The 109,104-nt window shown below is 43.4% G+C and overlaps 3 protein-coding genes and 1 pseudogene across 15 annotated transcripts in view; 2 read left to right on the top strand and 2 right to left on the bottom strand.

Annotated features, from left to right (window-relative positions):
• Window positions 1-17,309, top strand: part of dacha (dachshund a) — a 136,313-nt gene extending 119,004 nt beyond the window's left edge. For 4 of the 8 annotated variants that reach the window (XM_042309100.1, XM_042309101.1, XM_042309099.1 and 1 more), the window contains exons 8-12: window positions 6,510-6,658; window positions 6,834-6,990; window positions 9,273-9,419; window positions 10,651-10,716; window positions 15,970-17,309. In XM_042309100.1, the coding sequence (XP_042165034.1) occupies window positions 6,510-6,658; window positions 6,834-6,990; window positions 9,273-9,419; window positions 10,651-10,716; window positions 15,970-16,007 (557 nt within the window). In that variant the 3' untranslated portion in view covers window positions 16,008-17,309. The remainder of the gene's footprint in view (window positions 1-6,509; window positions 6,659-6,833; window positions 6,991-9,272; window positions 9,420-10,650; window positions 10,717-15,969) is intronic. The other 4 variants (XM_042309096.1, XM_042309098.1, XM_042309102.1 and 1 more) reach the window with 4 other exon arrangements.
• A 23,960-nt stretch (window positions 17,310-41,269) lies between these two features.
• alg13 (ALG13 UDP-N-acetylglucosaminyltransferase subunit) lies at window positions 41,270-49,807 on the top strand. 6 transcript variants are annotated; one of them, XM_024394949.2, is made up of 24 exons: window positions 41,270-41,671; window positions 41,999-42,082; window positions 42,292-42,342; window positions 42,436-42,482; window positions 42,637-42,709; window positions 43,088-43,169; window positions 43,345-43,513; window positions 43,699-43,768; window positions 43,902-44,010; window positions 44,548-44,612; window positions 44,728-44,828; window positions 45,062-45,177; window positions 45,305-45,536; window positions 45,768-45,851; window positions 45,962-46,100; window positions 46,206-46,350; window positions 46,446-46,481; window positions 46,742-46,797; window positions 46,995-47,126; window positions 47,297-47,474; window positions 47,558-47,677; window positions 47,784-47,824; window positions 48,889-49,042; window positions 49,240-49,807. In XM_024394949.2, the coding sequence occupies exons 1-24, from the start codon at window positions 41,552-41,554 to the stop codon at window positions 49,503-49,505; spliced, it is 2,670 nt and encodes an 889-aa protein (XP_024250717.1). In that variant the 5' UTR covers window positions 41,270-41,551; the 3' UTR covers window positions 49,506-49,807. The 6 variants fall into 6 exon arrangements, with proteins under 6 accessions (XP_024250717.1, XP_024250716.1, XP_024250715.1 ...); XM_024394948.2 differs by having other exon boundaries at window positions 45,768-45,857; XM_024394947.2 differs by having other exon boundaries at window positions 41,271-41,671; window positions 45,768-45,857; window positions 45,953-46,100.
• Window positions 49,808-51,820: 2,013 nt separating this feature from the next.
• On the bottom strand, window positions 51,821-84,339 carry LOC112229054 (short transient receptor potential channel 5-like). The gene is made up of 12 exons (XM_024394945.2): window positions 83,873-84,339; window positions 69,318-69,752; window positions 68,779-69,096; window positions 67,980-68,183; window positions 61,338-61,674; window positions 60,862-61,001; window positions 60,400-60,722; window positions 59,608-59,803; window positions 58,673-58,882; window positions 57,301-57,342; window positions 53,909-53,998; window positions 51,821-53,764 (listed from the first exon to the last, which is right to left on the bottom strand). The coding sequence occupies exons 2-12, from the start codon at window positions 69,705-69,707 to the stop codon at window positions 52,904-52,906; spliced, it is 3,111 nt and encodes a 1,036-aa protein (XP_024250713.1). The 5' UTR covers window positions 69,708-69,752; window positions 83,873-84,339; the 3' UTR covers window positions 51,821-52,903.
• An 18,661-nt stretch (window positions 84,340-103,000) lies between these two features.
• Window positions 103,001-105,313, bottom strand: LOC112228194 (annotated as a pseudogene).
• Between the last annotated feature and the right edge of the window lie 3,791 nt (window positions 105,314-109,104).

Raw genomic sequence — 109,104 nt, 5'->3', positions numbered from 1 at the left:
AACTCCAGCTTTAAGCTGTGGGCCTCTTCAGTCTTCAGTAGCCAGTTGGTTGCTGTATACACACACACACACACACACACACACACACACACACACACACACACACACACACACACACACACACACACACACAACTTATCTGCTTCTCTGTCTCAAGATGGATACATAAATAAGTACTGTGCTGTGCCTCCAGACCGGAGACGTTTGTGTTTGTGGATAGCAGAGTGAGCCATTATAGTCGCTGGTTAATTTAGGGCAAGGTTGTTAGCGATTGAAAGTCACCCGACTCACCAGCACTCTTGGCTGAGTGGCTGGGTAATAAATTATCCCACTCGTTCCTGTCAGAGGGGGGTGGTAGGGGGAGGGGACAGACAGGTGCTGTGGTTCTGCTCTGGTTCTGGGGGTAGATTGGTGGGTGGGTACCCACTCAGACTGAACCTGTTACTGTTACCTGGGATGTGTTCTCTCTCTGTGTCCGAGTGAGGCATCCGGGCAGGAAGGTGGAGTTGGCAGTGTTAGTGTCATGGCAGGATGCCGTTATTCCCTCTCCCACACACATGGTGCATCCCGGGCCAGGGGACACATGGTGCTGCCTCCCACTCCCTAGGTCCACTGCTGCTTCGACACAGACACACAAACTGCAGAGGGTTTGGTTAGAGCCCAAACACCTTTATAAAAAATCAAATTTTAAAAAGTCTGAAAATGAAATTCAAAGGATTTTTGTGCTGGATATATTATCAGTCCCCCATTTACAACCAATAAACGGTTAGTGATGGTTTGTGAACTCCTGAACAGAAGTATGGACTCTGACTCTGACTCTGCCTCTCTCTCTCTGCCTCTCTTTCTCTCTCTCTTTCTCAGCTCTTCATCTCTCCTGGTCCAGAGAAGTGTTGACCCAGTATTTCTCTCACTTAATATTCCTCATATCACCACTCAAAGGCTAATTGGGGGAAGAGATACCTCATTAAGGCTCATTTGATCTATGCATATTCATTAGGTGGAGGTTGGTGCATTAAGCAAGAAAACACACAGAGCCTCTCATCCCTTTGAACGTGTTTAGTTATGTATTTACCTGCACACTTCCTGTTTATATTTGTCCACCTAAATTGCCGTCTCCCCCTTTTTTTTCCCTCTCTCCATCAGACACAAGTTTTGAAGTGGGAATCCCCACGTGAGTTCTGTGAATTAGAACAAACTTTTCCTGAAATCAATCTTTTTTCCCCCATAATGTAATGGACACGTAGGTGCTCTGTGCTGTTGTGCTCTGTGATGTTGTGCTCTGTGCGTTCACAGCAGTCCTTACAGACCAGAACGCTAGCTAGCTACCTTCGGGGCAGAGATCAATGCAGTGCCAGCTTTATGGGCCCGACTGCAGCTCGCAGACGGCACTCAGCGCTAATTTACATTCCTTCAATTCTTTATCTTTAGTGCTTTAGCAATTTAGTATACGTCGACTTCCACGTATGGCAGTTAAAATATAATAAAAGGACCCCCACGCACACTTCCCCAGCCCTGTTCTTCAGTTTCACTTTTATTGTCATGCTTTCATCTTCAGAAAATAATGAACATTGGCCATTCCTTCTTGACTTGGTTAAGCTCATTAAGTTCACCTTGTTTTTTTGTTCTTCCGTTGTGAGCCTGGTTTTAATGCACTTCCAGACTGTTCTCAATCCAGCCTGTCGTTCAGGGGTTTGTCTTGTTTGAAAGTCAGGGGGTGGGGGGGAATGTGGCCTTCAGGATTATTTGGAAGTGGTGGAGTAGATTAATAGGTTAGATCCCAGGGGTGATGAGGGTCCAACAATGTGGGATATAGGGAGGGGGGTGTAGAGCTCGTACTTGGTTGTAAGGGTGCTGCACCCACAGAAGTGTTCATCTATAGCCAGTATGTCACACAGTTGTCATGGCACTTCCTTGAAAACTATCTTTTAAAAAATAAATAGTAAAGGGGCAATCTGTAGTTGCAGCATCCATTTTTTTGGACTTATTCATTAATGATATGAACCCATTGATTCTTGAAAAATATGACTTATGAATTCCTTATGAGCTTAGTTCAACTGTCACACCCCACCAGATCCCAAATTATATGCTTGTTTTACTCCGGTATTTGTGAACACAGTAGATGTAAACAAACAGCATCAAAACATGGTGTAAACTATCATTTTGATGTCATGGATGGTCAGTCCTCGTATCTGTAACTCTGTCAGTGGATTTGAGATGCTTTTTTCATTGTTTCAACTGCTGATTGCCACTTTAAACGTATTAGATGAAATACAGAAAAAAACATATAGACGTGCCAATTCACTTCCAGCTTGATTTTGGCAGACTATTTTGTTAACACCAGATTTGTCAAATGTCTCATTACAACAGCTCACATCTCTTCCTAATTGGTAATTGGCAAAAACAGACGTTGTTGACATACTGTAGTCTAATGTGTGAATCTTTGAACATATAGTTCCAATTCCAGAACAGTAAAAGCTCCAGCAGAAGCAGGTGTGTGTGTGTGTGTGTGTGTGTGTGTGTGTGTGTGTGTGTGTGTGTGTGTGTGTGTGTGTGTGTGTGTGTCGATCCGAGCAGAAAAAAGCCACCCCTGGAGTCTCTTCCTCCTGCCAATACTCTGAGTCCTGTTTGATTGGAGTATTTCTCTGAGAGCACTATAAATATCATCAAGACATTTGGTTCCCAGAGCTTTATGGCTCCCTGGGTGCCTGTTGTCAAAACCTGCCATCTTGTTGGGAATAAATAGATAGTTGGCAGGGAAGAGATCCATCTCCCTTCCTGCCCCTCCTGTGAGTTGTGCTTCATCACGACTGCTTGGTGCGTTGCAGGGGGTATTGAATACTCTGCCTCTCTCTGCTCTGCCAGCTGCTGGAGACTGATCCTGGGTTTGTGATACACGTAAGTGCCGCTGGGGGAGTCGAATGACTGAACAGCGCCATGCATTTATCAGTCCACTTAAACACAGTGGAGCCTCTGTGCTGGAGAGCAGACTGAAGGGTGCTGTTGCCAGGTGATTACAAGTTTTTGGGGGACAAGAGGATGGAACACAAGGGGGCGCCATTGAGATAAGGTGCCGGGCAGAGAGGACGAGTGGACAAAGAGCCAGGTTTACTTTTGAACACCTGACATTTTTTTGTTTATTATGTGGATGTCATTTAGACACATTGGCATATTTGTCCCCGGGTCTGGTTTGTATGGAGATTAGTGAGCCTGCAAGCCAGATAGTGTAAAGATGTAGAGTGTACGACTCTTGAAAGGGCCCGGTGCAGCCCACAGAGCAGCAAAAGACGATGGAGCAGACCGGGGAAGTGGGTCACCTGTTCTAACGCTATGAGTATCCTGCTGTATCCCATGTCCTGCTAGAGTCAAGATTATGCATTTGATATAATTAACACGTGTACCAAAATGTGTAAATATGTACCTGACATGAAACTCCCCAACCCTAATTATTCCTTTTCTGTCTGTCTTTTGATATCCAACTTGGTCGTCATTATAATTATTTACCTTCCTTGATCCTATGTAAATGCCACAGTCAGCCCCCCTCTCTCTCTCTCTCTCTCTCTTTCTCTCTCTCTCTCTCTCTCTCTCTCTCTCTCTCTCTCTCTCTCTCTCTCTCTCTCTCTCTTTCTCTCTCTCTCTCTCTCTCTCTCTCTTTCTCTCTCTCTCTCTCTCTCTTTCTCTCTCTCTCTCTCTCTCTCTCTCTCTCTCTCTCTCTCTTTTCTCTCTCTCTGCCTGCCTGCCGTTTTTGTTGTTGTTGTAGGCCTGACAATCGCATGGTACCCACCAGGGCTGGCCTAAATCACCATCTAATTGGCTGCTATTGAATATTCAGCAGACAGCTCGGCTACACATGTAGTGAAGTGAATAAACAAGTACATCACATGGAGGCAAACAGCACCGGGGGAGTCGGAGAAAATATGCTGCTGGGGGTAAATTGGGCCGGAGTACGGCGAGTGTGTCGATGGGATATTGCTGTGGATGCTTTATAGGCTTTTCTCCTCTATGCCTATCCTTGCCTGGGCATCTGTTCGCCCATATGGTGTTATGGATATAAGAGCTACTTCTGGTAAGACTGGATGAGGAAGGTTCTCGGTGGTGGACACACATGTTCTATTCACATCTGGGACAGAGACATTCTATAAATGACAAAGTCCTTACAGCGCCACTGTGACAGCTCTTAGAGCGTGCAGGTAAGGAACTCAGCCTTCTGGAGCAGAACACTGGAGCATTCTCTCCCCGTTTGAGTTGCTTTCCTCTCTCTGCTGAGAGCTTTGCGACGAGAGTTGATGGACTTTTCAAATAGCTCTCCTTTTGTTGAAACCCTCTGAAACCTGTTTTTTTCCCTCCTTCTTTTCAGAAACATTACATTGTCTTTATTTTTAGGGGTAGCAAATAAAAGGCTTTGATTGTTAAATAATTGATTGATTCATGCGGTGAGTTAAAAGGAAACAGCGCTTCCCCCTTCTTTTTGTTTGTTCATTTATTTATTTGTTTGCTCTGTTTGTGTGTTGTGGGGGGGTGTAAGTGGAGGGTTCTGAAGCCACGTCATTGGTCCTTCAAAAGAAACCTGATTCCCAGTCAAGTGTTGTACAATAGCTGTTCCGCACCTCCCTAATGTTACAGCACAGTCGGGCTGAACGCTGTTCATGTTCTCCAGGTGGGGGACGTGTGCGCACACACACACACACACACATACATACACACATACACACACCGTATGCACAGAGAACACTGTAGGCGGCATACACACCCTGCATCATTACTTGTGCGCATTACAGTGACCTGAGACAGAACCAGGGCACTTTGTAAATGTCACGGGCCAGCCCTCTCCCCCTCTTTGCCCACGGAATAAAATGAATTGAATTGTGTGCTATCAGCAGCAGCAGCAAGATAAATCTGTCGTTTAAAAGAGAGTAGTAATTAGGTGTAGAGAGCCTACTGGAGGGAGGGAGGGAGGTGCTGGGGCACACAGTAGAGTACAGAGCTGCTTTTAGGAGTAACCCAATTAGTGTTTTGCATGTCAGCAATCAAGTTTTCAAGATATGTAACTTTGAAAATAAAAACATCTGGTCAGATTTCTGTATTTTGAAAGTTACATATCCTGAAAACCTGATTGCTGACATGCAAAACATTAATTGGGGCTATATCAACAATTGACTACTGAATGCAATACCAAAAGATACAGTCGTTTTGGGGAGGAGTTTTCTCTTAATGCAAGGGACCAGAGAGGCTCTGTGACAGGGGTGCAGATGAGCTGCTAAGCAGTCCTATAGAGGGCCAGGTGTGGGGGTGAGGAGGGATGAGAAGGGGTGAGGAGGGGTGAGAAGGTGTGAGGAGGGGTGAGGAGGGGTGAGGAGGCAGGGGGGAGACAAAGTCTTTGACCAGGTCCATTACAAAAGCCAAAGATGGGAACAGATGCTCTGTTTGGCAGATGCCATTTTTGAACTCTGAAAATCTTCCCACTGATTCTCAGTTTATCTAAGGATTCACCTCGCACCTCTCTCACTGTTTTCTTCTCTCTTTTCCCCCTTTCTTTCCCTATCACTCTCTATCTCTGTCTCTCTTAACACACACACACACACACACACACAATCCTCTCCGCTTCACACTATATCTGTGTGACCTTGATCTGCGAACCACTTTCAGTCGGTACGAAAAACTTAATCACAGACTGTCAAACCGTTGGGGGGCGGGGGGGGTTCTTCTCTTTTTTTCCACCTCTCTCTCTCTCCACCTCTCTCGTTCTCTCTCCCTCTCTTTACTTTAATGCCCTTTCCAGTACAGGGGGAAATTTATTGCTTGTGGGACAGGTGGAATATGAACAATGGGCAGAATGGAGTGCAGGGTTATCTGGCCAGCCTGGGAGCACAGCGGGAAATCGATGTGACCCGTGATACACTGTCATCACAATTCCCACCCTGGCTGTCCTATTTGTCTTGCCCCGGGAAGCCGGGATGGCTGGTGTCATCTCGCCGAGCCAGATTATCCGGGTGAATCATGGCTCGAGCCACTCTCAGGCTTCTATCTATTCTCCCCTGGACCGCGGGCCTGTCGTTCCCTCTGTGGGTGGGGGAGGGAGGGATGGAAGGAAGGAGAGGGTGGGAGGATAGAGAGGGGCTGTGGGAAGGTAAAATATGATGCTCTTTGCTGTTCGGTAGCTGTCTCCGTGGTGATACTCTGCTCTGATCTGGGGTTTGCGCTCTGCTCCTTATAGATGAACCACTCTTCAGAGAGAGGCTGTGCAGGACATGCAGGCGTCCTCCTCACACACCATCGCACGCCGCTTCCCTCTCTGCTGCCTCCCTCTCTGCTGCTTCCCTCTCTGCTGCTTCCCTCTCTGCTGCTTCCCTCTCTGCTGCTTCCATCAGCAATGCGTTTAGTTTTATTAAACTGTTCATATGGTCCTGTGAAGGGGAGGGAATGTGTGTTTGTGCATCAGTTTTATTTGAACAGCCCCGTGACGTGTGATAAAGCTGGTTGTAAAGCCCAGGTCCATTGTGTGTCGTGTTAAGCAGATGAGGCGCAGCTGGCCCTGCCCATGATGAAGCCAGGCTTTGAGAAGATGCCCCTGGGAGGACAGACCCTGCCTCCAGGCTTCCCTGCCCCCTTCCTCTTCGCTGACGGACTCAACTCTGTGGAGACTCTGCTCACCAACATCCAGGTAGAGACGCACTCTTTATGTCATGGAATAGTGGCACTGGTGGGAGTGGGTGCTGCTGTGTGGTGTTCTGTGTGTGTGTGTGTGTGTGTGTTTGTGTGTGTGTGTTTTATGGTTTGCTGATGGTTAGTGGTGGAGTTGAAGGTTAAAGTGCTGCGCTCCTTTCTCTGTCCCTCGGGCGGCGCAGGGCCTGCTGAAGGTAGCGGTGGACAATGCTCGTGTCCAGGAGAAACAAGTCCAGCAGGAGAGGAAGGAGCTCAAGATGGAGCTCTACAGGGAGAGAGAGATGAGAGAGAGTCTGGAGAGACAGCTCACCTCTGAACTGCACAGCCGAGGTAAGAGAGAGAGAGAGAGAGAGAGAGATGCATATACCGTATATTAATGAATACATATCAATGAATTGGCGAGGACACTAGAACAGTCTTCAGCACCCGGCCTGACCCTACTGGACTCGGGAGAATCAAATGTCTACCGTTTGCAGATGATCTGGTGCTTATGTCACCAAACCAAGGAGGGGCAGCACCTAGATCTTCTGCACAGTTGCTGTCAGGTGTTCCAAAAAAGGTCCAGAAGCCAAGATTTTTAAAAAATGTATGCAAATTCCATCCAGACACCGTTGCCCTTTGGACACAAATAATGCTACCTACCTCGGCCTAAACATCAACACCACAAGTAAATTCCACAAAGCTGTGAATGAACTAAGAGACAAGGCCAGAAGGGCCTTCTACACAATGAAAAGGAACATAAAACTCAACATACCAACTAGGATCTGGCTAAAAATACTTCAATCAGTTATAGAACCCATTGCCCCTTATGGTTGTGAGGTCTGGGGAATTCACAGAATGGGACAAACACTCAAATGCAAAATTCAGAAAATATATACTTTGTGTACAACGCAAAACCCCAATCAATGCCTGTTATCACTGTACTAGTCATCAACATCCAGAAAAGAGATGTTCAATTCTGCAACCACCTCAAAGGAAGCGATGCCCACACATTCCACCACAAAGCCCTCACCTACAGAGAAATTAACCTAGTGAAGAGCAGCTTCAGCAAGCTGGTTCTGGGGGCTTTGTTCACAAACACAAACAGAGCCCCAGGACAGCAACAACATTAGACGCAACCAGATTTTGAGAAAGCAAAAAGAGAACTACAGTATTTGACACACTGGAAAGAGTCAACCAAAAAACATAGCAAATTGGAATGCTCTCTGACCCTAAACCCGAGAGTACACAGTGGAAGAATACCTGACCACTGTGACTGAACCAAAAATCAAGAAAATCGTTAACTATGTACAGACTCGGTGCCGCCGTGGGCAGACCTGGCTCTCGAGAGAAGACAGGCTATATGTGCACACTGCCCACAAAATGAGGTGGAAACTGAGCTGCACTTCCTGACCTCCTGCCCAAATGTGTGGCCACATTAGAGACACACATTTCCCCCAGATCACACAGACCCACGAAGAGTTTGAACACAAATCAAACATTGATTAAACTCCCATATCTGTCAGGAGAAATACCGCAGTGGGCCGTCACAGCAGCAAGATGTGTTGCCCATAGCCATGAGAAAAGGGCAACCGGTGGAACACAAACCACATATTCATCTGTTTATTCATCCTCCACTACTATTCGTACCACAGCTATTTGCACATTGCTAAAACACTGTACATAGCTGATAATATAATATTATCAGCTACAACAGCGCATTTTTACTGTTCATTGTCTGGTGGTTTGTCGTAAATGTTGTCTCGTGTCTTCTCACTTTTGCCTATTGTTTTCTTCCCTTCTCACTTTTGCCTATTGTTTTCTTCCCTTCTCACTTTTGCCTATTGTTTTCTTCCCTTCTCACTTTTGCCTATTGTTTTCTTCCCTTCTCACTTTTGCCTATTGTTTTCTTCCCTTCTCACTTTTGCCTATTGTTTTCTTCCCTTCTCACTTGCTTTGGCAATGTAAACACGTTTCCCATGCCAATAAAGCCCCATTGAATTGAGTGAGAGAAAGAGATCTGGCAGTGGGAATGAATACATGAATATATACATACAGTAAATCAAAATCCATGGGCTTGCGTCTATACTGGACTTGGCACACACCCGTGTCTGATTTAGATTTGAGTTGTGCATCTTCAACCCCGGCCAAGAAATTAAGGCAATTAGTCGTCTCGGTAACAACTCCAACAATATGTACAGACACTGATTATCTATTAACCATGGCTGTTATTTCATTGCCTGTTATTCAAATGTGTATTTTAATAGAGAGGCAGTAAAGTGATGATTTGTCCAATCAGCTGTGTGTAATTAGAGGTGTTAGCAGCTCTGAGTTAGACAGGGCAGAGCTGGTGCTTCTGCATGGTGCCGTTCGTTCCTCTTTACTGGGAACACGCTTTTTATTTGGCTGTTAATTTGGGAAGAATCGGCACCCCCAAGAGCTGCCAACTGGAGACAGCCTAGCGGTTAGCTCTGGGCTAGGCTGGCGCAGATAGGCTAGCTGTTGTAGTACTGGTGAGGCAGCACTAAGGATTCACCGATGCAATGTTTTTTTTTCTCAGTTTGACTCAGTCGAGGTGAGCCTGTCAACTCACTGGCTATCTTCCCCCTCTCCGTCCCTCTGTCCCTGTGCAGCCACCATCCAGAAGCGCCTGAAGAAGGAGAAGAAGGCTAAGAGGAAACTGCAGGAGGCTCTGGAGTTTGAGTCCAAGCGTCGGGAGCAGGTGGAGCAGGCCCTCAAAACGGCCACCTCCCCAGAGAACCTCTGCATGAGTCTCAACGGTAGGCCTCAATACTCGCCTCTCCTGCTCCTCGCCTCTCCTGCTCCTCGCCTCTCCTGCTCCTCGCCTCTTTAACTCTCCTTTCATCTATTTTTATAATATTTTTTCACTCTTACTCATCCCGTTCTTACGTTCTTTCCCCCTGCCCTTTCCATCTCCCTCTCTCTCCCCCCCAAATCTCTTTTTTAAAAATCCAGTACTGGTCTTCCTCATTCTTCTCTGTAAAGCAACGCAGATATTTTCATTCATGTCTACAGCGCAGCGGTCCTAGTGCTTATCACTTCCAGCGTATTAGCATTGTTGCCCTGGGAGGAAATGGATACAGATACTTATCATAAACGCTGTAAATGCAAACGCTTAAAACGGCAAATTGTTTTGATAGCTCCTCATTTTCAGTTGTTTATTTCTGAATATCGTACCAGGAGCAGAGAAGGGGGAGGGGGGGAAACGGAATCAAGAGCACGGCACACATCTGCAAACATTTCAGAGGGCAGAGCAATTATTTCCAAGGCTGATTAAACATGCATTTATTAGAAGAAATGCATTGGGTTTTCTTTCATCTGACGTTGTTTGGGGCTAATACATTATTGTGTGAACAATCAGGCTACTTCTCATGCTATTTGCAGAAAACCTATCTCAATCTTATCCCCGTTTCCGTACGATCTCAGATACCCCCCACACACACACACACTTAAAACATCATTTGTCTCTTGGATAGAATTTCTCCTCCACCTGGTATATGTTCTTACACCGGAGACTGTCTAGATAGGTAAGATGTAGGCTAGATAGGTAAGATGTAGGCTAGATAGGTAAGATGTAGGCTAGATAGGTAAGATGTAGGCTAGATAGGTAAGATGTAGGCTAGATAGGTAAGATGTAGGATAGATAGGTAAGATGTAGGATAGATAGGTAAGATGTAGGCTAGATAGGTAAGATGTAGGCTAGATAGGTAAGATGTAGGCTAGATAGGTAAGCTGTAGGCTAGATAGGTAAGATGTAGGATAGATAGGTAAGATGTAGGCTAGATAGGTAAGATGTAGGCTAGATAGGTAAGCTGTAGGCTAGATAGGTAAGATGTAGGCTAGATAGGTAAGATGTAGGCTAGATAGTTAAGATGTAGGATAGATAGGTAAGATGTAGGCTAGATAGGTAAGATGTAGGATAGATAGGTAAGATGTAGGCTAGATAGGTAAGATGTAGCAGTCCTAACTGACGGTTGTGTTCCATTTCAGAGGCAGTGATACCAGAGGTTGAGCCGGAGCATAACGGCAGCCAGCAGGAGAACTCGGCTGTACAGGGTAAGCATTAGCACGCCCTTGGTTCAAGCTCCCTCTCAGTCTCTGGGATCTAGGGGGGGAGGGGGTCAGGTAGCTATGACTTAGCTCCTGTGTTTGATACACCTGAGTGTAATAGACATTAGGAGCACCTGCTCTTTCCATGACATAGACTGACCAGGTGAATCCAGGTGAAAGCCCTTGTTGATGTCATTTGTTAAATCCACTTCGGTCAGTGTAGATGAAGGGGAGGGGGCAGGTTAAATAAATAAAGATTTTTAAGCCTTGAGACATGGATTGCGTATGTGTGCCGTTCAGATAGTGAACGGGCAAGACAACATATTGAAGTGCCTTTAAACAGGTTATGGTAGTAAGTGCCCGGCGCACCGGTTTGTGTCAAGACATGCAACGCTGCTGGGTCTTTCACACTGAACAGTTTCCTGTGTGTATTAAGGATGGTCCACCACCCAAAGGACATCCAGCCAATTTGACACAACCGAGGGAAGCATTGGAGTCAACATGGGCCAGCATCCCTGTGGAACACTTTCGACACCTTGTAGAGTCCATGCCCCGACGAATTGAGTCTGTTCTGAGGGGAAAGGGGGGTGCAACTCAATGTTAGGAAGGTGTTCCTAATGTTTTGTACACTCAGTGTATAACGTCATCTACGGAGCTAAGTTGTGATGCTCCCAGAAGTGTGTACCGCCAACTACATCAAGTCACTATCAGTCAATACTTGTCAAAATGTCTATTATTTAATGCTTACCTTGTACCTATATTTGTCCTGTGTAACTGAGAGCTTTCATTTGGGTGCTGATATCCTTCGTTTAAAAATAAATAAAAGTAGCATTTTTACGCGACGTTGTTTGTGAACGGAGAAGGAGCAGCCTGTCATTTCACGGACCATTTTTGGGGGGTTTTGGCAGGGGACGCAATCAGGACAAGCACAGGTAAGCATTAAAGAATGCATATTTATAAAGTGACCGAGTGGTAGCGCACGTTTGACATCTCCTACTTCATACTCCATTTTAAAACAGTGGATTTTAAAACAGCGCAATTTGACAGACGTCACATATCATATAAAAAAATGTAAAAACGAGAGATTTCCATCTCTCATAGAAAAGCTGGCAGTTACACAAGACAAACATAGGTAAGGTAAGGCATTGAAGAATGGACATTTCTACAAGTAAAAGGTGACCCCGGTGTAGCTGGCGGTGCACTCCTCTGGGAGCATCACGTTAGAACCCTGGATGGAAGATATTCATACATGGATATCACCAGAGCTAGGGGGCAAGGTAGCATGGTGAAGGTATAACTCTCCATTTCCTAATATCGGCATAAACCCACAATATGTGCGCCACAAAGGACCGTTCAGATGAACTTGTTAATGTCGGAAAGTACCCTCACATGTGGAGGTCAACGTTAGGGGATTGATGAGGTTGGGGGGACGTTGTGGCCTCCACATGCTCCACACATGGGCCTTAGTGCCTCTTCATAGTACCTTGTGACACAACAGCAAACACAAACCAGAGAGACTCTCTCTCTCTCTCTCTCTCTCTCTCTCTCTCTCTCTCTCTCTCTCTCTCTCTCTCTCTCTCTCTCTCTCTCTCTCTCTCTCTCTCTCTCTCTCTCTCTCTCTCTGTCTCTCTGTCTCTCTCTCTCTCTCTCTCTCTCTCTCTCTCTCTCTCTCTCTCTCTCTCTCTCTCTCTCTCTCTCTCTCTCTCTCTCTCTCTCTCTCTCTCTCTCTCTCTCTCTCTCTCCGTCAGCACTCCGCTCTCCGCCTGGGCCTCTTTGAAGACTCCCACCCCTCGGAATAAGAACTGATGTTGTTGCATATGCGTTTCACGCTTCCATTCTCTCCAAGTTTTGTTTGTGGAACCCCCTGCCTCTCCACCTCCGCCCTCCCATCCGATCCCCCTAAAACGCAGCTGAAGCTCTGTTTGATAAATGGAACCTATTATCAACATGTCTGAAGGCGAATTAAAGACACTCTGCCCTACGTCTTATTGAAATGTGGGCTGCGATAGGTGAATAAATACATATGTTTACAGAACATTCGGTGAGTGTGCTGCAAAGTGTTTCAGTGGAGATGAGAAGGTGGAGATTGTTTTTCTCAGAGCCAATTTCACAGTCTGCAAATAAAGGGCTCTCCATTTTTCTTGCTTCTGACAGCATCGCCACGCAGCGGAATGTTAAGGCCCTCCTCCCCTCGTATCAATAGGCTACTCCGCTCGGGGGGGGGGGGTTGCTTTTCTAAGGACAGGGTTCATTATCAGTGTGAGGGGGTCATCTGTAGGGTGAGGTGAGAGGGTCGTCTGAGTTGAAATCTGCGGTCTTGGTCAGGATTATCGAAATATGGAACCCCTCTCAGAGCTAAAACCTCAAGTCCTAACCATAACGCCAAGGGCGCAGACATACTGGTTCACAGACATGTTTCAAGGCCAGCACTTTAGGATTTCATTGTTAATCCCACTTACTGTTGTGTTTTCCTATCGCAACACATAATTATCTGACATTCAGCCTTGTAAATCCACGTATTTGTCCGTTACTAATGACAGTGTGGAGAAGGGGATTATGGGGCCATGGCGTTCCTGACCTTTAGGGCAGCAGGGAGAACTGCCAACGGCCAAGTGAGGGACAGACGGCGCACCTTCCCTCACGCTCCACTTCCCTCCACAGGGCACAGGAAGAGAGAGAGAGGCATGGGTGACACTGTCACACTATAATCACTCCCTACCTTCGGTCATGCTCTGGAGCGGTCGGGCACCGTCCACAGCAACAGGCAGCAACAGGAGTTTTCAATTACATTTGAAGACCTTTTCCCAAAAACCATGGATTCCTGTGTTACTGCTTAAAACGGGTCGGGTACATCTATCCTATTCCTATGCTTCTTCTGTTTGCATTGAAGGACTTTCCTTTGGCCAAAGTTTTAAAGGATAATTATCTTAGTAATATTGCATTCAAGCCTCATCACGACTGGCTGATTAGATCTGAGGTACCATTATGAAAGCATCGTTAGATCGTATCCCCCTCCTACCTATCAATGATTGCATTCACTACGTAGCAATCAATCTGAGTTACAGTGCTATTAAAATGAGCTCTGTTTCAACTGTGCCAGCTTGGAATCCCATGCTGATGTGGTGTGTTCGTCCAGTCCCAGTCCACTAGCCTGTCCATCGCCCCACTAACGCCATGCCCAGCAGAGGTGTCTGTCTGTGGGGATGCTGTGGCTAGGCACGTGGGGCCTCTCCTGGAGCTCCTGGCTGTTTGGGGACAGGGAGCCGACTGACTCTCTCCCACAGGGTCTTAAGAGCTCCAGTCAGGAGTGTGTTGTCCGGCCCCTCCACCCCCGCAGCCCACCGCATTTATCCATTACACTGGGAGGAATCTAATTACACCTCGCTTCACTCCCAAGTTGGACTTCACAGTTTTGCAAGCTTAGCACTGACAACTGATTTCATTAGGTTTGATTGTCCTTGCTGAGATCCCACTTCTGGGCCTAAAAGCTTTTTACGCCTTCTCAGGTTCCTCTCTGTGTTACGGCCTGTTACGCCGACCTGCGTCTGTTTTATTAATCAAGATGAGTGGAGGTAACAGAAACTGCTGAATACAAAAGGAGGTGACATCATTTTGCAAGCCGATTAAGAGAAGAGGGGAGAGTAAGAGAGGGAGGGGGGAGGGGGGCAGGAGAAAGTAATCAAAGGCAAGGACCCAGAAAGGATAGATGAGGACCTCAACACTCAAGGTGTTATTACACCAACACACTCCTGACTACTCTGGCTCCTGTCGCAACCACTTGTTCCTTAAACAAACGGCTCAGCATCTTCAGCTACATGAATAATCTACCCCCAAATAACTTGAAATCTCATAACCTGCTTTAGTTCCAAACACGTGCTGTACATACAGCAAATGAGACCCTTAGGTACCATTCATTTCCAAAGTTTGCAACTCACTAATTGGCAACCCAATGAAAAAAGAGCAAGCAGGAACTATCAAGGTGACGCTTTATGGCAGTCCCAGATCTGTTGTAATTAGCCAGTTTGCAGTCTATGCAGAAAAGAATGGGGCCAGAGGGCCAAAGCCGTGTTAAATATGGATTGAGCTGCTGAGGAGGGCTCCCAGAGGTGTTGCAACATACACAAACCACCCATTCTCCCTCCACACATCTATTCGATTCACACTGCCCTGCGAAGGGTTAAACATAACAGATAGAACGAATGTCACATATTGACATTGGAATACAATTAGAGACCCAGGAAGGGTTTCTCTTCTCGTCTTGACAGTACAGACAGCACATCACCATCCTTTTCTCCCTTTCTGGGCCTGGTCCTCCAACACCACCGAACATTGCTCCCCCCCCCCTTTCTTGATGATGTTCTGTCGTATTTTCTATTTTCCCAGAACCTATTTCAAACATGCAGAACCACTCTCCTTAGCACAGCACAGCGATTGCCCATTCTGTCTCTCTCTCTCTCTAGTGAGAGGAGCTGACGGGGGTTTACTACCATGTAGAGATTAACATGCAGCTGCCGACTCCAGTCACTTCGTTATCCAGCTGTTTTTCTTTCAGCTGTCCCCTCCTGTTGACAACTAACACTAAATGATTAATCACCCATATTATTCCTGATGCACATTTGATTAAAGGAGATACTAAATCCATTGGTTGCTCTTGAACTTTTGTTCTCGTGCTTGTGGAAAAGTTGAGAAATCACAAACTCCGTTTCACATGATCTGAAATATATACACACTCCTGGAGAGTAAACTACATTCCTAGAGAAACATCTTTATTTACACTCCCCTTTGAACAGTGAAGTTAAAAGTTGTACTTTTGGTTTTATACTCCAGTATTTTGGATTTGATATGAAATGTTTCATATGAGACAACACTACAGAATGTCAGCTTTTATTTGAGGGTATTTTCATACATATCCGTTTTACTGTTTAGAAATGAAAGCACTTCATGTACTGTATCTATTCCCCCCATTTTAATACATTTATAGTGTATTAAAGTAGTCAAAAGTTCAGTTATTGACTACATCAAGCTTGTGATTATACAATCTTGTTGGATACATTTGCGATTGTTTTGGTTGTGTTTTGGGTTATGGCAAAATGTGTAGAATTGCACGAAATTAGCTTTAAAACAGCAACATTTTCTCTCCGCCTCATGGCAAAAGGTGTAGAACAGCTTGAGATTAGCTATAATATGGCGGTATGACACTGAGTAAAGATGGGTGGATGGAGCACTTGATTAACTGATGTGTCTTTGTTTCTGTAACAGAGAACAGACCCTACACCAAGCCTCCAATAATGTACTGAGAGAGACCTCCAGCTTCTCTAGACCTGGCCCAGGGCTGTCGCTGCAGGCTTCCCCAGAGACAGAGCCCTTGGCTGGGAGAGGACGAGTGGAGAAGAGGGATGACTGGAGGGAGGAATGGATCCCCAAAACCATCCCCTGAAACTCATGTACAGGACTGCAGAGAGGGTGTGGTGGGGCGAGAGGCACCACTGGAGTGCCGCTTATTGCTGCCCCATCATCTCACTTCAGCCACTTGTAAAAAAAATCCCTCTATTTGACTTGTTTTGACTACTTTTGTTCTACCCTCTTTGAGAGAAAAAAGTAAGGACCATTGAAAATAAAACTGTCTTGGATTTCTCTCTACTCCCTGTGAAGCACATACAGAAGCCTATCCTCCTTCTCTATCCTATTTCTCTCCAAGCCGATTTTCCTCTCGTTATTATTATTGTTATGAATTATTATTGCTATTATTATTCTCGTTATTAGTTGTTGATTCCTCCAATGCCCCAATAGCACAAGTCTTGCAGCGCATATATAGGATCATATCTTCCTAAAGCTCAAAAGTCTGAAGGAGGATATGAAATGTCAAATTCAAGACAAAAATGTGCTTCTCTTCTTCTATCCCGTTCATCATCAAGTAAAAGGGACTCAAATGGTTTCTGAATTTCTACGCTTTTCCCCTCTTTTTCCGGGGTGGATGGGGGGGGGGTATTGTTGAAAAATGTCACTACTGTCTGTTGACTTAGAAATGTGTCCGCTCCCTGAACTGCATTGTTCCAGTGTTTATTTGAAGTGTGTTTTACTCAAAGCTCAGTCTGGATACAAGGAAAGAGATATTGAGTTCTATCCTATAGAGCCCCTCCTCTTGTAAAGGTTATCTGTTGCTGTGTTCAGTTCAAAGGTTCTATTGCTGTTATAAATACAGTATTACAGTAACCCCTGTTCTGTTTACCCCCCCCTTCATTTTTAGACATGTAAAAAAAAAAAAAAAAAAAAAAAAAAATGCTTTAGCGTTTGCTATTCTGACGTCGTAATAAAGTGGATACATTTTTAGTGAGAAAAAAAAAAACGAAAGTAAAATGAAATACCCCAATGCACATCCGATGCAAGCATGCATGTAGATACGACACTGGTAAAAAGTTACACTTGCTGGTTTAAAAAAGCTGCCAATTTAAATATATTTTTAAAGAATTTTGGGGAATTTCATTATTACCATGATCACAACCAGGCAGCTATCTAAAATTGTTGACCTTGTTTTAATGATAATAGTATCACATCACAGTCTTGCACATAACACAAAAACAATAAAACATACTTCTGGACATCGTGGTCGATTTGTTCGTTTTTTTTGTTGGTTTGGTTTGGTTTTTAGTAATAAAGTTCTAGATTCAGAGGTGTTTTGTTGACGTTTTCTGTGTCCTCTGTTTCACTGCTTGCTGGGGGTCTGTCCGAGGTAGCAATAACACCACACCTCCAAAGAAATGATTCTCCCTGCGTGAGTGAGTGCCGCACTAAAGCGTATTTCTTCTAGTGCGTTGAGTGAGAACCTTTTGGGAGGGTGAGGCAAAGAGAGAGCGATGGAGAGCGGCCAGCTATAGTCCCATGGTGTGAGGAGTGAAGGAGCCCTGGGGGAGTCCTGTCGACTTTCCGGCAGAGAGCCTTACTGGAAGGACGAGGAGGAGGGAAGAGGGGGTGCTTTGCACTTCAATTAGAGACAGGTCGTTTGATCTGCTTCTGATTGCCCTTCCTCACTTAAAGCTTTATGTAAAGTAGTCAAAATGCTTAATTAATGATCAGTGATTTCTTTAATGAAAAGACAATTGCTGTAGAGGGCTATTTGATCAGTGGAATTAAAATGGAAAATTTGCATTATTTTCATTATAAAACATAGGATTTGATTAACACTAACAAGGAGAGGGGAATCAAACGAGGAGTTGCGACCTTGACTTGTGGGGCAGGTGCATTTTCTTTTCTTCCACGCTCACTCTTTTTCTTCGAGCGTAATCCATAACAGCAGATCCATGTCAATTAAGAATATTGGTCTCTGGGATGAAATATGAGCGGAAACCTGGATCGATGTCACTTAACCTCTCTGCAGAGGAATTGTTTGGACAGATCTTGCCACTGTAGCCCTGAACGATTGCCTGTCATCAATACACGGTGTTGGAACACAGCCTGGTTTCTACTTGCACAAGGCTCTCCTTGGGTTAACGCTCTACTCCAGTATTGACAAGTGAACCAAAGCTGTTTTCGCATGTTCACCATCTCTCAGATGTCGTTCCTCAGGGTCACCGGCCCGCGTGTGAAGAGATGGTGATGAGGCTGTGACGGAAACACAAACGGGGAGAAATACAAAAGTCTGTTCCCACCTGACAGCTTCAAATCAATACAATAGAAATCAATAATCAAATGCATTGAAATTAGCTGAGATACACGGTGTATGCACCACAGTTGTCAGCAGCGGCGACTGACGATACGGGAATTGACAAGCACTCCCCACTTGGTACACCCAGTCATTTCAACATGGACATTTGGGTAATATTTCAGCCTTTATTTACACACTCAAAAAGACAGCCAGAAGTTTTTGGAATTCCCAATGTGTTATCACTGCGATTTAAAACCATTTGAAAGCACAACAAAGTTCAAATGGGAACACAATGTCAGATATTCTGCATTTTATACAACAGCTTAATGTGTTATCAGTTTGCTTCATCTAATAGCCGAACCAAATGACCTGGATTGTGGTTGAGATTACATTAAAAGTACAAAAGTTCAAGTGATCAATGCTGTTCATGATTCTGGCAATTGTGAAGATTTCCACAGACCTTTGCATGCTATCGTGAACAGCAACACTTTCTATGATTACATAAGAAGACATAGTTACAGTACACTCAAAATGTGGCAATGGAAGTGTTTACAGTATTTATTTAACTTTAAAATGTGTAACATAAGTTTGTAAGATAGCCTTAATTGTATTACAAAAGTCATATTGAATTATGTTTGGTTGATAACACAACCAAATATCCACATTTGAAGAAGATCTAATGCTTGGATAGTTTCACCTGAGACACTGGCTTAGTCCTGTTGTTTAACTGTTATTGTTGGTTTAGTTGGAGACGCGAATCCAACATATAAACTGTTAACTTATCGAGATGCTATGCACTGTATTACAAAAGTGATGTTGAATTGTGTATGGTTGTCAATGCAACCAAATATCAACATTTGAAGGAGACATATATTTTGTGCCACTGACTTAGAGCTTTATTCAATATCTATTCGTAGCGCAGAAAATCCACTTTAAAGTGCGATTGACAGTTAAAGGCAATGTTCCCGCAGTTGCGGAGACTGCATTCACGGTAAACGATGCATATGTCGGCTAAATCAGAAATCACCTTCACATTGGAACGTCTATCTTTTCCATGAATTCTGATTTGATTAATTCTTTAACTTAGATTTTTGGGGTTGAGATGGAGACCAAACTAAAGCTTGAAACCCTATAGACCTATATGTATTGTCTATTTTAAGTTGAACCCTGATTTGTATTGTTGATGACTTCACAAATACTACATATAGAGTTGAAGTCAGAAGTTTACATACACCTTAGCCAAATACATTTAAACTCAGTTTTTCACAATTCCTGACATTTAATCCAAGTAAAAATTCCCTGTCTTAGGTCAGTTAGGATCACCACTTTATTTTAAGAATGTGAAATGTCAGAATAATAGCAGAGAGAATAATTTATTTCAGCTTTTATTTCTTTCATCACATTCCAAGTGGGTCAGAAGTTTACATACACTCAATTAGCATTTGGTTGCATTGCCTTTAAATTGTTTAACTTGGGTCAAATGTTTCGGGTAGCCTTCCACGAGCTTCCCACAAAAAAGTTGGGTGAATTTTGGCCCATTCCTCCTGACAGAGCTGGTGTAACTGAGTCAGGTTTGTAGGCCTCCTTGCTCGCACACGCCTTTTCAGTTCTGCCCACAAATGTTCTATGGGATTGAGGTCAGGGCTTTGTGATGGCCACTTCAATACCTTGACTTTGTTGTTCTTAAGCCATTTTGCCACAACTTTGGAAGTATGCTTGGGGTCATTGTCCATTTGGAAGACCCATTTGCCACCAAGCTTTAACTTCCTGACTGATGTCTTGAGATGTTGCTTCAATATATCCACATAATTTTCCCCCTCATGATGCCATCTATTTCGTGAAGTGCACCAGTCCCTCCTGCAGCAAAGCACCCCCACAACATGATGCTGCCACCCCCGTGCTTCACAGTTGGCATGGTGTTCTCCGGCTTGCAAGCATCCCCCTTTTTCCTCAAAACATAACAATGGTCATTATGGCCAAACAGTTCTATTTTGTTTCATCAGACCAGAGGACATTTCTCCAAAAAGTACAATCTTTGTCCCTATGTGCAATTGCAAACCGTAGTCTGGCTTTTTTATAGCGGTTTTTGAGCTGTGGCTTCTTTCTTGCTGAGCAGTCTTTCAGGTTATGTCGATATAGGACTTGTTTTACTGTTGATATAGATACTTTTGTACCTGTTTTGTACCTTTTGTACCAGCATCTTCACAAGGTCCTTTGCTGTTGTTCTGGGATTGATTTGCACTTTTCGCATCAAAGTACAATCATCTCTAGGAGACAGAACGCGTCTCTTTCCTGAGAGGTATGACAACTGCGTGGTCCCATGGTGTTTATACTTGCGTACTATTGTTTGTACAGATGAACGTGGTACCTTCAGGCATTTGGAAAATGCTCCCAAGGATGAACCAGACTTGGAGGTCTACAATTTTTTTTCTGTGATCTTGGCTGATTTCTTTTGATTTTCCCATGATGTCAAGTAAAGTGGCACTGAGTTTGGAGTTAGGCCTTGAAATACATCCACAGGTACACCTCCAATTGACTCAAATGATGTCAATTAGCCTATCAGCAGCTTCTAAAGCCATGTCATCCTTTTCTGGAATTTTCCAAGCTGTTTAAAGGCACAGTCAACTAAATGTATGTAAACTTCTGACCCACTGGAATTGTGATACAGTGAATTATAAGTGAAATAATCTGTCCGTAAACTATTTTTGGAGAAATTACTTGTGTCATGCGGAAAGTAGATGTCCTAACCGACTTGCCAAAACTAACTAACTTAAAACTTGAGACATCTATGGCATTATGTTGTGTGACAAAACTGCACATTTTGTGCAGTGGCCTTTTGTGGTCCCCAAAACAAGGTGCATCTGTGTAATGATCATGCTGTTTAATCAGCTTCTTGATATGCCACACGTCAGGTAGATGTATTATCTTAGCAAAGGAGAAATGCTCATTAACTGGGATGTAAACAAATTTGTGCACAAAATGTGAGAGAAATAAGCTTTTGGTGCATATGGAAAATTTCAGGTATCTTTTATTTCAGCTCATGAAACATGTGACCAACACTTTACATGTTGCATTTATATTTTTGTTCAGTGTACATTGAAACAACATTAATTCAACCAGATTGTGCCCAGTGGGTCATATCTACTTTATTGTTGACCAAAATCCCAGCCTTATTGACAAGTTCTGAAATTAGATTGAAATTATGGCAGAGGCAGCATTGGAATTTCAATTTAATTCTATAACTTGTCAATCCGTCCTCAAAACAAGATAAAGCATGCGTAAATAATGATCAAGAACATGTTTCGCCTCACTAATTCTCCTCCCATTGGTGCCATGCCTACCCAGTCTCCACCACGAGATAATGGTTCATAGTGAAATGAGAGAGATGGACTTTGGCAAAGGGAAATGGTTTAATTGGATGCATTGGCACATGTTATATCCTCCAACCAGCCAGCGCCACACCACAGCTGTCTCAGCTGTCTCCCTACTGGTCTGGTGTACGGAGGCCTGGGAGGAGGCCTGGGAGACAGAGAAGGGATCAGATGTTCTTCAGTCATTGCTTGGGGAGAAATAAGTCCCATGAGACTTCACTGTACAACAATTCAGCACAAGTGTCTGTGGCTGGTTTGTGGTGCGATATTTACAGCGGGCAGATTGTTTCCCCACACCTATAATGTCATGTGTTCCTTATATTTTCTTCTCACACACACACACAAACCAACGGACATGTACACACACACACACACACACACACACACACACACACACACACACACACACACACACACACACACACACACACACACACACACACACACACACACACACACACACACACACACACACACACACACACACACACACACTATAGACATAAAGGTAAAACAATACCAAATCACCCGTTGTTTTTGTCATGCCATTGAAAATATTTTTTAGCACTAAATTGAGGCCATTTAACTTTAAACAAACACAAGCAGATAAAGCTTTGAAAAGCAGCCCACTGAAGGGCCTGTCTACAGGGTGTCTTTGGAACTAATGATTACCTTCAGGCCCCATTAAAAAACAGCCAGTAAATTTCATTACTAGACAGAATAGTGAATAATAGGTGTGTGGGTTTTGAAGAGAAAGCAGTCTAGAAATGTTTCCTCTCTAGTTACTCCCCCCCTCTCCCAATAAGTGAGTAGATGAGGTAATGGAGGAACTGTTTACTGTAGTTTGTTTATCCATTTGGAGCAGACAAACATCCCCACGTTAATGATTTACAGATTAGATCTCAACTCCAAACGGGAGGGTGACTGCATTATAATAAAGCTGTTGATAGAAATGTCTCTTCCACATTAGAGACTGTCAAAATGGTTGGATGGGAATTAGTCAAATAACGACGTGTTTAGGTCATTCCTTTGTGTGTGTGTCTTTGCCAGTACATGTTGTGTGTTGAGAATGACTGAATTCAAGTTTCAGTTATGAGAGGTGAGGTCGAGGATGGCAAAGGGCACCTGAAGTGTGCTAATGTTCACTTTATTTTTCTCTCACTTGAACCAGTCCAGGCTATTTTTACTGGGTCGGCCCTCGTATGGGGAACGCCATGTAATGAAGCATGGAGCCAGAATTGGGCTACACCACAGCAGGAAAATGTCAAGTCGCATCCCGCTGCTCTCAGAAGCATGAATCACACACGGTAGGCCTACTATTTCCCAGAGAACACACACACACACACACCTTTACACAGCGAGTTGGAAAAGGGACAGGGGAGAAGAGTTTGACCTTTCTATGCTTTTTTTCATTTTTTTACCTTGGCTTGCAAAAAAAAAGAGATTACACTCCAGACATGGGCCTATGACAGTACATCTACAGTATGTATGATGTTGCCCTCTTGTTTTAGTCTGTGTGTGTGTGTGTGTGTGTGTGTGTGTGTGTGTGTGTGTGTGTGTGTGTGTGTTGTGTGTGTGTGTGTGTGTGTGTGTGTGTGTGTGTGTGTGTGTGTGCGCGTGCGTGCGTGCACGGGTGCATGTATGAAGTGTCCAAGTAAAATATTTATTTTCGCAAGTTTATGTTGCACATTTTATTCGTGTTCTATAGTGTGTGTACCTGCAGGTGTGTGTACGTGTGTGTAGGTCTCTGTACACTGGAGTGATCTGGGAGCGTGAAGAACGACTTGGCCTGCACTTCTCCGTTATACATTCTCACAAAGAGCTGATATGGCGGGACAGTGGGTTGGAACGGCCCCTGGTTCCCAGTGCGTTGTATGCGGCTGTCACCCTGTGATAAATGACATCATCACCACAAAACCAAACAGCACCAACACTCTCCAACCAGCCTTCCCACCATATTAACACGTGTTTATTCCTGCTCTCCCACTCAGTAGATGGGAATGGTTTGAACAAGCCTGCTGGCCCGGCGGAGATGTCTGCAGGCGATAACACTCTGGTCAGCAGCTCTGGAGAAGAGAGGGCTTTCCTCTCTCTGCTCTGTTCACTCCTCTAAGGCCTGGCTGGATATCCTGCCTGGAGTGTTTTTACTGGGAGAGAGGCAGCGCTAGACCCTTGAGATTTAGCCAGTGAGGGACTCTTCTTCAGATGGCCAACTATTTAGCTGTCACACCTAAACACCTTGGTTATGGACTACACTTGCTTTCTTGATATCATCAGCATATTGTATACCTCAGAGTGGGTAACTGATGAGGATTCAACATTGACCACCATGCTATACGGTTCAGGTACATAGCTACTGTAAGTGTGCGTATTCAAAATTATGTTAACCGGTTCACCACATTTTGTCTATCTTTTGTCTCTGTGGACCTTTCCTGCTTTATCTAAACGTCTTTCCAGACATCCTGCAACTTTTTCTTCCAGGCGAGGCTTTTTTGGCAGGAAGTATGATCATTACGAGGAGAGAGTTGTCTGTCTTTCTGTCAGTCTGTCTGTCAGTCAGTTCAGCGGGAGACAGTGACTTTCGCCCTCCGACATGCACGAGAACCCAAAGATATTTTTTCAAATCGAAACTGATTTGCATGACCGCATCATCAGACGAAATCCCAATCAACTATGAGACGTAGCGTCAGTCATAATATGGTGTCAAGGAGGACACTAATCCTGCCCAGTCCACACGTTTTTCCAGAACTGATTCAGTCCTGACAACTGACGAATGGTCTTGGTTTGCATTCACTGTGGAGACGAACTGGTTGGTTCGAGAGATTATACAGTGGACAATAAGGACATAGCTGACACTTTCACAAGCAAAGCCCACATAGCCTTGCAGTGTTGCCTTCCTCCTCATGTCTATGTATTAAACTCATCACCTATCCACACTGCAGCATTTTTACATTTTTCTATCAATACTGATTAGTGTCCATACCTTTAGGGAGGCTGTGCAAGATCAATTAAAACACAGTTTTTGTTTAAGTTCAATTTATTGCACAGAAGAAAAAAAAAAATATATATATATGTTTTTAAAGTGTGGTTTGAAGCCGAAGGGCTTATATGAAAACCACACCACAAAAAAACGATATACAATACATAAGTGCACAAATTAAAAAAGGTTTGTTAAAACAGATAACAAAACCTACTAATTATAAATGTATACATGAATTGATCAGCAATCACAAAAAGACATATATTTGTTTTGTTTAAATGTGTGTGTGAGAGTTAGTCCATATGGAGGAGATTACTGAGTAGTTTGGTTCATCAGGCTGAGCCCCAGTCTTCGCTTGAAGTTATTGAGGGATGATGATGAAATAGGACCACTTGGATCATGCATTGGAATACATGGGCTCCTATTTGATCAGTGGTGGAATTGCGGTCTGTCCCTACTTAGTGAGGGAGCTACATGGGGAAGCAGCTTGACGGTGGGTCCCACTCTGGATGTGGAATGGGGGTTGGCGTCTGCACATATGTCTCCCCGACAACCCAGCATTGTGCTTTCACCCCCCATCTGCTGATGCTGTGTGTCTGGCAGACTTCATCTATTATTGATCAGCTCCTGAGGAGGCTGCTTGCCCAGTGGAACAGGTCCCAACTAGAATGGCCACAGAGGCCCATGTCTGCTCCTCATCCCTGCTATTGGAACTCTCCCTCGCCTCCTCCTTACTCATCGCTCATTGAAACTCAGTTTGCAGGACCAAGAGAGAGCGGCCATCAACTACAATGAGTACAATACAGAGGAGACAACCTAATATGGACCACCTAACCACAACCTCCATCTCTCTCCCTCTTCCTCCGTCCCCTCAGAGTCGAATGAAAGGAGGACAGGGGTATGAGCAAGGTTCTGATCTCATTGCTCTGTCCTGTGATCTCGGAGATGAAAACATGCAATGGCATGTCCACAGAACGTACAGAAGTCAATGAGTGATGAGTAAACAGCATGTGGGGGTGGGAACCCCCATAATTAGCGGGTGGCATATGCCAGGGCTGTCAGGCAGTGTTTCAGCAGCGCATTAACGCCTATCTGCCATCTGTCCCTGAGGAGCGGTGGACAGCGTCTGCCCCGCCCGGCCGTCGCCCCCACCACAACTTGGCTGAGGACCCCTCCAGGTCCCCTAACTATGATGAGCTGTACAGTTCAAATATTACTTGTTTAACGCCAAGGGACTTTAGAAAGGAAGAAAGATGTTCCCAAATCATTTCCCATACTCTGCTTTGCACCGTTGATCTGCCGTAAGGTCTATCAGACCGGAAGGTGATGCTTTCTCACCCCAGTTCATCTACATTTGGGGTTTTACGAAACAACAAAATTATAAGAAACAATATGGTTCCTTGATAATAGTTCTGGAGCCATGTATTTGGCTTGCTAATGACACAGACAACGCATTAGCCCACCGTCACATTTCCATGAACTCCACTCCACCTTCCCGATCGACTCCAACGCAGGACTGTTTCCAAAGACTTTCCCGCCCTCAAACTAATCATGGAAAATGCATTAAGAGCTCTCAAGCAGCTTTCTCACGAGATGTATAAAAATACACGTTACAGAGACGGGGGAGGAGGATGATGCTGAGCGCACTGATTTGGCCCAAGAACACTTCCTCTCCGGAGGCACACGAGATGATTTCATGTGCAGCCATTCCAAATATATAAAAATATATTTGGAGAGAAGGCTATTTGAAGGGGGGGGAAATCTTCAGTCAACAACGTGATGTCTGAGAGAAGGACATGTGACAGCTGTCCCTTGAGAGTACCAGCAGCAAAGTAGCAGGGGACAGTTCGTGTTCTGTCCAAGGTAACGCCACTACTACTAATATCCGCATCATACTCTCACCTTTCTCATATGGGCCATGAGTATGGAAGGATGATGATGGTTGAATGGCACATCCACCTCTATTTCTGATTCTTGGGGGATATTACAACTTGGAAGATATTACAACTCAGTCATCATCTTTGTGACTGGTGCTCAAGAAAACAGTGCAGGGCACCCAATGCAATGACATGTTATCTTTAGGGCCATTTGAGGAGGTGTACATATTCCAGGCTATTGTTCTTGGATGCTCAGTTTCTGCTTTGACTACGTCTACACCATCCGTTTGACTGGAGTATGGGAGTGGATGGGGTGGGGCTTTCCAAAACAAGCGTTTGATGACAAAATGAGGAGCAGACGCTGTGCCTCCAATAAGTGCCTCTGTCTCCTATTTTTAGCACGGTGCCAAACCCATGACAAAATATTGTCCTTAGTTTATTCAGATGACTTCCTTCTTCTAGATAACAGAAGAAGGAAGTGGACTTAAAAGGGCATGCCAGGAGTACAAAAAAGTGTCTCAGATGTAAGTTTTAGCGTTATACATGATCATAAGTCAAAAAGCAGGGATTTGACATATTCTGTCCCAGTTGGAGAGTGGGAACCAAGGTGAGTCTATTTTCATCACAGGAGGTTGGTGGCACCTTAATTGGGGAGGACGGGCTCATAGTAATGGCTGGAATGGAATCAATGGAATGGTATCGAACTCATAAAACATCTGGTTTTCATGTGTTTGATACCATTCTCTCGGAGGACCTGAGCCCTAGGACCATGCCTCAGGACTACCTGGTATGATGACTCCTTGTTGTCCCCAGTCCACCTGGCCGTGCTGCTGCTCCAGTTTCAACTGTTCTGCCTGCGGCTATGGAACCCTGACCTGTTCACTGTGATTACTATTATTTGACCATGCTGGTCATTTATGAACATTTGAACATCTTAGCCATATTTTGTTATAATCTCCACCCGGCACAGCCAGAAGAGGACTGGCCACCCCTCATAGCCTGGTTCCTCTCTAGGTTTCTTCCTAGGTTTTGGCCTTTCTAGGGAGTTTTTCCTAGCCAACGTGTTTCAACACCTGCATTGCTTGCGGTTTGGGGTTTTAGCCTGGGTTTCTGTACAGCACTTTGAGATATCAGCTGATGTACGAAGGGCTATATAAATACATTTGATTTGATTTTTTGGATTCCATTGATTCCATTGACTCCATTCCAGCCATTATTATGAGCCCGTCCTCCCCTCAGCAGCCTCTATAGTAGAGCTGAACCACAGAAGTCCAAGTGTAGCCAGTAAGTAAAGGAACGGAGTGCTAACCTACACTGCATGAGCGTTTAACAGGGAATAATTTGGCAGGTTTCTTGACGAGAGTGCCCCTTGTGATCTTGTTTAGCTTTTTCTTCTTTTTTTATCATCAGACTAATTAAGATTTAGTGAGGTGCGCTGAGGATTAATAACCTACAACAGGGCAGTAAAACTCAAAACAATCCTGCCGCTTTCAAGACAGTCAGCAGTGGTGCACCTTTGAAGTGCCATTTTACTGTACACATTCCCTTAACAAGACTCTGTAGTAAACCACGTGGAGAGAGCTTTTTTTTCAGCCTTTTGAAGTGGATGTGTGCAAATGGTGTCTGGCCAGTTCTGGAGACAATCCGTAGCTATGAACATTTTGTTTATACAGCCAGAATCATTTACTCTCCATAAACAACACAACAACAACAATAACAGAGGAGTCGCTAGGCAGGGCCAACGAACTGGAGTTTATTTTGCCATTGCCTTCACCTGTAGGCTACACTATTGTCCTATAGGACAGTGCCAGAACAAGTGGCAAATCCAGGAAGTAAAACAACAGATTTTGTTCTACTTTTCTTTCCTTTCGATAAAGGCTCTAATGAAAAAAATGAATATTCCAACTTTATCAACCAGCTCAATCATTTTTGGGGAAATGACACCAACAAAGGGAGATGTTAATTTTGCTCGGCGACCACTAAATATCTGCAAAGGTCATCCATTAATAATGGGATAGGACTGTGGGGCACATGCCTGTCCCAGGCCCAACAATATATTACACCATGTCTCACTGACCTGCTCCTTTGTTATCTCTGCTAATTACCCACGATGCCCTGCTCTCCACAGCCTACTCCACAGGCTCTGGCTTAGCTCTGGAAATGCTGACATCCTCACCATGTTGATCTTCCTCTTGAGTGGATATAGAACACGTACATTTGTGTTTTCATTATATGTACAGTATATTACATGTATTTTCTGTGTAATAATGTCTTTCAACATTGTCAACACCATCGGCTTGCATAGTACAATGGTTATTTTATGTAGGGCAAGTGCAGCGTGTATTTGAAATGAAAATGAATGCAATGTGAAACACATGATGAAGTCCTTGTTTTCTTTTCATCTCAGAACAAATGTGAATGTATCTTTTTACGGTACTATTGAAGCGTGCATCTCTATGTCTGTCAATGTCACACTTCTTTCTCTAAAATCAAAGTGGCTTCAGTTTAATTGTTCATTTCTCTGGCCTTAGTGCTTCAGCTCATTCCTTTTGTACATGGGCAATTCCACGGAAACAGAATGATGTTGAGACTCAGATTTTTCACTTTAAAATGTATATGTCAAACGGAAAACAATGATTGCGAAGTCAAACACACCTACAACTCTATGCACAAGGACAACTTTTAACAATTTCCATTGAACATTTTACAAAAACACATTTACTTGAAGAACAGTACGGATGCAACGTTTGGTAACAGAATGACGGCAGCAACAGCACGAACCATCATTCTGTTACCAAACTTTGCACTGCACTGTTCTTCAAGTAAATTTATCTTAGTAACATTTTCTGTGGAAATTGTTAAAAGTAGTCCTTGTTTAACTTTGCGATCATTGGTTGTTGTTCTTCAAGTAAATTTATCTTAGTAACATTTTCTGTGGAAATTGTTAAAAGTAGTCCTTGTTTAACTTTGCGATCATTGGTTGTTGTTCTTCAAGTAAATTTATCTTAGTAACATTTTCTGTGGAAATTGTTAAAAGTAGTCCTTGTTTAACTTTGCGATCATTGGTTGTTGTTCTTCAAGTAAATTTATCTTAGTAACATTTTCTGTGGAAATTGTTAAAAGTAGTCCTTGTTTAACTTTGCGATCATTGGTTGTTGTTCTTCAAGTAAATTTATCTTAGTAACATTTTCTGTGGAAATTGTTAAAAGTAGTCCTTGTTTAACTTTGCGATCATTGGTTGTTGTTCTTCAAGTAAATTTATCTTAGTAACATTTTCTGTGGAAATTGTTAAAAGTAGTCCTTGTTTAACTTTGCGATCATTGGTTGTTGTTCTTCAAGTAAATTTATCTTAGTAACATTTTCTGTGGAAATTGTTAAAAGTAGTCCTTGTTTAACTTTGCGATCATTGGTTGTTGTTCTTCAAGTAAATTTATCTTAGTACATTTTCTGTGGAAATTGTTAAAAGTAGTCCTTGTTTAACTTTGCGATCATTGGTTGTTGTTCGCCATACATTTAAAGTGAAAAGTCTAAGAATCATTCAGTGGCTGTGTAAATGCCAATACAATTCCGTTAAACCACACGTTTGTAAAGGAGAACGCAACTGGCGTCTGTTAAAAAATTCACTAGCCAGAAAGGGAATGGGACTGTTCAGCAAAGAGTTGGGGACCGGATAAAAGCAATATGAACACATGTCACCAGTGCACATTGAAAGGCTGCTAAATTGTGTTGGCAATGATGAATTTGCCTTCAATAAGTTTGTACAGTCTGTGAGAAAATGCCAAGCGAACAACATTTCCCGAAATGGACAAACATGGATGCTGCAAGTTAGAGCTATTATTGTAAAAAAGAATGAACACATTGAGTGTGATATAAATACAGAACACTCAGTGGGTATGTGTGTGAGAAGACAGAGAGAGGGAGGGGATAGCTGTGAGAATGTCGGCTCGGTGAACTGTGCCTGGGATTATAGTGTGTGTGTGTGTGTGTGTGTGTGTGTGTGTGTGTGTGTGTGTGTGTGTGTGTGTGTGTGCTTGTGGATGTGAATAATTTAAAAAAAGCTAGCTAAAAACATCCTTTTGTTTTGTCAAGAATGTATTTTTAATATATGTACAATTTATTCTCTTCACTGCCTTGTGACACCATCTAAAACCAACAAACCAGCACACTCGGTGCCACCCCCAGAACTATGCATGCGTGGGAAAACCTGTTTGAAAAAGTTTTTTTTAAACTTCCTGCCGTACTTCACCGAATGTGAATATTTCATGCTGATTAAAACTGCCCATCAAAAACCGAGTGTTCTTTTTGTGCCACACTTTTTTTCTTTCAGCAATATTCTACTTTTCTTTTACGCAATGAAAACTATTTCAAATACAATACAACCCCTCACTATCATTTTATTTACTTCTGAGGAGGAAATAAAGGTTTTCACTTTGGCTAAGAGATGTTTGTTCTCTAAATTATTAATTCCCCTCCATTGGAGAGCATGGAGTGGTTCTAGTGTGTCTGATGTCAAAAGGGGAGATAAACGCAGAGTGCTTGAAAGACCACTGTCTAGAGTGATTCTGAGCAGAGAGAGCGTTGGATTGCCGGTCAGTCTACGCTCTCTCCACAGCACCCTTTAGGCTCAAGTCAACCAGCATACATCACTGTGGTTAGATTAGGCCTATCATATCCAATAGAATAATTTGTGTAACAATCTCACATATCACCTATAAAATTCACTCTGAGTTTCTATAGGAATACGAGACTTCTGGACTGAGAATAGGAGCACTACTGAACATCCATGCTCTGCCTACAGTATAAGTTAAAATATTGTCATTGTCAGGGATCAATGATCAGACACGGGGCTCCAATGATGCAGTGATTTTGAGGTGTTTCTTTTTCACTGTGGGAGATGCACTGCCTTTATAGCCAAGAGACGTTCATTCCTTCAAATCAAGTGTGCTCAATTTATTTTTTCCTTTTACAGGCAGTGTATCGTAATGTTTAACAAGGTAAGAGTGTAGGCCTACCAGCCTAAAATGTATACTATAATTAAAGATAAACTAGAAAAACTATATTGCGGCTAAAGACAACTTAATGATGTATCTTCAAATACTCTCCTTCCTATTTTAAACAGTGTACTTTACTGTAGGCCTATTCAATAAAGGGAGCAGTTGACTGAGAGAAAAAGATGGGCGGTTGCCAAACATTTTTTAGATGGCTTGTTGTACGGAGGCAATCTGAAGATTAAAAACATCTCTTGAATTACAATGAAACGCCACAAAATAAAATTAATGCAGTATTTTCATTAAAATAATTGAGTCTTGGAGTGTTTCACTATCCATTAGATAAGGGGGTAGGGGAACACGAGAAAGTACCATGATGCTTGTGTCGGGTACGGCTTTTAGGCAAATACACAGCATCACACCGCGGCCCCGTGCAATTCAATCACACTTCCCTCGCCGAGGGGATGGTGAAGCTGCATACCAATGTGGGAATCTGGGGAAAAGTGTTGGAGCTGCCGAAAGAATAATTCAGTTATCCAACTAATATGCTACAATTGACTTGAGTTCACAAATACAGTAAGATTAATGTCATCTGTAAGTTTGCCACAGGAAAAAGAAACAACCGTATAATGTAGACATATTTTATGGAAGATTCTACGCTAACTTTTTATATAGGCTACAGTTCAGGATACAATTTTGGGAATATTGGAACCTCAATTTGGATTTTATTTTGTTGTCAAAGTGAGCTACTTTTCAAAGGGCACAGGTAGCAGATCAAATCAAATCGTATTTGTCACATGCGCCGAATACAACAGGTGTCACCTTACAGTGAAATGCTTACTTACAAGCACTTAACCAACAATGCAGTTTTAAGAAAAATACCTTTTAAAAAAAAGTTATAAAAGTTACAAATAATTAAAGGGCAGCAGTAAAATAACAACAGCGAGAGGGATATACAGAGATAATAACAGAAAGGGGGAGGGGGGAAATGCTAATAGTCTGGGTAGCCATTTGATTAGATGTTCAGGAGTCTTACGGCTTGGCAGTAGCTGTTTAGAAGCCTCTTGGACCTAGACTTGGCGCTCCGGTACCGCTTGCCGTGCGGTAACAGAGAGAACAGTCTATGACTAGGGTGGCCGGAGTCTTTGACACTTTTTAGGACCTTCCTCTGACACCGCCTGGCAGAGACGTCCTGGTTGGCAGGAAGCATGGCCCCGGTGATGTACTGGGTCGTACCCCCTTCTCCAAAACTAACAGTGCACAACTCAATGAGGGCGATGAAACAACGGAGCCCCATTCATTTCCAATGGATGAAAGTGAAGTGGATGGAGAGACCATTGGGCGATGAGAGCATGGACTAGGGAGCAGAACAGGGTGGGACCAAAGTTGGGGAAAGCGGAACTTTATTCAAATCCCCTATTTGCGACGCTATCGACCAATGGAAGCTCACTATAGCTTCCATCCCCTACTGGATTGGCTGTTGATACCTAGCACTACCTACCTAGCCTGCTTGCTCGCACTCACGAGGGTGAAGCTAGCGTGGCTATCCGAATGATCGTCTTACATGGAAATGCACTGGAAGGCTGCTGTTCACCTAAAGTATATCAGAAACACAGTTGCATCTGAAAAGCTTTGATTTGAAACGTCTTCAATAGAGAACAGCCGGCCCCATTAACATAGTCTACGATTAAGTAGTTTTAATAAATACAGTCACAAGCACCTCTCATTGCAGTACCAGATAAAGGGCTGGAAAAAGCTTTAATTTGTGAATGGTTTTTAATCAACCTCTTTCAGATGGTAAAATATTTTCCAACAATTATTTTGCTCTTTATTATATTTACCAAGTATGCATACTATGTGCATAAGGGAACCAAACCATCTTGATACTCCTACAATTGAATTCACAAACAAACCATTTAACCTCATAATCAGACTGATTAAGCCTTTTACCTCGACATCAAAGCATGAGTTTTAATTAAGCAAAAATAATTATTTGATAAAAGGAAACGCACCGGTCTATACCACAGTTTAACTGTACTTCATCATGAGATCCCTTTTTTTTATGAATATGAAGCGCTATAGGCTATATTCAAATAGCGGCTATATTCAAACAACGGCTCAATATTAAAGTCATAAAAAATAAGGGGCATAAGTTTTATTGAGCTTTTTTTCCCTCCCTCATTTTCTTTTCTCTTTCAATTTGAGCACCTTGTTGCCAGATGTTCATTATCATGGCACAGAAGAAGAAGAAAAAAGATTAGGCAATTCACTCTCAACAAGGCCTGTTTTTTTTGGAATCTAGAGAAGGATGTATGCATAGCCCAATGCCTAACCTAATGCTTAATAAGAGACCACGTTTATGAAAGAAATACGTATTGGAAGTGTTATTAGTGTCCTCACAGTTGTTGCTTGCTACATTTGAATATAAAGTATAGCACTAATAATGTCATTTTTCAAAAAATGTAGGCTATACATTAATTTCCTCAACGGTTTGTACAGCAGTAGGCCAAACAAATCAGTTATCTGGCAATAGGCCTACATTGTGTATAATTAGGGCTATACACACACAAATGTAAAACATACTTACGTTGTACATTTAGATGATGTTTTTACTGGATTTGAGTAACAATTGATTTGTGGCTTACATTTTTACGAGTGCAAAATGTTGCACCTTTCTCAAAATGTCCGTTTTTTAAAACCGTATGGCGTTCCCTAAGAAAAAAAACGGACGAGCCCGCGAAAAGGATGCTGAACCCTCACGAGACGCACTTCGAGGTTGTCTTGAGCTTTCCCGCCACCGTGTGGAAATTTCAAGCAACTACCACATATTATTATTCTAATCTTCACGGTCTCTTTCTAATAACATATTATTTAACACAAACTTACAAAAAGCGCTACTTCAACTCAAAATAAAACATATTGACAGTGATTCTAATGTTCTGTTAAATGAACATCAAACTATATTTACTGGCGACACAATCTTCACACAGCAATCCACTAGGCTTTGGATGGACCCAATGACCCAGCAAAAACAAAACTGTCACAGACTGGCCACGGCAGACATTATAACATTGTTTAAAAAGTGATTATGTTTTATGAATGTTCAAACATAATGTATATCCAAAGTATTTTGGTTTTGCTAAGGGAGCCATGATCTCAAAATATCACTTGCGCAAAACAGGATTTAGGCCTGAACATTTTTAAGCTGAATTTATGTGTATGGAGGCCACATAAAGTTTGTGAGGTATTCAGAAGTTGCAGTTCAAAGGACTGTACAAAACACAATATTTTGCCTTTCATTCTCATCAGCTTGTTGCCTTTAATTAGCTAGCAGTTGTTAATAAGCCATATTTTGAGCCCTTTAACTCATGTAAAACAAATTCATGCAGCACAGTAAATTGGTCTGCAATGTAGGTCCCATAATAAACACAATAATTACAAACTATATTTTGTAAGAACCTTTAAAATAAAAATGTTTGATCTTTAATGAGCCTTCTCAGCTCCCTTTTAATATTGCTAAGTATGATGAAGCACACAAATTAGTACTTGATATATGGTACACAAACAAGTTTAATTAATGGCTCTGCTTTTAACTACAGGCACCAACCTAAATATTCTGCAGATCATCTTACTCTCTCATTCCCTTTGCCTGTATTCGTTCTCTGTTCTTATCTAATGCAGCTTCCGTCCCCTAAGGTAGCCCCATACAAAACAAAAGCCTATGTTATAAGCTAATTCCAAAAACTTTTAGTAAGTCCCTTTTAGATGCATGTTAATGTTTGTTGGCTAAATTTGTAGGCCTTAATTTGCCTTAATCGTCTCTAGACGGTGTTGTAGAGACACTGGCTTTCTTTTCAATGTTCAATGATCTCCCATCTTAAGGTGAAGGAAATTCATGAAAACGAAAAAGGCATACAATCTGAGTTTAGTAACCATAGTACACTTGTTTTATCTTTATAATAATCCAAAATATGAGGTTGTATTACTCAATTGCTTGTTTTTATTGTCATTTCAGTCTTTGTAAACAATCAATGTATAGCTTCAAAATACCTGTACTGTCTGTCCTTGCACCCAGAGCACTGTGAAGAATTTCAGTAATTTGATTGTCCAGTGATTTGTCCGTGAATTTGTGTGAGACCTAGCCTCTTTTAGAATCTGAGAGTGAAATAATTACACATTAGTTTCTAACATGTAGGCTCAGCATTCCAGAACATTCCCATTCCAAATTATGTCGAACAAACTTAATTTCAACTTACTTTACCTGTTGGCCGCTGATTTTGTCCCTATGTCGGAGGTAATCTGATACAAAATATCCACATGGAAGTGTTATCAATCCGACATTCAGTATGCTGGTTTGTATATCGGTTTGTATTTCCGTTTTTATTTTCAATACTGATACAATTCGCACGTGACAAACACTTGCACAATATGGCCGAACCCAACCAAACCACAGACCGAACAGCAAACACTTCCAGCTGGTTGGTTACCTGGAAACCTGCGTTGGTCGACTACGTTTGGTTACATTCAGTTATTGTTAACATATTGTGAATCACATGCAATATATCATTGAAAATACAGGCGACAGAACCTACAGGAGTCGCAAAATTTCAGGGAAACAACCCTTTCCTGTGGATACCCTACAGTGCCTTCAGAAAGTATTCACACCCCTTGAGTTTTTCCAAATTTTGTTGTGTTACAAAGTGGTATTAAAATGGATTTAATTGTCATTTTTGTCAACAATCTACACAAAATACTCTGGAACATAAAAATGGGGGGGGACCTAACATTTAAGAAAATTTGAAAAATGATACACTAATACATCTTGATTAGATAAGTATTCACTCCCCTGAGATAATACATGTTAGAAACACCTTTGGTGGCGATTACAGCTGTGAGTCTTTCTGGTTAAGTCTCTAAGAGCTTTGCACACCTGAATTGTATAATATTTGCACATGATTGTTTTTAAAACAAAAATTCAAGCTCTGTCAAGTTGGTTGTTGATCATTGCTAGAAAGCCATTTTCAAGTCTTGCCATAGATTTTCGAGACAATTTAAGTCAAAACTGTAACTAGGCCACCCAGGAATATTCAATGTCATCTTGGTAAGCAACTCCAGTGTAGATTTGTCCTTGTGTTTGAGATTATTGTCTGGCTGAAAGGTGAATTTGTCTCCCAGTGTCTGTTGTAAAGAAGACTGAACCTGGTTTTCCTCTATGGTTGTGCCTGTGCTTAGCACAGTTTAGTTCATTTTTATACTAAAAAGATACTCCTTAGTCCTTGCTGATGACACGCATACCAATAACATTATGCATGAGGCCAATGGTGAATTTGCCACATTTGTTCTTTGCAGCAAAGGTGGCAAAGAAATGAACTTTTTGTCCTGAATACAAAGAGTTATGTTTGGGGCAAATCCAACATAACACACAACTGAGTACCACTCTCCATATTTTCACGCATGGTGGTGACTGCACAGTGAAATCTCTGAGTGATTTCCTTCAGTGCCTGTATCTTTGTCGTGACTGTGTGTATTGATACACCATCCAAAATGTCAATTATAACTGCACCATGCTCAAAGGGATATTCAATGTCTGCTTCTTTTTTTACCCATCTACCAATGGGTGCCCTTCTTTGCGAACCATCGTAAAACCTCCCTGGTCTTTGTGGTTGAATCTGTACTTGACATTCACTGCTGGACTGAGGGACCTTACAGATAATTGTATGTGTGGGGTACAGAGATGAGGTAGTCATTTAAAAATCATGTTAAACAATGTTATTGCACACAGAGTCCATGGAACTACATTTTCACTCCTTAACAGATTTAGTCTTGCCATAATAAAGCGGTTGAATACTTATCCCTTTGACATCATGGGTATTGTCTGTAGATCAGTGACACAAAATCTCAATTTAATCAATTTTAAATTCAGGTTGTAACACAACAAAATGTGGAAAAAGTCAAGGGGTGTGAATACTTGCTGAAGACACCGTATCTCCACCTCCTACCGGCAAAAGGACCAACAGCATGTGCAACCGGTGAAGTAAGTGTAAATATCCTTTTAGCCATCTTTTTTAGGGCGACTTCGGTCGGACTGAAAATCCATGGAATAACCATGGTAACAATCTGATGTTTAGGCTAAGTGATACCCAGCCCCATCCCTCGGCTTTAGGTTACCAAATGAAGTGGTGGGGCTGCCATTGAGTTGACACACAAACTCAGGATTGTGGCTTTAACCCCGAGTTAAACACGCAATCTAAGGCCTACACACTGGTAGGCTACAATGATCTATTAATATTTTATACATACAGTGCATTCGTAAAGTACTCAGAACCCTTCACCTTTTCCACATTTTGTTATGCTACAGCCTTATTCCAAAATTGATTAAATAAAACATTTTCCTCATCAATCTACACACAGTAACCCATAATGACAGAACAGAAATACCTTATTAATTGCCTTTAAATTGTTTAACTTGGTTCAAATGTTTCAGGTAGCCTTCCATAAGGTTCCCACAATAAGTTGGGTGAATTTGGCCCATTCCTCCTGACAGAGCTGATGTAACTGAGTCAGGTTTGTAGGCCTTCTTGCTCGTACATGCTTTTTCAGTTCTGCCCACAAATTTTCTATGGGATTGAGGTCAGGGCTTTGTGATGGCCACTCCAATACCTTGACTTTGTTGTCCTTAAGCCATTTTGCCACAACTTTGGAAGTATGCTTGGGGTCATTGTCCATTTTGAAGACCCATTTGCAACCAATCTTTAACTTTCTGACTGATGTCTTGAGATGTTGCTTCAATATATCCACGTAATTTTCCTCCTCATGATGCCATCTATTTTGTGAAGTGCACCAGGCCCTCCTGCAACAAAGCATCCCCACAACATGATGCTGCCACCCCCGTGCTTCACGGTTGGGATGGTGTTCTTCGACTTGCAAGACTCCCCCTTTTTCCTCTAAACATAACGATGGTCATTATGGCCAAAACAGTTCTATTTTTGTTTCAGCAGACCAGAGGACATTTCTCCAAAAAGTACGATCTTTGTCCCCATGTGCAGTTGCAAACCGTAGATGGCTTTTTTATGGCGGTTTTTGAGCAGTGGCTTCTTCCTTGCTGAGCGGTTATGTCGATATAGGACTCATTTTACTGTGGATATAGATACTTTTGTACAGGTTTCCTCCAGGATCTTCACATGGTCCTTTGCTGTTGTTCTGGGATTGATTTGCACTTTTTGCACCAAAGTACGTTCATCTCTAGGAGACAGAACGCGTCTCCTTCCTGAGGGGTGAGACGGCTGCGTGGTCCATGGTGTTTATACTTGCGTACTATTGTTTTTACAGATGAATGTGGTACCTTCAGCCGTTTGGAAATTGCTCCCAAGGATGAACCAGACTTGTGGAGGTCTAAAATTATTTTCTGAGGTCTTGGCTGATTTCTTTTGATTTTCCCATGATGTCAAACAAAGAGGCACTGAGTTTGAAGGTAGGCCTTGAAATAGATTCACAGGTACACCCCCAATTGACTCAAATGATGTCAATTAGCCTATCAGACACTTCTAAAGCCATGACATAATTTTCTGGAATTTTCCAAGCTGTTTAAAGGCACAGTTAATTTAGTGTATGTAAACTTCTAACCCACTGGAATTGTGATACAGTGAATTATAAGTGAAATAATCTGTCTGTAAACAATTGTTGGAAAAATTACTTGTGTCATGCACAAAGTAGATGTCCTAACTGACTTGCCAAAACTATAGTTTGTTAACAAGAAATTTGTGGAGTGGTTGAAAAGAGTTTTAATGACTCCAACCTAAGTGTATGTAAACATCTGACTTCAACTGTAGAATGCTCAATCTTCTTCAAATTACTAAAATATTGCATTAGAGGACAGGAGAAGAGGAGGACGAGATCCGTTACACAATGTTACTCAATAAATTTATTTCAAATTTCTGTTGGATATTCACTTTCTGCTTCACACTTATTAAATGTTTAAAAAAAATGTTTAAAAAAAGATGAATATGTAACGTGGCCAAATTTATCAAATTCATTGGTCAATTCAGAAGGGGAGAGATAAACAGTTATTATAACTGGGCTAGCACTGCCTATCACTCCACTGTCATTGGAATGTTCTATCCATAATATTTCTGGTGCCTGAGACAAAATAAACTGGGAGGCAGTGTCAGACCCCCACTCCTCCTGGGGGAGTGGTTCAATTTGCCTGCTTACTCATTGGTTTAATATCTCATCGTTTGGGATATCAATAAAAACTACATCAGGAGTACAATAAATTGTAAGTTTAGTTTAGCCTTAAGTTTAGTTAACAGAAAACCATGTTCAACATTCATTGGTTCTATTTATTGTTTTATTGGTTAGGGGTAAAGTCAAGTCCCGTACAATGCTTTAACCTTATCATAGAAATTATCCGTAAAGGGACCACTCTGAACAATCCTCAGAATACTTGTCACCACTCGTGGTATTATTATTATTTTTCTCGTCTTACTTCATCAGATCGCCATAATAACCCATTATACTCCATATTATGTTACTTTATCTCTAGTAACCCATCATACACTTGTGTTACATCACAAATTCCTCCTCTACACTAGTGTTCTATTCATACAGGGGTTTGAATATTCACGCTAGTGTTCTATTCAACAGCATATTCAGGAATAATACTGTCTTCTTTCATATCTCCATACAGAATCCCTTTATAACATTATACATGTTTAGGTTCTCACCTCCACACCGCAGCAACGATCACAGCGCAGCAGCCCGAGAGGTACACACATCATGCTCTTAAGGAAGTCTCAGTGTCCGGGGGCATCTCATACCTTACGCATCTCAGCTGTTATCCGTTGAAACTTTTCAATGTCTTTTCCTGTCAGTGCTCGCTACCTGTAGACTGATGGGCTGTGGTGGACAGAACCTGGAGAGACCTGGAAATAGCTGTTAAGCGACACTCCCCATCCAACCTGACAGAGCTTGAAAGGATCTGCAGCGAAGAATGGGAGAAACTCCCCAAATACAGGTGTGAGATACCCAAGAAAACTCAAGGCTGTAATCGCTGCCAAAGGTGCTTCAACAAAGTACTGAGTAAAGGGTCTGAATACTTATGTTAATGTGATATTTCTATTTCTGTGAGGGGGGGGTTGTATACATTTGAACAAATGTCTAAACACCTGTTTTTGCTTTGTCATTATTGTGTGTAGATTGATGAGGGGAAAAACAATTCAATCCATTTTAGAATAAGGCTGTAGCATAACAAAATGTGGAAAAGTCAAGGGTTCTGAATACTTTCCGAATGCACTGTATTATTAACAGTAGGCAACAACATTTGAACTCACAATATTGATGTAGCCTATAATCTGTCTCCACTCCAGATGGGTGCTGTAGGTTCCAATCCGAGGTGGGGGGGAAATAGGAATTAGAGAGGGGGGGAGAAGGAAGGGAAATACATTTGAGGCAAGACACTGTCTAATGTGACAGCATATTGTTTTCAGACTGTAAACTGTTGTTCTTCATATTTACCTTGACTAGTGATTAAATCAAGAAAACGTTGCTTTACTATGTTGTACCGCAGCCACATGTTGCCAGTTTGACAACATGTAGAAATCGTTTGCAATTGTGTTTCCTCTAAATCAGGTTCATAATTCTCTTCCTACTGTGGAGTAGCCTTTTTTTATTTATTCATGGGAGACGACAAGTATATAGACACAATGGGAAATCATAATTGAATGTAGGGTACTATTTCGAGGATAAAGTATATATATATAAAAAGTTTAGTGTAACCAATCAAATACAAGAATGTTCAATACGTTTTTCAACGGTTTGGCCGAGTGACGGCGAAATGACCTCGGCAATCAGGGCTCATTTGTAGCAGCTGTTTGCTTATTGCGATTCGAAAGGAAACTTTCGATCGTCGTGTTCTTTATCGTCTACGCGTGAAGTTATGAAGCTTTGCATAGCTATCGTTTTTTATTTGCAATCTCTTTAAAAAGATGCAGAAAGCTCTGAAGAAGTATTTTGTCAACATGGACGAGTATCTAGCCAGCATCGGTCTCTACCGGAAAATGATGGCAAGAGACGCGTCCTGTCTATTTCGAGCTGTCTCTGAGCAGGTAGGCTGAAGCCAATTTCGCAAACGTCACTTTAAAAAACAACAACAACAATTGCATTGCATTTCACGTCCAACGTTTTGAAAATAAAGAGAAAATATTACTGTTCTTAACTTCATGGTGTGAAAATAGACAAGTTGTCTTTTTGTTGTTGGAATGTGTCGTTTGGGAACTCATGGGTTCATTTGGTTGACTGCTAAATTATTGATACTGATGAAGTGGCCGGAGTTGAAACATGGAATGCACACAATAATGCTTCACAGGGCGCGAAGTGACCAAATACAAAAACCTGTGGTAATAATGTACCGGTATTTCTTTCCTTTTCTCAAGCTTTATTACTCACAGAATTTTCAACAAAAGATAAGGAAAGATTGTGTCACCTTCATGAGGGCAAACCGATGCGATTTTGAACCTGTAAGTTGCAAGCACAATAATCACAGTACAGAGCAAGTCTAGTTAAAAAGTCAGTCTGTAATTACATTATCGTGACATGCTTTATCAGTAGGCCTGGGCTGTGGCTTAGTTGGTAGCACATGGTACTCGTACGGGAGACCAGTTGCACTCACTATACTCTTAAGTCGCGCTGGATAAGGGCTTCTGCTAAATGACATGCTTTCTCTCAGTTTGTTGAAGGGTCATTTGAGAAGTATCTGGAACGTCTGGAGGACCCCACGGTATGTTTAAAACTACTATACAAGTATTGTGCAATGAACATGGGTCAGATTCAGACCATGGACTGTATGAAATATAAATATATTTTTCTAAAGGAAACCGCTGGACAAGTTGAAATAAAGGCATTGTCGTTGTTGTACAGGTATGTGCTCCACAATGTATTGAGTTATACACCCCCAGGTTGTACTACCTTTGTTGGCTGACAGGACATTGTAAAATGAGATTTGTGAATGGCATTTTTTTGCTTTTAATGGAACCTGAAATGAGTGTGTTCTCACATTTTCACTGTGTGGAAGGCGGTGCTTCCTCATATACAGGTACCCTGGGAAGCCACCAACTGAGATAACTGAGAAAGAGTACGTGGAGAAGGTAAGAATGTGTGTGGTTCAGCACAGCCCACTTGAACCCAGGCCCTGAAGCATCTCAAATGCCTGACTAGCGAAGTAATTACCAGGAAAAACTGAATCACATTGCTAATTAAAGCAGGTGTGTGGAAAGGTGAGATGCCGTGTGAGACTTTGGTTTGTCCGCTAGAGGGTGCTGCTCTCATTTTATCCTTTGAGAAGACTACCGTCATTTCAAAAAGTCCAATACTTCTACATTTTCAGTATACCAGCTTCTATCTTTTCTTGCTTCCATCTCTATGTAGAAAATTTGTCTATCATTTTCACCATTGAATGGTTAAACGAGTGATGGGGATAAAATGCATTACACTCCTGGACTCTGCTCTTCTTGACTGTATTACAGATTTTGCTGTGTTGCTCCAACAATGGCCACTACGACATTGTGTATCCCAGGAACTACCCGATCGATGCAGCGCTGTGTCAGGGTCAGTACTCTCAGTCTATCAGAATTCTGAGAAACCAGTGGATGTCTTCACTCTTAAGTCTTATAACTAGCTACTCATTGATTGTAGTTAGTCAAAATTGTAATGAGCAATAGTTCCATGTGGTCTAAAGGAAGTGTACTTTTTTTTTTCTCCCTTTTTTTTCAATTGAATCCAGCTCTGTTGTATGAACTTCTGTACACGCAAGTCCTTGGTGTTGAGGAGGGGGAGTTGCAGGGAGCTTTGGAGGGGTTCCGTGGAGGAGGTCGTCGCTATAGGAACAGCCTATCAGTGTGCAGTGAGGACGCAGGCTATGACACCCCTGAGGACAGGGGTCAGACTCAGAGGTGAAGTCTTGTTCTGCACAATCCTTTTGAATTACAGAAAGTCCTCCTGACTAAACCTGCCTTATGGTCTTCCAGTTACCTACAGTATGTATAAATTGCCCCTGCATCTATATATTGGAATAGTCATTGTGAATTTGTATTTTTTCTTGCATTCTTTTGTCAAGTATAATTGTTTACTCTTGTAGGGATGATTGGGAGCTCAATGGGTACAATCGCACAGAGGACAAAGCCAGGCCTGGAGTAGAGGAAGCAAAGGTGACAACGTTTTCTATGTTTTAGAAAGCGGTTTGGTTACCACCTCTGAGGTGATGTAGTTTATAACATTACTGAGCTAGACAGACTAGATTCTAGGAGCACATACAGTCTCTCCTCTCTTTCTCTTCCCAAGACTCCAGATGGACCAGGAAAACTTTCTCTCCCGTATAAGGTGCTCAAAGCACTGGATTCTGAGATGTACAGAAATGTAGAGTTCGATGTATGGCATGACAGTCGCAAAGGTATGCCATGTTGCCCCTTTTGGGACAACTTGAGTTGGAATTCTTGTGATAAAGTGAAACTGTTAAGGTGACTGTGAAACTTTAGTTATAAAGAACATGTTTCAGGATCCATGCAGTGCAGAACTTATCTGTGCTGAATATTCACATGGGGTTGATATGCTCATACCACATGTTTCAGGATCCATGCAGTGCAGAACTTATCTGTGCTGAATATTCACATGGGGTTGATATGCTCATACCACATGTTTCAGGATCCATGCAGTGCAGAACTTATCTGTGCTGAATATTCACACGGGGTTGATATGCTCATACCACATGTTTCAGGATCCATGCAGTGCAGAACTTATCTGTGCTGAATATTCACACGGGGTTGATATGCTCATACCACGTGTTTCAGGATCCATGCAGTGCAGAACTTATCTGTGCTGAATATTCACATGGGGTTGATATGCTCATACCACATGTGTTTTTTTCACGTATAATAGTTGTATAATTGGGCATTCTGGAATGGCATGTAATGTCTTGTCTCTGAAACAGAAATGCAGAAGACTGATTACATGGTGTTTGCTGGAAGACAGTACTTCTTGGGAGATAAGTGTCAGGTAATCTAATTTATCCACTCATTTAAGATTTTTAGTGAGTTTTTTTTTTTTGTTGTGCAGACCGTACTCCGAACATACTCCATGACCGTAAGGTTAGCCCATGTCTCCTATGCAGGTTCGTCTCGACCCCAAAGGGAAGTATTACAATGCCTTCATTCAGGAGGTGGGCACTCACCCCAGCGCTGTGACAGTGTTCATCGAAGAGCTTGGAGAAAAGTGAGATACCTGTCTCTTTTAAAACACCCCAAATTGACTTACAAACAGGCACTACTGCACAGCACTCATCAATGTGTGCTTATTTTAGTATTCTGGTACATGAATGATTGCCCCTGGCCTTGCATCATCCTATTGTCAGTCATACAGTATAGTGTATATATGGTGAATTACCTTCTACACAGTGATGTTTTTAATATTTGATTTGAGACTTCTCTCTACCCCACCACTTTCAGACATCTTGTGTCTCTGACTAACTTGAAGCCTGTGAACCCTGTCCCTGCCTGGAACATCACCCCAAGCCGCAAGGGACCATCATACAGCAGGCCTGAGCAGTATCCTGGAGAGATGGGTCTGTATACCCTTTAACCTTTTTAGATGGTTTTAGCTAGTAAGCTTCTAATAGCAGTGACATCTATTGGCTTCAGACCATTAAAGTTGACTTGTACAACTTTGTTACCTCTTCTCCCCTCCCCCAGACTCCGAGGTGAGAGGCCGGCGGCGCTTCTTTAAGAAGCCCAGGGGGAAGGAGATTCTGATGGTGTCTTACAATCGATCCCAGCCTCCCCGCTTTCGGCCAGGCCCTGGCGGCATACCCCCTGGGCGCGCCCCTGGCATGTATGCCCCCGCACCACCACCAGGGACACTGCCCTATGAACAGTATCACCCACATCCTCCACCTAGGCCCCCGCGAGGATATGGCCCACCCAGGTCTGTGTGCTTGCTACTTAAATAGTAAAACAGCAGGTTTGAGAACTCATTCACACGGCTGCTGTTATACACAACTGAAAGTTCCTGTAGTGCACCATTACTGATTTTGTTTCTATATACACTTTTTGGGAAATAAGGCCATGTTCCTTACCATTGATTTATCTAATTTTGGTATCTACTGAATGATGTTGCCAATCTGGGTTCTGTTCAAAAGTTGTCTTTCTTGAACAGGCATCACTTTATTGGGCCAGAGGCGGCATACTACCCTCACCCAGGAAAACGCTGCTACCAGAGCTTCGACAACTACTCATTCAGGTCACGGTAATAGACTTCTTTTAATCATCTCCTAAGCAATGCTGAGCAGTGGCTGAGTGCTTGTGTTATAAATGTATGCGTATTCACTTGAGCTCTTGCAGCCGAAGCAGGCGCCAGATGCATGCTGTAAACAAAGAGTGCCAGTTCAGCTATGTCCCCGAGGCTGACGAGGAGGCACAGGACATGGAAGGAACAATCACCTTCTACGAGATTGAGGAGGGAGATGAGACCCCTTTCCCTCCCTTGCCGGTAACGAAGTAGCACATAAGCCCTCAGGGTTCGGATTTCGATAGTTGGGAGCATGGGTATTATTCCACAGTCAACCTGCTGTCTGCTTTGTAATCTTCTCTTTAGGGACAGGCTGTAGCAAACGCCATGGTTCCAGCACCCCCTACCTACTGGATGCAGCGGGGGCTGAGCCCCATTCCCATGTCTGGGAAACAGGCCATGAACTCATCAGAGGAGGACGCTGATGAGAGGAGCAATGGTGGCGACCAGGGTAGGCCTGTCCGGTGACGCTGTCTTGATCAAATGTATTTGTTCAACTTGAAATCGGATTTGAATGTAAATGGAGAAAATCTATATTTGTCTCAGGTGAATATTCGGAGGAGTACATCTATACTGCTCAAGGTGAGTGACTTCACCTGCTGTGGAGATTTCCATGAAGTACTTGGAGAGCCCTTAGGAAGAATTGGTAGGACAGTCCTTGTTCACCATTTTCATTATGATCTGTAGATGCATTATTTTAACTGGTTATGTAGAGACAGATTAGGCTATTCCATTTCCCAACTGATGTCATTTGGCAGCAGTAAAGGCTCATGATATGGAGACCCCTCGTACAATGTGGATAAAAGTGCACAATTATCTTTTGAAGTCTCTTCATCTTGCAGACCCAGGGTTCCAGAGCCCGTCTATGTATGCTGCGGCAGAGTCCACTGCCAACCTGGTACTCAAAATATCCATTATATATCTTCTCAAATTGCCCTTCACTTTTTGTGGGGGTTGAAACTAAGGTTAATAAGTTTCAGACGTGGGATGATTATATGTATTGTGTAATTTCCAATTGATGTGCTTATTGGGGCTGATCTGTTTTGACTGCGTTCCTGTCTTTACATGTATTTATTTTTTTGCCTGCCTTTCTAGACCATTGAAGAGGGAGGATCTCGTGCCGGCTCGCCACAAGAGGGCGTAGCTACCTACAGCTACTCACAGCAGGTACTGGATCCCTCACCATCCGCTTTACAGAACTGTTGTCACATTTTGGCGGGAGAACAGGTGTTTAATTTATACGCAGCTGCTTTAAAACATTTTTATAAACTGTAGAATGTACGTCTTTGGATTAGGCAAAACTATTCTTAAATTATTATTTTTTTAAACATGACATTGAATTTAAGCATGAATTGTCTGTTGTAGTCTGAGGGTTATTTAATGTTTTGTTTCCTCAGGTGGTGGTGAAGTCTGCAGTTATCACCTCTTCACAGGCTGTAAGCACAGCTCCAGCAGCTATCTTCACCACCAACTCCTCTTCCGCTAGCAGCTCTCAGATCCCCCCAGCACCAATGGCTCCACCCTCAAGCCATCCAGAGGGGGCTCCCATGCCCCCACACACTATGGGCAGACCAGGTACCCGCTCTATATAAGTTATGGTTGGACATAATGAGTTGGTTATGAGTTGTCTAACGGATATCTATTTTGCTTGTTTTTAGTTTTATCCATGCAGTTTCCTCCTTCCTCTCCCTGGTTTGTGAATGACATGGGGGAAGCAGTCAGCGCCTCACCACCTCCACCATACTCATATGACCCCAACGGCAATGACCTTCCACGAGGTCAGAGAAACGCTGCCCCATAACTTTTGTGTTCAAGTTGTAAACTTCTAATGGTTGAATTTGAAAATGTGACAGTAATTGTAACTAAATGTATTTCTTTTTATAGATTGCAAGGTCATCCAATATTACTTTAATTTAGGAGTCCAAGTAAGTAAAGGGGATCAAATTAATATTTATTTAAACTAGGCAAGTCGGTTAACAAATTCTTATTCACAATGACGGCGCTATATATATATATATATGAGAGAGCAGGGTTCTCCAACCCTGGTCCTAAAGTCCTGTAGATTTTTTTTCTCCAACCCTAATCTAGCACACCTGACTAATAATTATCTGGTTAGTAAACTGTATCAGGTTGGAGTGAACCTACAGGAGGGTAGCTCTCCAGGAACAGGGTTGGAGAGCCCTGTATCATTTACTGTACAAAAATATAAACTCAACATGCAACAATTTCATTGATTTTTACTGAGTTACAGTTCATTTGAGGAAATTGGTCAATTGAAATAAACTCATTATGCCCTAATCTATGATTTTCACATGACTGGGAATACTGATATGTGTATGTTGGTCACACATACCTTAAGTAAAATGGGCCTCAGGATCTCGTCACGGTATTTCTGTGCATTGAAATTGCCATCGATAAAATGCAATTGGGTTCGTTGTCCGTAGCTTATACCTGCCCATACCATAACCCCACTGCCACCATGGGCTACTTTTTTTCACAATGTTGACATCAGAAAACGCTCGCCCACTCTACACCATACACGTGGTCTACTATTGTGAGGCTGGTTGGATGTATTGCCAAAAACTCTAATGATAGCGGTGGCTTAAGGGTACAGAAATGAACATTAAATTCTCTGGCAACAGTTCTGGTGGACATTCCTGCAGTCAGCATGCCAATTGCACGCTCCCTCAACTTGAGACATCTGTGAAATTGTGCTGTGACACATTTTAGTGGCCTTTTTTCCCTGGCACAAGGTGCACCTGTGTGGGATATCATGGATAAATTATCACTGAACGGCATGAAAACAAATTTGAGCAAAATTTTTGTGTGTATGGAAAACTTCTGGGATCTTTTATTTCAGGTCATGAAACATGGTACCAACACCATTGTTGCATTTTTATATTTTTCAGTGTAGTATGGGTAACTGGTCATGAGACTAGACATGTCTTTTGAATGAAAACAGTGTGCCTATCTTTCTGTGTTGAACCAGTGGTACCAGCAGAGCTACTGGCACTCCGTGGTGCAGATGCAGCAGGTTTATCAGCAGCCTGCTGCCTCCCCTCCCTCTGATCACACAGCCCCCCAGTCCTACCCAGAGCCTGGGAGAACTGGGCCTGATGGCCAGGGAGACATTCCTGCCAACGGTCAGTGCCATCCCTCTGCCTCAAACCTCTGCATTATGAAATGGCACATCTGCATTGAATAAGATCTGACTTCAGTGTCAGATTGTGTAACGAGGATGTTAAGACCTCAAGTATCAAACGTGACTCTGTGATCCATAAATTATTTTTTTCTTTAATCTCACATTTGTCCTCACCCCCAACCTTTTCCTCCCTACCAGGCAACCCCCTGGTCATGGACCCTCCCTCAGCAGGAGCCCCAGGCATAGTGTTCTACCCCTTGGTTCAGGACCAGTGCAGCCAACCCCCCCTCCACACCTACGAGCCTTATGTTCCGATGCTTTCTGCCACCTACCACTACCTCACACCCTGGAACTCAGGCCCTGCCCAACCCCGTGTGCTTACATCCTACTGCCCCTCCAATCACCCAGTCAACTATGTCACTGCACCCATACACCAAGGGCACTTTATCCCTCCCAGCATGTAACCAAGCACTGGGGATGCGGGGAGGGAGGCAGGGTCCCTCTACTATTCACCCACTCACATTCACCCTATGCCTGTAAATGTTAATTTGTCAAGTTTATTCCATTGTTCCTCTGTTGCACTTTTCTAGTCAGTGGCTGTCTGAAATGGCATCCATAGGGCTGGTCAAAAGTAGTGCACTACGTTGGGAATGGGGTGTAATTTCTGACACTGCCGCGGTTCCATCCCCACATTGTTCAGGGATGTTTATGTTAATATTATAATTTTTTTTTTTTTGCCTAATTAAAAAAAAGTTGTTTCCCAGAAGTTGTAACAATTTGTCATTTGGACTACCTTTTTTTAGAGCAGGGCTCCCCAATTTGTTCCTAGAGAGCTACACTCAGTCTAGGTTTTTGCTCCAACCCCTGTTGTAACTAACCTGATTTCATCTTATCTATGAGCTGGTTATTAGAATCATGTGTGCTAGATTAGGGTTGGAGAGCCCTGCTTTAGAAGTCATTTGGTATGATGGTGGTATCTGAGGTTCCAGAACCCTGGCCAGCACAAGGCTGATGTTGCTACCCTTTGTCATGATCAGCACCATGGAAAGCGCTCACTGGTACTTGGGCAGTGTTAAAATGTGTAGTTTATAACTCAGTTTCGGGAGGAGAGCTGGCAGGGCTGAACTGAGTGCCTTGTTCTTCAGCTTTGTCATTAAAGACCCAGCGCAGTCAGTGATTTTCCTGTGCGTTATATTTTCACACTAAGGTTGGAATACTGTGAACATTATAATGTGCTTTTAGTGTAAGAGCTGTCAGAAAAGACCACACGAAATTTCAGCCTGTTTTGGTGGTATGTAGTTTTGGCCTGCCTGGTGATATTACCAGATATTACTCCACCCTTGCATTTGATCGAATAATGTTCAGGAAGTAGTAATTAACTTCCCTCACTTGGTTGTCTAGCTCTTAATTGGAAGGGAAAAACTAAAAACCTCCAGACACTTGAACTTCCGTGGATTGAGTTAGACACCTCTGCAGTATAGTGTCACCTACTGTATCCTAGATAATTTAACAAGTCTTGAAGTTGCCCAGGCTAGCCAATTTATTTCGCCAATTAGCCTCACTTGGCTGGTGTGCAACCCTGGCAGATTTGGTTTGACATAGGCTAATCCCGTCTGTGGTGCTAGTTAGGGACCGTCAGTATATTGCACAATGTAAATGGGACTACTTTTATGTATTTCTACAATTTTTAGTTCGTTTGAGGCTTAAGTCATTGAATTGTGGAGCGATTGACATTTAAAAATATTGTCCTGTGTACTTTGTGTAATTTACTGATGGTCCCTAACTAGCCCCATAGGGATATCCAATGTCAAATCAAATTGACCATGGGCATTACGATTGGGTCTTGTGCAGCTGCGCTCCGAATTGATGATTACTTTGGTGCTGTGGGCAGGCGTGAAAACTGTTACGGTACATTTAATTCCGTGACATACAATATTTTGCATATCTCAATTTTGGAACTACTGACTTTATCCTATTTACACTTTGTAATGGCAGTCATTTTTTAAGCTTCAAATGACTAGTCTAATCCACAGCATGAACTTCATTGTACTGTATAGGAATGCAGCCTTGGAATATGAACTTCATATTGGAGCTGGAACTCTGTATGGGCCCAGACACCTATATCGTAATGCGGCATATCAGCAAGGAACTAGAGCCGTATATAGATTTAGCGCTGTTACCCACCCGAACTCCATGGTTTAATCAACCACCCTCATAGTATTTAATAACAGCATGGGAACAGGTTAACGTTATTTTACGTTCCAGGCATTTTTTTTCCAGTCCCAGGAAAAAAACGCAACAAAACCGTTCCAAGCTGTTCTTGACTTTATTTTGCTGGTCAGAACAGTGAAAACGGCACGAAAATAATTATGGTTCTGTTCAGAACGAACCGATTGGAAAATATACTGAATTAAAAATATAAACGCAACGTTCAACAATTTCAAATATTTTACTGAGTTAGTTCATATAAGGAAATCAGTCAGTTGAAAGAAATGAATTAGGCCCTAATCTATGGATTCCACATAACTGGGAATACAGATATGTGTCTGTTGGTCACGGATAGATCCATTTAAAAAAGGTAGGGGCGTGGATCAGAAAACCAGTTAGTATCTGGTGTGACCACTATTGGCCTCATGCAGTGGGACACATCTCCGTCGCACAGAGTTGATCAGGTCCGGATCCATGACCAGGGGCTGGCTTCCCCGACCACCGTCCACGCCAAAATACCAAACTTTTATCAACTACTACTTCCTCAGATGACGAGACTCCTAACTCGTAAAAGTGTTAATTTTTAATTGATGAGACAGCACATTAAGGTAAACCATGAATACTGCAACTAGGGAATGCATTGCGCTGTCACAATTGCCCAGAGTATAGCTATTTTTGGACATTTCAGTGGCGTTTTGCGTGACCACAGACGCCATCATATTAGATGGCCCAATCTTGGAATCCTAGTTCTAAGAATCAGTCAAATGTAATGTATTTTAGATAATTCTCATGATCAAATAAATGTATTTGTATACAAGCTGGTTTTTGACAGCAATTAAACATTTTTCGTAGGTTCTCTCATAACTTGATCTTGAGTATTATAATTCACAGCCATCTTGAAAAATAAATTCGATTAAGAGTAAACATAAAACATGGATAAATGTTACTCTGCTAATATCGTGCATTACCTGTCTCAATAGCCCAAAACTGGTAGTGTCTTATTTCCAAGAAAATATAGAAAAATACAACTTTCATAGAAAAACAGAACAGTATTATTAGTTAATTGTCCAAAAACAACTTGTAAAGATTCAACCTGCAAGCCTGAAATAAATGACCTTGTCTATCATGATAATAACCGTTCATGTTTAGGTTATATGACATACCAAACAGAACACCCTGTAGGGGAAATTTGGCACATGAGGAAAACGTGCATATGGAACAACACTGCAAAACAGTCTGGTAAAAGACAAACTTGCAACGAGATTAAACACGTGTAAGAGAGAAGTTTGGACAACGGTGATACTTCGGCTGGGTATATGAACCCATTTTACACTCAGTGATATTTTGATGAGTAAAATATAAATAACTGGGTCTGAACTGTATGAAAACAAGTGTTAAGAGAGGATGGTGAGCTTACAGACCCAATGATCTAAGGATCACAGGTAGGTGGCAGTATGCAAATGTAGTTATATTGCAATAGATAAAAGCTTATTTTTTTTCATTATGTTTAGAATCTTCCTACTTTGCTATGATATCTTTGAAAATGTGTCCTGGGTTTTGTATACTTGGGTCAGCCACTTATACTTTCTGTCCTTTCAGCAGAGTGCCCTGGACATACAGTAGTATTCTGTCATTATTCCTGGGGGGGGGGTCTCTAAAGCTGTGTTGTGATGGAGTCCTCCTGCTCAGCCCCCCCCTCAGAGGAGTCCAGCTCGTCACAAGGTCCTATCCAGCCCTCAAACATGTCCTCACTAGAGCCCAGGAGGACAGCCCGGGAGCTGGAGGCCGTGATGCTGGAAGCACAGTGCAGGGGTGGCAGGGAGTGGCCTGGCGGTGGTAAGGAGTGTCCCGCGGGTCGCAGGAGCAGACTGTCACTTCCGTTAGCCTGCTGGGGTGACCCCAATGGCAGGGCCTGGGGAGGGGCATGTGGTAGCTCGTTCAGGTTCACCCCCAGGTGGAACAGGCTGTGTGTAACCGGGGGATTGGGGGGGATCTGGATGTCCGGCCAGTTTGTGGGCTGCCGAAGCAGACCGCCTGAGATGCTGTAGGTGGGCTGGTGCATCCTGGGAGGAGGGGATCTGGGCTCTGGGACGTGTCCGTTCATGCGGGAGAAGAGCAGGCCCAGTTGTCTGATGGAGTCTCTTTTGGACTTGGAGAAGCGTTGCAGCCGGCCACTACTGCGGGTTAACGCAGCAGAGGGCGGGGGGGAGGAGGAGAACCTGAGCCCGTTGCACTTTGGTTTGTTGTCCACTGCCCCTGACATGGACTTAAAGAGGGCGGAGACGCTGAACCCAGAGTCCTTGCTCTTCCTCTCAGCGATAGACGTGCTGAAGGACACCTCCTTAGCCCCTTGGTCCCTGGACTGACCCTGGGCCTGTCCAGCCCCTTCTTCCTCGTTGGCCTCGTCCTGCTGGGTAGCCTCACTGCTGGATGAGTAGGTCCTCCGCGGAGGCTTCCTGTCCCCCAACAGGTCTAACACCTCGTAGCGGAAACTGGAGATGTCCTGCTTGAGCTCCTATGGATCAGTTAAGAGGGGGATAGAGGCAAAGGACAGATCCACAACAAGGGACAGTTAGATATTGCTCAATGACTGATATATATATATATCAGGCACATTTTGGGGATGAAAGCTTAAGTGCACAACCTCTGAGATACCTACCTTAAAATTCTCCTCTGTCAGACCCTCGTCTGTTTTAGCACTGCGGATCATGGCTGCTACATACCTCTTCACCAGGTTCCTGATCACCTCCTATACACAAAGACACACACACAACAGAGAAACAGTCACATGAGATACACCACTACAGTATGAAATGAGTGGTGAAGTCCTGGGCACATTCTAGAAACAAGCATATTTTTTCTTGGTAAGCTATTTTTGTATACTTGTACCTCCTTAAGTAGGAAATGATCTGAGATTTGGGGGAAAAGGCTCTTCCTTCCATGCATGCACACATTTGCATGTTGTGTTTAATAAGGAAAAACTGTTTAGGCATATTCATGACATTTGTATTCGCTTGAGTTGAAAATCTGGATGTACATAACTTTGCATTAATTTGCATGTTTAGGACACAATGGACCAATGGTTGAAATCGAACCAGACTTTTTCTTTTACAGAACAATAATTTGGTGTAAAAATAACAATTTAATGAATTGTGGAGGTGTTTGTAGATCGCATCTAATAGTGTGCACTGGAAGGGTAAGAGATACACTATACAAAAGTATGTGGACACCCCTTCAGATTAGTGGGTTCGGCTACTTTGGCCACACCCGTTGCTGACAAGTGTATAAAATCGAGAACACAGCCAGTGCAATCTCCGTAGACAAACAAAGGCAGTAGAATGGTCTTACGAGCTCAGTGACTTTCAACGTGGCACCGTCATAGGATGCCAGCTTTCCAACAAGTCAGTTCGTCAAATTTCTGCCCTGCTAGAGCTGCCCCGGTCAACTGTAAGTGCTGTTATTGTGAAGTGGAAACGTCTAGGAGCAACAATGGCTCAGCTGCAAAGTGGTAGGCCACACAAGCTCACAGAACGGGAACGCTGAGTGCTGAAGCACGTAAAAAATTGTATGTCCTCAGTTGCAACACTTACTGCCAATTTCCAAACTGTCTCTGGAAGCAACATCCGCACAATAACTGTTCGCCGGGAGCTTCATGAAATGGGTTTCCATGGCCGAGCAGCCACACACAAGCCTAAGATCACCATGTGCAATGCCAAGCGTCGGCCGGAGTGGTGTAAAGTTTGCCGCCATTGGACTCAGTGGAAACACATTCTCTGGAGGGATGAATCATGCTTCATCATCTGGGTTTGGCGGATGCCAGGAGAACGCTACCTGCATAGTGCATAGTGCCAACTGTAAAGTTTGGTGGAGGAGGAATAATGGTCTGGGACTATTGTTCATGGTTCGGGCTAGGCCCCTTAGTTCCAGGGAAGGGAAATCTTAACGCTACAGGATACAATTACATTGTAGACAATTCTGTGCTTCCAACTTTGTGGCAACAGATTGGGGAAGGCCCTTTCCTGTTTCAGCGTGACAAAGCCTCTGCACAAAGCGAGGTCCATACAGAAATGGTTTGTCGAGATTGGTGTGGAACAACTTGACTGGGCTGCACAGAGCCCTGACCTCAACCCCATCAAACACATTTAGGATGAATTGGAACGCCGACTGCGAGCCAGGCCTAATCGCCCAACATCGGTGCCCAACCTCACTAATACTCTTGTGGCTGAATGGAAGCTAGTCCTTGCAGCAATGTTCCAACATCTAGTGGAACGCCTTCCCAGAAGAGTGGAGGCTGTTATAGCAGCAAATGGGGGACCAACTCCACATTAATGCCCATGATTTTGGAATAAGATGTTTGACGAGCAGGTGTCCACATACTTTGGATCATGTAATGTATGTAGGCATACCACTCACCTCACCACATGCACTAAGAGTTGCCTCAGTGCATCCCTTTCTGCCCTATTCCCCAAACTCCTTCATTTGGAGCGGCAGCTGTATTCTTTGATACAGCAGTTTCATTAGACAGCGCAGGCTCCAGTCAATGCATTCGGTTTTACAAGTCAGCTGAGGTGCCCCAGCAGCACAAGGCCTTAACTGGGGGAAATGAAGGGGAGGGGGGGAGAGGAGGGCCGCCAAAAGGTTGAGCTAATTGCAATTACTATGGGTGAGCACGGACTAATAAACAAATGAACATCCCACTGGGCACACACTGGTTGAATCAACATCATCTGTCAACCTATTGTAACGTGGAATCTTCATCTTAAAGACGATGACTTAACCTGACTAACAAGTTGTTACATCAATCTTATTTCAACATGATTATCAGAACTGTGTAAAACGTTGAAATTGTGTTAAATTCCGCATAGAAACGTTCAAATCCTTTTTCATCCTATCATCATTGCCTAGTTAAATAAAGGCTAAATACATTTTTAAAAATAATTTTTTAAAACATTCAATATATATATATATATATATATTGTTGGGTGGTTGAAATTGATATTTGATTAGACATATTTTTTACTGCAATTCGATAGTAAAATGGTACGTTCGAATCGACGTCATTGTTTCAACAACATGCTGTATGTGAAAGTAAATTCAGAGTGAGGTTGGGTTTAAGTAGGCAACTTTGACATCTGATTTGCCCAAAGGACACCACAATTAGTAATTCAGCAGGGTACATAGAGGTAGATATCTGGATGGTAGACTTGTTCTCACTGATGTGCATTACCCCTCATAAACTGGCAGGAGTCACTGTTCAGGCAGGAATCGTTGGACTGTGGCTTCGTATTTTATTTCAAGATACCTCTTTATTTAGGTTGAAGGCATGCCATTGAAACAATGATGTTGATTCAAACATTCCATTTACTATCAACATTGAAACAAGATCTAATGAAATATAAAATACAACAATTTCAACCAACTACTGTATATTGAATATGGGATGAAAAAGATTTTAAACATTTCTGTGTGGAATTTTAATTGCATTTTAATTTAAACATATACTGTACATAGTTCTGTGATTATGTTGAAATTTGATTGTCACAACCTGTCAGTCATGCGATGTTATTGTGTTGAAATTTGATTGTCACAACCTGTCAGTCATGCGACGTTATTGTGTTGAAATTTGACCCTAATTTCAATGTTTAAATTAGATAAACAGTACTGGTTGATTACTTTTTTTTCAAATCCAAATGTGTTTTTTCATGTAGATTCCACATCACAATTGGTTGAGAAATGATGTTAAAACAACATTGATTCAACTAGCGTGTGCCAATTGGGACATGCCTGGGATCAAAATGAAACCTACCGCCAAGCTCACCACCACCATAACGACGACACATCCAGCAACTGAAACCTGTTCCCCACTTTGCTCAAATGTCAACAGCGTAGTAATAGATTCTAATACACAGTGTGCAGTGCAAATGTCCTTCATGCAGCTCAACAATGAGGCGTCAAGAGGGTGTGTTTGTGCGCGCACGCGTGTGTGTGTCTGTGTGTGTAGACATGCATACACTCTTGTCCATAGTTTTTATGATAGCAGCTCTTTTTTACCTGATAATGCTGGTTCTGAATCAGGTTGTCAGCATGCCGCTCCTAGAACAAAATGAAAAAGCAGAAGAATGGAACTACTTTTGTTTGTGCGCTGCATTTATATTAGCTGCACAAATGTATTGGTTTCACTCTTGTGGTGTCTCTGCTGATGCCTGTTACATTTGTACATTTGTTACATTTGTACTGTGAGAGAGACACATGTTCTAAACAGTGGTTGAAGAGGAATTTATTAAGGTCCAGAAGTATTTGGACAGTAACCTTTAGTTTTTCTTTTGGATCTGTCCTCCAGTACTTTGGATTTGAAATGATACAATAACTCTGGGGTTGAAGTGTAGACTGTTAGCTTTAATTTGAGGATATTTTCATCCATAATGGGTGAACCGTTTAGACATTGCTGCACTTTTTGTATATAGTCCCGCTCATTTTAGGCAACCAAAAGTATTTGGACAAATTCACTTATGTGTATTAAAGTAGTCAAACGTGTAGTATTTGGTCCCATATTCCTGGTGCGCAATGACTACATCAAGTTTGTGATTCTATGAACTTGTTGGATGCATTGTCTGCTTGTTTTGGTCGTGTTTGAGATTATTTTGTGGCCAATTGAAGTGAATGATAATGTATTGTGTCATTCTGCAGTCACTTTTATTGTAAATAAGAATAGAATATGTCTCTAAACACTTCTACAGTAATGTGGATGCTACCATGATCACAGATAGTCATGAATGAATCTTGAATAATGATGAGTGAGAAAGTTGGAGGCAAAAATATCGCACCCATGTAACAATCATTTCAGACTTTGTTCCACTATATTTTCTCCTCTTCAAACCAAACTTCTGATTCAAAAGTGTCCTTTATTATCCAACGTTATATCCCAAAACATGTGTCTGTTGTGTTTGGTGAGTGGGTGAAGGTAACGCGAAAAGCCTCTGTGTAAAGCAGGAGTGTGGAGTAGAACGAACAGTAGAACGGTAGAACAGGCGATTGCAGCTGGTAGAGCAGAGAAGTTTAGCTGACTGGGAGACATCCAGTGAATTTGGAGCCTGAGGAAGGGTTGCTTGGCAACATGTGCCTGCCCACTGCAGCTGGACAACCAGGATGTACAGCCCCTGGTCAGTAACTTCACAGCTGGGGGAAAGTGATAGCCCTAACACTATTCTCAAGCTCTCCATAACATTTACAGGGCAAGGATCCCATAAAACGTATACGGTTGTGTTATTATATAGAAATAGAGGAGCAAGGCGATGATTGTAGTAAAGCAATCTCATGTCTTTCACTGATCTGACACCTCAAAAAGGAAACTGCCAGGTGAGAATTTAGTGAGTGTGTGTACACTGTATACTATATTGACTGTACAGGTTTGTAAATGTTGTACCGTGAACTCCTTTAGGTTCTCGTGTTTCCTCGGGTTGTCAGGACTGGGATGGTCCCGTCCACACAGGCGGTTGTGCGTCCACACACACAGGTACCATACTGACTTGGGGCTGGGGACGATGTTGAAGGGCGGAGGGAGAGTTCCTCCCTCGTCAAAATAACTCATCCACAGCTTGGTGCGGGCAAACTTCCATTCAATGTCCGCATGATCCTGTGCAAGGGTATTTAGATATTAAAGGAGGGCTGCACCATCAGAATTAAACCTCTCTTACATCCTATGCGATCACATTTACTGTCACTGAGTGTGATGAAAAACCCACTTAATAGCAGGGCTAAAATAACATTTGATCTGCTTGAAATAAATTGTTTCCTTAACATGTAGTTACATTCTGTCTTCCCTTTCCCTAGATGTGCCTTAGGCAATGCGCTGTTCTCTGATGGGAGGGATGGGGTTTGGTTGGTGGATTGTAGGATCTATGTATGTGTGTGTGGTGTGTGTGTGTGTGTGTGTTTTGTCCCTGGGAGCTGTGCATTTTCACACAGCTCCCAGGGAGAGTGATACATGGGCGGGAGGCCCTCTACCATCGGCTTAAATAAGCTCTCGCAGAAAGGTTAGTTGGAGGAAAATAAACAGATATAAATACATCTCTGTGTGATGCCTGCAGCCCCATAACTACAAACTCTCAGAGATGTGTGACCTGCCTTTCATGATCTACAATACATTTTATCGAATGACTCATTCTGGTTCTTATTTCTGCTGAGATTGAGAGACTCTTTGCATAACTTCTTGAGATTAACTGCAAGCGCCGCTTGATCATTAAGCACCAGCAAGAGCTCCACGAAAAGATGGAAGGGCCATGTGACTTCCCCTGATAAAGGAGCTAGCAGACAGCTGAGAGAGAGCTGGACAGAGAGAAACGACGCCACGTGACTCACAGCGATGAGCTGATAGGAGTTGTTCATCATGGCGATGAGCATGTTGAGCAGCACCACCAGGGAGATAACGTTGTAGGTACCGAACATGGTGGCTCCCACAAACTCTGTGAACTCATGGCGTGCCTTCACGTTGGTCACGTACAGGTTGAGCAGGCCGAATATCGACCAGAACAGGGACTGTAACGTCTCAAACAGCCTGGGAAAGAACAAGATAAACCGATGTATTTATTTTTTTAAAGCCAAACAGCAGAAGCCTTTGAATCCTAAAACAGATGTTTTGCATTACAGTTACTCAATGTAATATTAAAACCTAGAAAACAGATGGAGGCAAGCGATGCAAACTACTCAATCTCCAAAATGACTCAGGGGCTGGAGGAAGCAGGTGAGATTTAGTACACAGCAGTATCTTTTATTCATTACGGGACAGGGAGAGGATTATATGCATACTGCTGGTCTCTGTGTGAAACCTCAGGGATGAAAAAACATGAAAAAGAGCTTTTCAATTACAATAGGCATTGGAGTATCAGACCCTGTGTGGAACCTGACACCTATTCCAAACCTGCCACCCTCTTCCCGAACAATTCGTATCTCCTCATGTTCCGTCTCTGCTCCCCTCCCAATATCTTTCAAGCTGCTTCCTTTACCCTGCCCTCTACCTCTTCACTCCCCTCCTTGTCTCAGAAAGTGCTCGTCTCATTCATTTCTCCATGTGCTCTTCTTTCTCTGTCTATCCAAACCCCTCCTTTTGTCATGACACACACTTTCTAGGACAAGGGCCCTCAGACGACTCACGTAGAGAAGGCGTTGTTCTGCTTCTCACAGCGGATGCCCTTGCAGTTGTTGGGCTCGTCCGAGGCCTTGGTCTCGTAGTAGAAGTACAGCTGGTTGAGCCCGTTGGCGAAGGCCAGCAGCACCAGGCAGTAGATGAAGAGGAACTTGAGGATGTCCAGCAACATGCGTCCCAGAGAGATCTGCAGAGGCCCCAGGTGGGAGTTGGCTGTGAACAGGGAGATGAGGCGGAGGGAGCTGAAGATGTTGGCGATAGCAAACAGGCCCTCGGCGATCAGCGTCGGGTGCCACATCTCCCACTCCTCCCGCGGCCGAGAGCTGTTGTACTGTTGTTGAAATGGAGAGAGGCTGTTAGCTACCTGCCAGAAGGCCACGGTTATCATATTGCAACGTGTAAAGCGGGCAAAAAAGAAACAGACAGGGATTCCGTAGCCCTCATCTTGAAAAGATAAACGTGTGACTTACCTTGAAGTAAGCAACTATTTTGAGTGAGATGGTGGCCAAGTAGAGAGAGTTCATGGCAAAGTCCATCAGGTTCCACCAGTCATGGACGTACTCAGTGAAGCCGCCGTCCCACATCTCCTTTATCTCAGCCCAGATGAAGCCTGAAGGGCAGACAGGTGTCAAGTCAGTAAGACACATGGCACTGCACACTACGATTAATGTCACCTGCCATGATGTTTTTTTTTCCTATCAGCACAACCAGTCCAAATCAGAAACAGATTAATGGCAGCAAATGCAGGATCCTATTTCTCAATATCACACCCAGTTACCAGTTAGATCCTGTTCGAGATGGATTATAATGATAAGGCCTGTGTGTGATCATGTAAAAAGGTACGACACTGACCGTTAAGGATATCTCTCGAGCCCTACTCCTCTTTACAGTGCTGGACGCTATAAAACCTCCCCCATCACTGGCTGCCACCCCACCCCCTGCTCACCCAGCACCCAGGGAAGGATCATCCACTCCACCACGGTGGGTGGCGGGCCCTGGACGTGCAGGTCTGTTCTCACGATGTGCTGGGAGGCCAGGAGGAGGAGGAAAAGAAAAGTCAGGTAGGAGGCTGTGTGGCAGATGAACTTGATGAAGGGCTTCTTGATGAAGAGGCCCAGGGCACTCCTAGGGGCCAGCAGGTAGACCAGGGAGAAGATGGGGAAGAGCAGGCCGATGGTGAAGCAGGTGACCAGCTTGACCGCCCAGTGGCGTCTGCGCCACCCGGGGAAACCGTCGTACCACAGGGTGGCCAGAAGCTGCTGACAGTTTGGCTGGGACACAAACTGGAGAGGAAGAGAGTATCAGAGATGGAGGGAAGAACATCGGTAAGGCAAATCGAAACGGCAGTATCACCCTTGGCAAGTGCTATACAGGGTGAGACTCAACCTATGCCACAACTCTCCTTCATTGGTAATAGATAACAGTTAAACGCCAGCCAACACGGGTCAAATTATTAGATCAACAAATAGAATAGAAGTGCCTGGGGTAAGAATACCACGATGGATATTGTACACATCTCAAATAGGCTTCTTCCAATGCTTTGGATATAAAGTTGATGTGTGCTACAGATCATAAAATTCCTGGCTCTTGCCAGCTTCCATGCAGTAAAACTAACTTCCCAGTGTTAGTCCCCGGTGCTATCCTCCCACTGATGACCCCTGAGGTTGGCACTGCAGCTTATATCCCCCAAAATACCCAAACAAACATCCCTGCAAGCTGCACATGGAATAAAAATGAACAATACCCAAACAAACAGCCCTGCCAGTTGCACATGGAATGCAGCCGTGTGCAGAACTACTTGCTGTAGTTCGTATTTCTGATATCTGGTATGTTATAAGCAGCATTGGCTTGCTCATTCAGTAGTACTGGAAACAGGCTTGTTTAGGATAGTTTAGGATAGTTTACTGTATCACAAATTCATCAGGACAAAATGAATCAATAACCCATCTACATTAACTAATCTATAACCCATCTACATTAACTCATCTATAAACTCATCTATAACCCATCTACATAAACCTTCTATAACCCCATCTATAAACTCATCTATGACTCATCTATAACCCATCTATAAACTCATATATAGCCCATCTATAAACTCATCCATAACCCATCTACCTTAACTCATATATAACATTGATAAACTCATTTATAAGCCATCTATATTAACTTATCTATAACCATCTATAAACTCATATGTAGCCCATCTATAAACTCATCTATAACCCATCTACATTAACTCATATAACCATCTACATTAACTCATCTAAAACCATCTATAAACTCATATATAACCCATCTATAACATCTATAAACCCATCTATAACCATCTACATTAACTAATCTATAACCATCTATAAACTCATCTATACCATCAATAAACACATCTATAACCCATGTATACCTCAACTATAACCCATCTATAACTCATCTATAACCCATCTACAATGACTCATCTATAACCCCATCTATAACCCATCTATAACTCATCTATAAACTCATCTATAAACCATCTATACCTCATCTATAACCCAGCTATAACTAATCTATAACCCATCTATAACCCATCTATAACTCCTCTATAACCCATCTATATCCCATCTATAAACTCATATGTAGCCCATCTACAAACTTATCCATAACCCATCTATAAACTAATCTATAACCCATCTACATTAACTCATCTATAACCCCATCTATAAACTCATATAACCCATCTACATTAACTCATCTATAACCTGTCATGGAAATTTCCTTAATTACCAAATGATGAGAGAGCAAATTACACACCAGTCAGAGTTATGCTTAATCTTCACCTTTAATAATAATTAAGCTTTTGCAATAGCATTTTGACTTTCAACATTTCAGTATCTCTAATGAAAAGTTGAGCGTGGTCAACATAATGGCAACTGAGATCTTTTATAGCAAAGATCCACCCCCCCTCCCCCCCTAGTCGACATGACAAAACACAGGTCTTAGGAACTTACACAAAGAAAGACTTTACTTCAGAGAGGAGTATCCCCTAGCCAGACAGAGTTGGCTATAAATTATCCTTCAGTTTGGTCTCCTAAACAAAGCTCTTATCTCGTTCTTGGTACATGGTTTAAAATATACGTTTACACATGATGACAAGCTTGACCTCTCCCCTCTCTGCGGCCCAAGTAACTGAACCCTGACAGAGAACAGATAACTGCAAATGGCCACCACTATAGTACAACTAGATACATTCTGATGAGAAGTAACTCACAAGCATATAATGAAAATAAAACATCTTATCTATGTTACCCAACTAATTCTGATTTATCCCTAACAAACCCCATCTATAAACTCATCTATAACCCATCTATAACTCATCTATAACCCATATATAACTAATCTATAACCCCATCTATAAACTCATCAATAACCCATCTATAAACTAATCTATAACCCATCTACATGAACTCATCTATAACCCCATCTATAAACTCATCTATAACCCACCTATAACTCATCTATAAACTCATATAACCCATCTTCATTAACTCATCTATAACCCCATATATAACCCATCTATAACCCATCTATAAACTCATCTACAATAACTCATAACATCTATAAACTCATCTATAACCATCTACAAACGTATCTATAACCCATCTATAACCATCTATAAACTAATCTATAACCATCTATAATCATCTATAAAATCACCTATAACCATCCATAAACTCACCTATAACGTCTATAAACTCATCTATAAACTCACCTATAACCATCTATAAACTAATCTATAACCCCTCTATAAAACCATCTATAACTCATCTATAACCCATCTATATCTCATCTATAACCCATCTATAACTTATCTATAACTCATCTATAACCATCTACAAACTCATCTATAACCCATCTATAACCATCTATAAACTCATCTATACCCCCTCTATAAACTAATCTATAAACTCACCTATAACCATCTATAAACTCACCTATAACGTCTATAAACTCATCTATAACCCCTCTATAAACTCATCTATAAACCCATCTATAACCATCTATAAACGCATCTATAACCCCTCTATAAACCCATCTATAGCCCCTCTATAAACTCATATTACCATCTATAAACTCATATATAACCCATTTATAAACTTATATATACCCCATCTATAACATCTATAAAGTCTTAAACAACCCATCTATACCCATCTATAAACCATCTATAACCCATCTATATTAACTCATCTATAACCCATCTACATTAACTCATCTATAACACAAATATAAACTCATCTATAACACAAATATAAACTCATCTATAACCCATGTATAAACTCATCTATAACCCATCTATATTAACTCATCTATAACCCATCTACATTAACTCATCTATAACACAAATATAAACTAATCTATAACCCATCTACATTAACTCATATTAAACATCTATAAATTAATTTATAAGCCACCTATATTAACTCATATAACCATCTATAACTAATCTATAACATCTATAAACTCATCTATAACCATCTATAACCATCGATAAACTCATCTATAACCATCTACATTAACTAATCTATAACCCATCTACATTAATAACTCATCTATAACCCATCTACATTAACTCATCTATAACCATCTATAACCCTCTATAAACTCATCTATAACCATCTATAACCATCTATGAACTCATATATAACCTCATATATAACCCATCCATAACCATCTATAAATGCATATATAAACCATCTATAAACCATATATAAACTCATCTATAACCCATCTACATGAACTCATCTATAACCATCTATAACCATCTATAACCATCTATGAACTCATATATAACCTCATATATAACCCATCCATAACCCATCTACATGAACTCATCTATAACCCATCTATAAACTAAAATATTACCCATCTGCATAAACCATCTATAAACTCATATATAACTCATTAATAACCCATATATGGCCTATAACCCCTCTGTCTGTCAGATTTAAGAATGAAGAACCTCAACTTACTTCGAAAGTATGAAAATATCCCTATTGACAAAATAAGAATGATGTTTTGTTTAACTCCTCCTATTGTTCCATTGTTCTGTGTTCCTCTTTCCATCTAGATGTATTATTGAGTGTCACTTGGGATGAAATAATCGAATATTACCATGGAGTCTCCTGTCAGACCACCAACAACAAAAAACGGGTTGACATAGACATTGAAATCCCTGGAGAGGGGATCCTGAGGGACCATTGAAAAGATAACATGGGAACTCTTTGTGAAGAGCGCTTCCCCCCTGCCATTTCTGAAGGTAAAGGGTATGAATAAATTACATGAGCCCTATTCTTACTTTCCGGAAAATAAATAAATTAAAGGTGCTTCTATGCATAAATGCCTGTGCGATTGTGGATGCATACGGATGAGGGACCAAGTACAGGCTTTTAATTACTTTACCTACTGTAGCATGCAATTAGGTAATCAGTCCCAGCAGAAAAGCTGCTTATAAAAGCCCAAACAGTAGTTCCCCCTCCTTCCTGACGTGTGAATATTTGATGCATATGCTGAATTAGACTAGTTTAAACTTACTGTCCTCTCCCCCGTGTCCCCGGCCGCAATGTCCCCGGCCGCCATGTCCCCCGCTCGCTCTCTGACAACCAGGCCCTCAACTCCCACGTGACTGTGCTGTCCTGTTCTGCACAGAATCTCTATGCATCTCTACAAACCTACTATCTCTGGAACGATTGCTGTTTTGAACAAGGTAACTTTAGCCAATCATAAAATGTCAGAAGGCTGACTGAACTGATTGTTGACTGTAGTGGTCTGAGGATGAAGGAGGAAAGGTCTGCACTTGCTGACCGAGCCATGAGTATTCTATCTGGCCTTTTCCCAGGTTCGGTTGGTTAGGTTGTCTGAACAGCCCCGTAGAGCTCAAGAAGACTGAGTTAATTACAGTGCAGGAAAATATGGAGTTTTCAGCTCACAACAAAGGAGCAGCAGAATGCCAGTGTTCAAATCAAGACGAAGATGAAAGGTGTGTGTGTGTGTGTGTGTGTGTGTGTGTGTGTGTGTGTGTGTGTGTGTGTGTGTGTGTGTGTGTGTGTGTGTGTGTGTGTGCTTGTGTGCGTGAGCATACGTACAGAGTATGTGTTTGTGAGAGTGTGCATGCATGCGTCAGACCTCTCCTGAGGGAGAACAAGGAGAGAATAAAGAAAAACAGCAAGAAACATGTATTTTATATGAGCGAAAAGGAGCAATGGAATGGAAGAATTCTCAGTAGGACAGTAGACTGTGAATTAACCCCTTTTAGGTGGCAATGAGAGAGAACACAAGCCACCTGTCACGTTCTGACCTTAGTTCTTTTGTTATGTCTTTGTTTTAGTATGGTCAGGTTGGGTGGGTTGTCTATGTTCTTTTTTCTATGATTTGGGATTTCTGTGTTTGGCCTGGTATGGTTCTCAATCAGAGGCAGCTTTATGTCATTGTCCCTGATTGAGAACCATACTTAGGTAGCCTGGTTTCACTTTTGAGTCGTGGGTGATTATTTTCTGTGTCTGTTCCACACGGAACTGTTTCGGTTTGTTATTTCACTTTGTTATTTTTGTATTTTGTCGTGTTCAGTTTGTTCTATTAAATATGGACACTTACCACGCTGCGCATTGGTCCTCCTCTTCATACGACGACCGTTACACCACCTGATCACCCAAGCCTTTGACCTGCCTGTGTCTCGCACTTCATTGACACTAAATGCTGCCCTCAGTTCACATCTAACCCTCTCAGAAAAATCTCAACACCACTAAGACCAGTAGTGCCTCACTTCTGGACTGGGAGACAAGGGGTTCATTTGAGTCATGGCTTGTGACGTTTCTATTGGTTTTGATTGACCCAGAGATGATAGAGGAAGCAAGGCATCCTAATCCCTCATTTCTTCTGGTTCAATGGAAGTCAATTAACTAAGCAGACCAGACCAAGCTGCTATCTCATTGGTGTCTACGGCAGACCCACCCCGTTAAGAAGACCGGAACTGACCATTTTTTTCAATCGTAAACGGCCTGAATTAACTATCTTCATTTATCCACCATCTTTGGTTTGAACTGTGATTTCTGTTGCTAATTGTCCATTGCTTTGATTGGTTTCAGGTGTGCCTCTACCTGGAGTTTAAAAGAGCTGTGCATTTCCTGCTCTGGAAAATTGAGGGAAAGACGGGCCTTTTCTCAATTGGTTTGCTCAAATCCTGCATCCTCTCTCCTCCATCCTCTCTCGCCTCCTTTTGAAAAAGCTCAAAGTAAATCGAGAAGAGGCGGCGAGGAGAGGCAAATGACGTTTACAGGGATGGGATCCCAAAAATAAACGTGTAAAGTGATAAAAACAAATGAAGTTAGTTGTGCAATACCTTTTGTAGATAAATCTATAAGTCACCTTTAGCCATGGGTTCCTCTGTGTTCATATGCTATCTGGGGAGTGGGGGGAATGACAGGTTATTAGCTGTAAAATGTTATTAGTATTCATTTTTGGAGACCCGTGGACCCACCTGCCTAGGGGGGGCTGGGGGGTTTTACCAGTGTTCACTATACTATACCCCTTCTGCTCGGCCCTCTCAGCTCACCTCTTTCTGGTGGTACTTGATAGCTAGTTTGAGCTTGGCCAGGTCACGGCAGTCCTGTGGGTCTAGCTCCTCACTGAGGTCATCGCGGTGGTTGAGGATGGTCTCCAGCTCTCTAGAGCTCCTGGCCTGGTCCAGCAGGTCCTTGGCAAACAGCTTACACTGCTGGGACAGCTCCTCGTACTCCTGACGGAACTCATTCTCCACCTGGAAGAGCAATAAACTTGTTATAAGCCCTTTATAAACCCAGCTGGGACAGCTCCTGGTACTCCTGACGGAACTCGTTCTCCACCTGGAAGAGCAATAAACTTGTTATAAGCCCTTTATAAACCCTGCTGGGACAGCTCCTGGTACTCCTGACGGAACTCGTTCTCCACCTGAAAGAGCAATAAACTTGTTATAAGCCCTTTATAAACCCTGCTGGGACAGCTCCTGGTACTCCTGACGGAACTCGTTCTCCACCTGGAAGAGCAATAAACTTGTTATAAGCCCTTTATAAACCCTGCTGGGACAGCTCCTGGTACTCCTGACGGAACTCGTTCTCCACCTGGAAGAGCAATAAATGTGTTATAAGCCCTTTATAAACCCAGCTGGGACAGCTCCTGGTACTCCTGACGGAACTCGTTCTCCACCTGGAAGAGCAATAAACTTGTTATAAGCCCTTTATAAACCCAGCTGGGACAGCTCCTGGTACTCCTGACGGAACTCGTTCTCCACCTGGAAGAGCAATAAACTTGTTATAAGCCCTTTATAAACCCAGCTGGGACAGCTCCTGGTACTCCTGACGGAACTCGTTCTCCACCTTGCTTAGCTCCTTCAGCTCCCAGCCCAGGCGGAAGGCAGTCAGGATGGGGTCTTCGCTGGACAGGGCGATGAGGGAAGGGCTGGCCAGGGTCTTGTAGACGTTGAGGCGGGAGCGTGAGTGACGCAGGCTGTCCACCTCGGAGCTGGACACACAGGCCACGCAGTCGCAGCGGATCTGGTGGGGCCGGGGGATGGTCACCTTGCGCTGGACCAGCAGCTTGATGATCTCATAGTTGTTGGTGTGAGCTGCCAGCATGATGGGTGTGATGTCAGGGGTAAACTCTGAGAACTGGGTATCCATCATCAGGTTGGGCACCTGGAGAAGAGAACAGGGGGGTTGGGGAGGAGAGGGATTACTGAGTGGGCCCAGAGAAGAGTATAACCTGTACAACTTACATCACATGTACATAACCGGTCTAACCTATACATAACATGTCCATAGCCTGTCTGTCAAATCATGCTTATTGAGCTACAATAAGGACCGTGTAGGCCCACTAGCTGAAATATGCCTGTGCTATACCTAATGTCTTTACATACCTGTTTCTCTCTGCTGGACCTGCGATGGGACAGCAGCAGCTCCACGGCGCCCACCACCTCCTTGCGGATGGCGTAGAGCAGTGCGTCGCCCACGTGCACGCCATGGTTGAGCAGCAGCTCCATCACCTCCAGGTTCTCGTTCTCGATGGCGATGAGCAGCGCACTGCGCCCCAGCGGGTCCAGGCAGTTCACGTTGATGTTGTAGTAGATCTCCGCCTCCTGCAGGGCCAGCTTCACCCCGGCATAGTCGCCCTTCTCCACCGCCGTCAGGTACGCCCGCTCCTCCGCTGACAGCTCCGCTTCCGCCCGCACGATCTGCAACGGGATGCGGTCGCGGTACGGCGAGTAGCTCGCCTTCTTGTAGTACAGCTGGGCCATGGGATTCATCATGTGCACACGGTCGGCGTCACTCACGGCCTACTGGGGAATTGGAATCTGGGGCGAAAGAAAAACAGCATAGTTTCGTTCTCCACAAATTACACCTGAATCTAGTGTTGATAGCCTAATGGTGTTGAATTGCCAAATTAACAGCACAGTGAGCAATGTTTTTATTCCTGTGTTGAACTTCTATTCTATTAACATGACAATAGAGGGTTCCACTCCTGTTCCAAGCAGGCTATTGGACCCATAGTAATTCTGTCATTTCTTCAGCCTCCTCCTTTGATGTCACTCCACACAGCTGAATGTATTAGTAGGATAAACATTGTACGGGGTTCTCTGTTTGATCATTGCAAGCAGTGTTTTTTTTCCCTTCAGGAAACTGACAGCCGGGGGGGAGAAGCCCATATGTGGCAGATCTAGTTTAGCCCCTCTGCCAAAACTCATCACCCTGGTTCTCATCAACCACCCACCCAGCCAGAGCCATTGCTGTAGTCCCAGACGGCCCTGCAGGGCCTGCCATTTCTGAGACACATCCATATTCATGGCACCATGGGGAGGGAATGGAGGCACTGCGGCAGGGTAGCCTAGTGGTTAGAGCGTTGGTCTTGTAACCGGAAGGTTGCAAGTTCAAACCCCCGAGCTGACAAGGTACAAATCTGTCGTTCTGCCCCTGAACAGGCAGTTAACCCACTGTTCCTAGGCCGTCATTGAAAATAAGAATTTGTTCTTAACTGACTTGCCTAGTTAAATAAAGGTCAAATAAATAAAAAACACCATGGATGGAAAAGAAGTTAGAGCACATGAGGACTATGCTTGCTTTTCCCTCAGCCTGTCTTGCACGAGTGAGCCCTCTGCTTCAGGGGCTCTGCAGGAGATATGGGTCCACTCCAAGCTGAGTCACGGGTGATAAAACACTGTCCCACTGTATTTTCTGCAGTGTGTGGATGGCTGGGTTTAAGTACTGCTGGTGGTTGCTTAATCTCCTGGGGATGGCCTTGGCAAGATGGTCACTACCTCTGATACCTGGGGACCTTCTCAAATCACTTAGATTTGACAAACGCAGCAAAGGGATTGGTCAGCCAGAGAGGGTGGATATGTCCACACAGAAGCCAAGCTTGTTAGCCCCTTGATCACTTCAAGTGGTAATCGAACCAACCATTGACTTAATCAATACAACTGTGTTTGACCTGCTGGTGTTGACTCTGTCCTCGTCATGCCAGTATTACATTCCCTGCATATTGGACCGGACCACTCCACATGGACAGAGACGTTCTTGGTCAAGGCATCTTGAGGAGGCACACAAGAGTTCGATCTTGTTCGCAAACAAATTGCCCCCTTGGAAATGCGTTCCTGTGTCACCGGTCAATGAGGAGGGACGTGTATAGTATCACCTAACAAAGACAAGCCGCAGAATACCGACATCAACCTCCATTTACACAAACTGGAGATTGTAATAAAACACAGCTATCAAATCTAATGCTAAAGCACTGTTCGTTCATGATAAGAATTGATATCACCCATTCCAGCATGGCTGTTTACTGTGCTGAAACGCCCATGCGGGTCTCCATCTCTTCATCGGACCAAGCTGGCAGCTGCAGTGCACAGACCGCACAGTTTTTCAATGTGAGTACTAATTGGCATTAAATGCGAGTAAACCAAGCCAAAGACAACCTTCTGCCCATGTTTAGCACATATCCCCAATCTGTCCCAACGGAGAGGACTGAAGCCTCTCGAAACAATTACATCAATCGCCCCCTTTACAATGTCAGTTAACATCCCATATAAAATATGAACTGCTTAGTCCATGATGTCTATTGCCCCCCCCATTGACAGATAGTTATTCCAGAGCTTGCTGTCACAAATAAACAACAGAGTTATGCCTTTGAAGGGACTTCTGGGTTCCCAGGTCCATAATGTGTCCAACATCATTTTTTAAACTTGAATGAGACAGGGCTTTTTTGGGGGGGGGGGCTTGGCTTCCAGTGATTTCGCCCACGCACCACTACCGTGATGGAGAGTGAAGGAGTCGGAGAGAGAATACACAATCACACACACACATGCACACACTCAAACACAGATACAGTGCCTTCATAAGGTATTCACAACCCTTGACTTTTCCAGATTTTGTTGTGTTACAAGGTGAGATTAAAAAATGTTTACTTAAAAAAAAAATAATCAGACCGATCTACACAAAGTACTCTGTAATGTCAAAGTTAAAGAAAAATTGTAACGTATACATTTTCTCCATAAATAAATAAATATCTTGATTAGACACTGTAAGTATTCAACTCCCTGAGCTGTGACTCTTTCTGGGTAAGTCTCTAAAAGCTTTGTACAATTTGGCCTTGTGTTTTAAGTTATTGTCCTGCTGAAAGATGACTTTGTCTCCCAGTGTCTGTTGGAAAGCAGACTGAACCAGGTTTTCCTCTACGATTTTGCCTGTGCTTAGCTATATTCCTTTTCTTTTTATCATAAAAAAAACTTCTTAGTCCTTACCGATGACAAGTATACCGATAACATGATGCAGCCACCACCATGCCACATGTTTTGCAGTTTTACTTTAGTGCCTTATTGCAAACAGAATGCATGTTTTGGAATATTTTTAATTTTTTTCATGCTTAATTCTTTCCACTCTGTCATTTAGGTTAGTATTGTGGAGTAACTACAATACTGTTGATCCATCCTCATCTTTTACCTATCACAGTCATTATCGTGAAATCCCTGAGTGGTTTCATTCCTCTCTGGCAGCTGAGTTAGGAAGGACACCTATATATTTGTAGTGACTGGGTGTATTGAAACACCATCCAAAGTGTAATTAATAACTTCACCATGCTCAAAGGGATATTCAAGTGCTGCTTTATTTGTTTGTACCCACCTACCAATAGGTGTCCTTCATTTCGAGGCAACCTCCCTGGGCTTTGTGGTTGAATCCATGTTTGAAATTCACTGATCGACTGAGGGACCTTACAGATAATTGCATGTGTGGGGTACAGACATGAGGCAATCATTCGACAATCATGTTAAACACTATTATTGCACGTCGACTGCACATTTAAGAACATTTTTACTCCTGATCTTATTTCAACTTGACATAACAAAGGGGTTGAATATTTACTGTCTCAAGACATTTCAGCTTTTCATTTTTTACTCATTTGTAAAGATTTCAAAAACACAATTCCACTTGAAGATTATGGTGTGTAGGCCAGTGACACACAAATCTAAATTTAAACCATTTAAGACTCAGGCTGTAACACAACAAAATGTGGAAAAAGTCAAGGGGTGTGAATAATTTCTGAAGGCACTGTACACTCTAGATCAACCAGGAGCGACCAAACCATGCTCTGTGTTAATATGCTGACAAAAACACAAACGATTTGGACCTTTTCAAGTTGCCCATACAGGTATTGTTTTTGGTTTAGAGCCTCTTGAGCATCGCAGTGAGCATCCTTGTGTTTAGCCCATGATGCTTTCGTCCCTGGGAAGAATCTAGATGATGTCTGCATTATATAATCTATCCTCTACATCAATTGTAGTGTTGAAGGCAAAAGAAAAGTGTTAGTCATCGTAAAAACGAAAGCAAATGACTCCTCATCATCTATTGTGTGTCATCTTATAGCATAGTGGACCTTGCATAACTCTGCCACATTCATCTTGAAGGATGATTGTGTCCACAGTAAATGTTCAACTCTGCGGTTAGTGTTGTGACCAGGGTGGTAAAGTAATGGGTGATATTAGGTTACAGACTGTGAGGTATGTTATTGATCTTCCCTGTCCATGTGCACCAGTGACATGCAAGTCAGGGTTGGCAGGGTATGCAGTGCTTACCCAGCAATAATCAGATTTTTAAAAAAGCTGTTATGAAAAGCCAAATAAAAAATGTTATTATATAGAAAAGTTTCTGTCATCTAAAGTTTTTTTTAATCAAGGATTCTTGCGCTTTTCGTGTTTAAAATCTCAAATACTTCTATATTTAGTACTTCGTTTCAGATGTGATGACCTATGGACTCCCTTGGGAAGCACAACCGCCGAACAAATCCAACGATGGGATTTCAAAATAAATTATCTTTAAAAAAGATATATATATTTCACCTTTATTTAACCAGGTAGGCTAGTTGAGAACAAGTTCTCATTTACAACTGCGACAAGGCCAAGATAAAGCATAGCAGTGTGAACAGACAGCAACACAGAGTTACACATGGAGTAAACAATAAACAAGTCAATAACACAGTCGAAAAAAAATAAGAAAAAATAGTCTATATACATTGTGTGCAAAAGGCATGAGGAGGTAAGCAAATGATTACACTTTAGCATTTTAACACTTGGAGTGATAAAATGATCATGAATATGTAGCGAGGGCCAGCCGACTAGATATTCGTCGCCAGATTCACTGGCTCCAGGTCATCTACAAGTCCATGCTAGGTAAAGCTCCGCCTTATCTCAGTTCACTGGTCACGATGGCAACACCCACCCGTAGCACGCGCTCCAGCAGGTGTATCTCACTGATCATCCCTAAAGCCAACACCTCATTTGGCCGCCTTTCCTTCCAGTTCTCTGCTGCCTGTGACTGGAACGAATTGCAAAAATCATTGAAGTTGGAGAATTTTATCTCCCTCACCAACTTTAAACATCTGATATCTGAGCAGCTAACCGATCGCTGCAGCTGTACATAGTCCATCGGTAAATAGCCCACCCAATTTACCTACCTCATCCCCAAACTGTTTTTATTTATTTACTTTTCTGCTCTTTTGCACAGGTTGCAGTGGTGGGTGGTATAAGGTGCTTTAGTAACAAAGCGGATGGCACTGTGATAAACTGCATGCAGTTTGCTGAGTAGAGTATTGGAAGCCATTTTGTAGATGACATCGCCGAAGTCGAGGATCGGTAGGATAGTCCGTTTTAATTGGGTAAGTTTGGCGTGAGTGAAGGAGGCTTTGTTGCGAAATAGAAAGCCGATTCTAGATTTGATTTTGGATTGGAGATGTATGATATGAGTCTGGAATGAGAGTTTACAGTCTAGCCAGACACCTAGGTACTTACAGAATGGGGTCGTCTGCGTAGAGGTGGATCAGAGAATCGCCCGCAGCAAGAGCAACATCATTGATATATACAGAGAAAAGAATTGGCCCGAGAATTGAACCCTGTGGCACCCCCATAGAGACTGCCAGAAGACCGGACAACATGCCCTCCGATTTGACACACTGAACTCTGTCTGTAAAGTAGTTGGAGAACCAGGCGAGGCAGTCATTAGAAAAACCGAGGCTACTGAGTCTGCTGATAAGAATATGGTGATTGACAGAGTCGAAAGCCTTGGCCAGGTCGATGAAGACGGCTGCACAGTACTGTCTTTTATCGATGGCGGTTATGATATCGTTTAGTACCTTTAGCGTGGCTGAGGTGCACCTGTGACCGGCACAGAAACCAGATTGCACAGCGGAGAAGGTACGGTGGGATTCGAGACGGTCAGTGATCTGTTTGTTGACTTGGCTTTCGAAGACCTTAGATAGGCAGGGCAGGATGGATATAGGTCTGTAACAGTTTGTGTCCAGGGTGTCTCCCCCTTTGAAGAGGGGGATGACCGCGGCAGCTTTCCAGTCCTTGGGGATCTCAGACGATATGAAAGAGAGGTTGAACAGGCTGGTAATAGGGGTTGCGACAATGGCGGTGGATAGTTTCAGAAATAGAGGGTCCAGATTGTCAATCCCAGCTGATTTGTACGGGTCCAGGTTTTGCAGCTCTTTCAGAACATCTGCTATCTGGATTTGGATAAAGGAGAAGCTGGGGAGGCTTGGGCGAGTAGCTGCGGGGAAGGGGGGGGGGGTTGTTGGCCGAGGTTGGTGTGGCCAGGATGAAGGCATGGCCAGCCGTTGAGAAATGCTTGTTGAAGTTTTCGATTACCATGGATTTATCGGTGGTGACCGTGTTACATAGCCTCAGTGCAGTGGGCAGCTGGGAGGAGGTGCTCTTGTTCTCCATGGACTTTACAGTGTCCCAGAACTTTTTGGAGTTAGAGCTACAGGATGCACATTTCTGCTTGAAAAAGCTGGCCTTTGCTTTCCTGACTGACTGCGTGTATTGGTTCCTGACTTCCCTGAACAGTTGCATATCGCGGGGACTATTCGATGCTATTTCAGTCCGCCACAGAATGTTTTTGTGCTGGTCGAGGGCAGTCAGGTCTGGAGTGAACCAGGGGCTATATCTGTTCTTAGTTCTGCATTTTTTAAACGGAGCATGCTTATCTAAGTTACTTTTAAAGAATGACCAGGCATCCTCAACTGACGGGATGAGGTCAATATCCTTCCAGGATACCCGGGCCAGGTCGATTAGAAAGGCCTGCTCGCAGAAGTGTTTTAGGGAGTGTTTGATAGTGATTAGGGGTGGTCGTTTGACTCCGGACCCGTAGCGGATACAGGCAATGAGGCAGTGATCGCTGAGATCCTGATTGAAGACAGCGGAGGTGTATTTGGAGGGCCAGTTGGTCAGGATAACGTCTATGAGGGTGCCCTTGTTTACAGATTTAGGGTTGTACCTGGTGGGTTCCTTGATGATTTGTGTGAGATTGAGGGCATCTAGCTTAGATTGTAGGACTGCCTATTAAGCATATCCCAGTTTAGGTCACCTAACAGAACAAACTCTGAAGCTAGATGGGGGGGGGCGATCAATTCACAAATGGTGTCCAGGGCACAGCTGGGAGCTGAGGGGGGTCGGTAGCAGGCGGCAACAGTGAGAGACTTATTTCTGGAGAGATTAATTTTTTAAATTAGAAGTTCGAACTGTTTGGGTATGGACCTGGAAAGTATGACATTACTTTGCAGGCTCTCTCTGCAGTAGACTGCAACTCCTCCCTCTTTCGCAGTTCTATCTTGACGGAAAATGTTATAGTTGGGTATGGAAATCTCAGAATTTTTGGTGGCCTTCCTAAGCCAGGATTCAGACACAGCAAGGACATCAGGGTTGGCAGAGTGTGCTAAAGCAGTGAGTAAAACAAACTTAGGGAGGAGGCTTCTGATGTTGACATGCATGAAACCAAGGCTTTTTCGATCAGAGAAGTCAACAAATGAGGGTGCCTGGGGACATGCAGGGCCTGGGTTTACCTCCACATCACCTGCGGAACAGAGGAGGAGTCGAATGAGGGTGCGGCTAAAGGTTATCAAAACTGGTCGCCTAGAGCGTTGGGGACAAAGAATAAAAGCAGCAGATTTCTGGGCGTGGTAGAATATATTCAGGGCATAATGCGCAGACAGGGGTATGGTGGGGTGCGGGTACAGCGGAGGTAAGCCCAGGCACTGGGTGATGATAAGAGAGGTTGTATCTCTGGACATGCTGGTTGTAATGGGTGAGGTCACCGCATGTGTGGGAGGTGGGACAAAGGAGGTATCAGAGGTATGAAGAGTGGAGCTAGGGGGTCCATTGTAAACTAAAACAATGATAACTAACCTGAACAACAGTATACAAGGCATATTGACATTTGAGAGAGACATACAGCGAGGCATAAAGTAATCACAGGTGTTGATTGGGAGAGCTAGCTAAAACAACAGGTGAGACAACAACAGCTAATCAGCAGGTAAAATGGAGATGACTAGGCAGAGAGGGTCGATTTAACTACATACAGAGCGGCTGAGTTCGCGGCTGGGGCCGACAGATAAAAAATAAATAAACAGAATGGAGTACCGTGATTAATGGACAGTCCAGTAGGCATCAGCTATGTAGCCAAGTGATCATAGTGTCCAGGGGGCAGCAGTAGATGGAACAGGGGAGCCCCACTACGCTAGTGACACAGCGTTTATAGTTAGTAGCGTCTGCTCCGACGGAGGCCGGATGAAGGCACAGCGGATGGAGTATTCGTTAGCAGACCAGTCGTGGTGGTGCGGCGGGGCGCCGTGTTGACAGAGAATCCAAGCCAGATGGAGAAAGAGGTATTGTGGAATTCAGTTTGCTAGCCGGGAGATGTGCCTGGCTCACGGCTAACTGGTGCTAGCTTCGTGGCAGTGCTGTTAGCCACTATATCCAATCTGTAGCAGCGGTGATCCGGTGCCAAGGTCCAGAGTTTACAGCAAGGATCCAGTGGAGTTTTGGGCTCTAGCCATGTATGAGTGGGGTTCGGGTGAACAGCTGAGTAGGGCCGGGAGGTGGGCCTCAGGGAATAGCTTCGGTACTAGGTGCCACGGTGAGTGAAAGCTAGCTGTGAAGATCAGAAGTAGTGGTCCAGGGATTATGGCAGGAATCCGGCATTGTTGTGGAGAGACAGTCCGATATTGGTAGACAAGCGATATTGGTAGACAGGCGAGTATTATCCAGGCTAAAAATAGGGCTGGTATCTGTGCAGAAGGTAAGAGCTGCTAGCAGTGGCTAACAATGACTAAATAGCTTGTAGCTAATTAGCTGGTTAGCTTCTGGAGATTCTTGAATGGGTTCTAAAATTGAAAATAATAGCGATTCCGTATCACATTGGGTGAGGCAAGTTACCGGAAGGTATAATCGCATAAAAAATTGAGAAGAGATGGAAAATAAATAGAAATATATATACAAAAAATACGAAAAAATACAAAAGTACACGAGAGGACAAAACAAACACGTCTTCACTGCTACGTCATCTTGGACCCTGCTTTATCTCCGGAAAGGACTGAGCTCTATAATATATACACAACGTTTGGAAAGCTCATATCCTGAGCTAGCCATTACTTTGGCATCCTGTAATCCGAGCCATCAATTGATCCATTTTAAGTTTGTTCACTGACTGTATTTAACACAAAATAAAAATGTTATGATGAAATCGTTGGCTCTTAGATGGCCCCACTCTCTCCCAATTCGCCAGGGGATACAGTTACTATTAGAAGTTGTAACATTAGAATTATCGACAGCGAGAATGAATGGTGCTAGTCAAGGAACAAGGGGATAGGGGATAAGTGGTGAGGGGGTGAGAAGGGTGGTGTGGGCAGAACTTTGGAGCAAAAAGTGCAATCTCAGAACAACAGCAAAGGACCTTGTGAAGATGTTGGAGGAAACAGGTACACAAGTATCTATTTTTCTTTACATACCAAGTTTACTCTTACAAAATCATTTTTGATCAGTATGATCAGTTCTCTGTATGTATTTCTTATACTTGTTTTCCTTTTTTGAAGTGCAGCCCATGTGTACATGTTATATAACTGCATATTTGAATTGAAATTGATATTGGACCTGTAACCAAAAAAAAAAAAAAAAATGAAATATAGGGTATTTATTCCTTTCTTTCCATCCATTTGAATGCATTAAAATCCTTGACGCCTTTCCTGACTCCAGTCACTGTTAACGGCAGGGTCGGTATAGGCGTCGCTGCTTTGCCTATCTGGAAGTAGCCTGAACCGATTTCATATTTTGTGCGTATTGACTAAACATGTTGTGTGGCTACCGCCTGGGGGAAGGTCCACATGATTAAGGCGTATCCTCCTAAATTGGGGCTCGCATCCCTTGGACTGAACAAAGCCAGCTAGCCAGCAAAAACAACCCGACAAATGGACACCACTATACGCCAACCCAAACAACTCTCCAAGTTGGAACTATCATGCAAGGAGCTGTTTGGAGGGCTCGAAGAATGGAAGGTCAACCACAATGAAAGTCAAGACCAGACAGCGGCATCACACAGCATACAAGATGTGACTTTATTCATGACAGGCAAGGCAACCACCATCTATCTCCCTCACTGCCAGCCGTCAGGCAGGCAAACAGCCAGCACTGGACTGTCCACCCGTCCAAAATGTCACCACCAATCAACACTCTCTACTCAGACTTGGGGCACAAGTCTAGTTTTGATTTACATTTGGTTGAGTTGTCAACTAACACGAATGCAACGTGAAAATCAACAAAAGACGTCACCATGACATTGGATTTAGGTTCAAAGTTGGATGAAAAAAAGACGAAATTCTGTAACGTGAACATTCTGTTAGAACCTTATTATATATGTGTGTGTAATAATATTTCACATAATAATATTGTGTGTGTGTGTGTTTGCGCGCCACCCATTGGAAGAATTGTAAATCCGTTGTGAAAGGCTATGGCGTTTGCATTGCGAATTATTTTGATTAAATTAGTGCCACATCAGTCGTAACTATGGATGCTACATTGGTTCTATGGCTGAGCTGAGTTTAGCAGTGTGTCATTTTGTCAGATGATATGAGATATGCCGCTATCAGAGGTTATCACTTGTTTATCTTGGCTACATTGGTGTTTCCATTTGGTGAACGTTTATTTGTGAGCTTTGATAATAGCCGGTGCTTATCCAGTCAACGACCTCACCTCATGTCACTGATTTGCACAGCTTCTCATTGCTCTGCTGACTGTTGCACACATCTGCACCACAAGAAAGTCTATTCACCGCAAGACAAATAGCCTACAATGTATTGGTTTTATATTGTTGTTGTTTTCACTCTCTCGTGCTTTTCAACCAACAACAAGACTGAGGGGAGTGCTGCTTCAAACATGTCAACTATATATTTAATCACTAAGAGCTCTATATACCTATATACCGCAGTTCCATATGAAAATGACTTGATTGTTTAAAAAAACTAAAGGATGTTATATTAGCTGTGCAGGATGTGTGAAGCAGGGGGAGATGAAAGAGATGGAGTGTAATGGAACAAGCTGTGGGCGTCCAAACCTGTGGGTGCTCTGTAATGTAATGGTTAACACCACGGACTCAGTGCGCTTCTGAAGTCTTGTGAGCTGCTAGAGTGGCCCTGCCTGCCCGTACACTCACTGCTCGGGCTCGGGGCTCTGTATGTGGGTAGTGCACTCGTGTTGTGTGATATAAGAACTAAAGATGGAGTCATTTGAAGATGGAGGAACGATGAAACTTCGATGAAAATGTGCAGCATGGTCTGATGATGTGCAAGGCCTGAGGCGGTATCTGTGGACCATCCACTGCTATGGGGGGGGGCATGGAGAGGACATGGATATTTCGTGCCGATGTTTCATTGCTATGCTCAGTGATAAAAGCAGCATCGCGCTCATTGATTAGCTTGCATAAGAGCCTTCTCCTGACATTCAAACTAACATCCATACTTAAGATGAACACTTGGACCCTGCGGTAGTTCTTTATTTCTCTGTCTCCTCTTGGTCTTCCTCTGCGAGGCAAGGTGAGGGGGAGCAGGGAGGGAGGGAGCCCGCTGGCCATGCACACACAGGATGAATAATGCAGAGATACTCCGGTTCAGCTCGTTCCGTTGGGGGGCTGGATACCTGGCACTTCATCAACCTGTTGCCGTAGAGCAAAGGCCTTGGAGCTGCTGAAGGCTGGAGCATCCTCCACTGCACCAGTACGGTAGAGCTGTAGGGAGGCTCAGGCTGATTGGAAATACAGCAGAGTGTGACAGAATTAGGGAGGTTTGGTTTTCTGTTCAAAGAAACCCTGCAACTCTATTTGCATGTAAGGATTTCTTCACAAGCTGTCATTTTAAACAGTGACCTAAGCCTGAAGAGGAGAGGCTGGTGAGAAAAGCAAGTCCACAGGGGGGTGGACAGGTCTGGTGCAGCAACACTAACCTCAGTACTATAAATACAATTCAGGATATGTCACAGGAGCCGAGCCAATCAAAGACAGTTAAAAAAAATGTGAACCTGTTTTCCAGGTACTGCCTTCGCTTGTGTTCAAGTTTGTCAATCGATAGTCAACTGGACAGTTGAAGAGTGTGACTTCTGGCTCTATCGCCATGGTGAGAACTACACATCTGGGAGTGAAGGAGATCCGTTGTCGATGTCTGTGCCCCGAGTGGCAGTGAGGTTGACAACTACTGTCCAAACGACATTCATTTTAAATTCAACAAGTCAATACGATGAAAATATCCTCATGATGTTAGCCTAATGTCATTCATAAAATGATCAAATCAGTAATAATATGAGAAAAAACACTAGTGTTATAGGGACCTATCATATACATCAGAATGTGCAGCTTCAATGGCCATTAGTTGGAAAGCTGAGCAAAAGACAGACGTGTTTGTACTTTGACTCGGAGTCTGAGAGAGGCAACAACACTAGGCAACAACATGTAAACCTCCACAATAGGGAGCCAGTGCAGAAGTCTAGCAATCAGTTCTCTCTCTGTGTGTGTGTTTGTGCCTCCTCAGGCAGATGTGCACCAACACTGACTGTGCTGTTAATACTGAGGCAGACACAGAAAACACATCCACTTAGAGGAAATGCTAATTGGAGGGAAGGTGATTGTTTACTGCAGCCCAGACGTGATGAGAGATGGAATCCACCAGCAGCACTGTGAGAAATTGTAATCTCCCACTTGACTACATGTGACTCGTCCACACTCCCTACACCTGGGATGTTGTGTCTCCCAGCCCATCAACTGTGTGAGAGACACAAAGCTGCTATTTAGCCAGATTATATCCTCTGTGCTGTCAACAATGACTCAAATTATTATTACCACAATGCTAATACACCTCCTCAGACAGACATGAGTTATTCTAAACACTCCTTTCTCTAATAGTCACCCACCGTTGGGTTCATTTGCCATCCACAAACCCAGAACTCTGTGTGGTGCATCCAACCCCGACAGCGAATTATGACAGAGGATTGTTTCTTTGAAACACTAACGCCTGAACATTTGATTCCTCCTGCACCACCTACCGTATTCACAATGAGGAACTAATTACAGTACGCGGAATAATCATTGGCCTTTAACACACGTCTTGTTTTGAGGGTAGGATTCAAAGTGGGTCTCAGGTGCGGAACCACAGGTGTGACTTCAAAGCGCACCCAAGGCACACAGATGGATGGAGGGAGACTGCAGCATTGGATCGTACAATTTGCGTGATACAACCCTGAAGCACATTGCTGTTATGTCTCTTTTGACGGGTAACAGACGTGGATATTTTAGTTTTCGTCTGCTCCTCTTTCTGACCTGTTCTCCGTGCTGTGTGTGAGGGCGTGCGTGCATGACTGCACTTCCTGTGGAATCATCCAGAAGATACCATGGCATACGTGCATTGCGATCATTAAAGCCGAATTTAGACATCGTCCTAACAATACACAGGAAGGAATTGGGTACACAAAAATCGGAGAAAATAAACCATATGAAGATATATATATATATATATATATATTATATTATATTTTACACATAGTGATGAATTATGTTTTATTGTCACATCAGCTAGGTACTGTCAAATGTGTTGTTTACCTGGTCAGCCATAGTAGTACCGCACCCCTGGAGAAAATTAGGGTTAAGTGCCTTGCTCAAGGGCACGTCGGCAGATTTGTCCCTTTGTTTCCTCGGGTATTCAAACCAGCAACCATTCAGTGACCGTCCCAACACTCTAATTGCTAGGCTACTAGCCGCCCTAAAATAAACAGCGATGACTCATACATTCACAATTCTACATCTGTTCTGAGAACTTTGAATATCCTGCACTGAAGGAAGAGATTAGGGGAAGAAAAATACATGATGTGGGATTGTTGTTTTTTCCAGTGCTGCGCAGCAATATTAGATTAGGGCTTGCTAAGGGCACACTACCACACCTCCTAGTTTGGTTATGTGCATTAGAAATGAGGAACACCGCTCTTCTGTCTGCCCCTCTGTGTATATCTTCCATCTGTCCATAAATCTACGCGGTGTCTTGGTGGCCTTGAACAAATCATAACAAGCAGGTCCAATCGCTGTGTCACAGGCCAGCACTCTGTTGAATTGCGTTTCTGTCCATTTAAAAGGTGGAGGACAAGCCATGTTAAAGTTCTTGGGAGGGACCGTGTCCCTGTTGAAATAAGCACAATGTGCCGAAGCCTGGCTGAACGCTTGCTTCAAAACCCCTCAACACATTGTGCTGTTTTTACAGTGAGTGGGATTCCTGTCTGTGGTTGGAAAGGCTTACTGGTAAATGAGTATAGATGACGCCCCTTTACTGTATATCTCAGCAATTATGCGATGTATCAATAAAACAGGGGCTGATGATTTCCACAGAGATACACCCCCCCCCCCGTTGCAGATGATTGTTTTCCGCATGAATTGTGCATTTAGTTCAAACGCAGCTGACTTATCTCCTGCAGACTAAATATGTACAACTGTGCCATCGTCTCCAGTGTGTCAGAGAGAGAACGGCACACACAAATCCCACCGTCCACCCTGGAGTCTGGCTCCTACTTAGTTTGACTATGGAGATGCAATGTTTACGTTGAAAAGATAATGGCAAACTTACCTGATGCAGATTTTCGACATGGTCTTTTTCTTTGCGTTTCCCCCCCCCTACCACTCTGGTAACTCCTAGGTTGTAATAGTGATTGGGTGGTCCTGTTAGAATCAGTATATCCATCCTTACACTCCTCCCCACTGTGGGGGAAAAGAACAAGAGCAAAGCTGATTATCCAAGAGGTTTTCTCTGGCATCCAGTGTTCAGGTAAGAGGTAGAGAAATGACTGGGTATCTTCTCTCTGTGTAAGTAGGAGGGTCTGGGGTGTTCTACCTCAGCTCTGCTATACAGTGCTGCGTCTCTCCCCTCACAGCTTGCCGCGCGCCACTCTCTCCCCTCTGATTGGTGGGGCAGCAGGGCCGGGGGCTCGCCGTGCATTTGCTACGGTTGTCATGGTGTCGAACGGAGTGTAGTCACGGTGGCGGCGGCGGGTGCCCTTCTCCAACCCCTCTCTGTCTCTCGCTGCGTTGTCAACACTGCCAGCTCCTCTGCTCTTCACATCACACTCTCTTCTTTGGCTCTTTGCATTCTCTCTCTCTCTCTCTCTCTCCTTTCTGCACCCTCCCTCCCTCTCTCCCTCCCGCCCTCCTCCCAATCTCCCCTCATTTATCTCCAGCACCAGCCTTCTCTCCCCATGCACCCATTCTTCTCAAGTATCTACCTGTTTCGTCGCTGTTGATGTCAGCCCTTCCTCCCCTGCTTCCCAAATTGCAGGTGCAATTTTGTCATCCGAGGCTAATCAAAGATCAAGGGATTTGACATGGCCTACCCCTCCCCACCCGTCATCACCAACCCTGCAGAGTTACACTGCTGCAGTCTCCCGTTCTCATGCATAATCAATACACGAACCTGTCTGGAGTTGTAGTGTACCTTGAGTTGCAACTAACCACATTTTTCTACCCGAATCATGTTAATTGAAAGGAGGCCCCACGTGTTCTGGTGACTCTCCACATGGATCCAGTCCCATGGCGGGGGTGAATGGAGCACCCTTGGAATGACAACAGGAGAGAGGATATGTGCCAGCGATGTGCTCAGCCTCATGGGAAACAAGAGTGACATGCGGGGAGCGGGGGTTAGCATTGATTCACTGTGGTGTTCATTTTCCCCAGTCAGATGACGTTACCTGTACAGGGATGGCTGGCTTGTGGCACTGCAGATGAAGCACACAGGAGACAAGGGGCTCTAGAAATGCTTTGGCACGCACACTCAAGCACACACACACACACACACACACACACACACACACACACACACACACACACACACACACACACACACACACACACACACACACACACACACACACACACACACACACACACACACACACACACACTCAAGCACACACACGCACACACACCACACACTTGCTAGAAACAATAACAGGCCAATTTAGAATCAGTGTCTCACTGACATACCATTATCAGTTTCTGCTGTTTAAATACATTATCTGTCATTAATAAGAATGCAAATGTGCTGCCAGCGGGGATTCTTCAACATGAAAAGATTGCATTGCTGCCGTTCAGCAAAAAGTAATCATTTTGTCGCTCTTTGAAGGACTCCATCCTAAACCCCTGATTGATTACCCATATTAACAATTATCATCGAATATCCATCACACTTGGGGATTATTCAGTAGCATAAATATATATCTCTGGTTCATCTGCAATCCAGCCAACCACACCCAGTCAAGAGTGATTAATTGAATTACTTGATGAATTAGACAATCCTGTAATTAGAAATGGGAGATGTGGGTTAGTCCTCAAAACAAGATTCAGCCTGGCCTGTAGCTAAGTTGTCTTCCCCATGGTGCCGTTTCCTCATTAATATCTCTGCGTCTCGACGGCTTGTGGGTCTGGACATTCATAATGTATGGGTCTGTTCTCTAATTTATTCCTGTAGAAATAAATCCTGCATGATGTGTCTTTTCCACATTGGCTCTCGTTGTTTGTCTGACGCAGGAAAGACTTGTTTCGGTAAACAAAGAGATTTAAACGACAGACGCATTAACATCAATAACCCTTGTATCTTTTGCTTCTTCAATGCTGTCAACTCCGACTTATTATTAGATTATTAGTTTGACTGTTATTTTTTTTTAAAGACAGGGATCTAGGGAGGAGGGCAAAAAGAGTGAAGAGAGAAAAAGGAAAAGAGACCGAGCTCTTCTCAATTGTAAGAGGGTGGAGACACGAGATGCTAACACAGTGTGGCATACTGCGACAAATGGCTATGCTGTCATGGGTACACAGAAGCTTTCCTGCATTCTCTCTAGTCTACGCTGGTTGAGAGTGGTTTGTACACGAGTATCTGAAAATGTTAAGCAGCTTCTGGCAGAGAGCAAAGCACACACACACACACGGATTTTAGGAGGATGAGATGAGAGCTCTATCCCAACCTCCCCCCCAGTCACTATTTTGATTGATCAATTATCTTCTTATGCCGGACAAATGTCTAAGGTGATTGTGAGCTATCATGGCCTAGTCTGATTAGAAAGTATTGGGTTTGTGTGCTGTATCCACGCGTGAGCATGCAATGACAGACTTTTAGATAACCATTCCAAACCATTGTACAATGAACATCAGCAGTGTGATGTAACTACAGTGGCTTGCGAAAGTATTCACCCCCCTCTTGGCATTTTTCCTATTTTGTTGCCTTACAACCTGGAATTAAAATTGATTTTGGGCGGGGTTTGTATCATTTGATTTACACAACATGCCTACCACTTTGAAGATGCAAAATATTTTTTATTGTGAAACAAACAAGAAACAAGACAAAAACATAGAACATTTGAGCGTGAATAACTACTCACCCCTCCCAAAGTCAATCATTTGTAGAGCCACCTTTTGCAGCAATTACAGTTGCACGTCTCTTGGGGTTTGTCTCTATGAGCTTCACTTCACCAATTTGGACTATTTTGTGTATGTCCATTACATTACAAATCTATTTCAATTACAGGTTGTAATGCAACAAAATAGGAAAATCACCAAGGGGGATGAATACTTTTGCAAGGCCCTGTATATAAACCTGCTAGGTAGGTCATAACACTGCCCCTGGCTCAATATATGTGAGAAAATTCCACCAAACCCTCCATCTTGTTGATTTATAATCAACAGATTACATGCCTCTTTGAGAGCCTGCTGATATTACAAAGGAAATTGAGGAGTGATGGAGCATTTGGGTGTTGGGGGAGAGGGTGAGTGTAATGGAGAGAATAAATCTAAACCGAACTGTGGTAATGATGTAAACGTAATTGTGCTCTGCACCACCTAACGGCCACGATAACGTGTAGAGCAAATGGACAACGATGGTGCTATTCAGTAACACCTTACTCTCTGCCGTAGCAGTGCCATGATACAGTACTTCCTATCATTTATTCAACATGATGTCACTAGTTCTCTTATATCTCCACGTCAATGACCCGGCAACAACATGAAATACCATAGTGCTGCTTCTGGTTCTACTTCAGGTCAAAGTCCAATAGACTTTGTGGGAAGTGTCTTGAAATGGCATTTGACCTGAAATGTGCACTGGTTATCACACCAGGTTTCACACACAATTTCAACGCAAATACAACCCAAATGGCTGCAACTTCCGTGCAAAAAAAAAACAAGAGATGCATATGGTGTGTGTGTGTGTGTGTGTGTGTGTGCGTGTGTGTACGTGCGTGTGCGTGCGCGCGTGCGTGCGTGTGAGAGAGAGAGAGAGAGAGAAAGAGAGAGAGAGAGACTCGGTAGATGCGTGAGTGTGCACTGATCAGATAGGACCCTGGGAGTACGGAAGGATACCCAGGCAATGTGGGCCGGGAATGACAGAGGTAAGGCAGCGACACAGGCCCCAGAGATCAATAAAGCCATTACACACTCAGCTGTGGACAGCAGCCATCGGACAGCAGCAGCAGTCTCACTCTGACGGTCCCTCTGCACACGCACTACCTAAACCACCGAGAGCTTTCTGAGATCATCAGCGGGAAAACATACGTTTCAATTATAGTCTTAGGCCCAGGATGATTTTGGCCATGTGAGAGAGGAGGAGAAGATTGATCAGTGAGGCCATGTCTTAATCTCTTGTTTTGGTCTGCCTGTGCCCTTGTCCTGGTAACCTCCCACACGCCACTGGGGGGGAGTTGTCCAGTGGAGGCTGCTGAGAGGAGGACGTTTGATAATAATGGCTGGAATGGAGTGAATGGAATGGTGTTTGATACCATTCCATTGATTCCATTTCAGCCATTATTACGAGTCGTCCTCCCCTCAGCAGCCTCCACTGGAGTTCGCATATGGCAAAAGGTTGTCGTTGATTGATTAAAATCTTGTGGCGCTGATATCGGCTAGCAGTCCTTTGGTTCACTTCGTGCTGATCGCTGTCCATGGTCCTGAATTTTCCAGCGCCAATATCAGCACACAAAAAAGGATTTCCGCAGACTAGTAAAGGCCAATTATACTCTATAGAAAAGGACCCTCCGGGAGCGTGTAACAATTTTGTTTCTTGTCACAAAAGGGCGGTCCCATTGTCTCCACTCTCCTGGACGCAGGTCCCTAGTGGATGTGGAGTGGTCAAAAAAATGTGGGGCGGATGTACCGTGTTGATGACTCTGTGTTGTCAGTGTCTGTGATGCAAAGGTATTTTTGGAGGGCCACGCAGGCCTTCACCGTGGTCTCAGCTTTCTCTGGGGCAACCTCTGGGTCTCATCTCAGGGTCCATCTTGCAGCAAGGATCCCAATGCAGTTCTCTGAAAGTATTCTGGCTCGTGAATGGCGGTAGTTGTAAATCTTCTTGGCGGCTTCAAGGCCAGAAGAATCTTTTGAATGGAAGAAGCGTTTCCATTAGTATTGAACAGGAACATGAAGGCTATCGAATGTGTACTGTAACAACTTGTGTAGCCTATGCTTTGGACATAGGCCCCCATCCTGCCAGATCACTTTTATGTCAGGCACATAATTACAACATCTATATTGGTATACTTTTTACACCATGTGGATATAGTCACATGTACAATATTTAGCTATCTTACCTGGATATGGTCGCATCAGGTTTACACTCAGAGGGAATGCCTCGTCTCCCAGAAAGACATGTGGGCTCGATGTTTGGGTACCCGGCAAGCACTCGCCTTGGTAGAGGCAGCTGGCCTGCAATGAGTTGGGAGTCGAACTTGTTTTGTGAGAAGATACACACATCTCCCTCCTGCACACATTAGGGCCTCGCTCTTCATACCAGTCAAGAAAGTCTATACTCTTTCAAGTGAAATCATCAAACAGACAAGAGAAAGTGTATCAGACATTCATGTGTAACAGTCATATCCCCAACAGGGACATTCCTGTGGTAACATTTGTGGTAACCGTTGGGTAATATGTGAAGACGTACGGTATATGCCATAAATTGTAACGCTACAAGACTTATCTGTACGAAATTAACACGTGTAGCTTCTGAGTTTGCTTTTGTTCATTGAAGTTTCTCAAAACGTTTGTGTTCACAATGCAGCAAATGATAACAGAAAAGTAGTGCCTGATATTTGTCTAGCATTACGAAAGTAGACAAGTTGGAAGTCAGAAAATGTATTGAGGATGGTAATTGGTGTGCTATTAAATGGCCTGCAAATTACACGAAAAGTAAAGTAAAAACAAATGGGTGTGAATATGGGGGGGAGCCCAGAGCTGGTGTTTATAATGGAGATTACATATGTATTCTCCATCGTCCTCTCTTGCAGTGTTCAGTGGGCGAATTTTTCTCAGTTTTATTTATTTTTCACCTCCTGAGTAGTAAGAGCTCCCCCTAGTGGATACTACACAAGGCCTATCTTGCTTGGTCAGCTACTCTGACTGCCCCTAGTGGATATCCACTACACAAGGCCTATCTCGCTTGATCAGCTACTCTGGCTGCCCCTAGTGGATATCCACTACACAAGGCCTATCTCACTTGATCAGCTACTCTGGCTGCCCCTAGTGGATATCCACTACACAAGGCCTATCTCGTTTGATCAGCTACTCTGGCTGCCCCTAGTGGATATCCACTACACAAGGCCTATCTCGCTTGATCAGCTACTCTGGCTGCCCCTAGTGGATATCCACTACACAAGGCCTATCTCGCTTGATCAGCTACTCTGGCTGCCCCTAGTGGATATCCACTACACAAGGCCTATCTCGCTTGATCAGCTACTCTGGCTGCCCCTAGTGGATATCCACTACACAAGGCCTATCTCGCTTGATCAGCTACTCTGGCTGCCCCTAGTGGATATCCACTACACAAGGCCTATCTCGCTTCATCAGCTACTCTGGCTGCCCCTAGTGGATATCCACTACACAAGGCCTATCTCGCTTGATCAGCTACTCTGGCTGCCCCTAGTGGATATCCACTACACAAGGCCTATCTCGCTTGATCAGCTACTCTGGCTGCCCCTAGTGGATATCCACTACACAAGGCCTATCTCGCTTGATCAGCTACTCTGGCTGCCCCTAGTGGATATCCACTACACAAGGCCTATCTCGCTTGATCAGCTACTCTGGCTGCCCCCTAGTGGATATCCACTACACAAGGCCTATCTCGCTTGATCAGCTACTCTGGCTGCCCCTAGTGGATATCCACTACACAAGGCCTATCTTGCTTGGTCAGCTACTCTGGCTGCCCCTAGTGGATATCCACTACACAAGGCCTATCTCGCTTGATCAGCTACTCTGGCTGCCCCTAGTGGATATCCACTACACAAGGCCTATCTTGCTTGGTCAGCTACTCTGGCTGCCCCTAGTGGATATCCACTACACAAGGCCTATCTTGCTTGGTCAGCTACTCTGGCTGCCCGAGCCCTTAGTAGATTTACACTACACTAGGCCTATCTTGCTTGGTCAGCTACTCTGGCTGCCCGAGCCCTTAGTAGATTTACACTACACTAGGCGAACTTCCTCTCTGGGTGGAAATACAACAACGATATGGAAAAAAGTGCGCACTGCACCCCAAAAAGCGGACTCAGCCCTTGCACATGCATGCACGCCGATCAACGGAGTGAAGCATGTAGCAACCTTTAGACAACTTCATCGTACCTGCAGCTTCTATAATGTAAGTTACAACAGCATGCATTAGTGCAGGCCAGGGATCATCAACTAGATTCAGCCCATGGGACAATTTGTTCTTGAGTGGATGGTCAATGGGCAGAACATAATTATAAATCATTTGGAGATTTGCAAAAATGGGACAGCAAGAAACCCAAACAGATATAATAATATTTGACTAAAACATAATCGCTTCAATCCATGTTTACATTTGTATACGATCACATATACCTCTCTATTATGCGCCGGAATACCTTGGAACACATTTCCAAAATTAAAATCACTTGTAGATGATTTGCTGGTGTTTTTATGTCTAACAACAACAACAGAATCGGCCCGCCAGTTGGAGACCCCTGGTGGAGGCTAATACATTAGTTTCGCATCACGACAAGTGACCATAAAAGATAAGCAGAACTTGAAAGATGAGATTCACCAAAAGGTATTCCAATACAATATTTGCCCAATCTAGGACAGCTACAGTGACGAAGACCAGGTCAGCATACTCAATGTTCCCAGAGCCAGCAACATGGTGAATAGCTCAAGTCCTTCCTCCCCTTGTTTCACTGATCATCTGCACTGATGTTTGGATGCATAACAACGATCTGAGGAAAAAGACGCATCTATAGTGACACTGAATGCTGAAGCATCATTACCATAAATCAATGCGGGTAAAGTGAATGACTTGGACACTGTCGGCTGCTCGGTTGTTGATTGATCAGAACATACCCTTGAACCCTTCTACAGGCCCATAGGCCAAACAGTATGTAGGCTACAGATTGTATGTTTAGGCACCGTAGTCAATGATCACACCAAACACAATAACAAGCTGCACACTTTCATCATCTGTGATTTATATATATATATACTGCACTTCACATCAGAAGAGACACGGTTTTTCTGGTGTTGCAGTGAAATGGTTTTTCAGAGAACAAACTCAATTCTGAGGTTGATGCCGTTTCTGCCCCAGCCAGTTTCCCTTCTCAAATTCAGATGTTAATAGGCTGCTGTGAAAGATTATGACATCAACAGGATATTTAATGCACTGTGACTTTTGAGCGTCACAGACCAAGATTTCTATGTTGGATTGTTCTTATCACAAAATGGAAACTATGCTATCACTGTCGCCGGGAATGCAAATATGTTCCGCAATATCTAGAGTAGCTACAAGGGCAACATTAGAATGATTTCCAACCTCACAATGACTCACTGCAAATGGATCCAGCATACCCAGGCAGACAGACTGTATGTCATCCAGGGATGAACAGCTTCCTTTTTTTCCTCCCGCATGTGCCGTGGTCACGTTTCGAAATGCGTCTGCTGTGCCAACCTATTCACAAGAGTCGTGTGTTCAATAATAATGTGATTTTCTGAATTTTTTCCCCTAATTTTGTCTGTCATAGTTTAAATGTAGCTATGATGAAAATTACAGGCCTCTCTCATCTTTTTAAGTGGGAGAACTTGCACAATTGGTGGCTGACTAAATACTTTTTTGCCCCACTGTATGTGCCATTTGTTCACCATGGTGCGGTCGATTATTGTTACTATGTCCGTTGGTGCATGTGAGGGCCTGTGCTGTGTGTTCTGGCTTTCATGCCATTGTGGATTGTGCAGATGATTCCGGGTCTCGTCCCGTGTGTCATTAATCAATGTGCGCGTGTGTTATTTATTCGAGGTACTGCTCGCTCTTTTGTTTTGGGTTTACTACCCTGTGTTTTTGTTACGTGTCTGTTTGCTCTTTGTCCCTGTGCCTTTACACGGCACACCGTAATTCGGGTGAAATAAAAACCCATATTACGCATTCCTGCATCTGTCTCCCAAATCACTCATACCAACATCACACGTATGCTACCAATAAAGCATGTGCTAAATTCTCACACATACTATCTATAAAGCTTGTCGACCAATGATATACTCTATCCCAAATTGAGAGGTGACATTACTCCGTGCCTCTCTTTCTACTCTTGATTGTGCACAGGTGAACGAAATGAACAAGACTCCCTAAAAGACAAAAGTGTGTAGCCAGTGAGCGTGCCTCTCTCCCTGTATCCAACGGTGTGGACATACAGCTGTCTGGTTAGGACCCCCACAGAGACCGCATTCACTCCAGTCTACCCTTTGCTCCTAACACAAACACATCAAACTAAAGTGTGTAGCCAGTGAGCGTGCCTCTCTCCCTGTATCCAATGGTGTGGACATACAGCTGTCTGGTTAGGACCCCCACAGAGACCGCATTCACTCCAGTCTACCCTTCGCTCCTAACACAAACACATCAAACTAAAGTGTGTAGCCAGTGAGCGTGCCTCTCTCCCTGTATCCAACGGTGTGGACATACAGCTGTCTGGTTAGGACCCCCACAGAGACCGCATTCACTCCAGTCTACCCTTCGCTCCTAACACAAACACATCAAACTAAAGTGTGTAGCCAGTGAGCGTGCCTCTCTCCCTGTATCCAATGGTGTGGACATACAGCTGTCTGGTTAGGACCCCCACAGAGACCGCATTCACTCCAGTCTACCCTTCGCTCCTAACACAAACACATCAAACTAAAGTGTGTAGCCAGTGAGCGTGCCTCTCTCCCTGTATCCAATGGTGTGGACATACAGCTGTCTGGTTAGGACCCCCACAGAGACCGCATTCACTCCGGTCTACCCTTCGCTCCTAACACAAACACATCAAACTAAAGTGTAGGTACTCTTTTCCTCTCACTCTCGGAGTTATCATTTACGTATCAAAGTCACCGGTGTAATGATTATGCAAGATATGAGCTAACAATGTGATGAAGATATAAAAGTAAAAGGGAATTCATATGGGGAAACTGTGATACCTACCTGACTCGGATACATTTTCCAAAATGTTTCTTGCCTGGTTGTTGTTCACCCTCTCCAAAATGGCACTAGGGCACAAAAGGTTTTCCCATATCTGACATGTGGCGTAGTTGGCAGGATGCTCAATACTTTTTGGATGAACGACCGAGGTGAACAAAATAATGCAGCCCCCCCAAACAAGCACTCTGTTAATGCCATCGATGATGGAAGTGCCATGGGTTCCTACATTTAAAGGGTCAGATAATGAAGATTCTTATGAAGAATGGCAAGGCCAAATTCAGTTTATGATCCGAACACTAATGTTGACTCCACAACAACAGCTGGAGTGTGTAATGCGTGCACTGAAAAGGGATGCAAAAAGAGAATTTACTTATCTTGCCCGCTGTTGACAGACATAATGTGTCACTAGTTTTTACGTTCCTCGTACACCAGGTTCACCAGTAGAACGTTTTTGGGAGAAATGGAGGCTACACCTTTCGCCTGAATGAGCTGGCATTAAGAGTGGAGCAAAAGACAAGGGAATCCTTAGATCCTTAGACATCCGGTTAGTCAAGAACTTCACAAACAACTTTGTCATAACCATATATGTAATTTTCAGATGCCACCCAGGAGGGCCATACCTTGGAAGGAGGTGGCCAGACATCCATGGGGAGGCTCAGTGTGCTGCGGTTGGATACCACCCAGAGAAGGGCAACCCCCATGCCCACTAACATGGGGCAATGGGAGAAGGAAGTATGAGCAAACACGGGATCTCAAGTACCACTGTTCAGTGAATCTTTCATTCAGAAGTGGATCCAACACCAGAAATGGTATTACCGAGGGCATCGACTGGTTGACTTTGAAGGCTGCTAATGGGCTGTCCATATGTGGGGTACGCAGTCTTGAATTTTGAGGTAGGAGGGGTGGAGATACTCAAACGGGGAGTGATCCTGGTACAAGATGACTAAGAATGAATGTGCTAGGCATGAATGCGATAACCGCCTGCTGGCGAGAGCTCTTTGGAGCGCCTCCCATTCAACATGTTCAGTTTTAAACCGTTATGACACCAGAGACCTGGAAGGAGTGAGACAAAGCCTTCACCCTCTGCAACAAAGTCCAAGTGGCAGAACGAGGGGAGGGAGTATGCCGCACTGTCCGCCACCGGCCGCAATCACTAGTCCTCAAGATGGTGGTATGGACTGAGGTGTGTGGCCCCTCTGTGATACAACCATTTTGTGGCCTAGTGGAAGGGATGGAGGATGGCAGATCATCCATACCATCAATCCAGAGGATATCAGAGGGGAAAAGGACATCAACCTTAACCCAAAAGGGCCCCACACCATAGAGGTGGAAGTGACCAGTGCTACCCCAGAAGTAGCTGTGTTAACAGACACGCTGCAAGCAGATGTCATCATGGAAGGGAAGGACTTGACCCCAGCTCAAGCTGAACAACGCTCAGACCTGCAGAATTGGCCCAGGTGTTTTCATGTCACGAAGACGACTTTGGCCATACAGGCACTGCCCCACTCAGCAGAACATGGCTCCAGCCCAACCCCCAGCACTCTACCAGGAACTGTGCAGCTTTTTGAAGCAGATGCTGGATGGAGGGCTGGTGTGTGAGAGCACTAGCCCTTGGGCTGCACCTATTGTCCTGGTTAAGAAGAAGAATGGTACATGGCGTTTCTGTGTTGAAAACAGAAAGTGCAACGCAGTGACTTACAAAGTTGCCTACACCCTCCCCTGGATCGAGGAGTCCTTAACCACCCTGAAAAAAGCTGCCTGGTACTCCACTCTTGACATCACCAGTTGCTACTGTCAAGTGGAGGTGGAACCCGGAGACTGGGAAAGGACTGCTTTCACCACTGTTTGAATATTGAGTGGATGCCATTCGGGCTGTGTAACGTGCCACCCACATTGCAGAGACTGATGGAAAGGTGTCTGGGGTACCAGGTAGGAGAATCATTGCTACCATTGCTACCTTTTCTACCTTTGTTATTGTCTCTTTCCCAGACTTCAAAACCCACCTGACCTACTTGGAAGAAGCATTTGAGCACCTCTGGGGCCATAGATTGAAACTACAACCCATTGAAGTGTCACCTGTTCCAGAGGCAGGTCACTTACCTTGGGCACATTGTGGGTACCCAGGGGGTCACGCCGGACCATGGTAAGGTAGAAGCAGTAAAGGAGTGGGTTACCTCTACCATAGTGACTCAAGTAAAATCGTTTCTGGTCTTTGTGGGGTATTTTCAGTGATTTATTCCGAAGTTCTCAATGATTGCTGCACCTCTCAATAGGCTATTGGAGGACCAGGGGTCCAGCTCATGAAAAACCAGGGTCCCAGTACAGTGGTCACTAGAGTGTCAGACTGCTTTTGTTACCTTGAAAGTAACCTTTTGCGACACCCTGTTATGGCAATATGCTGACTTTTCTCTCCCTTTCCGGCTCTATGTAGATGCAAGCTTCCGGGGGCTGGCGGTTTTGTTGCCTAAAGTGCAGGATGGACTGGAAAGGGTCATCGTACGGCAGCCGAAGCCTGATCCCAACTGAGTGAAATTACCAAAACTACAGCTCCTTCAAGTTGGAACTGCTGGAACTGAAATCGGCGGTAACAGAGATGTTTAAACCATACCTGTGGGGCTCCAATTTCACTGTGTACACTGACAATAACCCGCTTGTCCATCTGGATAAAGCCAACCTAGGGGCAGTCAAGCAGTGCTGGGCCGCACAGTTGGCAAACTAACAGTTCAACATCAAGTAGCGTCCAGGAGCCCCCAACATCAACGCCGATGTCCTCTCTAGGCTTCCAGAGCAAGGAGGTGAAATGACACCCCAGACCCAGTTCATTAGAGGGACATCTAGAGCAAGGACAAGTCGAAGAGACACCCCCGTCCCAGTTTGTTGGAGGGACTTCAGTAGAGGGGGACCCCCAAACACATGGGATCACTGTTAGACCAGGGCAAGGCAGCACGGCAAGCACCACCCCAGCCAACCAAAACTTTACTGCAGGAGTGGAACCTGCTCAAAGGCAGGAACCTGATCAAAAAACAAGAGAGGTTGATAGTCAGACAGATGCAAGAAGAACGGATGGGGGAGCATCACATCCAGATAGTCATCACATCCAGATAGTCATCACATCCAGATAGTCATCACATCCAGATAGTCATCACATCCAGATAGTCATCACATCCAGATAGTCATCACATCCAGATAGTCATCACATCCAGATAGTCATCACATCCAGATAGTCATCACATCCAGATAGTCATCACATCCAGATAGTCATCACATCCAGATAGTCATCACATCCAGATAGTCATCACATCCAGATAGTCATCACATCCAGATAGTCATCACATCCAGATAGTCATCACATCCAGATAGTCATCACATCCAGATAGTCATCACATCCAGATAGTCATCACATCCAGATAGTCATCACATCCAGATAGTCATCACATCCAGATAGTCATCACATCCAGATAGTTGTCCCTGAGGGGAAACGGCAAAAGGTATGGAAACCCTTCCACGAACCACTACAACACATGGGGCAGAGAAGACCCTATCTGCCCTACAGCAGAGGTTTCTTCCTGACAAAAATTAGAGCAGATATTTAATGTAGACTGCTCAATGTCAACAATGTGTGGTGAGTAAACCTGTGCCTTTTTCCCATGCACCAATGCTTCTAGTGTCAACTAGAGCCCCAATGTAAATGGTGGCCATTGATTACATCTCCCTGGGTCGCCCAGCCAATGCATGTCTCTACTTACTCGTGATGGTTGATGTGCTTTCCAGGTACACATGGGCATTGCCCACAAAGGACCAGATGACCCACACCACAGCTCGAGTACTATGGAAACACTTCTACCAAATCTTTGGTTGCCCCAAGCATCTTCACAGCGACCGAGGGGCAACTTTCGAGTCTGCAGTGGTCAAACAGCTGTGTGCATTGTATGGTTGTACCAAAACCAGACCCAGCCCATGCTGGCCACAAGGTAATGGGGCTTGTGAAAGAATGAACCAGACACTGTTGACTCTGTTAAACACATGGAGTGAGGAAGGGCGGGCCCATTGAGAAGAACAGCTACCAGCTATTCTTCAAGCCAACAACAATACAGTCCACAGGTAGACCGGGTACACCCCACACTTCCTAATATTTGGTGGACATGCACGATTGCCTATTGAATGTACTCTTGGAGTCCGACCAACAACGTACGACCAAGAACGTAGAAACGACAGGCAACTGGCCCCACCCTTACTGCCCGGTGAGCATTTACACCAGAGGCCTATTTTTGAAGAGAGACTTTTAAAAGGCATTTTTATACATTTTTCTAAGTCTTGTTCATTGTGAAACTTTCCCGAAATTGCGCTGGGGCACAAAAGAACTCATATCTGACATATATACAGTACCGTATGGAGGAGCAAAGGAGTAGGAGAGAGCCCATTAGTTGACATGGTCGTATTCGATGGCCTGGATTAAATATGTCCTTTTAATGCGGTAAGTAGAAAAGGCCTTGGGTATAAAACCACATCTGTGGTTTATAGGGCAAAATAAAAGTCTGTGTCCCATCGTTATGAAGTTGATTGTCAAGTACTAATTAACAATTTTACTGTAAGATCGGGAATGATTACAGGGATGGCATCCATCTTGTCTTTGTTATTGTGAATACATGGCATTGTTGCAGCTATAAAAGGCCTGTATAAAAATGCATTGCCATTTATACTCAGCTATAAATGAGAAATTAAGCATCCCAATGTTTACAGATACTTAAGCCTTTCTGTCAGCTTACAGTAATACCCTAATTATTGAGTAAACACACACCCACTAACTAATATCACCCCTTCTCCCTCTTCATGTGGTCAAACGACTTACTTGACATGAAGAAAGGAAGTCTACTCTCTTCATAAGGGAAATCTCCACGAAGCTTATGGGCACTATTCCTGTCCCCCTGTCTGTTTGAGGACCTTCTCCCTGCAACGTAGAGAATGTACATGACATCCTGCTTATGCAATACACTCCATAATTCATCCGTTTCTCCAGGACTGTAGCAGATTGGCGGTATTGTGCAGACTGAAGCATGACCTTTGGCTATAGCCTGCCTAGATGGCCGGACACACTGGGGAAAGCCTCCTAACCACTGGTGTGCAATGGCCAAAGAGCTCTATTTTCACGTCATCCAATTACTCTGAGCCTACAATATAGCTCAGTATTTTTGTATTCATTATCTTAATATTTTCTTGCTCATCTTTCTTAAGGGTGCCAATAATTATGGACCTTCCTGTATATCGTGTGTTTATTGTGAGCCTCTGTCTCATCTCCACAATTACCACTGCAACTTCTCTGAATCCTCCAATGTCCTCTGGCTGACATTGTCATTGGATGGTGATGTGATACTACACCTACTACAACATAAACATTCTGAGTAAACCTCCAGGTGGCTCTCCTTTACTTTCAGCATCAAGACATTACTGTTTAACATGGACGAAACTATACACTAGTTCCTGTTAGTGTATTGTACAGTAAAATGCAGGCATATGATGGTAAATAGCAGCAAAGCCAGGCTTCTTTTCCTATGAAGAGGCAGATAAATCAATTGTCTTTAGCCGCCTCCATAAAATCCTTTCTTGCTTGTAAACAGTCAATAGGTGACTGGGTGCATTAGCTGTCTATCAGTGACGGTATGTAATGCACAGTGCTTTTGCCAAGTGGTCACATAGACAGTACCAATGACCTATGAAGGTCTGGACTCTGAAAGGTGACATCAGGGTAAAACCATTATATGCATAATCAAAACCCCACCACATGTCGACATTTTATAATAATAATTATAGTATACTTCATCAACTCTCTACCCAGATGAGAAAACAGGGCCGATAATACTGCAGTATCACACCAACATCTCCTTTTCATTGAATTGATTTTCTTTTATGCTGTGGTCAAATAAACGGGAGCTTCTAGGGGGGTATAGCAGTGAATGCTGTGCAAAGGATTGGCTAATGCATCCCCTTTTGCTGAGAGAGAGAGAGAGAGAGAGAGAGTGTGAGAACAAGAAAGAGAGAGAGAGAGAGAGAGAGAGAGAGAGAGAGAGACAGAGAGAGAGAAAGAGAGAGAGAGAGAGAGAGAGAGAGAGAGAGACAGAGAGAGAGAGAGACAGAGAGAGAGAGACAGAGAGAGAGAGAGACAGAGAGAGAGAGAGACAGAGAGAGAGAGACAGAGAGAGAGAGAGACAGAGAGAGAGAGAGAGAGAGAGAGAGAGAGAGCTCCCTCTGGTGGAACCGTTGTGCTCTACATCTACATTAACAACCTTACGCACAACAAAAATATAAACGTAGCACGAAGTGTTGGTCCTATGTTTCATGAGCTGGAATTTTCCACATGCACTACATGCTTTTTTCTCTAAAACGTTGTGCACAAATTTGTTTACATCCCTGTTAGTGAGCATGTTAGCCTTTGTCAAGATAATCCATCCACCTGACAGGTGTGGCATATTAAGAAGCTGATTAAACAGCAAAATCATTACACAGGTGCATCTTGTGCTCGGGAACAATAAAAAGCCACTCTAAAATGTTCTGTTTTGTCACACAACACAATGCCACAGATGTCTCATGTTTTGAGGGAGTTTGCAAGTGATGATGACGGCAGGAATGTCCACCAGAGCTGTTGCCAGAGAATTCAATGTTAATTTCTCTACCGTAAGCCGCCTCCAACTTAATTTTAAAGACTTTTTGCAGTACATCCATACATTTATTTATTTCAATTGACTGATTTCCTTTCCCTTTTGTTTAGTATATATTCACGTGCTCAACAAAACTGTGTTTACTGAGTGAAACAAACATGCTTTCTTACTACAGTGTAAGAGTATTGTCTTTGATCTATCCCAAAGTGGAAACTTGGTGGACAGTTGATGTGAACCCACTGTACTTTGAATGCGCTGAGGTAAATGATGACATGTCCAGAGGGGTGTCGTACGAAGCAAGCTATATCTACTCAGGGTTTTCTAAAGCTAACCAACTTCAGTTAGCTCTTTACATTCCAGCTCAGGCATCATCCGTAGGCCTACTGCAACGGTGAATATTGCTCGTCCGCCTGCCTCTTAACTTTAGCAGGCTTGTAACTGCACGTGCATGTCGTACATGGCTAGTCAAACGCCAACGCCTTTATTGAGACAATGCTGAAAAATCTATCTAGACGCTGTTTCGTTTGCGTCAAAAATAAAAGTTGTCTTGCTATTCAGCAGGCTATGGTGTGAAATAGGCTTTTAGAAGTGCCATCTTTATTTTATGACTTATTGTTAACGCCGTCTTTAGTGTGCTTATCACAAGCGCCTTCCTATCAATATTTGTGTTATTAAGTCATACAAACATTTAAAATGCATTCTGACATCACCAAACGTGTACGTTGTGTTTTTTTACACAAAACAAACATTTGATTAATATTCAAAAGGCACTCGCTCATCTGAGCAATCTCTTTGCAGGTGCATGGCAACAGATGAACAAGATGAATGAAAAAGGAAACCGCACACTGCTCTTGATAGTATCACTGATATTTAATAAGCTTGTTAAAGCTCACGTAAGCTCATTAAAGATCAGAGATACTATCAAGAGCAGTGTGCGGTTTCCTTTTTCAAACATTTGATTAATAAAATATTTAATCAGTCATCTTCCTCAAATGAAGGGGATGGGAATCTGCTTTCATTGGTCCTCAACTCGCGACTCAGTCACTTCATTCAAGGTAAGTGGAGTTAGCCGTGAGTTCGCCTGCCCCAGAGCCTGACTCAGGGTAGCCTGAGAATTCAATGTTGATTTCTCTACCGTAAGCCACTTTCACATTGACAGCAAAGAAAATATCAGATGACCAGTTCGTCTGCTGACCTGGGAGGGAAAAAAAAGCTTGGAAAGGTTTGAAGAATTTGAACAGTCAGCTTCAAAACAAATTCGATACAGTGTTCCCATTACCTAACATCTCTTTACTTAGAGTTTGGATTAGATTCAGATGTTCAAAAGAACACATTGTTGTCCATTTCATACATACAGTAGCTTCTCCGTCATGATAAAGAAGGCATAAGACTTGACTTGAGTGTAATATTCACAAAGTACACCAAACATTAGGAACACCTTCCTAATATCGAGTTGACCCCCCTATTCCACTGGATCGGAATCAGTGGAATGGTATCAATAAAAATCTAACACATGGTTTCCAGGTGTTTGATGACATCCCTTTATTATGAGCCGTTCTCCCCTCAACAGCCTCCGCTGCTCAGAACAGCCTCAATTCGTCAGGGCATGGACTCCGGTGTTGAAAGCGTCAACATGGGCCAGGATGGGCCAACGCTTCCCAATCCCACAGATGCCAAGTTGGCTGGATGTCCTTTGGGTGGTGGACCATTCCCTGGTACACATGGGAAACTGTTGAGTGTGAAAAACCCAGCAGCGTTGCAGGTCTTGACACAAACCATTGCGCCTCGCACCTTCTACCATACCCCGTTCAAAGGCGCTTACATCTTTTGTCTTGCTCATTCAGCCTTTGAATGGAACACCCCCCCCCCCTTTAACAAGTGACACCAATAAGGGCTCATAGCTCTCACCTGGATTCACCTGGTCAGTGTGTGTCATGGAAAGAGCAGGTGTTCTTGAATGTTTTGTTCACTCAGTGTATATCTCATGTAGAAAAAGAACAAACATAACAAAAACAATGTTGTTGATCAGTGGTGTAGTCACATGCTGAGTGGCGCAACAGTCTAAGGCACAGCATCTCAGTGCTAGAGGTGTCACTACAGACCCTGGTTCAAAAGCAGACTGTATCACAACCGGCCGTAATAGGGAGTCCCACAGGGCGGCGCACAATGTCGTCCGGGTTATGGTTTGGCCTGGGTAGGCCGTCATTGTAAATAAGATTTTGTTCTTAACGGACTTGCCTGGTTAAATAAAGGTTAATAATATATATAAAAGGCTTTTATGTACACATATATACAGTAAATACATGGATATTTTTTTTATAATTGTGTTCCACTAGTTGACAACACATCCTGTCTGAAATAGTGTGATGCATGTCTCGGGCAAGTGGGTGGAATGTTGTTGGATTGCATGGAGTCCATTGATTGAATACTGACTCATCAGGTTCTGTGGCTGGACATTAAACCTATTGACCCAGCATAGAAAACATGGTCAAAACAAGATCAGAGGTTACCACAAATGTTGAATGTCAGTTTTTAAAACTTCCTGTCTTCTGGTTTATACTGTAGATGTTGATGAATGTTGGGGAATTTGAATTCACAAACCTCTTGCTCCAGCCCTACAAACTCAGGCTGTAGATGTGTGGTTGATGAAGGTTCTTCTGGTCCACTCATAAGCCAGGAATAGAGCTCCGTTGGAGGCAAAGGCCCACAGGACGGTAGGGGTTAGACCACAATACAGAGCAGGAACCCCTGGAACAGGGACAATACATTATCAAGCACATCATTGGAGGATGCATAACAGCCCATACATGTGAAATCTAAAGGAGCTCAAACTGCCCGAGGCACTACAAGGAGATTGGTGGCACCTTAACTGGGGACGACGGCCTCATGATAACGGTTGGAGCGGAATACGTGGAACGGTATCAAGTACATCAAACACATGGCTTTCCATGTGCTTGATGCCATTCCATTCGCTCCGTTCCAGACGTTATTACGAGCCTGCACTACGAGGGAGAATCCTAATCGTCTGGGAGCTAGTGAGTTCATTCATTTCTGTTATCTGGAAAAGAAAGCTGCCAACATGAGTATATCAGCAAATGATAGGGTTTATTGGGTCGGCAGGGTAGCCTAGTGGTTAGAGCATTGGACTAGTAACCAAAAGGTTGCAAGTTCAAATCCCCGAGCTGACAAGGTACAAATCTGTTGTTCTTCCGCTGTTCAGTCATTGAAAATAAGAATTTGTTCTTAACTGACTTGCCTAGTTAAATAAATAAATTGATGAACACATTTGAGACAGAATGCCATGTAGTTTAGACGACTTGGGGAATAGAATCAGATTAGGTATTGTTCACCTTCTTTCCTCGTGATACAGAGCAGTGTTCTGATAAACCCAGCCTGCTTGCCTGACATAGATAGAACCTGGGGTAACTGCCAGCCAAAAGGTGGCCCCACCAACTCCTCCACTGATTAACAGCGGAACAGCATCTACCAAAAACAAATAATAAAATCAGTTGTGTAAAGCTATACCATAGACATCTATCTAATCTGGAGTTTGCTGAATAGCTAAATGAGAAGTTGAATCCCTTCAGTGGAGTCATAAGGAAGGGACTCACCCAACTCATCTGTGGACAGGCCAGGCTTTGTAAAGAGGGTTCTGCAGATCTCATAGCCCCCAAAGAAGAGGAAGTATCCAGGCACCTCTCTGAGCCAGGTGCTGGTCATTCCCTGGAAGAGGCCTTGACGACCATCTGTCTTCAATATGTCCCTCGCCACCGACCAGGTGGAACTGGGAGAAGGAGAGCACCAAAATACAGCCAAACACATAATCTATTATCACATCACACACACACACATCACACGTCTTACTTGTACGTTGTGCCTAATGTGCTTTCGAGTAGAACCCTAAGGTAATATGGTTTCCTGAGACATATTTCATTCACCAGTTTACCATGTTTTTGCAAGATAAGCAAAAAGGGATGACCTGCCACCCACGTGTGTACTATTTGTGTTGAACCACAATGACAACATGATCCCAGTGTCCACAGAACAGTTGCGATGCTTACATGTGTGACGCAAGGGGGGTCTTTCCCACCATCCTCATCTCACGGTCTGTGGGACACAAAACCAGCGAGGACAAGACAGACGCCAGGGACCCAGACAGGGCATTCTGCAGGTCACTGTGACAAAGACGTTATAGACAACGAGCGAGAGATTTACAGGAGAGCAAAGAGAACCAGCAGCAAAACACAATAACAGACGAAGAGACCGCTTTGCATTTTTTAAGCCCTCAGCCAGACACATGGGGAATGGGGAGAGGGATGAGATGAGAGTGCTAAGACCGAGATCCTCTGTTGCCAACCTGAGGTGAGACCCTTTCCCCAGCCCAAAGACTCTCCTGGTGAGCTGCTGGCAGGTCCCGTAGCAGGCGAAGAGCACAGCGTTCTCTGCCACGTTGGCCAGTAGAGCAGGCACACTTCCCTGGTAGAGCCCCCCGAAGCCCGTCGTGGCGGTATGTCATCAGGGAACAGTCCAGGCAGCCACGGTACAGGCTGGGGAACGTCTGCATCTTCACCTTGACCGCGTCGAAGGGCTGACCGCTCAGCACACACGCAACACCCCCTATGTGAGAGGAGAGATTTCCAGGGTCACCATGAAGGACCTCAACCCTTACTTCCACTCTTTTGTCATGTTCACAGTTAAAAAAGTTCACATTTTCTGAATGACAGCCATCCTGTTCAGCTTTGTCCTTCACTAGACGTTACCACTGAACAACAAAACAACCTTGTGTTGTACATGTGTCAGTCAAGAGTCATCAAGGCTTAGGTAATTGAGGTAATTAAAGATTTAAAAAAAAGTTTGACTTGCCTGCTGCCCCAGCAATGAGGTTTATGATTGTGTCAGTGATGGGATGTAATGTACATTCCTCCTCCACGCCCATTGTGTCCGGAGAGTCAGCGATGCACGCACCCTGACGGATATGATGAAACCTTTTGACTTTTCGGGCAAACTTTTTGTTGGATAATAAATAACCTACAAAAGAGGAACGTGTTCAACTACACTGTGCAGCGTATTTGGTGTAGTGCATGTGGGGAAAGGTGGGTTGCAGATTATATTCTCAAAACTCAATGGGAGGAGCTATTTAAAAAATGTATTATTAACCTTGAAGATTAAATCCAGGATTCAATCAATTGAGGATAGTGGCTTTCCAGGGAGCACTTTCAGGGCCCAAAGCATACAATTTCTTAAAGAATTACTTCTAAGCAGCTAAATTCTTACATTCTCAGAATTGTGACATGTTCCTATTAAGTGTAATAATGAGTTTTAACATTGCTACTAAAATATGCATGCCTGTCACAACAGTAGTGCAAGTTGCTATTATGGATAAGAGCATCTGCTAAATGTTCAAATGTAAAATCAAAATACCACAATGTTGCATAATGTTTATCACATTTACCGCTAAAGAAAGGCCACAAAAAATACAAAATCAGTCATTTCCATAGAGGGAATAAATCAATTTGGTCCACACAGAACGTAAAAAACGTAATTATTTATTTTTTAGATCAGAGGCATACAAAACACATTGTGCAGGTGCAAAGAAAAACTCCCGCCTTGTCCAACAGATGCATTGTCACCACTGGTCAAGAGATGGAGAAATGTTAACATCTAAAATGTCATTCCACTTATCCAAATTAACAACAGAACAAAAAACATAGAACCCATTTCATCATCATTCCTTTCAGCCATAACACATTGAAATGGATCAGTCCTGCCTCAAACACACAGGTGGTTGGCATAATAGGCCACGGCAATGTTACCGGAATACCTGATTGTCAGACTGGACACCTACCTCAAGTCTATGGATTTTGTGTCTAGATACACATACAATTCCCTCAAACGCAAACTTACAATTCCTTGAAATGTGGATCCCTGTAAAAGAGAAAAATTAAATCTAAATCTATTTCAACAACCATATAGTAGCATACACATCACCATACAAGCATTGTATAGGGTATGAACCCTTATGCTATCACTGTGAATAGGTTTGTTCAGCTTTTCAAAAAAAGCAAAGGGATCAAGACAGACACTGGAGAGCAAAGTGTTAAAGACTCAAAATGACAGCCAGAAAGAAACTAGTGAGAAACCAGTTTCAAAACCAATTTGATGTTTTCTTCTGGGACAGTTGAACTAGGTGTAAACCTACAGATATGTGTGCAAACATCTAAATGGCCAGTGTCTTAACAAACCACAATACCCTTTTCTATTAGTCATCCTCATCATAGTCTTCATCGTCGTCTTCCGCCTTCTTCAATTTAGAGGCTCCTGCCCCGCCCAGTTTTCCTTTTCCTCCTTTGTAACCTGCCACATCCTAGAAACAGTAAGCAAAGGTGTCTTAAATAAAAGTCACATTTTCAATCCCTTGGAAAAATCACAGGTTTTGTAATATTTAGCCAGTGATTCCTTGCATATAGGGTCTGACACCACAGTCAGACCAATTAGTGGTAAACATCCTATTCAATTACATTTCCTTTGAGACAAATAAGGAGTCCCCAATGGCATTACCCTATTGTATTTTTCCTTGAGTTTGTTTGTTTTGGCAAGATATGGCTGCTTATTGGAGTCTGTCAAATTGTTCCACATCTCTCCAAGCTTCTTGGCCACATCCCAAATGCCAAGGCTTGGGTGTTGGGCTTTGATCTTGGGGTGCTGCTCTGCACAGAAAACAAAGAACCCTGATCTGTATAAGAGAAGGAATGCAGTTGTTACTGATGGTTGCAGGACTTCAAAAATGTATCATACTTTGTTTTGAAATTGTCCAGGGCCGGTCCTGGGCATAAGTGACATAAGCGGTCGCTTAAGGCCCCCAGACGCTAGGGGGCCCCCAACCCAAATTCACATTTTTTTGCTGAGAGTTAGTCGAATACACAAGGTGCAATTTTGAAATATGGTAGCGCATCAGCAGTATCTCATGTAATGTCAGTCACTGACAGTCACTCAAGTAGCTCATGTCAGCTAAAAATGGGTTTGTATTGGTAAGTTAGTCTAGCCAGCTATCTACACCTTGTAGTAATTACTGACCAGGCAAACAAGGCATGTGTCCAGGGGCCCTGACCTCCAGGGGGCCCCCATTGATTTTTGTTAGGTACTCTCACTCAGATATCATATGAACATGGCAAAATGTGTAGAATTACAGGAAATCAGCTTTAAAACTTCTCTCCACCCCATGGCAAAATTTGTAGAAATGCATGAAAATATTATGAAGAAAAGAAATGCAACATTGGAGGGCACAGGCCCACCCGCTTGGGAGCCAGGCCAGGCCAATCAGAATGTGTTGTTCCCCACAAAACGTCTTTATTAAAGACAGAAATACCCCCCCCAACAACAATCACGCAGGTGAAGCAGACAGATGTGGAGGTCCTGGGCTGTGTTCTGCGGTTGTGAGGCCAGTTGGACGTACTGCCAAATTCTCTAAAATGACGTTGGAGGCAGCTTATGGTAAAGAAATTAATATTGAATTCTCTGGCAACAGTTCTGGTGGACATTTCTGCAGTCAGCGTGCCAATTGCATGCTCCCTAAAAAGTTGAGACATATGTGACATTGTGTTGTGTGGCAAAACAGCACATTTTAGATTGGCCTTATTATCCCCAGCACAAGGTGTCTCTGTTTAATGATCACGCTGTTTAATCAGCTTCTTGATATGCCACGCCTGGCAGGTGGATGGATTATTTTGACAAAATATTAAATGCTCACTAACAGGGATGTAAACACATTTGTGCCAAACATTTGAGAAATAAGCTTTGTGCGTATGGAACATTTCTGGTATCTTTTCAGCTCATGAAACATGGGACCAGCACTGAAACATTTATATCTTTGTTCAGTGTAGTTTTAAAAACAGCCAAATTCTCTCCACTCCCTGCAATTCTACACATTTTGCCATGAACTTTACTTTAAAACTGAAATTTTCTCCGCTGTCAAGAGAGGGACCACTAAAATGTTTGCCCCGTGAGGTGGGGGGCCCCCAAACCAAATCTTGCGCTTAGGGCCCGCAAAAACATAGGGCCGACTCTGGAATTGTCTATAATAAATCAGCATAAACCAATATACAATGAGAATGCCAAGCAAGCATTAGGAACACCTTCCTAATATTGAGTTGCACATAGATGATTACAGTATTTTAGGAATAGACCTACGGAGGTCTCTTTGGAGCACTAGTCCTCACCTGGTCCTCAAACGTTAACTTCTCCTTTGGAGACATGGTCTGCAAAAAAATTAGAAAAAAAAGATGTGCCAAATAAAATGTTAAGATGGTGTATTTCATTGAAAACATTTATCATAACGACATCTGAAAAGGTTTATTTAACTCTCCATGCTGCTCCTAAAATCAAATTAGGAAACTATGTGTCAGTTTATTCAAGAAAAGACATTGTGTTCTCATCCACCTCCAAAACACACATCCATGACTAATTTGAATAAATGATTTGTAGTGCATGTGTTGGTGATGCAACTCATATAGGTGTAACAGGCTTAGGACCACATCAACAGATAATAGTATCCTGTAAAACAAGAGAAAATATATGAGACTGGAAAAAGGTGTCTGGTTCGTGGACAGCATCACTCAGAATTGATAGAACATATAAAAAACAAATCTGTTTCTGTTGGTATCAAAAATAATAATTTCATACAAAAATAACCACTCACATATACACTACATGGCCAAACGTATGTGGACA

This window comes from Oncorhynchus tshawytscha, linkage group LG30 (genome assembly GCF_018296145.1).
Source record: "Oncorhynchus tshawytscha isolate Ot180627B linkage group LG30, Otsh_v2.0, whole genome shotgun sequence".
Classification (NCBI taxonomy): domain Eukaryota; kingdom Metazoa; phylum Chordata; class Actinopteri; order Salmoniformes; family Salmonidae; genus Oncorhynchus; species Oncorhynchus tshawytscha.
Note: the sequence above shows the minus strand (reverse complement) of the source record. Positions and strands in the feature narration are given on the sequence as shown.

What these genes read in the sequence shown, in the direction of transcription:
- alg13 (XM_024394946.2), top strand. Translation starts at nt 41,552, where the DNA reads ATGCAGAAAGCTCTGAAGAAGTATTTTGTCAACATGGACGAGTATCTA. An exon ending in AACGTCTGGAGGACCCCACG is followed by an intron (nt 42,343 to 42,435) that starts GTATGTTTAAAA and finishes ATTTTTCTAAAG; the next exon opens with GAAACCGCTGGACAAGTTGA. An exon ending in CTGGAGTAGAGGAAGCAAAG is followed by an intron (nt 43,769 to 43,901) that starts GTGACAACGTTT and finishes TCTCTTCCCAAG; the next exon opens with ACTCCAGATGGACCAGGAAA.
- LOC112229054 (XM_024394945.2), bottom strand. Translation starts at nt 69,707, where the DNA reads ATGATGAATCCCATGGCCCAGCTGTACTACAAGAAGGCGAGCTACTCG. An exon ending in TTCAGAACCAGCATTATCAG is followed by an intron (nt 53,999 to 57,300) that starts GTAAAAAAGAGC and finishes CTTTGTGTATAG; the next exon opens with GAGGTGATCAGGAACCTGGT. An exon ending in TGACAGAGGAGAATTTTAAG is followed by an intron (nt 53,765 to 53,908) that starts GTAGGTATCTCA and finishes ACTGATCCATAG; the next exon opens with GAGCTCAAGCAGGACATCTC.